Here is a 110,516-nt window from a genome sequence, read left to right as displayed (position 1 = left end):
TTCAAGTTATCCATAATGCCAGGTAATCTACTAATTAAAAATTGACTAGCTCATGCAATGTATTAGGAATAAAAACAGTTTTAGTCCCAAAATAATTTTTTGGGTCACTTGACAAAGCAACATATAACCTTTACATCATCTGCTCTCTAGATCTCAGGGTCTGAAAGGGGAGCTTTACTTTTACTGTCAAAGCAGTATTAAAACACTGAACAGAGTATATTGTATTTCAAAAGATGCAGTCTGGATATTGAATGACGATTGATAAAAGTCATCAATATGGGGCAGTGTTTTAAAAAAAAAAAAAAAGATTATTGAAGAAAATTAGTTTTTATATTAAATAAATTTATTTTGTCTTTTTTTCATTGATGGAAGATTTGATCATCAATCAAATATATAATGACAATTTATGAGGTGGAAATAGACAAATGAGTTTTAATGAAAATATTTTGCAAATATAAATTCTGCAAAAGAAGGAAAATAAAACACAACTAAGATGCATCACAAGTATCAAATTGAAAAAAAAAAAAAAATTCTGCAACTTCAAATATTAACATTCTTTCAGCAATGACTGTGGTTAAATGTATAATTATAAAACGCTTAACAATAAACAATTCTAGAACACAATTTGATAGTCTTGACAGTAGATTAGTTATGATGAATGATGACAAAGATTGAACACTTGTAATTGAGCAAACCAGGCTTTGCTTTGATGAGATTTTTGTCTTAACTTACTTTATCTTCTAATAAGTAATATCTTGTGTTTCTCAAACAATTGTAACACAATGTAAATCTCATTTTTATTTTATGGTAATGCTGAACATTTTTGTTGCTGGAATTAAAGTAAATGTTTTGAAATGTTTAATTTAAGATATAGGTTAACCACTTTATAATAATCATGTTTTATATGTAAGTATTTTAAAAATTATTTTCAATGACATATAGTTTGTATTATACTAAATATGTATTGAGGTGAAATACATTGCTTGAATTTATGAATAGTGATATAAAACAAGCATATTAGGCACAAAATATTGAAAGTTCTCAAAGAATTATTAACTAGATCATATTAAATAAAAATTGTTTGATATAGCTGTATCAGTCATAAGTGCGTATCCTAAAAGCGTAGTCATTAAATTCTTTTTTTTTTTAAAGGTTTTTGTATATATATATTTAACACATTATAAAACTCAGATAAAAGCTATAAGACTACCTGATAATAAAATATTTTAAAAGTACCAAAGAGACTCGCTTAAAAGCATTTTAAAATCTGATTAGTGAAATATCTATGAGGTAGATTTAGTCTATAATTTGAAGTCTACATCTTAAGGGATAAAAATTTTAAAAGTCAAGTCTTTAACTTTAAAAAATATGCTAATCATACAATTCAAACACTAAATCAATTGGTCTACAATCAAAGAACATTAATTCTATAAAAAGAATGTATCCAAGAACAACAAAAAAACAACAACTAAAATACATTCAACTCTTCCATAAAAACTTCATAGATTTATTTACAGCATATATTGATCTATATTAGCTACCTACACTTGTAAAAACTTTCTATGCATACTTAAGCCATTTTGTTAGATACTTTTAACTTAAATAGTTGCCTATCAAACTTGTACTACACTAGATGTCTTTCTGAACTTTATACCTCTATGACTGAATAGAATTGGGTCCAAACTGCAGAACTAGAACTTCATGTAATAGAAATTACCAATATGGTAAAGTTTTGTGTCTGTGTGTGCTTCCTAATTTGTTTTAGTTGGGTTACAAAAGGATCTACACTGAACTGTAACCATTTATAATTAAAAACTGTTCAGGTGAATATATTTAAAGGCTTTGAAATATTATTTTTAAAAATAGATTTTAACTTTCTGGAATAAATATGCAGCATTATAAACAATTTCTAAATATTTTTGTCACTTTTGTTTTCAAATTAACAGAAATGCACTGAATTTTTAGAAAATGTGCTGCATATTTATTCTTTTACAAGCCAACTTTTATGGCAATATTTTTTTTATTATTTTCAGATCCAATAGAATGATTACAATAGCAACTAAAAATAAACTAGTCAATACAATATATTTAAAAAAAAATTTTGATTTGAAAAGAATTTTTTAATCAGTTTGTGTTTCAAGCATGTAACATAACACTAAAAGCTGAAAAGTTGATATTTCTCTAAACTTATATACCAGTAATACAAGACAAATATTTTCGTAGTGTTTTAATACTAAAAACAAATAGATATAATATATAAACAACATAAAAATGTTTTACGTATAACTTCAACTATTTTGCAGATGTAAAAATTAAAAAATTGTGACACTTTTTTTTTATTGCTCACATTTGCCTTGTTATGGATTTTTTTTTAAACTTCTGGTATATATGCTAATGAACAGTCTACTAAAGATGCTATATATAAGTATTAATACAGTCATAAAATCACACCCAAAGGAACTATAATGTGATATTAGAATTTCATACATAAAATCCCAATGTCTGCTTCCTGGTTAATTGATCTAGAATGTACTATTTTTATTGGCACATTAAATCAAGACACTATTTACTCAAAATGAATCCATTGCATTAACATGATTAAAAACATTTTTGTCTGAAACTGTATTAAAACAAATATGTTTCTATATTACACTCATACATAACCAAATCAAATGATCTAAGATTGTACAGCTGCCATTACATTGTTTCAGTATCAATTAATGATTTTATTTCTAACTAAAGCATCAAACATTTGGATGCATAAATACACAATTAGCCTATTTATGAATTAACTTCATAAACTGCCTAGTTTTCTCCAAAGCAATCCAACAAGAAATATATAAGCTCATGGTTGTAAGGGAATGCTCAATGTACAAGTGTTGCATGAACAACAAATAAACAACAATGTGAAAAACAAACTTTCATATAAATAGTAACCATCACTCAACCAATAAAGTCTGGGTCATCTTCACTGTCATCTTCATCATCAGTTCCTATCCGCTTCTTTTTCTTTCGTTTCTTTTTCACAGTTGGTGTTTTGTGACCTCCTGAGGCCAAAAGTTTATGAGTTCTATGAGAAGAATGACTTTTTTTCTTTTTGTCATTATGATGGTGGTGATGATGATGATCATGAGGAAAATTTGATGCTTTGGGAGACTTTGAGGATGAAGAGGGATTTTCCTGAAGAGTAAGAAAACAAAAATTATTAAAACCTTTTTAATATGTGAACAATTTGTCAGTTAAACTGTTCTGTTTTTTTTCTATAAACAATAAGATATTTTAAACTGCACAGATACATTTTCAGCATAGTTTGTTTTTTTTTCTTCCAAGGTGCCCCAAAAACAATTGAATAATTGTTGTTGTTTTTTTAAACAAAGCTGCATATTGAAATGGATATTTTTTGTTTGTTTCACATCTATGCCGGAGGCATGTTTCAAAATTTACATACAAATAATATGAAACACATAAAATATGGATAAATTTAATGGTAAATGGCAGTGAGACAAAATTAGAATAACAATAAAGCACTGAAGAGAGTGATTTCATTATACAATGATGAGTATGGGGAAGGAGTGTGGACTAAAGAATCAATGGTAGGGTAAGACTCAAGAGAATATAGAAACTGATAAGTATTGTAGTAACCTTTCCCTGCTATGTATGTATTAAAGTAAACTAAATACAAGTATGAAAAAAAATTGATCTGAGTTGTTTTTTCCCCTATAAGTAAAGAATAGTGCCTTACGCAAAAAGAAATTGAAACTTGCATTATTGTAATTGATGAAAAATTTAAGTCATATTTATATTGATTTAGAATTTAAAGATAAATTTAGAATTGATTCTTTTTATGGCTTTTTTTTTTTTTTAAACTTATTGGCCAGGATAGAAAATTTGTAAAATATAATGTGAGAAAATCCTAGGCAGAAAGTAAAGAGAATTTGAGGATTTAATGAGATTAGACATGGCACTACTAAGACCTACTTTTCAGTGCTCAAGAAAGTGCCTGCTAGGTGCTCTTTGCGTTACTTTGTCTTTAAGATTAGTCATGAAATGTTTTGACCTACATGGCTCTTAAGTTTATTCATGAGGCAAAGTATCTCAGGATTCATATTATGTTCAAATGAATTTCAGACATTTTCCAAAATGAACTGAAGTTTAAGCCGCAAACATTAAAACAAAATATTTTTATTTAAGAAATCAATCTATATAATGAAAAAGTAAAAAATATAACAACATTAAAAGTGATCTTTACATTAACAATAAGCACAGTTTAGAGCATGTATGTGATAGTAAGTAACAGTTGTTAACAAAAAAATATTTATTGCTTTATTCTATATATTAGGTCTCGAAAAGGTCATCATGGAACCTAAAATTTTTTTTTATTAGTTTTATTAATTACAAAAAAAAAACAAGTTGTAATTTATATAAATCTCAATTTTTGTATTGGTTTAGAGCAGGGGTGGGCAAATTATGGACAGAGGGCCACATGCAGCCCGCCAGATTGTTTTATGCCGCCCATGGACACACAGAAATCAGGTGTGCCCATAGATTATACATATAAAAAAGTTCATAATTCTAAATATCTATATAAACTATTGAGACTTCTTATCACAGTGATGGGAACAGACTTTGAAAAACTTTTGGAAAATTTTGTACACCCCAGTTTTTTAACTGGCCTTACGCAATGACTTAAAAAAAAGATGATGAATTTTTTAAAATTATGTAAAATCATTTTATTGAATATTTTCTTTAAATAATGTTGTATTACATAATAATTACATTTTAAAAAATTGGAACAGATAGGTCTTTATGTTCTTTTTGAATGTAGCATATTGTTTGTCACAGATCAATGGGGAGTGAGTTCCAAACCTTTGGTCCATAAAATGAAAAAGCCCACAAACCAACTTATGAGGGAGAAACAATGCACAACTAGAAGTGTTAAGTCCATGGAGTGCAGGGCTCTCTGAGACAATGTACAATACAATTTATGAAACATTACACTAATAACTTCCAATGCTATACCACATGGTATAAAGCTGTACATTTTAATACAAATTTTAAAAAAACATTTAGAAAATTTTATTTAGATTATTATTCTTCCACTAAACTATAATAACAATATCTTCCCTTAACTTACAGACATTCCAGAGCTTGCTTGTAACCGATCAGTCTCAGGATCACCATCTGTATGATGTACTTCTCCATTTCTGCTAACTCCATCACCAGGATCACTTTGATGAGAAGGAGACTTTGTTGTACCAGGAGTTGCATGACCTGTACTTCGCACTTCATCACCGCTGTCATCTTCATCAGTGGGATCAATACTCATCATTAAGTCTCGAAACTGAAAATAATTATATTTTTTTTGTTGTTGTGCCTATTGATATATTTATAAACATTAACTTTTTATCAATGTCCACTTTTGTGTATGCTATTTTAGTTTTAATTTAAAGTAGTTCATTAGTCAAATGTAGGCAATAACAAAACCAACCTCAAGATAATCTTGAACCAGTTTTTGTTTTCGTTCTTCTAATGTTCTGGAGTCCTCTTCATACATTGACTTTAATACAGTTAAAGTGTGCTGAGGTTCAAAATTTGGTAACGTTTTACGATTTAAAGGTTTCTCATAGACTTTTGCTGCCTCTGTCGGAGAATATCTGTGAATTTTGCTGAAGAAATATGTAAGAAAAAAAATGTATAATTTAGAATGCTTTTAAAAATATAATTACAAATGAAGAAAATAAATTTGATTTAAACATCACCTACTTTTTTTTTTTTTTAAGTTATAAGATAATCAACAGGTTAGCAAAACATTGTCTAATCAAAGTCCTAAAAAAATGTTAACTTATAAGTGGATTTAAAAAATGTGCATTTTTTTTAGTAACATCATATTCAAAAAATTATCCAAAAAAGGAAAAAAAAAAAAAAAATTACCCTTCTGTAAGGCCATACATCTCTTTAAGATGTTGTTTTAGCACCAATAAAAGTATACACCCCTGTGATAAAAGCATTACATCTTCAAGGGGTTTGATATTTTCTGGAAGCTTTTCTGTAAAAAAAAATTTAAAAGTATTATACTATACATATATTAAATAAACACTTTATTCTTGCTCAGAAATTAACACCTTTCACGATAAATAATTAATACTTACTTAATAATGATTCAGGATCATCATCATCATCTTCATCCTCTACAACAGCCTTTGCATCACCATTAGGTAAATTTTCTGGATTGTTGCTACCATTTCTTTCTTCTTTTTCATGATTGTGTAGCAGATTCTTTAAAAAGAAAGTGTGAATGTAAATTAAAAAAAAAAAAATCGTAATATATTTTAACAACAAGAACAGCTAAAAACAATTACCTCTCTAAATGACTGTAATAAATTAGAACCAGTCACAGACACAATGATATCAGTTTGGTGTATTATAAACAATGGTTCATCCTGGCACTGGTAAGCAAAGTATCCTAAATTGTCAGCAATGTACACTTGTTCTTCTAAGGATATTCTCTGCAAGCAAATTAATACAAGAAGTTTTTTAAGAATAAAGAAAATGCAAATACATACAGGATAAAAGCCTCTAAAATTTGCATGTTTTGTGTATTTTAATTAACTGAAAGCTGAAACTACCTATTATTCTTTTATTCCCTATTACACTGGATTTTATTCAAGTATTCCTGGTGTGATTCTATCTTGTTGTTGTGTGTTAGGTGTCTATTAACTAATAATTCACAGCAAGGTCAAATTATTTTCTAACTACAAATACCTAATTCATGTATTGTCAAGCATCATTAAGTCAAGTAATCAAATTACTTAGTATTTTTCAGCACTAATCTGTCCAAAGAATGTGTGGTAGCATTATCTTTTTGCCAACGCTGGCTAGCATACGTGAAAGGGGAGCAATTTGTGATTCTCCCTTGCCAACATGGCATGAAAAATAGAAAGTTTCCATCAGAAGTAGTAAAAGCCAACCAAATACTCTGCTCCCAGAATTCTTATCTCCTCTGCCGCTGCTGGTAATTGGGCCATTTACCAAAAGACATGCTCGATGCAAATATTGTCACAAAATATAAAAACAATAAAAACATGAATACTTTAAAATATGTGCAATGAAAGGGGTATCTTGGTGAATGTAAATGCATGAAAAAAATGTTCACTCAGCGTTCTCAGGAGTCCTCAAGGGGACTAATTCAACTTATACCATGATATATGTCAAGTATGATTTCTTTCCCTTGTTCAAGATATCAAACAAAATAATTACTAATTAACTAATTGGTTAATTTTTAAAAAATTGATACTTGTGTTGTCAAGTAAATGAAATAATTGTGCAAAATTTCAGCTTAACCTGAATCCGAAATTGGGTGTGGGAGAAATAACTGTACAAACTTTTTACCAGATATACAAAGTGAGTTTATATAAGATATGTAACAATGGGGATTGGAATGACTGTAACAATTATAAAAGTATCTCTCAACTCAGCATAGTTTGCAAAATATTGACTGCATGTGATAGTTTCTAGAGTTTATCCAGATTCTCAATGTCCCTTTTTTAATTATTATAGGCCTGTGATGCCCAAATATGGCCCGCCAAAAGTGTAGACAATGTACACAAAGTGTAGAAAATCCAATCCTCCCCAAAAAAAAAAGTTGAAAAATGTGTCTTTCCTTACATTAGGGACTTAATTCTATCTTTGATGGATTGGTACCATGGCCTTTAACACTTTAATGAAAAATCTAAAAGGAAAATTCTGTTTTCCTCCCAACGGTAGGCTGATATATGTTTCACTAAAGTATAGCAGAGTGCTCATCACACAGGGCCAGTAGACTAGGGATTTGGTGATGGTAGTCAGCCAGGTATCAGTACTAAAACAGCGTGGAGCCAGACAAAGAACAAGAAGGCTTGTTAGCCAAGATGGAAACAAACAAAAAGTCACTTGTCCCTTACGCTAAAAAATAAGCATCATTTTGGCATCGCTGCTCAAGGGACTGAAAATTGTCAGCATCCTTGAAGATTTAATGATGAAGAGGTATACTTAATTATGCAATGGAAAATATAAGTTGTTTGACCACCTACAAAACAAAAAGGCTTAATAATTTGTATGTGTAAATAGTGCAAGAAGCCGTCACCTTTAGGTTCAAAGCTATTTCTTATAACAGTGATGGGAACAGACTTAGAAAAATTTTTAGGAAATTTTGCACATCCCCATTTTTGAACTGGCCTGTCGCTGCGACTTAAAAAAAGATGTTGCTAAATTTTTAAAAAATGATGTAGAATCATTTTATTTCATATTTTCTTTAATTAAGTTGTATTACATAATAATTACACTGGATAAGCTTTACGGTACACATGCACACAAAATGAAAGCAAGGCACTATCGTTTGTACATATAAATGAGAGAAGAAAGCTTTTTTGCAGATGCTTTATATCTTGGTCCAGGCAGTCTGAGCATTCTATAATAGATAACTGCTTTAATGGTATTGTAACAGCTTCTCTCTCAAACAACTATAAAGATTAAATGTGTTTGAAAATCAAAACATGCTTGAGTTTTGGAAATACTTCAAAAGTATGAGCTACACTTCTGTTTGTTTCACTGATTATTAAATTTTGTACAAGAGAAACTGTTAATTAAACTTTGCACATGAAGTCCACCAAAATGCTTTGAAAAGCAATTGAGAGAAAACTGCTGAATCTTTGCTGAGTTCTTAAGCAAGACAAGCAAGAACAACCAGATGATGCTTAGAGGAAGAGAATGTTAAGCAATAAAACTGCATATTGAGGTTTCCTAAATCCTTATGTAACTCTTTTTCATGCTGATACAAGTTGTTTACAAGAAGTGGATCTCTACCAAACTGGGCTTTTAAAGCATTAGTAATGATTAGTTATTAGATATAGAAAAAACGTTTATATTTCTCACTATAAATCTAGATCTATCTATAATCTAGATCTACTTAAATCTAATAACTTGGATCTACATCTCTAGTGACTCTAGAACCAATATATTATTATTAGATCTATATTCTATCACACTTATACTCAGTAACTCACTAGTCATGTAAAGTAGGCATACATCTATATATTAAAATCTATAGAGTCTAGATGGCCGGTAGGTCTACTAGATCTAGATCTTATAGATCTATATGCCTAAATCTAATACCATTTGAACTCATGGAAGTCGGCAGGCAAGGTTCAAATTAGAAAAATCTAGGGGCCATCGTATCAACAGAATAAAAATTAATAGCGCATAGCGGCCAGGCATCATGATACTCTGATATTTAGATCTAGAACTGAACTTTTCAAGCTGGCAAGCAGCCATTGAGCCATTGAAGTCTAGATGCTCTAGATCTAGATCAAAAGTATTTCAAATTAAAGAAACTAGAAAATAAGATATCTTATCTAGAATATATCTAACTAGACTGATTCAAACCACTCTAGTCACCCTTGTACTCTAGTCTAGACCGAGATCTAGACTTCAGACAATACGGTAACACAAGATCTTTTTAAAAATAGAAATTATAACTGTGTCAAAAGACCGGATGTGTGCATGTTCAAAACAAATCAAAAATCTTATTTTGCATTCTTCCGAAAATGGAAAAATAATAAAATCGGATCAGATGAGATTTTCGGAATTATGAAAATTTTTGGAAAACTCCCATCACTGTTATAAACATATTTAGGTATTACATTATATATCTATATATTGTACTCACAGCTGAATCATCAAAAAGATTGATTATAGATGTAAGCAAGCCTCTTCTATGAGATCTATTAGATCGCAAAAGAGAGTAAAGGAATGCATTCAGTGCTTGTGGCTGATTTTCATCATTGAAACGACGACCTCTAACTGGTTCTAGTGGATTAGTAGAGTGAAACACTTTCTGAAGACGGTAGGATGCTTTCATTCCTTGAAGTGCTTTCATCTTCAAAAAAAAAAAACATTTTAAAAAATCATATAACTATGTCATTTTGTGTATTTATCAAAAAGATCTTTATAAAATATAACTAGGTATTTCTTTCATACATGAGTAAATCCAGGATATTTTTTCTCAATTTCTTGAAGTTGTTGATCTGCTTTCACCCTTATAGATTGTTCAGTATCAGTTCCCATGCTGATTAAATAAGGAATACACTGGAGAAAAAAAAAGAAAAACCATTAATGAACAAAGTTCATTATTATTGTGATAGGCAATAGAAATGCTATGCTACACAAAGCAAAATTTATTCAACACTTCAAATGTGTGTTATTTTATTTCTTAGCTTCAGGCCACATTTCAATTTATTTTTATCAATAAAATTATGTTATGTAGAAGCCAATGTTTTTTTCATCTTAAAACTTTCAATTTTACTTTCATTGTAACAATGTTTTAAAGCACACATCAAATGTTTAACGACTTATTCAAAGATTTAAGGCTTATATATGGCTCCTTTTGTCTCGCAATAAATAATAAAGATCACAGTTATTTCTGTCCCTTAAAGACTGCACAGAAATAAGTACAAGTTGATATCATGGAGGACATTAGGGAGTGGATTCCATGTGGGAAGAGGCTCCAGACATTGCCAGTGACATCATTATAGATTCAGCTTTCCACCCAGAAAATACATTTAAAAAAAATTTGGTGCTACTATATTTAATGCCATTCATTACTTTTGAAATAAAATTTCCTATTAAATTGCAATTATTTTTAGCAATTACACAATATGGATATAACCTTGCAAGCATGAAACACTTAAATTTATATTACAAAATTATAATTAGTTTTAGATAAATTATTAGCCTAAAACTACTAACCTGAACAGGATGGACTAAACCTTGTTTAAGAACCAAAGTGACAACATTGAGTGCTGTGAGACGCACTTGAGAATTTTCATGAAAGAAGGCTTCCAAAAGCTCTTTTAAATACACTTGCATCACAGTACTAGCCATGCTGAGAAAATAAATGTTTTCTCCTATGTTTCAATCTTATAAATTTACTTGTAATGGAATTAACACATATAATATTTGCTGCAATACTTTCCCTTTTTATGAGTCGATATATTTTGTAGTAAGCCAGTTGATTATGAGATTATAACAAGCAAAATTTTTTTTAATGCTTTTTTTAAAAAACAAAGCTTATTTTCAGTGTATGAATTAGTTTGGATCAGTCATGTAATTCAATTTGTAATACTTCAATTTCTTTAATTAATATTGTATTACATAATAATTACACTGCATAAGCTTTACGGTACACATGCACACAAAATGCATGCAAGGCACTATTGTTTGTACATATAAATGAGAGAAGAAAGCTTTTTTGCAGATGCTTTATATCTTGGTCCAGGCAGTCTGAGCATTCTATAATAGATAACTGCTTTAACGGTATTGTAACAGCTTCTCTCTCAAACAACTATAAAGAATAAATGTGTTTGAAAATCAAAACATGCTTGAGTTTTGGAAATACTTCAAAAGTATGAGTTACCCTTCTGTTTGTTTCACAGATTATTAACTTTTGTACAAAAGAAAATGTTTATTAAACTTTGCACATGAAATCCACCAAAAATTATTTGAAACGCAATTGAGAGAAAGCTGCTGAATCTCTGCTGAGTTCTTAAGCAAGACAAGCAAGAACAACCAGATGAGGAGCAATGCTTAGAGGAAGAGAATGTTAAGCAATAAAACTGCATATTGAGGCTTCCTAAATCCTTATGTGTGATACAAGTTGTTTGCAAGAAGTGGATCTCTACCAAACTGGGATTTTAAAGCATTAGTAATGATTAGTTATTAGATATAGAAAAAACTTTTATATTTCTCACTATAAATCTAGATCTATCTATAATCTAGATCTACTTAAATCTAATAACTTGGATCTACATCTCTAGTGACTCTAGAACCAAGATATTATTATTAGATCTATTTTCTATCAGACTTATATTCAGTAACTCACTAATCTTGTAAAGTAGGCATACATCTATATATATATATTAAAATCTATATAAGAGTCTAGACTCTAGATGGTCGGTAGCCTTAATAGATCTAGATCTTATAGATCTATATGTCTAAATCTAATACCATTTGAACTCATGGAAGTCGGCAGGCAGGGTTCAAATTAGAAAAATCTAGGGGCCATCGTATCAACAGAGTAAAAATTAATAGCGCATAGCGGTCGGGCATCATGATACTCTGATATTTAGATCTAGAACTGAACTTTTCAAGCTGGCAAGCAGCCATTGAAGTCTAGATGCTCTAGATCTAGATTAAAAGTATTTCAAATTAAAGAAACTAGATATCTTATCTAGAATATATCTATCTACATTGATCCGAACCACTCTAGTCACTATAGATCTAGTACTCTTGTCTAGACCGAAATACGGTACCACAAGATTTTTAAAAAAATAGAACTTATAACTATGTCAAAAGACCGGATGTGCGCATGTCCAAAACAAATCAAAAATCGTATTTTGCATTCTTCCAAAAATAGAAAAATAATAAAATCGATTTTTTTTTTTCAATAAAAAAAATGTATTAAAAAAATTCTGATTTAAAAAAAAAAAAAAAAAAAAGGAAAATTTAGGATTTTTTTTGCTTAAAAGTTGGATCAGTTGAAACTTTCGGAATACAGAAAATTTTCGGAAAATTCCCATCACTAAAAATGAGCACATTACTCATTTCCTATGAACTCGAAGACAGCTATAAAGTCCAATCCTCACTTTAAAAAAACGGCCACACACATGGCATGGGTAAGTTGGGTCTACTGCAGATAAGCCTGCTTCTTCTCTCAGCCTTTTATTTGCTATGCATTCTTTCATGATGGCTGCTCTCCTTGTCTCGTATCTTGAGACTCCTCTCACAGCTTCATGCCATGAGGAGCGATCGAGAGTTAGTGTTTCCCAACTGTAATTATCAATATTACATTCCTCAAGGGAGCTCTTAAGGGTGTCTTTGTAACACTTCTATTGAAAGTGCTTTCCTGCACACAACTCCCCATAAAGAAGTCATTCGGGAAGTCGATTTTTTGGCATAGAGACGTAAGTTCCATCCATCGAAAGTGCTGTGGTGTGGATACTGCTATTATGTGACAACTGTAGGATTTCAATGTCTAATATGTGGTCAAACCAGTTCACCTGATCGATTTTCTCAGCATGGAAGGAGTTTAAAGAATTTTAAGCAACAGTTAAACCAAGCTTCCTTTTTCATTCTAAAATGTCACCTCAAAGCCAACACATTATTTTGTTTGGACAGGTAAAAAATTGCAATAGACATATGCAAGTATGTGTGACGAGTATAATGTATTCAATGTAAATAATAAGAATTAGTGTTTCTCAAACTGTGGGGTTGTTATAGATCAATATTTGAAATTAAGTTTTCTTCTTCTTCTTAAATTGTCAGGTAGAGTTGAGCCTTCGTCTTGGAAATCTAGGCCAGCAAAAGTGAACAAGAGCTCCCTCTCACCGGCCTGAATGAGAACAATGTACACTGTTCTGTCTGACAGGTGGGTCAGACTCGCGGCAAGAGACCGCATACACTAAGACCCCCGCCATTTTCTTTTTCTGTGCGGGACACGCCATTTATATAACGGCCCCTTGAGGAACAGCGCCTGGATTATGACAAGGTTGTGGGAGCTTTTTTACAACTCCGCACAGTGCAATGAAGATTAATGTTTCAAAAACTTAAATAATTAAACTGATACCTTACTTTATCTTCAAAGTAGAACATTTTAGAATCAATTCATTTGTATAATTTATATAAACAACTTTGAAGACTTTTTTGCCCTGATGGTTACAAATTGCCCTAAGTCCTACCATGACTGATCTTTAAATAAAAAAAAAGGTTCAGCTGATCATAAATTACTCTCTGCTCTTTATCATTTTCTTTTTTTATATTTGTCCATTTGATTTTCAGCTTTAATTTAAATATCAGATTATGAGATCTTATCTGTTTATTATAGTAATATTGAAAGAAGACACAGGTGTTGGCCATTTTCAATTTGTCTACAAACTATGCATATTTTTATAAGAGTTAATTTTAACAGACACATTTCTACAAGGTACTAAATATGTTTTATGTTTTACATGTTTCGGATGTTCCTTCAGAGTTGACGATAATTTACTTTCTAGTCCAAGCCTCCTGCAAGACGACGGGGGATGGGAGCCGGCAGGGTTTGAACCCGGAACCATCGATATTCATAACAATACTAAAAGTTATCTGAAGTACATACCCTGACTGAACATCACCCATTTCTTTCAGATCTTCTGTTTTGGAATGTTTCTTCCCTGAAAAAAATCCAAAAAAGTTAAGTTGATGAGTATTTTATTTTCAATTCTTAAAAAAAAAAAGATGATAAGAATGATTTTAAATGCAATATTAACATTGCCTAACAGTTAAACTCAGGTTTAATAATTATTATAAAAATGGAATTCTAAGGAAAATAGTTGGCAACCTTAACTATCTGACTCCATAATGTTGCTCCCATCGTTGATTTTACCAGCTATAAAGCTCTGATCAACGCTGGAAAAGTTGGTGTTTTAAAATTTATTTTTTAGTTTTTTTTTCCTAGTGTATGTTTTTAATTGCTTAAAACATTATCTTGAATAGTTTCTCTTTACTAAACATCCAGAATTTCCTTCTTTAATCTGTTTTTACAGTGAAAGATTTTTTGAAAGAGTGGGTTCTTAAATAGGCTGTTTTCTTTAGATTTATGTTCTGGGTCATTGTGATAAGGGATAATGAGCCCAGAACATTCATTTTATGTGTTTTAAATGGTTTTCATATAAAGTTATGTGGAAATATGAATATAGTAAATAATAATAAATTATTTTTACTTTGGATCATAATATATTTCCTAGATGTAATATAGACCCAGAGCAGTTGGCTTGTCCACGGTGGTCATTTTTCATTTTTCCAATAGTAGTGACATGGATAATTAGCTCAAAATTTCCATTTTATGTAATTTAGATGTGTTTTCTATATAAAGTTTTGTGACAATATGGATAAATATGATGAAAAATATTCATTTTCAAAATAGATCATAAATTTTTTCCAAGATCAGGTCTAGATCTAGATCCTGGAAGCTTTTTCAGTCGGTAAGTTTTTATTTTTAACTTTCAAACATTAATATAAAAATAATTTTTGTTTCATAAAAATTGCTTTGTGCTATGTAAAAAGGGCTTGCATTCCTTTTTAATTCTATATTAAATATATCATTTTATAATTAAAAACAAAAAAGTTAATAAAGTTTAATTGACGCATTCTTTTCACTCCGAAAGGCCAAAAAAAAAATTATTTTCGTCCAAGTGTGGAAAATAATTCCAGAGTCAAAGAGTTAAGTTAAAAGGAGGCTGTGGTTCATCAGCATTTCTTATAATGTCTGTAAATCCCTATTTTGGAGAAGCATTCCTGCCTACATACTTCAATGTGAAAGTAGAATCTGACTGCTCAGAGGAGCCAGTCTTTTTCAATTTGTTTAGTTGTTCTTTGTTGGCTGAGATCATCACTACATAGTTATGCATTGCTGGTCTTACTACCACTCAATTCCATATTCTGCAGTCAAGAGTTAAGTCCTTCCAAGCATTAGCATCTGCTTTAAGATCCACATAGCAAAGATGAGAACAGCCAGTTTTCCTTGTCCCTGTTTTCCAATTGCCCATATGGAATGATTTTGGGAATTTGTAAGTTTTCCATGTGGAAGACCCATACGAGTAAGCATCTAAATGTAGCTTACTCTTTCTAGCTATATAACTTTCAAGAGACGTCAGGGACAGCATAAGTGGTACAAATCAAATTTAGCCACTTTGCTTCACATATGTGGTCCATGTTTTTGATAGAGCACTCAAGACACATGTAGACCATCTAGATTTTTGTTATGTGCTTTTTGAAAAGGTTATAGTGTATCCAATGATTGTTCTTCAATAATAAAAATGTGTTAATTATAGTACTTACATTCTGCATCAGATTTTGACATTTGCAATTCTTCTTCTGTTAAATAAACCTGTAAATTTCTTAAAACCTGAAAATAAAATTAGTTTTCTTTGAATAAGTACTAAGATTTTAGTCTAGGACATATTAGTCAAATAATAGGTGACTAAAAATAGCAAAAATCTTGTAAGACCTGCCATGCAATTTAAAAAAAAAGTTTGTGTTGTAAATAGGCCAAATTAAAATTCAATCAATCAAATCATATATAATCTAATCTATCTTTTCATTTATTTACCTGACATCGAAGTTTCACTGAAGCTTTGTCATCTGTTAAAAGTCTTGTATATAAATCTTTTAATACTGGCCCAAGCATGAATGTGTAGTGCCGACATGCAAAGAAACCTTAAAAAAAGCAAATAATTCATTTTTAGCAATACGATATTTGAAATGGAATTCAAGTCTTAATTTTGACAAAGTGTTGAGATGTATTTGGAACAAGGTAATAAAGCAGTAATGTCTTTTATATACAGTGGAGAAATGATCATATGCATCATTATGCTCTAGGAAACAGTCTACCTTTTCAAAACTTTTTTATATTAGTAAGCCCTTCTTTTTTCTTTTTTTAGCCCTTTTAGATAACGAAAGCTCCATGAGGGTTATATAAATTAATTATTATTCATCAAAATGGGTACAAAGCATTAGATGGTTTAAATAAAGGTGGCTGTTACTGAATGCCATACAAAATTAAGGCAACAATAACTAATTTTTCATTTACCTAGAGTTACAACTTTAATTATTAATTTTCAAAAAAAGCTTCTATTTGCCTAATATGGATTGGACTATTGAAAAATGAAAAAGATATATTAAATATTGTACCTATTGCAGTTAAAGCCTTCACTTGAACATCCTCATCTTCATGGCCCACAAAATAAATAAATACATCAAAGACAGTCTCTCTGTTACAGACCTAAAAAAAAAAAAAAAAAAGCTTGTATAAACATTACAAAACAACCACATTAATATTTACATCAAAAACAAATCAACAATGAATATTTCATTTAAAACAAATATTTAGTAAAGCGCTCTTACTTTAGCATCTCCCATATCTTTGGAATCAAAATCAAAGTGTTTGCATAGAAGTCCCACAGTAAAAAGAGCTCGAAGAAGAGTAGGTTTCCTAGTTTTCAATGTTGGACAATCTTTATTTGCTTTATGATCATACATAAGTCTTGCTAATACACCTAACACAAAAATATCATCAATATACAGTTATTGAAATTTAATATATGAGAGCAAAAGCCACAACAATTAACACAAGCCAAATTATGTAATGTGGGTGAATCTGGAGAGAAAAAAAATAATTAAGTAAAGAAGTTTTGATCAGAAAAGAAGAAAGTGGGTTTAAAGTTTTAAAATTATATTTAAATTTTACATTTATCACCCTGATGTTTTTTAAACATTGCAAAAACTACTAGTTGGCATCTCTAGCAGCTTGCTGATCTGCTTAATCAACTGCAAATAATGTTATGTCATTCATTAAAAATAATAACATAAAAGCCCATAATGACATACTTATGGCAAATAATCTTGCATGTGAAAACTAGAACCTGCCTTTTTTATTTAAACTATTGTAATTAGTCTGATTTTTTTAAGAATTTCCAAAGTTATTGACCAATAAATTTACAAAAATATGAACTTTGGGCAAAATTTTAGGAGAAATCAAGAAAATTTAAGTAACATTTGATGTTTTGTTGAGACATTTTTATGAGGTTATTACAAAATTTTATTTATCAAAAATGAAATCATCTATTAAAATTGCAGTACAATTAACCTAGTCATCTTCTTTTTTTAATCACATCTGTATTTTATAAGATAAGAATTATTTAATAGATAAATGTGAAATTCAACTAAACATGCATATAACTTATTTACCATAAAACTTTTTGAAACAATCTCTGACTAGTTCATAGTTGTGGCTCACATCATTTACAACAGCTCCTAAACAGCTTATACAGCTCTGAACAACCTGTAAAATCAAACAACCACAAATATTTCATACTAGATAATGACTTCATTGGTTTTGTAGAAAGAGTGACAAAAGTTCGAACAGAAAAATGACCTTACCATCATTCCATGTTTCAGAATCAGCTTCACTAAATCTTCCTCAACTTGGGCCAAGAAAGATTCACTGGGATGTTCCAATAAAGGTATTACAAGTTCAAGTATCCGTGCAACATAATGAAGAACCATGACGTCTCCCTGAGTCTATAAATAATTAATACTTAACATCAAAATTACAAGCCATAATTTTATCAACAATAAAAAAAAAAGTTAAAAACAGCAACTCACTAAAAACAATTGCTATGTTCAAGTTTATAAAAAGACTTATTTAATTTAAATGAAAAACGTACATTGCATTTGATGTCAAGGTAAGGCTGTAAAGTATTTGCATGTTCCACCATTAGGTCAGGTTTGATTTTGCTAAATAAGTGCAAAGTTGATAAGCATCCAACAAGACGACTTACTGTTCTACTCTCTGATTTTTCTGAAAATACATTTATAGTTGCTACAATAAACAACTTTCTCTAAATTTGTATGTTAAAGATTACATGCAAAACTATTTCCAAGAAATTGTCTTACCAACACTTTTTTCTTCAATTCTCAAGACATTTTCCACGAGACAATCAACAATTTGTTTACAAGCTGTAATTGCAGCTTTATTATAATTGCCCTCTTCATCCTTTTTTAAAAGCTAAGAAAAGATTTTTTTTAAAAAGTTATACAATTCATTTTATAAAAAATTGCTAACCTAAGTTGGTAAATATTTCAAACTCAAATATATACATTTCATTAATATGTTTTGAACTTACATTTTCTAACAACTGCTCAAAGAATTCATAACTTGTATCTTTTGCTGCTGCAACCTTAAAGAAAATAAGAATATTAAGTCAAAGCTGAAAGACATATGAGTAAATACAATTTTGTTTAAACATGCATTTTTTTTTTTCAACAAGCAATAATGAAATATACTTACAACATCAGTTATATTCATTACTTTTTGTACAAGTTTTTCTGAATCTTTTTCTCGAGATCCTACTGGAGTAAACCACATTGCTTGAAAGACTTCATTGACCAGTTTCTTAAAATTGAAACAAAAGACAAAAAATAGACTGTAAAATAGTTACAATGTCTGTCGACTGGTTAAAATTAAATAATGCAGAATAACAAAGATATTTCTTAAGGAAGAAATGGACAGTTTTGTTTAACAATGTAAAATTATAGTCCAAACATAATTCATCTTTAATATAGGCAAGTTGGCTACTTTACCAAAAATAAGACTATTGCTTTAAAAGCCTCACAGATATTAATATTGTGATTTTTTATGCGTGAATTTATATTTTGTTTAAATGTGATACAAATTACTATTTTTTTTGTAAAAATACAATACCTTGATGCCTTCTTCATCATTTACTCTTCTTATCATCTTCACACACATTTCTGGGATTTTGGGAAAGTCACTATGTTCAATACAAATATCTTTGAAGATACGTATTACCCTTTTTCTCACACTTATTCCAGTATCCTAAGATAAATAATATATAAAATTTTATGTTCAATTAAAAAAAAAAAAAAAATTCCACATAAGTTAAGAGGCAATTTTTTACTGCACTCCTTTGTACACTCCACTTACTCCCTTTGAGTAAAAGAATAGTTCTTCATTGAATTCTGACAGGCTACATGCATCATAAAAATCAAAAACAACAATAGACCTACACATTCAATTTCTTGTTTTCTACATATATTTGCTTTAATATAACAGTTTTATGTTTGTTACAGTCTCAAAGTGCCTGAGCCTACATTATGTTTGTTAATGGTGCTATATTAATAAAATTGTTATAACAAAACAATTCTGAAATTCCAAAGTCCTCATGCAAAAACTTAACTGTGACATTTATTTAAAATAAATAAAAAAAAACATATTGTGACTTTATGGCTAAGTTTTAACTTTTAATTCAGGTTTTTAATATCATTTCATTCCTACTATCAAATTTTAGTATACATTATGTGTATAAAAATGAATTTCTAAATTTACCAAAATTCTGTCAGACAGCATATCATAGTAATTAGGAATGAGATCTGGCTGAATGAGAATAAACTTTCCAACCAGTTCAATTGCAGCTTCTCTAACAGAGGTGGACTGATCCAGAAATCGGCCATGTACTCCACGCTGCATGTCAGCCTGAAATATTTTATAACAACAGGCCCTGTTTTAGTTGCCATGACACAAAAAGTAACATTTTTAGACAACTTTGATTACTGTGTGATTTAAGATTAAGCTTTCCTTTCTGACAATTATATTTTTTTCTTGTTACTTCAAGCTTACGTTTTAAGTATTTCCAAACAAGAGGTCACTTTATATTTACCTACAGGCCTTAAAGCATGCAGAAATATGAATTAAATTGTGTATGTAGGCAAATCAACTTAGAAGTTACCTTTTTGTTAAACAGCATATATTTGTTATTATTTTGGGGGACACTCATACTTATCCCCCCCCCCTTTTCCAAATTATTACTAAGTGGTATACCAAGATCCAATTAGAAAGGTGCAATAAAATAAAAAAAGGTATTTTAACAATGAAATGTTTACTAAAGATCATACCCTGGCTAGTATTCCTGGATCAGCTTCAACTACTGCAGTAAGGCATTTCATGGCTTTTGTTCTCACTGCTACAGCTGTTTCACACAAAACCTTAAGAATCTATAAATAAAAATTATATATATCATTAATAATTAAGAAAAATATAACAAATGTTATAAATAAATCTTTAAGACCAGCAGTGTTGAAAAAAAGAGAGTTTTTGTCTCATATGATTATAAAAACATAATGAATGGAACCGCTAAAAAAAACCTTAAATAAAATAACTATAGAAAATGTGTTGGAAAGTTGTTTTTAATACAGTAACTTCTCATAGCTTTTCAAAGTCAGTTTAACAGGAATAAAAAAATAGAGACAAAAATGCTATTTTATACTTTATTACTAAGATGAGAAATATTTTAAAATTAGTCTAAGTATTTTCAGTCATACCTGTGTTAGATAGATATCGAAGCTTTGAGCAAACGGACGCTTAGATGACAAGTATCTTGCAACCAAACAAGCATTTTCATAGTTTAATTTGGCTCCTGCTTGCCTGAAATTAAATAGATGTGAATTTTATTATTTTAAAATGCCCAGTTGTAAAACATTGTTAGCAGTATGTTGATTAAGAGACTTACTTTAAATTAGCAAGAGGTTTGCCACCATAAGAGATTTGGGAACATAAAAAAGCTTTTCGCTTTTCTGCATTTTGCATTATCTCTGTTGATGTTTCTTCTTTCGTCTCATTAAAATCTTCATCCTGTTCTTCTCCAGAAGTGTTAAGCTGAGCTTTAAGTGTTTTTTCTGCTTCTACAGTAGTATCACGAAACCATTGTGCTATATAAAATTGACGAGCAAACTGAAATTTTAAAAAATATATATATCATTCACTCCTTCAAAATTAACATGTTAAAACAGTAAAACTAGGTATCCTTTAATGTTAATTGATAATTTCATAACCATTGTATAAACAATCAATCAATATTTATATTTTAAGCTACAGTACAATCTTGTTGTATGGAGTGTGGTTACATTGAATTCCATGCTTAAGATTTTCTCATGTTTCAGTCAAATAATTATGAATACAAGTCATTGTTGTTTAAATCTACTAATATCAAATAGTTTTATTTTGGCATTTATATTGAAGTAACCCAATATATAGCAACAGTTTTTTAAACTTTCGAATATGAAAAGCACATCATGTCTCGTTTCGAACAAGAACTAGTGTGAGTGACATTTGTTTGTGTGAAAACCGGATCGCATTTTTATTTTTTAAAGAATTTTTCAAACAAACATGCCCATAGACCCAGTGTATAAGCCCCCTCCTAAGAATATGAGTATTTTTAAAGCTTTTTTCTATTCTTAAGGTATTAAAAGTATATTTCTACTAGTTGACCCACTGCATAGCAGGGCCGGCCTAAGGCTACGGCAACATATGCGACCGTAGTGGGCCCCACACTTTCACAGGACCTGCGCAAATTCTAGAGATAAATTATTAAATTAAACCATTTTATAACTTATAACAGATTTCCAGCGGCCTCCTAATTATCAGGAGCTCCTGGAAATCTTCTGAAATTGCAAAATATATGAAAAACTCCTGGAAACTTCAGGAAATTATTAAAATCTTTTGAAAACTCATACAAATCTCAAATTTAAAAACAAAAATTGTCATTTTGGGGTGTCATTCAATATGGAAAACGCCAACAATTCTCGTAGATAGATTGAAACATTAGGTAATTCTTGCTATTGAGCGTGATCTATGTAGGAAATAACAAATTTTATGATATACTGTATGACTTCGCTACACGCAATAAAATGCAAAGACAAATTTATTTTCTATACACTTTCTATCACTTATTATCCATATCCCTACCCAAACTTGCCCAGTGAAATCTGTTTCGCATAGGGCCCCACAACGGTTGAATACAGAGTAGATTAATTGTGCCCCCCCCCTTCCTCTTCTTTTTCCCGCTGCTTGAGTTACGTGGGGTAGAAATAAATAAAAGAGGGATCTTTCCATGACTTCTGGGTCACAATGGTTAAGTCCGGCCCTGCTATTTAGTGATGGGTGAATACTACTTGTTCTCTCTTCCCCCCCCTTTTTTTTCGTGGGGTAACTAGTCAAACTTGCAGAAATAAAAGCATGATCTTTCCTTTACTTCTTGGTGTCCAAACTGTTGAGCCATGAAGAGAATTATATATATAGATATAGACATATCATTCTATTTCTTAAAGTTGTTTATTCATTTATTAATATTACATCTTAACTTTTTATTGTTATAATGTGTGTGTGTGTAGATATATATATAGTGGAATGGAAAAAAAAAACTTCTTTATATTTTTATTAATAAAACAAAAGACTACTTAAGAGCAAATGTGTATATTTAATATTAATGTAATTGGGAGTACAAAAAAAAAAAAACATTCCACAAAATGCAGAGTTCTGTGAAGTTAAGGTATAATGATGTAGCTGTATTAAATTATCTCATTTAAAGCATTCATACTTACAAGAAGGGATGATTCACTAAGTGAATTATATGCTAGATATTCTAACATCGCTTTCTGAAGTCTTTCTGTAATGTCTGGTAATATTTTTACCTATTATAAAAATCAGAAAAAAAAAAATTCAACTTGTGCAAAATTAATATAATTATGCAAAAAAACATCTAGACAAATGTGCATAAATTACATGCTGCTCAGCGTAATATTTATTCATAATAATTTATTTCGATGGATGTTAAAGAACTACTAAATAGTGCATGTTCCTTTTCTTTTAATATATTTAAGACACATTCTTTTTCTCTCAACAACAAAGTTAATCTGAAAATCTAAAATGTGCCTTATTCATACGATCTTCAGGAAGAAGGAAGGTAGCTATGGTCTATTGTGATTTTTAAGCCCCAAGATGCATCAGCTTAAAAAACCTGTATTGTTAGGCCCATAAATATACAGGGAAACATGTATTTCATTGTTGGAATGTTATGGAGGTTTTTCTTTTTAATATAAAATAAATAAGCAGGAGTGACAAAGCTGACAATGAAATGTGTCCCTGTGGGAGCAGCCCTCTTCCAAACCTGTCATAGCCTGACCATATGCATGAAGTTTCATATGTTATGCCATAGTATAGGTAAAGCTCATGCGTGGAGAGATGGCCTTTGTGTGACATCAGTTTCAAGTAGATATGGCAAAAACTGAGTGTGGGAATCAATTGAGTGTTTTAAATTGGTGTAAAAAAGAAAATGACCCAATAGCATGAATTTGAAGATAATATTGTTTGCTTTCTTTGCATGGCTGACTATTGCACACATTGACAACACAGACATTGCATTCGAAAACCCAACTCTTACACAAGCTGACGTGTTGGAAAATAAAGAAACTAATCTATTTTTATTGACCGATGGCTGACAAGTTTTTATATCATTTTATTTTTTCCTTGATCCAACACCTACAGAGCTAAACATTAAAAACACATGTGCCAAAGCACATGCAATCGATTAATTCCTCTATAGTAAAATGAATAAGCACACACTTCAAAATCTGACCAAAATAGGCATCTCTGCATTAAAGTACTTTAATGACTCATTTTATTAGTGAAATGATGATAACTGTTACATTAACCATCTCTACTGCTCCACAACTACAGCTTCAATAAAACTGCAAATTGAGGCTTACTTATGTGACTCTTTTTAATGCAGATACAAGTTGTTTACAAGAATGGATTTCTAGCACTTAGTAATGATTAGTTATTAGATATAGAAAAAAACTTTAATATATTTTACTCACTATTAGATCTAGATCTATATTTCTAAGTTAAAGTCTAAACTATAAATAGTTGTACAAAAATAGTGATCTAGATATAAATTCTAGCTCTAGCCTCTAGGTGCTAAGCCTAATCCATAAATTTTGTTTTGCTTCTAAAAGATTTGTGACAATTAAATGGTATCATTCATTGTCAATAAAATCTAGGACTAGAACTAGATTTTCTAGCCTTTAAATTTCTAGTTCCATCTGCTCAAAATCTCTCAGTAGATGATATCTCTTGATCAAGAACCCTAGTTCTAGACTTGCAGTCTGACTTTTATTAGTCTTACTAGATCTATGTATAATTAGTATCAAATCTAGATCTACTTAAATCTACTACTAAATTAGATCGATATCTCTAGATCCAATATTTAAAATCTATTTTACCAGACTATGTCACTACTATACTCAGTCTTACAGGGTTAGTAGCACTTTTCCATGACAAAATTTTAGGAGATTTTTTAAGGATGAAATGTATGATGTGTGTGTGTGTGTTTCCTATCCGTTTGTGTGATACATAGTAAAACATACACAAAACTAAGCATCAGCTGTGGTATGTCCACGGAAAATGTAATGAAAGTTATCTTTTAATCAAGTAACAACTTGACTGACATCCCAAAACCTCAAACAACCTTTTTTTTTTTAAAGATTTATTTAAAAACATTACAAATGGTTGCTTTTCCATTTTTTTAAATAAACATTCTTAGAGATGCCTTCATAATGTGTATTCTCTGTGGTGTGATGGATATGTACATTATTAGTTCCTATGTGTATCTTATAGATACTAGAGTCATGGTGTGCATTTGAGGTAATGTTTTATTCTTTTATTAGCTAACTTAAATCCTTCTCATAAACAGAGCCAGTAATACATAGGGCAATATTGGCCTATTTGAATGTTTAGTTGACATTTGCTTACTAAAAAATGGCTTTTGGATTGGGGGAGGGGGGGGGGGGGTTAGACCTATTCGCATTTTTTTCCCCAGCAGAATCTTTTTCAACCATCTAGTTTCCCTGGCTTTTACGAGTGAAATCATTTTTAAGGACTTTTCACAGCTGTATGCAAAATATTTTCGTTAAATCTACAGTAGATCTAGACTAGATATAAGTCACTAAAATTCGTGGACTTTTCGCAGCTGTGTGCAAATTATCTTCACTGAATATACAGTAGATCTAGAGTCTAGATCTAAGTCACTAAATTTGAGGGCTTTTCACTTCTTTGTGCTAATTATCTTCACTAGACATAGCTAAGTACAGTACTGATAGCTTTAGATCAGCCTACTTTCTGTAATTTTAGAGTAAGGGTGCATCAGTTTGATTCCCTTTGTCAAGCCAAGAGAGATTAACCACCATTTCTTCCATTGAAACATCTGCCCCTCTCACTTTTGTCTCCTGTATTTGGTGGTTTACCAAAAACTGAATCTAGATCTAGACGTAGCTTCATTTAGAGTTGATTGGTTTTAATTTGCATAGGCTTTTTAAAGGTATTTTAACATCCTACGGATTTGTAGGCTACTGTCCTAAATGTGATATATTAGATGTAGACCTATATAAAATTAGATCAGACAATTTTGACACTTTTTTATTTTAAATCCCATAAAGGATAAGAAAGGAGATTAATAAATCTCTTTATAAGATGACAGAAAATTTTTAGCACTTTTGAGTATATCTAGATCTATTGTCAGATATCTAAATCTATATTCTAGAGCTACTAGACCTAGTCAGTAGTCTAAATCTAGATCGATAATTAGATTTAGATTTCTTCTCTTACTCTTGGCATCTAACTTTTTTTTATATCTGGTTTCAATAATAACCAGCCATGACGAGAAATGCTTTAGAGGGGAAGAACATAAAGCAAAAGAAATGCATTTTAGTAGATTAATTTATGTTTAACTTAAGAAGGCTTCCTTGTGTGACACACTTTCTTGCTAGCAAACATGGCAGTTGTATGCAAGAAGTGGATCTCTAGGCCTAAGTAGGCTAAGTCTAGGGCAATACAACACTGGGCTTTTAAAACAAACATTAGTTATATGATCTAGAATAATCTAAATATGGACTCTATATACTCACTATTAGATCTAGATCTACAACTAGAATCTAGACTTAAGTCAGTTATCTAATAATCTAGTCTAAGTTTTGAGGCTAATCTGTAAATTTTGTTTAGCTTCCAGGAAATTTGTGATCATTGAATTTATCTTAATCATTTGATGTCAATAAAATCTTTTCATCTAGATCTATATCTAGATCCTAAATCTAATCAATCTCTCAATCAATCTACTCAAGGGGTTGGACTTTTATGTTTGAAAAAAATGGATAAGATGAAATTTTCAGAAAATTTCCATCACTGATATATATATATATATATATATATATATATATATTTTAAGAGGATAAAATAACCCTTTTTTTTTTTTAAATAAGATTTAAATTATTAAAAGGAATGTTTAAGGGTTAGGGAAATTATCTTTTTGCATGAAATAAAAACAAAAGGGTTAAACACATCTGATACATTTCTGTAAAATAAAATCAAAGTTTACCTCATTTTTTTTATTTTTACTAGATGCAGATAAATCATCATCATCTTCTTCACTGACCTATAAAGTAATAAATCTAGATTTCTTAAATTGAAAAAAAAAAAACAATAAATAATTATTTTCTGTGATTTAAAAAGGTAATGATTAAAATATAATTAAAGATAGTAATCCAATAAATATTTTCAAACCTTCTGAACAATATCAGTCATAACATCTTGATTTAATTGACTAGTAATAGCATCTTTTCTTAACCTAGCTGCTACAATGCCTAAGTATTCCAAAGAAGCAACTCGGAGTGACATATCAGTTGCTTTACTGCTAAACTGCTGCACCTATAAAATAACAAAGGGAAAAAAACTTGACACTACTTACATCACTAGGCTTATAGCAGTACACTAAAACATTTCTTTACAAACATGAACAAGTTTTAATGAATAAATAGGCCTAATTTAACATTTGCACACCATCTTATTGTAGGCTCTATTAGCCTTGTCAACAAAAAGCTACCTACTCTGCTCTCTGCAATTAAAGTGTAAACAATTTATTTAGTAAACAAATAGACGTCATCTATAAATATTCTTTTCAAAGCAAATGACAAACTATTGGCAGTTTTGATAGCTTAGAATAATTAACATAGTCCTATTAAGCAGGGTAATATTTTAATTCGCAGTTGAATTATTACAATGTGTTAATTCTTCAAGTCTACTGTCCCATACACAGCTTCTTCACACCTTATTTGCTCACACACTACTGTGGCAAAATAATCAGTGTCTACCAGTGTTTCTATATACCTCTCTATGTGGATCTGAGACATGGGTACTTTACAGAAAGCAACTAAGACTTCTTAAATGCTTTCACCAAAGATGTTTGCACACCATCATGGACAAAGATTATGGACTGATAGTCAGCATAATCAGGTTACAATATTTTCCATGAGTGATAAATAGGTTCATAGAAGTAGTTAATACTACTTTTAAGATTTTATGCTTTTCTAAGAGACCAGCCTACAAGGAGTAAAGAGAACAGATTGTTTTGACATGACTTTAAACTGAAGTGAATAAATGGAACATTAATTCTTAGCTAAGCCTAAGCCTAACAATGCCCACACTGGGAGAGAATGGAAAAAGAAACTGAACAAAAAAGAAAAGAACTATTTTCACTTCAGATTATAAAACATAAATAATGGTTTTAAATTTAGATTTTTTATTGTTGGAGTTCAGACTCCAAAATAGAGCCATGACAGAATGGTGTAACAATTTTTGGTGATTTTGAGATATTTCCAAAAATAGCATATCAGTAGCTATATGTCTGGTACATCAATAAAAATCAAAATAGTCTTTACAAAAATGATTTCTGGAACATAAAATTACAGCTTAACATTTAACCTTACCAGAATTCTTCCCAAAAGACTAAGAAGTAGTTCAGAAGCAGGCCATTCAGGTTTATTTACAGTTGTCAACAAATCTTGTACAAAATTTTCAAAAAGTGGACGATAGTCTTCTTCTCCTTTAGTTGTACATCTATTTAAAAAAAAATATTTAAAAAAATGAATCTGATTTTAGCAGAAACTCAAATTATCTGGATTTAACTGTACTTATTATATTTATAGAAAAAAATATAATTTTCACAAAGGATTAAACAAAGTTCATATTTCCCAATACTAAAAACTTAAAATGCATATTCTGCACACTTCACGAAGTAGACTGTATGGTTAAATATAATAACCTATTGTACAACTGTAAAAGATAGTGATTTCATTAGCAGTTAAACTATCACTTTAAAATGATCGAATGACCTAATATACTTACTTTTTAAGAAAAACTGACAAGAAATTATAACCAGTTCTCATTGCAGTCTCGTAAGATGTGACAATCAGAACATCATTATCACTCTTAGCTGCAGCAGCCTGAAAATATACACAGACTATTGTAGTTCAGTGTAAATAGTTGATGCGATAACAATTATTCATTAAATTAACTTAATGTGTATTTTGTCATTTATTAGCTCAAATTGATTTGAGTTGGTTGATTATTTCTAAAGACAATATTATCAGATAATCAAGAAGGATAAAATTTCAGGTCAACATACAGCTGCTTAGATGGGGTCATTGTGTATAATAAAGAACCACTTCTGGATGTCATTCATGTTTATAAGTAATGCTACACTACAGTTGACACGCCTAATGTAGAGTATGCACAAACACTTCTTAGGTCCATCAGTTGTTTTCTCATCTGCCCACATTATAATGCCCCACCACCCTACTTTTAAATAAAACACTTCTCTTCCGACTAAACACTTTTTGGCCCTTGTATATTCAGTGGAATAGCCAGCATTACAAAAACAATTGCATAACTTTTTGGTATCCTCCAATAGAAAGCCCTCATTCCCAACCACAAACTTTTAGGCCGCCCCACTTTTAATAAAACTACCCCGCATCTCAACAATCTCCCTTTTGGCCAGCGTATTCTAGTGTTTGTTATGTTTAATTGGAACGGTTCATCATTAACTAGTCATTATGTTTCAAACTGTAGTAAATTTCTCCACACACACACATGCATGCTTTCAAACATATGTTTCATGTTCTTTGTAAAAATATATTTGATAATTACAATGATCTAAGGATAATCCCTCACATTCACTTAAAGTTAAAGTCTATTACTAAAATTAGTTTCTAAAAAAAAATAAATCAAGATCTGAATTCTAGCTCTATCTAGCCTCTAGGTGCTAGATCTAAGCCAAATTTGTAAATTTTGCTTTGCTTCTGAAAGATTTGTGACCTTTAAATAGTATCATTCATTATCATTAAAATTTAAGACTAGACCTAGATTTTCTACAATCTATTAATTGCTAGATCTATCTACTCTAAATCACTCAGTAGATGATATCTTCTTGATCAAGAATCTAGATAAGAACTCTAGATCTAAATCTGACTTGCAGTCAGACTTTTATTAGTCTTATTAGATCCAGATATATCTATAATCTAGATCTACTTAAATCTAATAACTTGGATCTAGATTCTAGATCTAAATCCAATCTATTCTATCAGACTATGTCGCTACCAGATTAGATCTATATTCAGTAGCTCACTATAGTATAGTCATGTAAACTGAAAGTAGTCCTCGAATAGATTTGTTATGTAGATGGCCGGTAGGCCTAGTACTTGATCTAGATCTTATAATAGATCTAGATGTCTAAATCTAATCCATTTGAACTCATGGAAGTCGGCAAGCAGGGTTCAAATTAGAAAAATATAGGGGCCATCGTAACAACAGAGCAAAAAGTGCATAGCGGCCTGGCATAATGATACTCTCAACCGAAAATTTTCGGAAAATTCCCATCACTGCAAGATATATAGAATTCACAAACATATATGTTGCAAAGTTATTTTTTATTTAAAAAATCAAGTTGTCAAAATATTTGTCCCCTACCTCTTCTGGACTAGTTCCTTTGACTTTTTTATTTTTATCTTGTTCAGTGCCCTCTGTTTCTTCCAAATCAGGTAATTTTACAACACACTGAATTAATTGCAAAGCCAATGCTGTTACCATTTGTATAGATTCATCAGAATTTAGTCTATATTTTTTATGACAAAAAAAAAAGTTAGTATATTCAATAGATAAAAAAAATAAAAAATCTTCAAGTTTAGAAAAGATTTTAGAATAAAATGAATACACTTAACACAAACCTATAATTTCTGAGATTTCTTTTGCTTGATGGAAGTCTAGCTAAACTTGCAAAAATGTCTTCTAAAATAAGCTGCCTATGCTTAGAATATCGAGAAAATACCTGAAAATACAAAAAAGGGTAAGAATTCAATTACACATATAACTACAAACTTTACTCCCCATCATATATAAATAAATTTGCAAAAGAGCTCACAGCTCAGCAGCAATAAAGCTGGCTAGAAGAAGAAAAAGAACTCCCCATCATACAAGACATAGCAAAATTTCAACACTAAAAAACATGTCTGTTAAACTATCATTTAGTAATTACAGAAAAACACTTAAGAACATAATCACCTTTATTTTTTTGTAATAATTGTAAATTAATTTTGTATAGTGCTTAAAGTATGCTCCGAGCACTATGCTCAAATCTCTTTTGTGGACCAATGGGAGAAAGGGGTATCAGGGAGAAGGTTTCTGTGCTGCCTTTAGGCACTCAGCAAACACAATTCTGCTTCGGTTGAGATTCAAACTTGAGCCCCCTGATAGGTAGCCATGCATTTTTTGCTGCTCAACCACAAATCCAACATTTTTACAGCAAAGAAACAAATTAAAAGAGGGGAGATGTGCAAGTCTCACTACGCATGTGCAAGCTGATGCATACATTGTCGAAGTGTTGGATTACTGAGTGTGTAGATAAAAAAATGTTGGATTATCAAGAGCTTCAAACTTGCCACACAGAAAAAAGATAATAGAAGAGTAAATGTCTCAAAATTCAAGATTTTGTCCCAACAGACTTAAAGAGGCAACAATTTTGAGCACAGCTGAGAGAGGGAAAATATTGTAAAGCAGGATCTAGACTAGAACCCACAGGGGAAGGGAAATGCTATGGACCAAACTGAAGGGGAACTGCCCAGAATAGAGTCAGATGGCAAAGTACTGTTTGGGCCTAATGCTCCATTGGGAGTCAAAAGTCTAAGTCAAGTCACCATCCAACAGCAGCTTAGCTAAGAGAAATAAGAATTCTGACTACAAATGTTTGAGAAGAAGAGCATGTTGAGAAGCATGCATTGGTAAAGTTCTTTAAAGAATGTCACTTAAAACTTGTATATGTTAATTAAAAGCCTTTTACCAAGATAATTTATATACATTAAGTATATAATGAAATATATCTATAGTAAATTTTAAAAACATCCAGATTTTTTTTACTTTCAACTTGTTTTTACACAGAATGTTGTGTTCAAATCGTGGATATTACATTTTCATTTTCTCTTTTAGTGACTTTTCCGATTATAGTGACAGATAATAATTTTCTTCTCTTTTAGTGATTTTTCTGATATAGTGACATTAGATAATTAACTCAAAATATTTTTCAAGTTTTGTGCAAATATAGATAAATTATCAAGAAAAGATAATTTTGATTCAATTTTAATCATAAAATATCTAGATCTAAGTGACTTGTCCACAATTGGCATGCTTGTTTATATGCATTTAATTCTATACCAAATATAACATTTACCAGACCTGCCTACCAAAAAACTCCAAATGTGTAACACTCATGGTCAAAATGTGTACTTTGGCACCAGAATGTGTAACACTTGCTCGATCGACTATTTTGTCATATATATATATATATAATTTAAAAGTAAAAAAAAAAAATTAAAAAAAAATAAAATATTTAGATGTAGATCTAGATCTACAATTAAACATTGCACTCTATCCAGAAGAAATGAAGAAACTAATAGTAAATAAAATAAAGGAGAAATGGACAAGCTCTCATCCGAATCACAAGAAAGATGATGCCTATTATAAGCTATCCTGACAAGATCAATGTCTAATCTTTCAACTCAGGACCGGACACAACAGAATGAGACAACAAATGTACTGGAAGCTCAAAATTGGAACCAGTCAAATCTGCCCATGTGGAGTGTCACCAGAGAATGCTGATCATGTCCTTCAAAACTGTTCTCTTTACCATGAGGCCTGTACAAGACACTGGCCCCAAAACACCCCAATAGAAAGAAAACTATATGGCGAGCTCCCTGATTTGGAAACCACTGTGCAGTTCATCTCATATATTGGTCAAGTCATTTGAACGCTCCAACATAAAAATGAGAAAGAAGAAGATCTAGATATATATTAAAGAAGACAATTTCATTTTTAATTAATACAGGCCATCAAATCTGTATCACAACTGCCACTAGTAAATTTAGAATCTATCTATATATATAATTCTCTTCTTCGCTCAAAAGTCTGGACGAGAAGAAGTAAAGGAAAAATTACCTCTTATTTCTGGGGATAGAGTTATCCCACGAACTTTACGAGCCTTGCATGTAGCAAAGTCATACAGTGTATTATGAAAATTTGATTTCCTACAAATAGAACAAATCTAGATGTGCAAAGATCTTGCCTGAATTTTATAAATTAGATCTAGAATCTCTAGTGGTTTATTATTTAGATCTAAATCTACATCTTCTAACTAGATTGTCTAGATTTAGGAATTTTCGAATAGATTAGATGTCATGATCAGATTTAAATCTATATGAGATATCTAGATCTGGACTCGAGTGTTACAGATCCTGTTGATCCGATACAAATGTAGGCCTACTCAAAACTTTCAACTAAGAATCTAGATCTCGACGTTATCGATCTAGATCATACTAGATTAGATCTAGAATGTACAGTAATGTAACGTAATGTCTAGCTAGAGTCTATAGGGAGTCTATAGGGTTGTAGTCTAGATCTATTCCTGTATAATAAGTAATCTAGAGCTAGATCTAAATTGATCATAGTAGATGATATATCTAAATCTAGAATGTGTTTTGAATCGATAGCACTTCAATATTTGTTTTTCATTAAAATATATACGGAAATCAGGGATTCTTTTATCTGCCTTGGTCTTTTTTTAAGCTCCAAAATAATTAATTTCTACTAATAATGAACTTACAACAGAAAAAAAAAGTCATGTTGGTGTAGCAGCTAACTGAACGGTGCCAGCCCGCCTCTCCACCTAACTCACATTCTTCATTTCTAGACTAAATCTAATTGCTATCAAGAACCAATCAACGTATAGATCTGAGCATAATGTGTTCACCCCACCTTTTGTTTTTTTTTTCCCCTTAGGACGGCTTAGCATGACCTCCGTGACCACTCATAAGCTAGTTTAGAGAGGGGAAAAAAAGGCTAGGAAATGGGTAACGCAACAGGTTAAATTCGTATTTGTGTACTGGCTGTCATTTTTTAGACATTTTGTGGAACGAAATATGCATTTTACGTAACAGTAGGCAAGTCTGTATTTACTGATAACAAAGTCAAAAGTTATTGAAATTAAAATCATAGCATGGTATCATATAACGAATGAGATAAGATAATTCTGTCAGAAACTGGAAAATAATTCCAGAGAAAAAGAGCTAAATTGACTTTTACATAATCTAATTTGACCAGCCCTGATTACTTTCAGTGATTACTTACTGTTGTAATAAGTTTTATTGAATTCAGTTGAAGTTCACTGATATTCTCAACAAAGAAAGTGGAAACACCAAGTGAAGAAACCTTATGAAAAAAACAAAATGCGATCTAAAAATAAAATTTACTTTAAACAACAAAAAAAAAAAAAACAAAAAAAAAAAAAAACAACCTCTATTACTTTTTTAAAAATATTTGTTATATAGTATTAACAATGCAGTGCAATCAGGAATGCTTTTAACTAAATGTTTACAACTATATGTTTAAAAAAGCACCTGTAAAATAACAGTGTCTGTCAACTGTTGTATTTCAAGTAGTGTTGCTAATGCACTGACAAGATCAGTCATTTTGTTGTAAAGAGAAATTGTTGATTTGTGCTTAACAGAACTTGCTCGAGCTCTTTTTGCTTTTAAACTACCTTGGTATCCATCTGAAAAATTTGTAGACAAATTTAATTTTTACATTATTTAATATTTTTATTATGTTTTTATTTATTAAAAATTAACAACCAACCTTTAGACTTTGGATCTATTTTATATACAGGATCAAATTCAGGGTAGATGGTGTTGTGCAGCTGGAATTTAGCAAACAGAATTATCCTTTCTATTACATCTTCTAAATATACTTGCTTAGGCATATTTCGACCAGTCATAATGGTAAGAGCAGTAAGAGAGGCATCCATGCTGCGCATGACTCTTTCCATTGTGAGTTCCCTCCATAATTTCGATTCATCTTCATCATCTTCCTGAATAAATAAAAAAATAATAAAAAATAAGTAATATTTTCTTGTCCAGGTGATAGGATAATACAACTTAAACATTATATTTTAAATATTTTTTAATTTAGCTATGAACGTTCATTTAATGTCAAGCAAAATGAGGTGACTACAAAAGTAAATAAATTACCTGATTTATATTGGGTGTTACTTTACATCCATCTCGAACATTCCAAAGCAAAATAGTCAGCAGTTTCACCAAGCGCTCAGCTGGTATCTAAGTTAATAAAAAGTTATGATTAAAAAGTCAAATTTTTGTACATTGTACTAATGTAAATTAATAAAATGTTCATCTGAATATACTTACCTGGCCTAAAGCATTCATTGCTTTTAATTGTGCAGCTTCTCCACACAAATCTCCTAGAACACCTCTTGAAATTAAAGATTCTGGAGGGCATTCTACATCATCATTGTCTATTATACAAATGATATAAAAGCAACATTATTGTAAATAAGTATTTTAATATCCATTAAACATATAAATAATCAACAGGTTATGATAAAATAATCTATTCATATTACAATTATGCAGACATAAATTAAAAGAGAACAATAGATGATGTTTGCAATATTTTCCTTTCTGGATTTATAGAAAAAATATCTTGCATGTTACTAATTTTAACTCAATGACAATTACTTTTTAATTTAAGTATAAAATGTAATTTAATTAAAAGTAATAAACAAAAAATAAATTTTAAATTAAATAAACAGACCTTTATCTAGGCTTGCAAAGTTAGCATCCTCTGCACTGTCCAAAACAATATCTACACAGCTATTGAATCTTTTAAACATATGACTATCCATCAGATCTTCTAAACTGACCACTGGCTGTAACAATCGCTTTTTACTCTGCTTTTCTCTCTTCTTCATTCGAGCATCTACGAACAGGTTTAAAAAATTTAGCATGAAATGTGTTCTAGTCCAGTCTCTTTAGTGGACATGGGATATCTGGGGGTTTCCATACAGTATCTCCAACTAACACATGCTTGTTATTTGAAAAGTCAACATAATGATTTTATTTCACTCTAGTTGAAAATACTTTAGAGAAAAGGTGATAAGCAAGTCACAGATTTATCTTTCCAATATATCTTTTTACTTACTGTATGTGTCCTCATCTTCCTCAACTTCAACAAATTCAGACAATGAGGATGCATCATCACTTTCCACAGAATTTCTCCTTCTCTTGGCTTTAAAATTAAATTTAATAATGTAATAGTTTAAATTAATGTAAAAAAAAAATATATAAAAACTTTATATGATGTATTAACTTTCTAATAACAGCACAAGCTATTGTAACAATTATTTAGTTAATGACTGCAATTAAGTGACTAAAAATGCTCAATTGTTGGTGGAAAATGATTACTATTGCTAATTGAAACATTAATTGCTAAAAAAAATAATTGGCTAAGAATATAAAATTAAATTTGTGCATCAAACACAAAGACTTTGAACAAGTTTCTTCATGGCATTATAATTAGGTTCAAACATTTTAAGCCTATTACTCATGGAAAGCTCTGTAATTAATTCTATTACTATTATTAAAAAAAGAAGAAGAATGTAATATAAACATCTCTTTACAAGTCTATAGATATCATTGGTAGGTTTAAAAACAGACAGCAATTATTTAAAAAACATTTATGCAAAACTTGATAGCAGAGTTCAGTAGAAAAGAAAAATGTGCATCAATTTTCTTTTACAGACGAATTAATTTACTGATAAAAAAATAAATAAAACAATGATACTTGTCTTAATACAATTTATGTTGATAATCACTGCCTAGTAATTTATACTTTGAGAGCACCCCACCATTTTACATGAATTAATTTTATATGAAAATGGTAATCTTATGATTTCAAAAATTTAAAGTATATAACCTCCTAAATATTAATTAGATATGACTAAGATTTAATTAAATAAACGTACATTGAAAGTAAAAGTACTAAAAACAACACTTTTAAAAATAATACATAGGTTTTCATTACTAATTTAAACAACTAGTAACAATAAAACTAGCTGTTAAGTATTTAGATCTATAATAGATTAAGTAGACATACAATTATTAGACCTCTTCATGTCACTTTTCTTATGCTTAAGTAGCATACTCTACAGTAGATGGAAAATATGTCATAAACTTAACTCATTTAATATGTATCGCCATACAGTGCGCCAAGGCAATTTCGGTAGACTATGTATCGCTGCAGGCTGTGCCAAGCATATATTGTTTCTTTTAATGAGTATTTCTACTTTTTAAAGCACTTTTATTTTAAATACTTCTCATTACTTCTATTCAGAAGAGGTTCAACCTCCTTTATGTTGTTTTGGTTTGATTGCAGTGCAGTTTTTGATTTTGTTATTGACATTTTACCATGCTATGTTACAGTTTTTGACACAAAAATTTGTGACAACAAAAAACAGCTGATTCAATGGCTTCTTCCAATTGATACCTCTAGATGTAAGGGTAATAAATACAGATTTATAACGGCTGAAGAAGCCAGTCAGATGATTCTATTTGATTCAGAATCCGATGATAGATCTAGTGATAGTGATATTCTAGATATAGACCTAGAACTTGACAGTCTTCGAGACTGTGCCTCTCAGTCTAAGTCTAGCTAAAAAAAGGAAGGAACCTGCTTTAGATTTAGATCAGAATCCAGGGAAAAGCATAAAACTTAGCAGACGTAGTTCTAGTAGACCTAAGCCTATTTATGATAAAGATTCTGGATCCACAACTTATATTTGATGACATTGACATTGATGAAGATTATGAGCCACCAACCAGACCTCGATCTCCACTTTTGAAAAAAACTGCTTCATGTTCATCAACTAAAGGGAAAGGGAAATGTTCTAGATATACTAATCTTCAGTCTGTTGATACCAGCACTACAACTAGGCCTAGTACATCTAATTTTTCTATCACTTCTGACTCTGCAGATCCTAAATGGGACCATGTTACATTTGGAACTACTGAAAATAATTTCAGATTTCACCCTCTGAAAATGCCTGGAGTTTGCCCTGATCTTCTTTTAAATGATCAATCTTCTCCACTTCTCTTTCATGACAAAATGAAAGATAATTTAATAAATTCTATCAATTCATTCGCAAGGAAAAAATGCCAACTCAACAACCCACCATGTAAGCGATCTGTGTTCGGACAATGGACTGATGTTAAGAAATAAGTTGGACAAGTTTAAGGCAGTTCTGATAAAAATTGGAATTGAAAAAAGACCAGCTATTTCGGAATATTGGACAACTGCTGCAGAATTTTATGCTCCTTGGATTCACCATGAGAGAACGCTTCCAAGATATTTACCACACCATGCTTCACAGTGGCGATAAAGCATCAGAAGGAAAGAAAAAAATAGATCCATTCATGAATTTATTGACAGATAAATTTAGAAAATGTTTTTATCCCTTCCAGGAGCTCAGCATTTATGAGATGGTTATTGGGTTTAGAGGTAGGTGGTAATACAACATGTTTAATGCCACTAAACCTAGCAAATATCACATCAAAACCTTTGGCCTGGCTGATTCGGCAACCGGCTATGTTGTTGATATTTTGACATATTTAGGGGCAAATACCTCTCATAATCCTGATGCAGATAAGGATGGCGGACAAGTTGTACAGGTTTTCGACACTCTGCTTCAACATGTGGGAACAGGGCATAAAATTTGTGCTGATCAGTTTTATATCACCCAGAAACTCATCAACTATTTGCTACAAAAAAAAACAACAGTTCTACACAGGTACACTCAGCATCAACAGACTTGGTTTTCCAAAAGCAGTCAAGAGTTTGATTTTGCAACACAGGGAAATGAAATGGTTCTTCCACAAAGAGAAAACAATGCTCTGTGCATTCAAAGACAAAAAAGCCAAAAAAATGTCATGATGAGATGCTGAAGTGGGCACCTCAAAAGTGAATGATGATAAGCCTTCAATGGTCCACACATACAATAGAAACATGAATGGATGTGACAAGCTAGACCAGAAAGTGACCTACTACTGTATCTTTGAAAGAAAAACCATCAAGTGGAGGAAAAAATTGTTTTATTGGCTGTTTGAAATATGTCAAGCCAACTCCTATATTTTATTTTGCCTCAGCCAGAAACCTGGTGCAAGAAAACTGTCTCTGAAAGACTTCAAGCATGTTCTGATTAGACAGTTAACACAGAATGTTGTTTTAAATGAGCATATAAGAGCTCCTGGTAGACAACAAGAGAGAGGTTGCCTGGAAAAGTCCAAGAATAGTCAGCATATAGTGGACTACAGCAAACGAGACAGAGACTGCGCTTTTTGTTCGATGAGCACTAAACGGGCCAGAACCCATTTTTTGCTCTGGATGTGAAGCAAAACCTCATTTACATTCTAAAGGATGCTTCAAATCCTTTCACGAAGTTGGCTGTTAGACAATGTTTTTTCTTTCATTTTGTGTACATAGTGTAAAAAGTTCAGTTTTCTAAAGAAAATGTGTAAAAAAAAAAAATTTGTATTTCTTGTGCTATTTGAATGAAACTTGCCTAATTTCTTACAAACGTATTTTGGAATAAATTGTGTAAAAAGCAGCTTCTTTGGATTAATATTTATGGATTTCCATAACCGTAAGTTGAGTTTTAAATTTTTTTTTTTTAATATTTTTTTCCAGTGTTGTACTTAAAGTTTAATAACTTTTTTATTTTTGTAATTATCTTATTAATGCTTACAGTATAACATTTCTCATTCAATAACAAAAACATTGATACGCTACTTGCCATAGAAACTAAAAAATGACTGTATACAAGAACATACAATACTATCACTAGAACATTTTTCAGCCATTTATTATATGCTCCATTGCACTGACCAAAACTAACATATGGAATGAGTTAACAGTGTCTTGCATGTTTAATATGAAATTATTTTATTGGGGTTTATATTTTATTTGACTAGCAAATTACTCAATCCAATAAACTAGCTATAGTATCAAACTTAAGATAATTTTGTCAGACCTAATGTTTTTCTTTAAATGATGTTATACATGACTTTAGTTTTGACTATAGTGCAGAAATGTTTAAATTGCTGCATAATTAAAGCTATTTATATCTCGCTAGTTTTTTTTTTTGGCATACCTACATAAATGAAAAAAAAATTTTAACATAATTTTTTGGAAATAAAAATGAATCAATGGCTGATTCGAAGTCAATAATGGCATGCTAACTTCAACATTGAATGAAAGCCAGAATACTCTCTTATGCTTCAAGAACTATGAAACATGAGATAAAAAATAAAATTAATAAATAAAAAATGTCTCTCTTTACCTGCCCTATTCTTGTAAGTATCATCACTACGCCTGTTTCTAGTAGCTTGAAAAGATATGTCTCCTGGTCCAGCAGACCTAGAGATATTGTAATTTGTTTCTTCTCTTTTTCTCTTTTTGGATTCACTATCACAGTCAGTTTTAACTATAGTTTGTGGAAATGAATATATATATTTTAATATTTAGGATGATGTACGTAAAAAAAAAAAATATATGAAAAATAAAATTAACATCTGGGTAAAATATAGCATTAATTCAAGTTAACACATTTTTATTTCTCTAACTCAAGAATAATTGAGATAACTATTTTTCTCAATTGAGAACATTAGGTGATAGCATAAGGTGTTTAAAAAAAAATTTGTAAAGCCTATATAGCCGAGAGCACAAAATGGCTAATGAATAAATTACAAATAGTTACCAGAGCCTCCTTTCTGTATTGACTTTAAGGTCTAAAGGAAAGATATGTAAGAAAAAAAAATAAAAAACAAAAAAAAAAAAAAGACAAAACAAAAGAGCCAACTTAATACAAGAAAATTATAATAAATTTTCACAAGTTAAAAACTAAAATGTGCTTACTTTACATTACTCTAACTGAATTTTAACCAGACATAAAAAAATGGAAATGCCATCTAAAAATAATATATATTTTTTTATACTTTGAAATAAGATTGTTATTGTCAAAAGTGGTTATGGATATAAGCACTCCACTACCAACAAAATGCTCCCAATAGCTTGTGTCTCAAATAACCTTTGACAATCATTCCAACTCCTAGTTTTTACATGTGGCTAAGATATTTTCCCAGCAAAACTGTCATCACTAACAGAAGTGTCAAAGGTGAGTAACTGGCATCTATACCAGTAAGTGTTGGGCAGGAGGGGCTCTTAAGCCTTTGCTGGCTGCCCACCTAGACGTAGGTGACCTCTAGGCAGCTCAGTGCTACACCCTGTCATAACCTGTGACACTGCTGATCCAAAACTTTATCAGCACAAGCTTTCATCTACTTTCTATGAGATAATCAAGTCACTTTGTGACTGAAAGTAGACATGCAATTTAAATACTGCCAGATTAAGATTAACTTAAAACAAATAACTTACTATGTATACTTACTGAAGGATCTAACATTTCAAGCATAACAACTGGTTCATTCTTATTTTTTGTTTCTGTTACTTTCGATTTTTGAGATGAACTTGAAAGGTGAGGGGGTAAAGGCAGTCTACTAATATTTGTGTTAATTTGGTCACCAATATTTTTTAACATAATCACAGGCTCAGAACGTATTGACATTAAATCAATATTAGTCCTGTTTGGCAAAACATCTGATTTCTGTACATGTTCCTGAGTTTTTAAGACATGTTGATCAATGCTATTAGATGCCACTGTAGGGGGATTTCGAGACCGTCTATTTTGGCGTGAAGGATCTGGAGGATTTTGAGATAAAACAGGAGAAGCCTTTTGTACATAGGGATATTGCATGATCCTTTCAGCAGCTGTTGCTTGAGCTGGACTGGCCACTGTAAAAAGACATAAAGTTAATTAGCACTATTAGCAAAAATGTTACGTGATAAGTAAATGAGCAAAAATGGAAAGCCTAGTTAGTGACCTGCATTGGGCTGACAGTTATGTAGTATCCCAGAGTTTCCTTTGTGACCAACACCAGCACTTGCTGCAGGATAAGGACTGTTGTTTGGGGAAGCATATAAATTAGGCTGACGTCGAGGAGACTGTGGGGTTGGTTGACTGTAAAAAAATTTTAAATTCATACTTTCTTAAGTCAAGCTTGAAAATAAAATAGTGCTTAAAAAAATAAATTACATAACAAATTTTGCAAGAAGGTAAACACTTTTTAAAATGACATTAGGAAAGAAAAATATATATTTATTACTGTTATAAATAATTTTTTTTTCTTTTGGTGTGGTGGTGGGGGATGCAATCTAAAAAACAAAATTACACAATATTTTATCCTTACCGTTTTTTTCTTCTTTTTTTGTCAAAACAACAAATATACATATTTTGCTCCTTTCTTTCAATAATAATTCTATTATTTTTAGGAATCACTCATAGCATAGGAAGACAAGGGAGTGTCATAAAACATCGTTTAAAAAAAAATTAAATTAAAAGGTTATAACAGTGTTTCTCAAACTACTCTTCATTATAATCAAAATTCTCCTGATTGCTGTACTTTGTTATGTTCAGAAATTTTGTGATCTTACATCTTAACTTCTTCCGACAATTACGCCCACTACAGTTGTACACAATATATGTAACTCAAATGTTCTCACATAATAAAATTGGCCAGTGCTGTTTTCTTTCTAAATTCACTTCTAACAAAAATTCCCATTCTTTTGAACGAATTTAATGTTGGTGCTACTATGGAATCAGGAATAAAACACTAGAGGCATTTTGATCATAAAACCATTGCCAAGTGGCAAGATTGGCAACATTCTAACATATTCTAGAAAAGTCTAAGACAAAGACTAAATGGGTAAATATTTTGAAAAATGTCTTTAAATATAGCTTTATGCTGTGTTAATTTTTAGAATTGCTGCATTTCATGTATGTTACGTGCGAGTACGTTTCTTTACATTTAGGGAAAAAACATTTGTGTGTGTTGGGGGGGGGGGGGGAAAGGGGGGGGGGGGGGTAGCTTCATCATTGTCCAGACCTGCCTACCAAAAAAAGTCCAAATGCGTAACGCTGATGGTCAAAATGCGTATTTTGGCACCAGAATGCGTAACACTTACGCGATCCACTATTTTGTCATATATATATATATATATAATATTAGATCTAGATGTCATGATTAGATCTACAATCTAAAATTCTAAATCTAGATCAATACGACAATAGAGATGATATCTAGCCTAGATCTGGATCTGTCTATATAATGAATATAATCTACTCTAGATCTGGGCTCAAGACGAGTCAAGAGTATTACCGATGCCGTGGATCCGCTACAAACGTATGTCTACTCCAAACTTTCGTAGGCCTACCTTCATTCTTGATCTATTCTATACTACGACTAAAAATCTAGTCTAGATCTAGACTAGATGGTAGTAGATGTTATCGATCTAGATCTAGTCAATCTAAATCATATACTACAACTAAATTGGATCTAGATTGTAGAATATAGTAATGACTAATGTTGAGAATCATGACATAACGTTATGACTAGCTGCTAGCTAGATCTATTCCTGTATAACAAGTTATCTAGATTCTAGATCTAGAATCCAGATCTAGACAAGATATCTACAATGTCACTCAATGTGTTTTGAATGGATAGCACTTCGATATTTTTTTCTATACAAATGAATACGGGAATCAGGGATTCAACATAATTAATTTCTACTAATGAACTTACAAAAAAAAAAAAAAAAAAAAAGTCACATTGGTGTATCAGCTAACTGACGGTACCAACCTAGTACCAACCCGCCACTCCCTCAGCCCTCACTCTCACTTTCTTCATTTCTAGACTAAATCTAATTGCTATTAAGAACCAATCAACGTATAGATCTGGACACAATGTGTTCCCCCACCTTTTCTCTCCCCCCCCCAACAGAACGGCTTAGCGTGACCTCCGTGACCGCTCGTAAGGTAGTCAAGAGAGGGGGAAAAAAAAGGATACAAAATGCGTAACGCGACTGGTTAAATGCGTATTTGCGTACTGACTGTCATTTTTGGGAGATTTTGCGTAACGAATACGCATTTTGCGTAACGGTAGGCAGGTCTGATTGTCCCTCTAGCTATATTAAAAGAAAAGGGCAATTCATCTATTACCTTCTACACTAATTAAAAAATTACTAGTCTACACATTAACATAGAAACAAAAATAAAGAGAATTTTAAAACAAAGAAAGACAAGCTTAATGTTACACCTACTTAAAAAAATAATTCAAGATAATTTTTAAGAACACAAAAGAAGCTTACATTGATAAACCACTCTGATCAGTGTTATTATGTGTAGATCCATGAAGAGAAAGAGGTTTGGAGATTCTTGGACCTTCTTGAAAATAATGATTATACTGTTGGGGATGTGGTGGTAAAATGCCTAAAAAGATTTGTAAAATTATTGTGATAAAAAAAAACAAGAAAGTTTAACTTCAGCTAATAATTAATAATTTAAATATAATCGTAATTTTTGAAAATCTTTTCTTAATGTAAATACATTTAAAATTTGTTTAAATGAAATTTAAAAACTCACCAATGTTATTATTGTAGTTCATACCATGTTGTTGATAGTTGTTTCCTAATTGATTGGGACTGACAAAATATTTACCATCTAAATGTGCATTGCCTTGAAAAATATGAGGATCTTTACGCATCACAGTTTGGAGTAAATTAGGAATATAGCCTTCAACTGTGTTAGTGCTCAAAGAATCTTTCAGCTCTCTGAAATTAAAAATCACAGTCTACACCAGGATTCAAACCTGGGATGCCTTGGTTTGGAAGCCAAGCGCTTTACCAATCAGCCTAATATAAATGATATCTATATAGGTAACATGGTTATGTGGGTGAAAAGAGAGATGAAGATAATTTTTATTTTCTTCTATTCAAAAAACAAATAAATCAGATAAAAATCAATCTATTTATGTCTTAATCTAGGAAAAGAAAAAAAAAGTAATTGAGAGCAAAAACAAAACTAAACTGAATGCTCCAATTAAAATTTCCCATTAAACTTATTAGAGATCTGATTTATATTTAATATTGATTTCTTTACGGTAATTTTATGAATGAATGTATACATACATCTGATTTGTATGTGTCTGTCTCAAAGCATGGGCAAGCTGATTACCCAAACTTTCATCAGATGAAGCCAGAAGCTGTCGAGCATCCTCCGTTATTTTAAGGCTAAACAACAGGGATTTGTTTTGAACTGTCTGGGGCAACGGTGTGGGCAAAGGGAGTTGCGGAAGCACTGGAAGAAAATAAAGCTATATTATTATATTTTAATTTTTTTTTCAAATCTAATTATTACCTTTAAGTTTAATTTCCATTTTACAAATTATTTATTTTTTTATTTAACTATTTATTTCACTAATCAGTAAAATTTAGCACTCAATAATAATAATGAAATATAAAAAAAATGAACTTCAAAAATATATTTCACTGATATAGATAAAAAAAAAATAATTTAACTTTGTTGTTATTAAGTTAACTGACAAGTGATGTAAAATATGCAATTAGAAAGTATGTAAACAATTACTTACAATCTGTCAAACTTGACACTCCAGCCAAGGTCGTAATAGGGACACTAGGGGTTTCACCGTTCATAATTCATTTAACTACATGTCTTATTTTAAATAAAACTGAAAGAGAAAAAACATTTAACAATGAACATTAATATATATATATATATATATCCACATCTATTATTAATATATATATATATCCACATCTATTATTAATATATATATATCCACATCTATTATTAATATATATATATCCACATCTATTATTAATATATATATATATATCCACATCTTTTATTAAGTAGCTTTTATTTCCCTTATTTTGAAATCAAAGAAAATAATCTCCAACAATTAATTAACTAATTATTTAATTTTTTTTATTTATTGTCAGGTTTAATGAATAATTGTGCAAAGCTTTGACTTGATCCGAGAATGGGAAATGGGAGAAAAAAAAACATGTTCAAACTTTTTACCAGACAAGATAGACAGAGTTAGTTGATATTCTTCTTCTTCTAGCTTCTTCTTCTAGCCAGCTTTTTGCAGCTGAGCTGTCAGCAGACTGTGCCAAGGAAAAATAGTGTGCTGTTTTCTTCAGTTGTTCAGGGTGTTGGTTATGTTGGGCTGTAGTGGTAGTAGGGTCTGCCTAAGGTGGATTAGGAAGGGGCATTCAAAAAGGATATGGTTTACGGTTTCATAAGGGTGGGTGCAGTGTCTACAAAGGGAGAGTTGTGTGAAGTTTATTTTATTGAGATGGTAATTTAACAGAGGTGTGTATCCTGTCGTTAGTTGGAAGATTGTAGAATGCTCTTTGCGGGGGAGGAAGTTAATACTGTCCAGTTTGTTAGGCATGTTCATTTCTTTGTACATGGCTCTGCCTGTGTTTCCTGTTGCCCATTGGTTGAGCCACTCCTCTTTGTGGTTGTTGATTAACATTGACCTTAGGGTGAGGTAGGTAACAGGTCTAGATCTGGTTGTTCCATAGATGATTCTGCCTTTGAAAGCTTATCTGCCCTTTCATTTCCCATGACGCCAATATGCACAGGGATCCACTGTAATGTGATGTTGATGTTTAATTTTGTCATCATCTGGTGTATTATCACTATTAGTGTTGTCAACTATCTTGGGCTTTTTCAGGTGCTGCTGTTAAGTGCTTGAAGAGTGGATTGGGAGTCTGTAAAGACAACAATATCTGATGATGATTGTATCCCTTCATATAATTTGTTTTTGAGTCTGCAAAGCTATGGTAATTGCCTCAATTTCAGCTTGGAAGATTGAGCAGTAGTCACCACAGGGTGCACTTATTTCAAAGTGTTTATTTTTGGGGAAGACCAGGAAGGCACCAAGACCAGCATTGATAGTGACTTTGAAGGCTGATATGTCGGTGTAAATATGGATGGCTGTTTTTGGATAGCTTTCAATTGTTTCGAGCGTGCCTACTTTGAGCTCCAGTGGATTTGATTCTTTTGTTAGAGTGTTATTTATTAAATGTGTTTTAATGGTTGGTTGTTTGCAGTTAAGTCCAGGAGTTATGTTTGAGAATCTGGTAATTTTTGCTCTGTTATTGGGTAGATGGTGTTTTAGGGCTAGTTCGTCAGTAAGTTGGATCAGAGTTCTTTGCTTTTTTTGTTTGTTTTTCTTATTTCTCTGTGTTAGTAGTTTATTTGGATGGTCGTCCTCGAACCTTCTGTATCTCTCAATAGCTTCTAATGTTGCACCTTAACTTAAGAGGTTCAATATTGGAGTCTATTTCACAGGCTGCTGTGGGAGTATTTCTCATACCTCCACTGATTAGACGCAAGGCTTGGTTTTGGATTGTGTCTAAAGATGATTGATGGGTTTTGTTTGGCTGCTACTTGTATGAAGAGACAGTTATCCATGACAGATCTGACGTACCTAGTGTATAACTGTCTAAAAAGTTTTCTTGTCAGCTCCCAGGATGTTCCTGCTAGGTGTTTTATTATGTTTAATCTTTGTGATGCATTTTCTTTTAAATCTGCCTTTAAGTGTTTTAGAGACAGTTTTTGGTCTAATTTTAATTGATATAAGCTTTGTAAAAAAGGTATCTATTCTGTTTTAATAACTGGTAAAAATATCTATAACATGCTCGCAAGTCAAATCACAGACACATTTTTTCTAATGAGTAGTTAAATCAATTAGCGTGGGATAACAAAAAAAGCCATATGATCATTGTTATATTCCAAATGCTGGCTCCTTTGGTCTGGTAGATTTGTACCTATTACAATATGCAATCCCTATCCAGTGAGAAAAATTGAGATATGCTTCCTCCACTGTCGGTTTTTAGGAAATGCTTTAAACCCATGGCAAGTTTCTTAAAGATTGGTGATTTTCTTTTGGTTTCCATTAGTTATGCAAACGCTCTTTTTTTTTTATCACCAAAGCAAGAGAAAATGTGTAGCTGTTAGGCTTAGTGACACCTAAAACATGACGTCCAAAGCTATGGTACAGTTTTATATAAATTATACTAGCCAACATTACCCACGGCCTGCAGGCCTTAGTTGTGTATTACTTATCTAGTGGATTTATATATATATATATCAAACTAAGATAATGTTCCTTTCAAGTTTTTTTCTTTCGACCCGAAAATAAAAGTAGTTTTGCAAATAATGGGTTTACCCGTTAAGCCGCTACATTCATATCTATGAAAAACAAAAGAAACGCGAGATGAATGAAATATAAAGTACAATTAAAACAGGTTTACCAATTTGTTAAATAAATGGGATTATGAAGTACGTCAGGACTTCTAATTTCGCTGATGTAAGGAACAAATTTATGTAAAAATGCTTTTGAAACACAAATTTGAAGGTTAAATTGATTAAATAATGAAATCAATAGACTATATTTTGTTTTTTCATGTGTTTAAGTAAAAAACTATCTGTGCAAAGTGTTGTTTTAAAAATTAGATCTAGATCTTTTCGATCTTGTCTCATGTAAACATGACCTAGATCCATGAAATAGTAATACTTTCATAGAGTTGGGCAACTTTTTATTATTTTTTTGGGGTGGGGGTTGGGGGGTTAAGTTTTTTTTTTAAGGCTACTTACATATGTCACGGTTTCAATTAGTACTCAAGGAACATTTATGCCAAGTTTTATCAAACGTTTTGATTTATATATATATATATATATATATATATATATATATATATATATATATATATATATATATATATATATGTATATATATAAGCATTAGGATAACCAACCTGTGAAAAAAAAAGCAACATTTTCATCTGCACCCCTCCCTGTCCCAAAAAGTAAATAGATCGTGTGTCTGACTGATTCTAACAAACTGGTCAGTGTAAAGCTAGTCAAAGCTACGTGTAGTCGGCCATGACAAGACAACCATGTGATGGTGTTTGTGTATTGAGTGGTCAGGCAAGAAAATACACACTGCAATGGTTAATCAAGAATGTAGATCTACCAACACATCTAATATTTTTTTCTTTGCTTACAAGATCTAGATCTAACTGCACAAACCGAGATCTATTTCTGTTACAAGAATGTAAAGGTTACTGTATGGTTTTCCGTTATACAGTCAGTCAATAGATTAAATTAATAGGTTTCTGTGAATAATCTATTCATTTTCTGTAAATCATAACACAAAAATTTTCAAAACCATCAGAGATTCCTTTTAAGTCATCATATGACGCTGTGACATGCAGCGCCAGACATTAGCAATTCTCTTTGATATCATTAAGTAGAATCTATATGATTTAAGCATTGGCATTGTTTAAAGTTAAAAGGCGTATCTTTGATTAACCTATACTCCTATAGTTATAGTCCTATAGTCAATAATAGTGGCTATAGACTAATAGTAGTGGAGATAATCAGGGTTTTACTTTTTATTATAAATAAATATATCTATATAATATATTACAAAGCTGAGGAAGTTTCTACCAAACGGCATTCTAGAAAAAGGACTGAAGTCGATTTACAAACTATTGAATTGACTATTGGATATTGATATTCGATATTGGATTAGCTGCAAATGAATGACAATAATAATAAATGCATGTGAGATGAAGCAATAAAAAAAAAGCATATAAATGTCCGAATTTCAAGCTTCCATCTAATCATACTAATGCCCTATCATTCAATCAGTATCATTCTATCATTCAGTAGCTAGCTGCTACTCTACCTGATCTAGATCTAGCTAGACTAGACGTCTAGATCGAATTTGTTTATTGTAAATAAAACTGATTAGTTTGGATTAGTTACTTAATGCAGCGCACGACAGCGCGGATGAATACAAACGTAACAAACCAATGTAATCAAAACAATCGGTAAAATAGGCTTCATTAGTATTTAGAAATAATAGAACTATGCCTATTTGTAATGAAATTTGATTAAAAAATAAGTTATCTCACAGAAATTTGAAGGGTAGATCTATAACAATACAATATAATCTAAATCTAGTCTACAAAATAGTACAACTGATCACTTTTCTAGTTCTCGTAATAATCGTCCATTGTTGGCCTAGGTCTTACTCTAGGTGGGACATAACTCACCTGTTCAAAATGGTCGCTATTTCACCACCAATGTTAAACTTTGACAAAATAATCACACCACGTACATGATAACTGTTTACATGTTTATAATATTGTTAATCCATTTTGAATTACACGCTATTAACACAAATAAATTGCATTTATTTCCAAGAATTTAGTAGTCCACCGCGCCAAAAATTAGCACAACCTAACAACTTACTTTATTTTATCATCCGCTAAATATAGTTCTTTATTTTCAAAGATAAAGGCCAATATGTTCTCTAATTAAACTGGCTAAATGTAAAAATTGATAGATTGTATGTTTCACTAAAATTGTGGTCAATCTACAACAACAAATATGTTCGTAGTTATCCAATATTTTTCTTTGCGTATTAATTTGAGTAAAATCTTTCAGCCATTGAAAATAGTTCACAAAGACTTGTAAAATCAAATGTAAGATAGCATTTTATTAGCAGATCGAAGCTCTGGATTATTAAAATAAAAATTGTAAACACTTCGTAGATTCTACGGTCGTTATCGCAATCTAGTCAGTCTAGTGTTCTAGAATACTAAAACCCGGTATCTTTTATTATAGTCTAGATCTAGTCTATAAGAATATATATATACACATTTAGTCTCTGTATTAGTGACAATTAGGTTGTTAGTGTATAGTCTGTATCAGTGTATGTATGAAATGTATGTGTATCATTGTATGAATTATTATGAATTAATAATCACTGTTAATAGTGTTAAACAGTGTTAACTGTACTAAACTAAACTGTACTTAACTTTAACTGTACTTAACTTTTAACTTATTAATAATTAATTTTAATGGTACTGCGTAACTGGACTCTTCATGAACTTGCTTAGAAGTTAAACTAAGTCAATCAAGATAATGAAGATTCTAATCTATTTTTATCTTTTTTTTTTTTTCAAGGCTGTTCATAGTCCAAAAAGATCTAGTCTTAGATTGTTTTGACTCTAGATCTAGAATCTAGAATCTCTCTAGAATATCAATACGACTCACTATTGACTATTGTCTATGACTATATTAGTATATTAGTATATATAAATAATATTATCATATCTACTACTCTTAGTAACTCTAGTAACTAGAATTAACTAGATTTTACTAGAACTAGACTAGAACCCAGATCTTATAAATATAAAAATAAAATGGAAAAGCCACACAAAGTATTTGTAATAGGTGTTGGAATGACAAAGGTAAAAAAAATTTTTTTACAAATAATATATTTATCTAGATCTAGACTTACATTTTAGATTATATATATTAATAATAATAAATATAGATCTAGAATCTAGAAAAAAAAGACACAGCCCTTGCCAGGCCTTTTTTGGGTTAGTTTTTAAGCTATGGTCTGGATGTCTAGTTAATAATTAAAAATTACTAAAAAGTATTATACTTTATTTTCAATTATTTGTGTTATATATATTTACAAATACAGTGCTATTTTTATGATGGTACACACCGGTACGGCGTTCCGGCACCTTTTTTCAATGTGGGGAAAAAAATATTACTTTTCTTGTATTTTAGCGTTTATTATTAATTTTTTGGTAGTTTAAAGTTAAGCAATTCATCACTGATATAATACAATATATATTAATAATGCAAGGTTTTTTTTCCCTTTTTCTGTATCAAACCCTAGACTAAGAGGCTAATATGGAGTTTATGTGAAAACCATTTTTAAAAAATTCCATTGAGCTAGAGTAGGAAGTAAATGGGGGGGGGGGGGGGTGAGGGGTAAACCTAAAAGTAAAAAATGGATCATGCTTAGTAGCTCTGTACCAATATCATGTTTCCAACATAAACATCAAAATAATGATTTAACATGTAATACAACAATGCCCACAATAGCACGAAACCAGGTTAGTCAGGATATATAATAATATATATTTATATTAATTCTAGTACAGAGATTTTAAGTAACTGGAGATAAGTAAGTCAGTTACTGGTTCTATTAAGGAGCTTTATTTGAAAGGAAAAACAATAATGATCATTTATACTTAAATATTCTTTATTTTCAAGATACTCATGGGCATAGCTGTGGGAGTTTCAGGGTTGTAGTTTTGCTTCAATTTTTTTTATTGGAGTGGAAATTTTAATGTTAAACCATCACTTGCCAAGCTTTGCTAAGGGAGTTTGTGGTTAAAACAAACCCTCTTCAATTAAAAAATCGTAAGTGAACTACAGTCACCAAATTCACCAAATTCCATGAGAGTATCTTAGGGGCTTTTGAGTTTAAATCCCCCCTCCAGGGGGTTTTGACTTTGAAACCTCATTCGTCAAAAAAAAAACTTAAGCAAATTACAGTCACTGAATACTATGAGCATAGCCAAAGGGGGGGTGAGCTTTAAACCCCCCTCCAGAGGGTTTTGATTTTAAGCCTTCCTCCTGGTTTTTTTTTTAGTTTAAAACCCGCCTCTACAAAAAAAAATGGGGTTGGTCGTTGGGTTTTAACACCCCCCCCCCCCGGCGCAATAAAAACCTAAAGAAAAACTGCAGTCTATATTCCATAAATGTAGTAAAGGGGTTTTGAGGTTAAAACCCCCTTCCGATAAAAAAAAAAGTAAATCTACTGTCATTAAACTCCATGAGCATAGCCAAAATGGGTTTGGTGGTTAACCCCCCCCCCCCTTTTTTTTTTTCTTTCAATAAAGAACTAAATAACAACTATAGTTAGCCTAGCAATGTGGTTTTTCTGCCAGTTGCTGGAACCCATTAATAAAGAATAAAGCCACTGGCTTAAAAAAATAAAAAAAAATAAACGGTCATTTGGGGTTCAACCTTTTGCAAATAAAACATATCACACATTTATTCACTGGGCTCCATGAATAAAGTGCAGTGAATAGCACATTTGATATTTCACCTACAATTTTTTAATAGAGGATCAGCAGAAAATTGTACTGTAGACACCTCAGAATATGCATTTTTTAAAGTTTCTAATAAGGAAATAATGCTTGGCAAGGAGCTCTTACTGGACCCTGCTGGAGTAGCTCACATTGCTTCCTCGGACCCCCTAGCTAGTAAGGGCTGTGTATTTACTGTCGTTTTAGGGTACAAAAGACTGCCACAAAAATGAAGGGACTGGATTGTGTGTGTGTTTGTGTAGGCATACATGTCCAAAGAAAAAAAATCCTGGCTATGCCCATATGCTCTGATGACTAATCTGTCCATCTTGTAATTGATTCTTGCAGTCACAAAGATCCTGTGATGTACATATATACAGTGGCATCACTAGGGGTGTGTGGTCCGCACCGGGTGACATCCATTAGGGGGGTGACACCCAAATGGAAAAAAAAATGATTATTGGCAAAACTAGCAGATTAAAAATTAAATAAATCTCAAGATATGTACCCAAACATGTCTAAGCATATCTACTATACTTATCTACATCTATATATTTTATTTAAGGCCTTATTGTATATATATTTTATGTTATTTAATAATTTAGTAGAAATGTCCAAAAAGTTTTGTGATAACAAGGGGGATGCAAATGCAGTTGTTTTTTTAAAGAACAAACATTGTTTGTTTTTGCATTGTAGTCATTTTATATTTTAGTATTAATTAGGCGAAAGAGACTTTATTACTAAATTTTAAGACAAATTAAATTATTAATTATGGGACATCAGCTTATCGTCCAAGCAGAACTTTTATACGTTAGCAGTTAGATCGATTCAAATGGTTCTTCTAAAGAAAACTTATTAATGCCTCTTCAACAACATGATTCTAGAGTCTACCCTGTTTTTACGGCAGTACAAACCAATTTCTCTCGACTAACATACCATCGCAATATTGGCAGGGTTTTTTTTTTGCGTGAACAGAACATGCCCGCTACAGGACGCCTTTCTAAAGATGAGGATGATCTAAGGACAAGCCCATTACAAACTCGCATGAACTACTGCAGCTTTTCTCAAGTTGTGGTGGGGGGCTCACCTTGGGAAGGGGGCCGACATTCTCATTAGGGTGTGATGTGCTGACCAACGGGGAGAGGGTGAAGCAATTCAAGTTTTTTTACAGGGGTATAATTAAAAGTTGTCTGTTCATTGTAGTTATCAATCAAATTTTGAATATTAACCCAGTCAAATGACATTATCAATGTTTAAAAAGTAAAAATATTGTAAGATAAAGACTTGTATCTTATACTAACAGGATCTTATAAAATATTTACTGTTTTTTTGTGTGAGGCGTCTGCAAAAATATAGATTAACATTTTTTTGAAGAAGACATTTGAAAACGTCTCTACTGACGTGATTCTATTTGAATGGTCAGAATGGTCAAGTGTTTAACATTGTTATGTTGACGACCTTTGTGTGACACAAAACTGAAAAGTTCGCGGCAAGGCTTCTTACTGAACATGAAGATGATCTTAAGACAAATGTGCGCTATATGTACCTTGAACATCCCCCATATAATAGTATTGGTCAATGCTGCCTCCTTCTTTAATAGACTTAATTTTAGCAGCTTTTAAAAAATTAGTATAAATAGTGTGCTCAGAGAAAATATTCCATTATCGGAATGTCCCACTCCATTATAATTTAACATTAACATGCGCTCTTCTTACTACGGGAAAAAAATTACGTTGAAGATGACACAAGCTGAGAACAAAGGAAAACGCTTGGAGGAGCTAACGGCGATTCAACAGACCACCTTGCTGGATGGATAGGGAATCTGATGCCTCTCTAATACAATCTCCAGAAAGAACGTTTTCAGTTATACAGAACAGTCTAAAATTTATTTACATAGCATTATTTCTGAAAAAAAAAATGGTTTAGTGGGCTGGAGCGCCAACAGTAAAAGTTTGAGAAACATGTCTCTCACACTTCAGATACCGGTACTGCCCATTCACTCTTCTTAATTAAATTTTATTTGACCTTCTTTCTTGTAGAAATAGTACTTGATAAACTTATGGAAAATGAGTTTCTAAAGCTCAGAAATGATGGAAAATGCTTGGTGTCTGGGGCGAATAGGTGATCTTTAAGCGCTCCCCGAGACCATTAGATGACTAAGGTAGCAGCAAACTTACATTTTCCCTTTAGATGGTAGTAAAATTTAGAAAAACACAGCAAAATGATATACCTTTTTTGTCTAAAAGTCTAACAAAGGAAACATGTTTAGGTGATTTTAATAAATATACATTTAAAAAAAATGTCATAAACAATTGGATTTTCAAAAAGAATTGACTAATTTTACATTTGTGCAAAGATCGATGAAAGCAAACAGCTGACTGTATTTGTTCAAGAAAATGAATTTCTATTGGGAAAAGTGGATAAAGTTGATAGCAGGGAATTATTTTCCAAAATTGTTTAGCTCATTACATTTCTGTGTAATGTATGCAAATAATTTCTATAATCAAACAATATTTATTGTATATAATATCATTATTATATAATCAAAGTAATAAACAATATAACCAAACATATGTAGGCCTACATTAAATTTTTTTCATTGAAATTTTAAAAATAAGTTTTGGGTAAGGCTATTAAAATCGTACATTTAGATACTATTCTTCAAGCAAAATATATAAATCTGTATATTGTCCCATTTAAGATAAATAAATATATATTATATTTATATATACAGTGCTTTTTTTTTTTTTTTTGTAAAAAAATAGGTGCTGGTACTCAGTGATTAGGTGCCGGTACTCAGTGATTGATTGCCTAGCTTTTAACTACTAATAAATTAATAATATACTTTAAAATACAAGAAAATTAATAATTTGTTTCCCCACATTCAAAAGGTACTGGTACACCTTACCGGCGCATACCGTCACTAAAAAAGCCCTGTGTATATATATTTTATATATATATATAACAGTACATATATAACCTTTGGGTGTATCAATGTTTTCTTTACATTTTTCTAATTACAGTTTGAGAAACCTGGGAACAGAGATGACTTATATATATGACTTTTATGACTATATATATATATATATATATATATATATATATATATATATATATATATATATACAACAGTACTAAAGAACCTTTGGGTGTATCAGTGTTTTCTTTACATTTTTCTAATTACAGTTTGAGAAACCTGGGAACAGAGATGACTTTGATTACCCAGAAATGGCACTGGAAGCAGGTATTTATTAGTTTTTACAAAGCTTTTTATATCAATTCTGTCGGTCTGGTAAAAAGTTTGATCATATTTTTCTCACATTTCCCATTTTCTGATCAAGTTGAAACTTGACATAATTGTTCATTGTATCTGACCATACATGAATCAAAATTTTTAAAAATTAATTAATTATCGGTGATTAATTTTGTTGTTTGAAATCGAAATAAGGGAAATTACTGCTACTTAATAAGAAATGTGGATGTATATATGGATTTAATCTCTCATTATGTTTTGAGACATTTTTCTCCCACTTCCCACTCTTGGATCAAGTTGAAATTTTGCATAATTATTCATAGTTGATATCAATGCACAAATCAATCCAAAAGTTAATCAATTAGTACTAATTAATTAATTTTGTTCTATATGGCAGAAAGGGAGCTAAATCCTTTCTTTTTCATATACATGGCAATAATTAATGTTTTTTTTTACCTTAGAATAGCTTTGTTGTTGTTGTTGTTTTAAAGTAATCTTTTTCTTATGTTGTTTTTTTCTTTATTTTCAAATTTCTGCTGTTTTTTTCTCATTATGAAAATATTATGTGTGCTTAATCAATTTTACTACTACACTTAATATTTTACTAATAACCTAATCTATATCCTAAATGTACAGAGATATAGTAGCTTTATGGTTTCTAGATCGTGTCGACACTTGCCAGACGACCTTCACCTTTTTAATTTGTATACAGTTATTTTAAATTTTTCTGCAGGCACTAAAGCTCTGGAGGATGCAGGAATCTGCTTTGACCAGATTCAGCAAGCATGTGTAGGCTATGTTTATGGTAACTATTCCTAAATATAAAAGAATACTTTATGATATATAAATATGTGACCGGTCATTTCATCTCCAATTAAATTTTTTTTCTTATTGTCAATATGTAGTTGTGCTGTTAAGGCTTTGACTTTAAGCACTCCTTTTATCTAATATATAAATATGTTTATTTTTTTTAGATGTTTTTATAAAGTTTATTATAGTCCCCCTCCCCTCTTTATTCTTGTTGAGAAATGTAATAATATATGTAAATAATAGATATGTTGTAGATCTGGGTGTTTACTTAGTTATATTGCTTCTAATTGCTGTAGGGCTCTGTATTATCCTGGGCATACAGCATGACATAATGATCATAGGCCAAGGTGTGGGAGAATTAGTGAAAAGCTTTTGAGTGATAAAAAAAGATAAGATTAATTATATCATGATGCCGCTGATAGATTCTAATCAAAGGCTAAGTGTGGTGGAGGTAATGGAAATCTTTTAAGAGATAAAGAATGATTAGAATACTTATGACCATGCCGCTGATAGCAATCTGGTCATTTATCTTCTGACAGCTATCTTTCACTTTATCTTTATTTGTCAATAGCTCTTTCTTGTATATTTAACTTTGAGATAACATTTATTTGTTCTAAAAAGTGCTAACTTCACTTATCTCCTGGAACCATTTCATATCGCCTACATAAGCTTTGTTTTTAATTTTAATCTAAAAATCTACCTCGAGCAGACATATATACCTGCTCACAGGCAGCGCAACAAAGGGGATAACTATGCCTCAGTTGCATTCCTCCAAATACATGGAATAAATAGTTGAACATAATCTGTGGTGTTGCGCTAACAAACAACGCTGTGTAGGGTTGGCATCACGCCCTCCCATCTCTATTTTCATGCCATGATCCAACAATGTGGACATTTGTAGATGGTCTATGTAAGGATAGTCAATTGCACAAGGCAGTGGTTTTTCAGGCTAGCTCCAGCACTGATTAGCATCCAAAGAAGAAATAAGCAACACTAGCCAAGACAATTAAAAACATTGTACAGCAATACAAATCAATCAATCATCTTTTGTTCTTACGATCATATAGCCTATCTAATTAATTTAGATTAACACAAAAACAATTCTTACATTCACTCTATATCTATATCCAGAAGAAATGAAGAAACTAATAGTAAATAAAATAAATGAGAAATAGACAAGCTCTCAACTGAATCACAAGAAAGATGATGCCTATTATAAGCTATCCCGACAAGATCAATGTCTAATCTTTCAACTCAGGACTGGACACAACAGAATGAGACAACATATGTACTGGAATCTCAAAATTGGAACCAGTCAAATCTGCCCATGTGGAGTGTCACCAGAGAATGCTGAACATGTCCTTCACAACTTTTCTCTTTACCATGAGGCCTGTACAAGACACTGGCCCCAAAACACCTCAATAGAAAGAAAACTATATGGAAAGCTCCCTGATTTGGAAACCACTGTGCAGTTCATCTCATATATTGGTCTAGTCATCTGAACGCTCCAACATAAAAATGAGAAAGAAGAAGCTCTATATCGATAGATTTTTATATTTTTTTTATGGCATTAAATTTTATTCTTATTTAATGTGCCACACAATATATACATATACATATACTTCTTCTTCTTCTAGCCAGCTTTATTGCTGCTGAGCTGTGAGCTCTTTTGCAGACTGTGCTAAGGAAAAAAAATGTGCTGTTTTCTTCAGTTGTTCAGCACTGCCGTACAGGGTGTTGGTTATGTTGGGCTGTAGTGGAAGTAGGGTCTGCCTAAGGTGGATTAGGGAGGGGCATTCAAAGAGGATATGGTTTACGGTTTCAAAGGGGTGGGCGCAGTGTCTGCAAAGGGGGAGTTGTGTGGAGTTTATTTTGTTCAGGTGGTAATTTAATAATGGTGTGTGTCCTGTTCTTAGTTGGAAAATTGTAGATTGTTCTTTGCGGGGGAGGAAGTTAATACTGTCCAGTTTGTTAGGCGTAGTCATTTCTTTGTACATGGCTCTGCCTGTGTTTCCTGATGCCCATTGGTTGAGCCACTCCTCCTTGTGATTGTTGACTAACATTGACCTTAGGAGGTGGTAGTTAACAGGTCTATCTGGTTGTTCCATAGATGAACCTGCCTTTGATAGCTTATCTGCCTTTTCATTTCCCATGATGCCAATGTGTCCAGGGATCCACTGTAGTGTGATATTGATATTTAATTTTGATATCATCTGATGGATTATCACAATGAGTGTTGTCAACTCTCTTGGGCTGTTTGAGGTGGTGCTGTTAAGTGCTTGCAGAGTAGATTGGGAGTCTGTAAAGACAACAATATCTGATGGTGTTTGCACTCCTTCATATAATTTGTTTTCCACTGTCTGTAGTGCTATGGTAATTGCCTCAATTTCGGCTTGGAAGTTTGAGCAGTAATCGCCACAGGGTGCGCTGTGACAAGTCAAAAGCTTGCTGTCAGAGTCACTCAATTTTATCACAGCATTAATTTTTACTTATTATTATTTATTTATTTTATTTTAATTATTTCCCCATTCTATCCCCAATTTCATCACCCGCCCCACCTTTTCCTCTTCTCGATAGACTTAGTCCACCACCTTGGAGATAGCTAGGCCGCGTCTTTTCACTTATCTCCCTTGACCGGGGAAAGATAAACACACAGTCTCTTTGGTCTTACCCGCCGGATGTCTGACTGTCGCAGTTGACTCCACCTTGGGTGGAATACAAATCACTCTTTCTTCTGCCCCACCCACGCCACGTCTCTCTTTGATCAAAGAGATCACTCGGATCAACACGCCCCTCGACACTCCAAGGTGCGACTCCCATCTCGAGTCAAATTCACCCACGTGCGAGATAATCTTTAGCCTAGGACATTTCCTGTTTCTGTCCACCTCTTCCAGACCTTTATAAGGTAGGATAAGGCAGGACGTACACTCATTTCTCTATCGCTGGCAATCGAGTCTGGACTATTTCATTTATTCTTACTCTTAGAGGAATACCTGGTGGTAAGCCGAACTTAATCACAGTTCCATCTTAATTACTTTGTGCATATTTCTCACTGGATATTATCATGTGTATTTTATTATTTCATTTATATTTAATTAGTGCATTGTGTATTTCTCACTGTCGTAAGTAGAAAACATAAACATGGCATATGTGTGTATTTATGTATTGCATTAGTCTATTAATGCTACATTGCTCAATTGATAGTTGATGCAACCATGTATATATTTGTACATCTTATTTTATTTCCTTTATCTCGGCTGGCCGCCTTGATAATTTTACTAGCACACTAATACTGCTCTTAGAAAAGAGATATGAATTATCTCCCCTGTAGTCATTCTACGTTGAACGGACGCTCTCCCCATTCAAGCTCGCTACTTTGTTTATGGCCGACGGCCATGTGTAAACAATAGCGTCATGGTCGCTGACCACGGTCCATTTCTCCTCCCCCCCTTCTCTTTCCACTTGCGTTATTTATTTGAGATTATTATTTCCCCTTTTATGTACATTTTATATTGCTACTATCAGCCATCTATTTTCCAAATCCCATTTGTCATTATCTCCCCATTGTGCGCAAAAGCAATTTTCCAATCTGATGAATGCACCTCAGTTGAGGGCATCGATAAGATGCATGAGAGACATGTCCTAGCTTGTCTTTGTTTATCCGCAGCCTCCCTCAGGTGTCTGCCTAGTCAACTGCCTACTTGCTATTGAGTATCATCTACTGCCTACTGGGATCTTCTCAACCACATCAATCAACCACTTTATTTGGTGCTAGTCAGCACTGCAATCTACTACTTGGCGCTATCGGCTCTACTTGCCTGCTTATTCGACAGCCCACCTGTCAACTCATTAGGTACGACTATAGACCCAGAGTCTGCGCGAGACGTCATAGCTACGCCAAACCCTCCGCAACTCACTGGACTTATCCTGGTAATGACGCTGCCCACGGCAGATCAGCTCTGCCCAAGGTAGCTGGCCACCCGCCCTACTGTGCCCACTACAGATATCAGAACTTTGGATTGAGACTCTACAAGAACTGTTTCACCGGCGTCCCTCTACCTGCTAGAGCGCCACCTCCAGCTGCAGAACCTCAAGCCAGGACACAGCCAGCTGTGACCCAAGCAGGACAACCAGCTAAGTTCAGAAGACAAAGTGACATACTCTCTTATTAAGTGCAAGAGTGATGATTAAATATAGTATTGATTAGAGATAGATGCAAACCCCTCCCCCTTTTATTCCTCTATGTAAATATTTATGTAAATAAATATTCTTCAATTTTTACTTTTGTATCTGTCTTTCATTGCTTGTCTCGTTGCGTGCCTGCTCCCGATTTATATGCTGACGGGTCGGTGTGTGATAGCTTCAAAAAATAATCATCCCCTAGACATTAAACAAGCCAAACACACGTCACTTTCACTAACCTGTCACATGCGCTTATCTCAAAGTGTTTATTTTTGGGAAAGACCAGGAAGGCACCAAGACCAGCATTGATAGTGGCTTTGAAGGCTTATACTGATATATATATTATAATTTTTACAATTATTGTTTGTTGGATAAAAAGATCAGAGCATGTAATGACCAAGGAATGAAATGACTGATGATGAAGTGACCGAAGATAAAATGTCTGGTATGAAATGACCGGGAACCATATATATGTGTTTGTGTGTGTGTATGTTTTTTGTGCATGTGTGTAGTTTTTTACTTCCTATATGTGCAAAATAAAAAGTATGCTGTAAAAATGAAACCATTGTAAACCAATCTTCATTATTTTTACTACATTTTCTACTTACATTTCTAAGTTGAGAGAACCTCAGGAAAACAAAAATGCTATTGTGCTTCTGTTACATTTTTTATTTAAAATAAAATAAAAAAATCAATTTTTACTATTACCATTATTATTATGAAATAAGTCCAACAGTGTTGCCATGTACATACCTTACTGTTGTAAATTAGATTGTATTGTTGTGCTCATTATGTTTAAAATATGCTTGTTGTTGCTACATCTGGGTTTCTTTACAAGTTGTATATGTAAATCTCTTAACTTGGTGAAGTTGTAGTCATGTAGTGTCTATCATGACACAAATGCTTGAATGGATGAGAGCTCAATAGGTTGGTCAAACTCTGTTTGCAAGATGTTACTATCAACATATCAGTAGTAATTTACCAAATTAAATCTTTTTTCTGTTATTACCAGGTGACACTTGTTGTGGTCAAAGAGCTCTTTATCAACTTGGCATAAAAGGAATTCCAATTTACAATGTAAGTTACTATCCTAATAATTAAACTAATTGTAAAATTGTCAAAATGATTTTAATCTCATTAGACTATGAATTTATTTTAAATTATTACATTTATTTTAAATCATGCATTATGAAAAGTAATTATTCATTTCTCTTTATGCAGGTAAACAATGCCTGTGCAACTGGATCGACAGCATTATATATGGCTAAAAATTTAATTGCTGGTGGTGAGGACATAGATTCTCTATAAATTATTGTTTATTGTAGTTGTTAGACCTTGTAGTAGTTCTCAAAACTTCTCAAATTCTCCTACAATTTGCTGGGCTCCTAAAATTTCTACGTCAAATTTAGTGTGTGCTTATTTCTTGCTAGTAATATTTTTTAGAAAGTAAAAGGACTTTGTCTCTTAAGGTGGTGCAATCACTTGATTAGATGACTGCATTTAAAAGGTCACTATTGTGCATTTCTTTTCTGTATTTGTGGCGTATTCTACTCATTTTCCCCAGTTAGTGTCACTTATCCATTAGAGCTGGGTGGACTCAATGACATCGTTCAAATTCTAAATTCCAGTCTTCACCTGGATTTGAACTCATGACCTCTTGGTTCAGAACCCAAGCAATATACCATTTTACTTTGTTAATGAAACCAAAAATATACCGACTTGTTTCTTTAGAATTAATCCTGGTGAATTATTATTTCTTTAGTTGAGTTTTTTTTTTTTATCAGGCTCAGCGGATTGTGTTATGGCCATAGGATTTGAAAAAATGGAGAAAGGCTCTTTAAAACCTAAGGTAATGGATTCATCTTCAATAAAATATATGTAAATTAAAAAAAATTATTTATATGGATGATTATTTTTATATGTGGTGGGTTTGGCACAGGAGACAACTAAATTCTAAATGATGAAAGGAACTCGTAGGCCGATTTCTATCAGTTTATTACACACTAAAGACCTGCCAAAGGCAAACATAAAACATAATTACAAATGAGCATTAACTAAACATAATTAATAAGCCTAAATGGTTAGACCAAATTGTACACACAACATCGAAGTCTAAATACTAAATCTTAACAAAAAACAAAAAGAAAATCCTATAGTGTAAACCAATCATCTCTTTTACAAACACAAGAGAGATATGGAACACCCGAAACATTATAAAAAATAAATGACAATAACAATTAAATAGAACAACTGGTTCATAAAAAGCCAGTATCAACACACTTGTTGTAGAATTAGATTAACAAGATGGACATTTAACATTCTATATATGATCTAATTCGTATAGTATATTAAAGGTGCACAATTCAGCAAATGGAATCATTTACATGTGGTTTTCTAAAAATAACGATAGTCCAACAATATGGACGAAATCCGGGGGTAGCGATATTCTATGTAGACTACTAAATAAAATTGCAATATAATATAAGAAAGTAAAATGCAATTACCTGCAGCCATACATAAACACATGGTGTAGAACCAGGCACAAACAGGGAGTGGAGACGACGTAGGTCCAGTAGCATGCGGACACTACATTGTCAAGAGATGCCGGTAGAATGGACAGTGCCCACGTTGTTCTGCCTTTTTACGCAGACACAAGGGGGAAGGGTCACGTGGATATCTGGGTGGCCGGTGTGGCCTGAAAAAGTATCCACTCCACTTCATATATTGAATTATAATTATTGGGGGGGGGGGGGGCTTTTGTTCAGGGAGTTCCTGTTTTGACCTATTTTAATGATCTTGTTGAATAATATATAATCCTGATTTCCTGATTTATTATTGTTAAATATTCTAACATATTGTGGTGACACGGTTACTGTGTGGTCAACCGTGACACACGGTCAAGTGTTGAGTATCGAGAGTTAGGGGACTTGCGGGAAGTGACTGGTGTGTAAACAAGAAGAGAGAGAGAAAGGTCAGCGAGTGAAGCAGGAGATCTGTACATAACATTGCTGTGTATATATGTTTTGTTAAAAGGTTCCACAATTAAAAGGCACTTTAAACGTAAAATGACTTGTTTCTTCACACATATAGTATTAAAAAGTTTGGTTTAGGATAATCACCATAGCTAAGTATTGACTGTTACCATTGCTGTTTGGTAACAAGAAAGAGGATTTATAAGGTTTACACTTTTAAAGTGCTATCTTTAGTGGGTGACTGGTCATTTCATCCCCGGTCATTTCATCCCCAATTAAATTTTTTTTTCTTATTCATTGTTTAATTGTGCTGTTAAAACTTTTACTTTAAGCCCTCATTTCATCTAATATATAAAATATGATTATTTTGAATGCTTTTTGATATTTTTGACATGTTATTATTGCGTTTATAGTGTTTCCCCTTCCACTTTACATTCTTGATGAGAAATTGTTTAATAAATTGTAAATCTGGGTGTCTACATAGCTGTAGCGCTTCTATTGGATGTGGGGGATGTAATATTATAATATTACCCTGTGCATGACATAATGATCAAAGGCCAAGCTGTGGTGGAGGTAGTGGAAATCTTTTGAAAGATGAGAAAGATTAGAATAATTATGAACATGCCCTGATAACTTATCATTAAAGGCCAAGGTGTGGTTGAAGTAGTGGAAATCATTTAAGAGATGAGAACGATTAGAATACTTATGATCATGCTGCTGATAACTCCTGATAACCATCTTTCACTTTATTTTATTTTCCAATTTCTCTTTCTTGAAAATTGGTGCGTCATTTTTAGCCTTGAAAAAAGGTTTTATTTTTTTCTAATAAAGGCTGACTTCACCCATCCTCATGATATCATGTCGGCTACATAAGTTTTGCTTTAATTCCTTTTAAACATTAAAGTTGTTAATTGTATTATAGGACTTAATCGGTATATATTTCATATTTTTATGGATATTTCATTTCTACATGTATATGTAAATATGTATTTGATCTTCACTTTAGATATCAACACTGGTGTATTTAAGTGGACATAAATACTTGTTTATACTCTATTTCAGTCATGATGAAGTTTAGCCTTTATAATTGATTGAGTGCTTATTGGAAATAATCTTGCATATATATATATAGGGTGTGACTCTCTCTCTCTCTCTCCCATTAGGCGTCAATCTGATTTAAGTTTTCCCACCCCACTCTATCTTATTGATGTAGAATAAATGTAGATGAACACAAAAACACTTTTATACATGACCTCTATATTTAAACATGTTACATTTTTATAGTTTTTAATGGCATTTAATTTTATTGTTATCTAATGCATTACACTTTTTGTCATGTAAATAAGAATGAATATATTTAATATTGCTTATTTCATGATTTTTACAATTAATTTTTGTTAGATGAAATGATGAAATGACCAGGGATGAAACAACAGGGATAAAATTACTGGGAACCCTTTAGTGTTATGCTTACTCTTGCTGGGTCTTTTTGAAATTGTTTTTTTAAAGAGAATTCAATTCGTTAAAGAAACTAGTTTTGTTAAGAGATGAAATCTCACGACAAAGATATTTAATCTTTTTTAAGACTTGGAGTTTGTTAGAGTAGCTTCACTTCTGTCTGTATCCAATTATTAATAAACATTTTATTTCACCAAAAGAATGACCAACTGATTTTAATCTGCCAAACATAATGTTGGATGTTCATTGGAGCTGGATTCGACTTAATGATGTCCTTTAATTCGGACTTCAATTTTTATAGTTTTAATTTTCTATCGTTGTCTTAGAGGGATGGAATAATGTAAATTTTACCTTTTCTAGATTTTTTCCTTTTTTAGTGGACAGATCGCACAAGTCCTATGGACAAACATATGGAGGTTATGATTAATGCTCATGGCTTTGATAAGGCTCCAGCAACTGCACAGATATTTGGAAATGCTGGGCGAGAGCATATGGAGAAATATGGTATATACAACATCCAGCTTACAATTTGCATATTATATTACGTTTTGTACAAGTAATGTATACATTTAATTTCTTTTAAATTGTATATCTATAAAAAAAAAAATGATTTAAATTGTGTTTGTTATAGTTTGAGAATTCGTTTCGTAAAAGTGAATAGCAAAAAACTTAAATTAACCAATCATTTTTTCTTAAGGGACAACACCTGAACAATTTGCCAAAATTGCATGGAAAAACCATAGGCATTCCATTAATAATCCGTAAGTTCAGTTAAAAATTATTTAGAGCCAACAATAAAAGTTGGTTGATTTATAAAATAGGACTTTGCAAGATTTTTGTAAAAGTCATTAATTTTTGCTTTTTTTTTTGTGTGCATAGTGCATATATATTGTGTAGTACAGTGATGCCCAGCCGTATTTGGTCTGCGGGCCATTTTAATTTTCTGCATTCATTTCGCTGGCCATATCCCCGAAAAGAAAAAAAATTAAATATACAATAGGCTATTTTAAATAGTTTTATTTGTGGACCTACTTACATAAATTAATGTGATGCTTGAAGTCTATCCAAAACCATCATCTGAATATCAGGCTGCATAGATAAAACACCAAGTCGGAGCACTGAATCTAGATGTTCATCTGTGAGGCGATCACGTAACATGATTTTCGCCTGTTTCATCATTGAAAAAGTTTGTTTACTTCTTCTTCTAGCCAGTTTTATTGCTGCTGAGCTGTGAGCTCTTTTGCAGACTGTGCCAAGGAAAAAAAGTGTGCTGTTTTCTTCAGTTGTTCAGCACTGCCGTACAGGGTGTTGGTTATATTGGGCTGTAGTGGAAGTAGGGTCTGCCTAAGGTGGATTAGGAAGGGGCATTCGAAGAGGATATGGTTAACGGTTTCAAAAGGGTGGGCGCAGTGTCTGCAAAGGGGGAGTTGTGTGGAGTTTATTTTGTTCAGATGGTAATTTAATAGTGGTGTGTGTCCTGTTCTTAGTTGGAAAATTGTAGATTGTTCTTTGCGGGGGAGGAAGTTAATACTGTCCAGTTTGTTAGGCGTAGTCATTTCTTTGTACATGGCTCTGCCTGTGTTTCCTGATACCCATTGGTTGAGCCACTCCTCTTTGTGATTGTTGACTAACATTGACCTTAGATGAACCTGCCTTTGATAGCTTATCTGCCTTTTCATTTCCCATGATGCCAACATGTCCAGGGATCCACTGTAGTGTGATATTGATATTTAATTTTGATATCATCTGATGGATTATCACAATTAGTGTTGTCAACTCTCTTGGGCTGTTTGAGGTGGTGCTGTTAAGTGCAAGTTTGTTCACACAAATAAGTGCTTGAAAACATTGTGATCATCCTTAGCGTTTGTTTTCAAAGATTTGGAAAAGTTTGTCAAGCAGGAATGTCTGGCTGTGTAAGTCAATTAGTTCCAGTTGCAGATCTGTCGGGGCCCTTGACACATCGACAGCAAACAGAGTTTCAACAAGACGTTTTTATTCTTCAACTGATCCACAAATCTTTCACTGAAAAACTTTAAGAGCCTCAAAAGTTGGATCATTCTTTCTTTTGGGAAAGACATGTTTAGCTGCTTATCATTTTGTAGAGTGGTACAGGTTGGAAAGTGGACAAGGTGCATCCTTTCCGCCTGTTGAACGAAGAGTTGCAAATTTTTTTGTGGATAGTGCTTATGTCAACATACATATGCGAAATCAATTCGTCCTTCCTTTGTAGTTTGGTGTTGAGTTCATTTAGATGTGATGTTGCATAATATAAAATAGCCAAATCCCACAGCCATGAGGGGTAGTTCCGTTGTGGAACTGGCTTTGATTATTCTGTCATAAATATTTCAGTTTCGTGTCTCAAATAAAAAAACGTTTGCCTACCTTTCCTCGGCCCCGAATTCACTGTAAAATAGAACGTCTTCATGTTAGAACTCTTTGTCTTGAAATCTTTGAACTATTATCACAAGGTCTAGATCCTTTCCACATAGATTTTGTTGCTGAAGCATGCAGGGAAGCCACAGGGGTTCAGTTCCATTTGACTCTACAACTTTTTATATAACTCTTGCTGTCAGTCCGCTGTGACATCCTACCATATTTTTGGCACCATCAGTAGTCACTGCAACTAATTTATTCCAAGGAAGAGATAGGTACTCTATGATGGTTGACACTTCTTTCAACAGGTTTTCTCCAGTAGTTGTCAAATGCATGCTCCTCATAGCTGCTAACTCCTCTGTTATATAAAAATTGCAGTTTGCGAATAAATACCAAGATTTGCGCGGTTTCAGTAATGTCAGCGAATGGAGATTTCCACTTGCCTTGTAATTGTAAGGTGAGAAAAGCTGACAGCTTCTACTGTATTCTTCTTTTCAGGATACATTTCTTCCATCACTGCTAGCAAGTACTTTCGTACACATTCGCCATCGAAAAAACAGCTTTAGATGTAAGCAACTCTGTAGCTGGCCCTTATCGCAGACTTATTTTCTTGTTACTTTTTGTTAAATATTCTCGTCATTCTCTAGTCGTAACATGACAATCTTGTCTTCACTGCTCAAACCAAGAATGCTACCATATGTGTTTATGTGTTTGGTTTCATCATGGTTTCATAATGACTTTTAATTTTATTTTCTTTAAAAACTGCCACATGTTGGCTTATTTTCATATTCGCAAAAAGTAATGATCTGTCCACTCTTCTTGGAAGTTTCTACATTCAGAGTCCACTTTTCTTTTCTTAGGCTCTCCCATTTCATTAAACCACAAAAGTTAAACAATAAGGTACCAATCTACCAATCGTTTTGATATCAAAAGAAAACAACCCAATATGAGGCATCATTGATGCTCGGTATTGCACACACAATGTGTCAAGGACACGGCTAGCTCAAGACAGTTGCGGAAGTTTCCAAAAATAAAAACTAGCTGTCAAATTTTATCGCCATAAAAAAAAGACTCTTGTGTCCTTACAATTAAAAAAATATGATTATTAGAATAAAAAACATTGAAATGGAATTCATCAAAGAACAAGTGAGAATCCTAACTTAGAGAAAATATTTTTTCAACCATTCTAAGTTTTTACAGTATCTTTTTTACATTTTGTTCCAATGCTTTGGCGGGCCAGCTGGCCCGCGGGGTCGTAGTTTGGGCATCACTGGTGTAGAAAATAGAAATTTGTTTTTCTAGACATTAATCTAGTGACAGAGTACACTAATATATATGCCTGATGCATGATTACTCCAGCTTTGTTTGATTTTAGAACTCTTGTAAGTAGGAACTTGGCAGGTTTAGGTTTTATTTCTAAATGACCAGGATATATATATATATATATATATATATATATATATATATATATATATATATATATATATACATACAATGCTTTTTTTTATATAAAAAAAATAGGTGCCGGTACTCAGTAGTTGATTGCCTAACATTTAACTACTAATAATTATTAATATATGTTAAAATACAAGAAAGGTAATAATTTTTCAAAAGGGTGCAGGTATACCGTACGTGTGCGTACTGTCATAAAAAAGCACTGTTTATATATATATTCTGCAAATTAATTTGGACAAAAAATATCTTACTTATGATTTGACCTTCTAAAATCGATCGAATTGGGATTAGGATTTTTTATTTCATCATCCTCCAAAAAAGAAAATTGATTTGAGAATTCTGCAATAAATATGCATATATATAACAGTAAATGTGATGTGATGCACTATGTTACTGCAATTAAAATGTATGTGTCAGATGCAAATAGCCCAAAGTTTTAGTAAAAGAAATTATAAAAGTTATTTTTCGAGAAAAGAAGTTACAAAACTTATATAATATAAAATCACAGATCTAATAAAGTTAAACTTAGAAGGGATTGGATGGATCAATACTAAAGTTTGAGAGACATTCAAGGCAGAGGAGCTTGTATTTTTTCAAAAGGGACTTGATCATCTTAAGATTATCCTTGTGTTCATCTAGGGGCCTGTTTTGTTCGCAAAAAAATGCATAACAGAGTGATAGTTTATCACTAGTTATATCTGGGAGAGTGTGCCTGCCTCAAAGTTTGAGAAATGCTGCTTTAAATTAAATATCATTGTTAACAAACCCCCAAAAAATTAAGTCTTAAAAAAAAAATTCCAGGTATTCCCAGTTTCAAACAGAATACAGTATTGAAGAGATCAAGAACTCACCAATGGTCTATCATCCATTAACTAAACTTCAGTGTTGGTAAGAAGTTAGTTAAAACACTTCATCTTTTAAAACTTCTATTTTGTATAACAACATGTTCAATTGAAGTGCAACATCAAGTGCATGTATTTAAGTTGAGTAGCATTTTTAAAACTTGATCGCTGTCTATATCTTTTTTTGAAGTAAGCTGTGTCTATTTGAAACATTATTCTTCAACTCATTAGAATCATTATATTTTGATATTATAATTAGTTACTTATGTACATTTTAAAAAGTGACATAATTGTAAGTATGTATTTATTCAGTCCCACATCTGATGGATCAGCTTGTGCAATTCTAGCTAGTGAAGATTTTGTGAAAAAACATAGACTAGAGTCCCAGGCTGTTGAGATTTTGGCAATGGAAATGGGAACAGATGAGCCCAGTGTGTTTAATGAAGGAAGTTGTATCAAGATGGTAAACTGTTGTTGTTTTTTTTGTTTAAGATTTGTTAATTATTTTTGTATCTTTGTTTTTTACAGCTTCGATAAAACATTCATTTTACTGTTTAACTTTAAAAATTGCTTTTAGATTTAAATACTAGTTGAAAAGAAAAATTAATATAAAAAGGATTACCGGTATTTTCATTTGTAGTATGTCATAAGACTTTCAATATTTTCATTATGTAAAGACTAAATAATTTTGTAAATATTGTCTGAAGTAGTTGTATGATTTAATGCAAGTATTGATCAACAATAATAGTAATTGTATTATGTTTAAACATTGACTAGATTGGTTATGATATGGCAGAAAAGACAGCAAAGAGAGCCTTTGAAAAAGCAGGTAATAGACTTTTTAGTAGTAAATTAACGTTGAAATGTTCTTGAAATGAATAAACTTATAGTGTTTTTTCCCCCACAACTAAAACAAAACTATGATGTCAAATGTTGTTATCAACAGGGCTTAAACCTTCTGATGTTCAAGTTATTGAGTTGCATGATTGTTTTTCATGCAATGAATTGTTGACCTATGAAGCCCTTGGACTTTGTGGTCAAGGTGAGTATCAAAGTAAACTCAATAAACAGTTTTCTATTGGCTTATAATGATAAAAAGATAATTATTACCCATCTAGCAAAGAAAAGTTTCAATTTAATCAAGAGTAGTTTCCTGTCAGAGGTTCATTTCTTAGCTAGACTTGTCTTGGCTCCTTAGGCTCATTGGGGTTTACACAATTACTCAATTCCAATTAATTAATACTTGCTACACAAATACTTGTTACACAAATAAGAACAATTACTACTTGATACACTTGAACTCCAACTCAGATATCCATGGAAATGCAAATAATACTTAATAAGCACACAATTATATTAACTGTTAGTAAATAATACATAAACACCAGTCCATGAAGCAACTGTCCAACCTTCCTGGACTGGGAACAAAACCTCACTGACTAACACACTCTCTCACACATTCAATGAAGACTAAACCATTCAGTTAACACGTGCAACACTATTCACATTCGTAACCTGGGAGTACTAAAATAAGGGGATATCACTATCATACAAAAATATCAAAGTAACATATTCATTCTCGCCACACCTCCCCCTGACAGAGTAGTTTCCCATAACTTGATTGAGAAAAAGTAAAAGATTGGAGGGCTTTTCTCTGAAGAGCTGAAAAGTAGTTGCAACGAATTCACTAAACAATGAAAGCATTTTGCTCATTTAATTTTTAGTAACATTGATTATATGAAATGTTTTCTTTCAAATTACTGTAAGATTGCAGAATTAATCTTTAACATTAAGATGGGGGTTGTAATTGTCCTTTTATTAATATTTTGTTAATAATTATTATGCAGGGGAAGCTGGTTTATTAGTTGACAGAGGAGATAATACCTATGGTGGAAAATATGTGATCAACCCCAGTGGTGGCCTTATCTCTAAAGGACATCCTTTAGGGGCTACAGGTACCTATTTATTTTTTTCATTTTAAAATTATTTTAAGAGAATAATACTTTAACTAAGTACAATTATTGTTATTCATTTTCAACATTGTTATTGTCTCTGTTAGCAAGATGTCTTTAGTGAAGCCTGTTTTGTTTCCACAAAAGGCATAACATAGCAATGGTGATCATTCATTCTATCAATGATGCCTAAAAAAGCTTGCTTTATAATTTCCATATAATTCAAGGTTGAGTCTGTTAAAAAAAACATCTTAATACTTTTGGATACTAATGACAAATACAATTAATTTATAGATCTAAATGTTACAAAACAAAACTACAATAGATTTTCCTTTATAAATCTTATCTTATCTTATATAATACAGACGTTACTTCAAAAAAGAAGATGATTACGTCCTACGCGTCATGCATATTAACCAATGACTTAAATTCTGCCAAGTCACTGGTTTTCCTGGCTAGCTCAGGCAACCCATTCCATGCTCTAATAGCACTAGGGAAGAAGAAGTATTTGTACAAATTTGTCCTAGCATATGGGACAAGGAATGTGCCTTTATCTTTGTGTCTTTCAGAGTATTTTATTAAATTTTGTTTTTGTATTTGAAGATTATGGTTCAGTGTTTTATGAATAATTGCTACTTTACTTTTGAGTCTTCTGTCCTGAAGGCTTTCTAAATTTAGTGATTTTACTAAAGGTGTTACTCTAGTCAAATGTGAATATTCAATTGTTATGAATCTCACTGCTATATTTTGTGTCTGTTCCAGTTTCTTAATGTTTTCTTGAGTTGAGGGGTCCCAAACGGAGGATGCATAATCTATTATTGGCCTAACCAAGGTTAAATAACATTATAGTTTTATGTTCTTATTTGATTTATAGAAATTTCTTGTAATAAACCCTAATGCTTTGTTTGATTTTTTTATGGTTTCATCAATATGTGGATTCCATGACAGTTTTTCATTTATTATAACACCTAGGTATTTTGCATTTTTAGTCTGTGTTACTGGTATGCCATGAGTAAGATAAGTGGAATTAATTTGTTTTAGTTTTTTTGTTACTCTTAACAACTGACATTTTTCTGGGTGGAAAGACATGCTCCAATTTGATTCCCATTTCTGTAATTCATCTAATTCTCTTTGTAAAATATCTGAGTCTTGTGTTGTTTTTATTGTTCTATATATTATACAATCGTCTGCAAATAATCTGACTTTTGTTCCTGAAGTAATGCAATTTGGTAAATCATTTATGTAAATTAAAAATAGTAGTGGACCTAAGACTGTTTCTTGAGGTACACCTGAGTTTACTGTTATCGGTGTTGATTTAGAGCCATTTATTATTACAGTTTGTTCTCTCCCTATCAGAAAATCTCTAATCCACTGATGTAATGGACCACTAATGCCGAAATATTTTAATTTTTTAAGCAAACTATGGTGGTGAACTTTGTCAAAAACCTTGGAAAAAATCTAGTAAGATAGCATCTATTTATTCACTATTATCTAAACCTTTTGAAAAATCATCAATTAGTCCTATTAGTTGTGTTTCACATGATCTATATTTCCTAAAGCCATGTTGGTATGAGGTGAGGACATTATGTTTGTCTAAGTGGTTTATGATGTTGCTACATATTTTGTGTTCTAGGATTTTACATGTGATGCTGGTAAGTGATACTGGTCTGTAGTTTCCTGGGTCAGATTTTTCTCCTTTTTTTAAATAGGGGAGTGACATTAGCTTCTTTCCAGTCCTTTGGTACTCTGCCCTGGTTAAGCGATGCCTTAAAGAGTATTTTGAACACTGGGGCTAGCTCATTGCTTAGTTCTTTGAGTAATCTAGCTGGAATACCATCAAGTCCAGAAGCTTTATTTGGTTTGGTGTTGGCTAATAGTTTTGGATTCCATTTTCTTCTACTACTATATCTTCTATGTTGTCTACTTGGTTCAAATTAAGTAATATGTCTTTGTCTCCGGGGGCTGAGAATGCTGATGCAAAGTATTTGTTTAGGATGTTTGCTTTAGTTCTATTATCATTATGTATTATGTTATGTTCATCTTTTAATGGTGCTATGCCTGTTGTTTCCATTTTCTTAGACTTAATGTATGACCATAGGTTTTTGTTGTTATCTTTAGATATTACATTCTTTATGTATTCACTCTGCAGCTGTCTGCTTACTTTTTGGGTTATGTGTTTAATTTTTTACATACTTTAAACTCTTTCTGCCTTAGTTTCTTTAAATTTTCTATATAGGTTTTCCTTCTGTTTACAAAGCTTCTTTAGTCTATTATTAAACCAGCATTTATTTATTTTGTTTGATGTGTATTTAATTGGTATATGATTTTCTATAATGCTTTTAAGATGTTTTTTAATGAAATTCCAGAGGTCATCGACTGGTTGGTTAATGTCTTTTTCTAATAAGAATGTTTGTTGAAAGTTTAATGCAGCCTGGTGTAGTTGTGTTAGGTTGCATTTATTCCAGAGTAAGGTTTTTCTTTTGGGTTTTGTATTGGCTACTGCTTTCATCTGACTGTGTATTTTTATGATCTCATGGTCTGATAGACCAGGGATTATATCATAATCAACTACTAATCCAGGTCTGTTGGTTAAGAAGAGATCTAATGTGTTGTTTAATCTAGTTGACTTTTGAATGATTTGATCTAAACTTAGGTTGTGTAAAGTTTCTATGAAAAGCTCATTTATGTCCTTATGTTTTGGTGTTTATCTATGGTTAGTGTTTTCCAATTTATATCAGGTAGGTTGAAATCACCCATTATCCAAAAAACTGCATTTTTATTTGTCTCTTTAAGTGTAGTAAGCTGATTACATAGTTCCTGCATGTATTCTAAACTAGAATTTGGTGGTCTGTAAATACTGCTTATTATTAGGGATGTTGAGGTGGTATTAATTTTACAAAATGTTGATTCTATATTTTTTGAGTTAGGTAAGGTAATTTCTTCTGCTATAAGAGTGTTTTTTATTGCTAAAAGAACTCCTCCATGATTATCAGCCCTATCTTTTCTAAAAATTTCATAATTACTATTGAAAATTTCTGCATTATAAATTTCAGGATGTAGCCAAGTTTCTGTTCCTGCAATTATGTCTGGTTTCTCATCAGATTACTGATGCATATACTATTTCATATTATGCAAGACTGAGAAGTCTTTTTTTTTTTTTTTAATTAATGTAGGTCTAGTTCTATTTTTTTTTTAAAGCAGTTTGCATATTTATAGTCTGGTAAATATATATTTATTAGATTTTAAGAGGTGCTTGACTTCACCTATCACTAAGTCTGTTGGGGCACCACACATGACTGTCTTTTGCCTTAATTAGAATCTCTTTCAATGACAGTCCCATCCATTCTTTGATGCTGTCTTACTATTGCTTTCTCTGCCTCTTCTTTTTTTCCCTGGTACTGTTCCTTGCATACCCAAGAACCTCGTGATATAGCCATACAGTTAAAGTTTGTGTTTTTGACAGTGTTCAGTCAGTCATCATGGGGCCCTATTGCCCTTGTGATCCTATTTCAAATTTCATTTATTGTGCAGTTTTGTAGGGGATGGAGGTGCAGTGGCTGAGCGGTAAATCGCTTGACTTCCGAACCAGGGTTCCCGGGTTCAAATCCTGGTGAACACTGGGATTTTAAATTTTGGGATATTTGGGCACCCCTGAGTCCACCCAGAGCTCTAATGGGTTCCTTACATCAGTTGGGGAAAAGTAAAGGTGATTGGTCATTGTGCTGGCCACATGACACCCTAGTTAACCGTTAGCGACAGAAACCGATGACCTTCACATCATCTGACCTATAGATCACAAGGTCTGAAACAGGAACTTTACTTTTTTACTTTTTTTGTAGGGGATACCTAGGATCCTTCTCTACTACTATAGCATCTCAATTCTATCATTTTTCCATGGCTCCTCCTCTCTAATTCTGTAGAATGTTGCCATGACCAAGAAACGCATCAGTCTGACTTAAATGCCAAGGTGCTTAGTTTGTGAGAACTACTAGTTTGTGAGAACTAATATAGACTCAATAGAGTGAGTGTTATTGTTGTGTACATGCCACAGACATCTGTGCTTCTTAATGTAGGATCAAAACACCCAGACTCTCTGTCATAACTGGAGATTTCAACAACCTGTCTATTGAAATTACACTGCCAAACTATAGCCAATACGTCTCCCTCCCCACAAAGCTCGACAAATTCTACTTAAACATTAAGCATGTGTCTGTTCTATTTATGTGAATGTTTTTTGTTGTTGTTTTTATTTGAGAAAAGAGTCTTAGTATTCACAACAAATTTCCACTAAGGATCAATAAAACAGTCTTAGATCTATAAATGTGTCAGATCGATGCATAAAACTGATAATAGCGCCTTTTGCCCTTTTTGAACCACTAAATATTGAATAGCATATTAGATATAGAAACCTCTACTGTCATCTGTTTCTGGATGATAATTTCTCTGCAGTTTTCCTCTTAAAACAAGAAACACACACACACACATTTATTAAAATGACAGTACCTCCTCTATACAACTTATAGAGTGATTCTTTTTCTCTTAATAACTAATGAATATTAGATTTTAAAAGAATGTAACATTTTTTACCCTGCCCCATCCCTCTTCCTCTCCAGTTAAGTTAGGCAAGTGTTTAGATCTACCAGACTTTATAATATTCCATTGATAGGCCTTTAGATCTAGATTTTAAAGACTATAAGTATGAGCAAATTTTCCTGAACATTAATATTTATTAAACTCTTTAATGAATCGGAAATACCAGAAGACATGGATCTATAATTCCTTCAAGATAAATATTTTCTATTTCTCTAGTCAAATTTAATTTCATTTCTTTTCATACTTAAAACAAGAAAAACATTTTAAAATACTTTAAAAAAAAACAAAGCTTATATTAAGTTGATTGTATCAAATAGTTTGGATTAGTCATGTGATTATATGTACGATATTTTTACCAATTGTTTTTGTTTAGCTTTTAGCTTTCTCAATGCATTATGATCCTACCACTTGTTTGGACCAGTTGTGAAAGGGAAAGGGGGAGAGAAGGGGGTATGTTTGTAAATGTTTACATGATCGTTTTTTTAAATGCATAAACAAAATGTTCACTCAGGGCTCGAGTCCTCAAGGGGACTTATTCGATATATACCACCACATCTATCAAGTACAATTTCTTTCCCTTATTCAAGATACAAAGCAAAATAATTAATAACCAATAGTTAATTAAAACATTGGTTAATTTTTTAATTGATTCTTGTGTTGTCAGGTAAAAAAATAATTGTGCAAAATTTCAGCTTAATCTGATATACCATCACATCTGTCAAGTATGATTTCCCTTATTCAATGTATAAAGCAAAATAATTAATTACCAATAGTTAATTAACACATTGGTTAATTTTTTTTATTGATTCTTGTGTTGTCAGGTAAAAGAAATAATTGTGCACAATTTCAGCTTAATCCGAGATTGGGTGTGGGAGAAATAATGTGTACAAACTTTTTGCCAGACAGATAGGCAGACAGAGTGAGTTGATATAAGCTTTGTAAAAATTTTAACGGTCAAACTAAACGAGTTTTAAATGTGTGTCCATTTATCAGCTAATTTCTTTTCCCAAAGATAGACATCAATTGTCAAATTTCCAGGAATAATTAACTAGGCCTCTTTAAAAAATAATCAGTGTTCCGTTAAATATTCCGAATGTGCAAAGTGTTCTGTTAAGGAAAAAGTTAAGGAAACACCGTTCTAATAAAATTGTTAAGCCATTTTTGAGAACCGTGGCCACCCAAAAGGTTTTAGTTTCCATGAAGGTATGAGTTGAAAATATAAAAAAAACGCATATATATAACTCTAGATCAGTGATGCCCGCAACGTGATTCCATCCGGCCTGCCGAAATGTCGGCGGCACAAGGTGTAGTAAATCCCCAAATATATCTTTACCTACGTTAGGGGCTTAGAGCCCTCAATTTTTCTTAGACGGATTAGTACCATGACCTTTAACATTTGTGCGTTTATTAAATGGGACTCTGAATGTATAATTACCAGGAAAAGAAAACGGATCTTTACTTCTTTTTTTTTGTGGAACATGACAATAAGCCAACATATTTCATTTGTAAAGAAAGTGTGGCTGTTTAAAAAAAAAAAAATAAACGGTATAATAGCACAAATATTCTTGGTCTGAGCCGCGAATAAAAGCTTGTTTAACTACGCCTATAGATGGAAGAATTGAGAATATTTACCAAAAAGCGATTAGAATTAGAAAATGAGTCGGTGGTAATTTAAAGCAGCTACAATACAATGTTGCTCATATTTTAAGACTAAGTAAGTAGAGAAATGAAGCCTATTTCCGACGCGTGAAAAAAAAAATTAAATATCCCATTTATTAATGAAGCGCTGAATCTTCGCTGAATCATATTAGTAATATAGCTTAGGGTCAGTTTCATCTTGTTTTTGTAGTTCTACATTTTCGTTCAAATGTCCTACAGGTCGAATTACCTTTACTTTGGCTGGGCATCACTGCTCTAGGTCTAGATCTAAACTAGATGTACAGTTATGTTACTCAGTTGTCATCGTTATGCATTACGTCCCCTGGTCCCTTAGCAATCAATATCCGTCACAATACTCTCAATACTGACAATACAATATCGTTACATCGTACTAACAGTTTTCATAGTTGTGGTAGACAGAGGGATCGAGATCTAGACACTAACTGTATGAGTGTTTAAGTTACAGTTACAGTATGTAGACTCTCAATAATCGTGGAATATACTCATATTCATTTATGCTAACAGACTCTATATTCTAGATCTAGATTCTATAATTATCTAGTAGTCTATTAATTAATTAATTACTTAGAATTTAGATCTAGAACCTATAGTAGCTTCTTATATTAGGCACAGCTCATCAAAATCTCCTTTAAGAAACACGTCGCTTTTTTTGTTTATAATTAATTTGTTTTTATGTTTGGAGCTAAAAACGACGTTTCGGGACAGTGCATGTCCAATTTTAGATAAGTTCCTGTATTTTTGTTCTGCTTTTCCAAAGCAGATGGCAGTTTTTTTTAGATTCTCGGTAACCAAGTATGTAAAGCTATTGCTTAAACCTCCCCCGGCAATTCATACCCATATAAGGGATGAAGGCTATATTATGATCCTGTTTGATCGTAGGCTGGTGGATCTATCAAAATAAGCTTCTAAACATCTTTACAAAGACATTCCAATCACATTCATACTGTTAGCTGTTAAATAAAATTAAAAAAGGAGGTGTTTCAATGAATAATAATGAATTAAACACATTCTCCTATAGTGCACAAGGCAAAATCGTAATAAGAAATATTATTGGGATTAATAAATCTATGATTTTTTTCAATAAATAAATGTGACCTAGATCGGAGAAATCTAGAATATATAATTTATGAATGAAAGAAAAAGTGCGGGCTGCTAATTTGAAGCCAGAGACCATGCCCACTGCAGGTGATCACGCCAGGCGAGCGCTGGTGGTGAGGAGAGGTATACACTAGGCGTGTAGTGTCACAACCTATCATACAGGCAGTGGAGGGAAGGGGGAGAGAGTCATGAAAAGAATTATAAGCATCTATGGGAGGGAGGGGATGTAACAAAACGAACATCCAAATTATGAAAAGAAGAGGGTCCTTGGATGGGAATTAAAAGAAAGAGACAGAGAATACATGTAGCCTAGTTGAAAATATCATGTTTGTTACATTATAATAATTAATTTATAGATCTATAATTATATAGATTTATTTCTGTTTCTACACATAGATTATATAGGTAGGCATATATATATATATATATATATATATAGAGAGAGAGAGAGAGAGAGGCAATATACTATAAATACATATTGCAGAAGTGAATCTACTTCTTTTAATACAATCTAAATAATTTTTAATTAACACAGATATAATTTATTAGCAATAACATAGTGGTGTTTCTTAACGGTGCTCGATGTGTGCTGAAGGAGAAAGCACAAAAACTGCGTTTATTATAGGAGCATGAAGTGACCTGGTTTATTTTAAAATAAAATCTTGACTATGGGTGGTAATTCAAAGAAACACAGCTATTTTTATAGTCCTTTAGTTGCAGAATAAGAATCTGCTTTCAGTTTTTTTGTAAGTTAAACCGTCACCAAATAAAAAAATAAAATAAAAATTTGACCCAGTTCCCGAATACGGTGTGCCTAATATAAGAATCTACTATAGATATATGGTAGATTCTTATAACTGAACACCACTAATAAATTATATCGGTGTTACTTAAAAATTATTTAGATTGTAGTAAAAGAAGTATAGATTCAATTTTGCAATATGTATTTATAGTCTATTTCCTCATATACTCTCTCTTTTTCTCTCTTTATATATATATATATATATATATATATATATATATATATATATATATATATATATATATCGTGTATAGTTTATTTATTTAAATACCTATATAATCTATGTGTAGAAACAGACAGAAATAAATTTATATAGATTATAGAGCTATAAATTAATTATTTTAATTTAATAAACATGATATTTTCTACTAGGCTACTTGTATTTTCTCTCTTTCTTTTAACTCCCATCCAAGGACCCTCTTCTTGTTTTCATAATTTGGATGTTCGTTTTGTGACACCTTAACATCCCCTCCCTCCCATAGATGCTTATAATTCTTTTCATGACTCTCTCCCCCTTCCCTCCACTGCCTGTTGGATAGTTTGTGACACTACTCGCTGAGTGTATACCTCTCCTTACCTCTCCAGCTTATCTTGCGCGATCACATGCAGTGGGCATGGTCTCTGGCTTCAAATTAGCAGCCCACACTTTTTCTTTCATTCATAAGTTATATATTCTAGATATCTCTATCTAGATCTAGGTCATGTTTATTCATTGAAAAAATCATAGATTTATTAATCCCAATAATATTTCTTAATACGATTTTGCTGTGTTCAAAAAGGAGAATGAGCTGAATTCATTATTATTTGTTTGGACACCCCCTTTTTTAATTTTATTTAACAGCTAACGGTATAAATGTGATTGGAATGTCTTTCTAAAGATGTTTGGAAGCTTATTTTGATATGCCCATCAGCCTACGATCAAACAGGCTCATAATATAGCCTTCATCCCTTTTATGGGTATGAATTGCCGGGGGAGGTTAAAACAACAGCTTAACATACATGGTTACCGAGAATCTAAATAACTGCCATCTGCTTTGAAAAAACGGAACAAAATTACCAGAACTTATCTAAAATTGGACATGCACAGTCCCGAATCGTCGATTTTAGCTCCAAACATAAAAACAAATGAATTACAAACAAAAAAAAGCGACCCGTTTAGAAAGGAGAATTCGATGGGGTGTTCAAACTATAAGAGCCTCTAGATCTACTTATTTATTTAGATTAGAAAAGTATCCCTTCTTGGACTTCGGGTGGACTTTGACTTTGACCGGCAACTAATCTTAAAAAAATATTTATTATAGACTATAGATCTAGACAATCTAGATATACTGGATCTAGAATATAGATCTAGACTAGTGACTAGATCTATAACTATATAAAAAAAAGTATATATCTTCTATCTATCAATATTCAAAAGTATATTATAGTTAGATCTATAGCTTCTATAATTAGTATAAATAGTATAATAATAGTTTATACTATACTATAGTCAATAGTTATACTTATAGTCTTATAGTACATATTATTATAGTATCATGATCATCTAGATCTAGAAATCTAGATCACTATAATTAGTATAATTTTATAATTAATGACTATAATACTATAATCTAAATCTAAATTTCTAATCGTAGTCCTAGACAATAGACTATAGAATAGAGTCTAGATCTATTTAAACTTTAATTTAAAGTATTACTTAGTATTAGATCTAAATCTAATTATTAATTATAACTAAAGACTTGAGTTACATAGTATATTATATATATATATATATATACATACAGATACAGTGCTTTTTTGTAAAGGTACTCAATGATTAGGTGCAGGTACTCAGTGATGGATTGCCTAACTTTTAACTACTAATAAATTAACAATAAAATTAAAATACAAGAAAAGTAATAATTTTTTCCCCCACAGTATGCTGTATGGTGCGTACTGTCACAAAAAAGCCCTGTATATATATATATATATATATATATATATGTGTAGAGTAAGACTACTAAGACACGTAATAGATTTTACTAGAATATAGTATAGATCTATGTCTATACATACTGAGTATAATATAATCATTTTACATTTAGTAGCTTGGGTGGACAGCCTATTAACTGTAAAATTTTAAAGAGGCCATCTCTGCTAACTAGATCGAAGGCCTTTGTCAGGTCAATAAACACAATGTACAAAGGCATCCTTTGTTCTCTGCACTTTTCCTGGAGTTGGCGGATGGAGAAAATCATGTCAATCGTGGATCTCCCTCAGCGAAATCCGCATTGTGATTCTGGATAGACTCGATCAGTGAGTTTTTGTAGCCTGGGAAGTATCACTCGAGCCTACAATACTTAAGAGGGAGATTCCCCTGTAATCGTTGCAGTCGCTTCTGTCACCTTTGTTCTTATATAGTGTAATGATTTTAGCATCCTGCAGGTCTTGTGGCACAGCACCTTATTGCCAACATTTGCAAAGCAGTTCGTGTAGAGGTTGGATTAGAGTAGTTTTGCATTGTTTTAGAAGATCTGGGGGGGGGGAGAGTTTGGGAAAACCATAAGCTAACTATGGTGACCAAAATGGAAGTCTACAAGGCATGCGTTATGAGTACACTGCTGTGCTGTATGGCAGTGAATCATGGACCACCTACGCAAAGCAAGAGAGAAAACTGAACTCATTGAATTCCATTTGAGATGTCTCCGTAGGATCTTGAATGTCACATGGAAAGAAAAAGTGTGCAATACTGAGATCCTTGCGCGATCAGGTATTCCCAGCATCTTTACAGCCCTCAGACAACGCCGTTTGCGCTGGCTTGGACATGTTCGCCGGATGGAGGACAAGCGCATCCCAAAAGTCATCCTCTATGGTCAACTCGCGACTGGCACAAGAAAAACTGGTCGCCCCCACCTCCGTTACATAGATGTAATAAAACGTGACCTCAAATCAGTGAACATCAATACTGACAATTGGGAAGACATAGCTCTAGACCGCAACAGGTGGAGAGAGACAGTGATCAAGAAAGCTATGGACAGTGAAAGTACATGGGTCTCAGCCCAGGAAGAAAAACGCACAATCCGAAAAACGGCCAGCTCCTCTACCACCGAAGCTAAAGCCACCTTAACCTGCGCTATCTGTGGACGGGAGTGTCTCTCCAAAATAGGGCTCCACAGCCACATGAGGAAGTGTGCTCTAAGATGAACCATAGTCGTTCTACGACTGAAGGAGGCCAATTAGATAATCATTTTAGTCTTATTCAACTTATTTAACTTAACTCACAGAATGTCATAGAGTAAAATTGATTTAGATTCTACTATTTCTAGGTCTAGAGTGGATTTAAAGATCTAGAATCTATATATAATACTCCATAATCTATAGTAGTATAGTTTATAGCTTCAGATTATCAAGATTAATTAAGATGGCTAGAAATGCTTCGCTTAGATCTATAAATTTGACATAGACAAATCTAGATTATGATCTATCATAGATGGATTAGATCTTAGAGTCAAAATTGAATTGATCTATAAAGATGAGTCTAGAATATGATCAATAAAATCATCAGTATGAGTAACTTTAGTATACATAGCCACTTGCTAGCTAGGGCAGGGGCAGGAGGAAAAAATTCCCCCCCCCCCCCCCCCCCCCCCCAAAAAAAAAATCATGGCTACGCCCATTTAAATATTATATTATATATGTGAAATATGGACTTAGTATAAGTATTAACTACTACTAGACTATACAGTCTAGATCTGCTTATTATTCTACTACAGTTTACTGTCTACAGTAGTAGATCTAGACTAGATTAGAATCTAATAATAATATGTAAAATTTTATAATAATATGACTAGTCCATGACTAGCTGGCATACTATACTATGATTAACCACATATCTAAAATTGTACAAATATTATCATATAATGATAATGTTTAGTTTAGTTACAAAGTTAAAAAGTCTATATTTTATTTTTTTTCGAATTTCATCTACATGTCTTTTGTGATATCCATGGAGTGTCAGTTTTTTTTTTATTCTGGAGTTTCTATGGTTAGGTGCGCAAGACTGATAAGTTGGACCTGTGAAACATTATCTATCTCAGTTTCAATATGTAATACTGGTGGAGATTTTGATGCAGTACGTCAATGTCTTGGTTGTTTTATTGGTCTGTTGATCAGATATTGGCAAGCTATTAAAGATAGTAAAATTCACACCTGTGCTTTATTGTTAATGTGTAAACAAAGAAATAGAGTTTACTGAGTGTTGTAAACACCCAAGAGTGAAGACATGAATATTATATGTCAACCCAAAATACACATTATAGTCTTAAAATATCAACAAACACCAATTCATTTTTTTAATACTGTTTTTAAAAATGCTATATTTTATGGTTTTATTTTGTATTATTATATGGAGTAATGACTTTTGATGTACATTTAAATGCTAACAGTATCAATCATGCATGTTAATGTCCAATAGGAATTAGTAACTGTATAGAATGATTTCTCTTACTACAGAATGATACGCTGAGATCAAACTACTTATTACTTAAACTGTCATTGTGAAGGTTACAAAATAGCATTGTGCAAATGAATTCCTACTAGCAGGTCATTTAACATTATTGCTTAACTCTCATTGAAGGTCTAGCTCAATGTTCAGAATTGTGCTGGCAACTAAGAGGTGCAGCTGGTAAGAGACAAGTTTCTAACGCAAAAGTTGCACTTCAACACAACCTTGGTCTAGGTGGTGCAGTTGTTGTTTCCCTTTATAGAATGGGTTTTCCAAATTCTTTAAAGTAAGTATCTAGTTTGCCATGCTCTTCATAAATAAAGTTAGTTTTTTGCAGACTCTTTAAAATGTCAAATAAAATGATTTACATTTTTTGTTACCTAATTACAAGAAAAATCTCAAACTTAATTCACATGAAAGTATTATATTATTTATATTAATAAACTTGAATCATTAATGCCAATGAACAAAACAGTCATCTAAGGAAATAATAAAAATTATATTGAAAGACTAATAAGTTTTTACTTTTTTTATTGCCTTAGTAAATCTTTTGGTGGATGGACAAATTTTAAAAAATTAGAAATAAATTTTGTATTACTTTTTTTTCTTCTCTTAAACCTTTAATGTAATGTTTGAGAATTTTGAACAGGCCCAGTATTCAAGCTGTAGCAACCAGTTCTACTGTGGAGAAAGATTTCAAATCAGCTGCCATGTTTTCAGAAATAAAAAAAGCATTAGACGCTGTATGTATTAAACTAATACTTATCAATACCAACTTTCTTAATTTAACCATTAATTATAATAATAAAGTAGGAATTTAAGTTAAAGAATTGCTTTAGAGCAATATTATTTTTTTCCTACTTTCAAACACTCATTGTTACAAATAAATAAAATCTCTTCCTTACATTTAATCATAGAAGAAGGCACCTTTTAACATATTGTTTGTAAGCTGAAACTTATTATCAAAAATAGATCATTTCACAGAATTAGTCAATACTAGCTAATTTAATAGGAAACAATACATTATTATTATTGTTCATATTTGGTATCTGGATAAAAATACCAAGGCACAAGAGTTGAGTTAAAGCAAATTTAATTAAAAATATCAGTATACATTTTTAAGTTTTGGTAGCAGCTTAGACAATAATTACACACTGAATTATACTTTTGAACTTGATATTCTATGCCATATATTTTTATTCCTTTTTATTTTGTGTATTTAATTTTTCAAAATTACCAAATAAATATTGTGTATTTTATTGCAGGATGGTGCAAATATTGTTAAAAAAATGAAAGGTGTCTTTTGTTTTAAAGTGAAGGGTCCTGGTGACAAAGAGGCAGTATGGGTTGTTGATGTTAAAAATGGAAACGGGGCTGTTAAATTTGACTCAAATGGTAACAATGTAGATAATTCAAAATATATTTAGCAATGTTCATTTTATAATTCATGAATTAAACAATATCTTGATACTTTGCCTAGTTCAGATGATAAAGACGTCAAAGATGTTTTTTCCCATTTCTCTAGATAAAGCAGATACAACCATTATAATGGCTGATGAAGATTTATTAAATCTTATGCTGGGAAAGTTGAACCCACAAACTGTAAGTTTAGTCATGATTTGACCAAACCCAAATCCTATCTTGTTCTTAGTGTGACGAACCGTTTTAGCTCACTCAAGATATCACTCAGGTCTAAGCATTTAATTAATTTATTTACTCGCTATTAATCATCAATTTTATTAATTTAGCCAATCAAGCGCTAAAAACACAGCCACCCCCCTCCAATCCAACCCCACCCCCTATGACAGCGATGTCACATTTTACTATCCCCACTTTGACACCTGTCACACTAGACTCTTGACAAGAGTACGCTCCCCTTTTCCTATCTTGGCAAACATCCGTTGACCCCCCCCCCCCCCCCCTTGTTGGGAGCGGCTGGTCACTTCAAAGTGCCCATTCAACTCAACGCCTCGGGCAACGCTGTTCGTCTGGCACTAGCCTTTATCAAGGTATAATCTCCCTTGATGTACCCAGCTCTGATAATCTCCCCTTCATAATCCACCTGACCACCTGGGCTGATTTCCTGGACTTTCAACTCGCGCCTTCGCGCAGCGTCTATCTCTCGGAAACGCCGTCACGGTCAAGCGAGGATCTCTTTGTCAAAGACGCCAGATAGTCTAGACCACCCTTGCACTTATCTCCCGCCACTCACCCCCCCCCCCCTTTTTATCCACGTGTATATGGACAAACTTCATCGTCCGATCTCATTCACGCTGGAGAGCCCACAGGGAGCACATCTAACTCTTGCTTGAGCTCTAGACTATTTTCATTCCCTTATTTCACTTTGGATTGGTGGTATGTAACTTAGTAAAGTGCTTGAGAACCATTTTACTTAGTAATGTATATATATTTTTGTGCATTTATTACTACATTATTTGTGTATATATTTGTGCATTCTTATCATGGATGATGTAAGTAGATTACTGTATACTTATATTTTATATCATGACCTTTATGGCTAAATGTTCAAGCCATTTGGACTAGAATTTATTACCAATTCTTACCAGATGTATTTAGCTCTTTAACTATCATTAATTAGACTCTGATATATTAGCGCTCAGCACGAGCCTTCAATATAGTATCATTGATTAATTCCTTGGCAGGGAATTATCCAAACATTTATGTAAACATGTCTTATTACTGAATATGTATGTACTTATGCTCTATGTTTACTTATGTGAGAGCATGGGCGAGTATCAGACGTTGATCTTCCCTTCCCCTTTCATCTCATTTATCTAAGCGATGTAGGTACTTGCTACTCACCGTGATTGGTGAACGACACTTGTATTACTTATCATATATCACTTATTACTGTTTGTTATTTCCCTTTATGGGAGTCCCCATTATTATTGTTATCTCCCTTGATGGGACACTATATTCATTTGTTAGGTCCCTTTGATAAATATGAAACTATCTTATAGTTTCTATACATCATTCTGAAGATGTCCTTCACGGAAAGGCATCTACCTCCCAGTGTCATCATTATGGCTAAACCGACGTATACATCATATCGTTGCAGCTTTTATCTATAGGCTACATCCGCCTGAAATCTTAGCAACCTAAAGCTGATAGCAGATTTGTTGGCACCAGATCTGTAGACATCAGACCTACTCATCCTTCAAGAGTCCAAGTAACAACGCTAGCCACAGACTCGTCACTGGCTTAACTGATTGGTAGACGCAGCTTAGCTCTGCAACCATACAAGTTGGACTGCACACGGAGCCTGGATCCGCTACGCCAGCCCACCAGCAGACAGCATCAGTACCAGCCACACCCGTCTCATCAGTGCGGCATCGGACCAAAAGCTAAGCAACCAGCCTAATGACACTCAGACCACTTGGTTCTAATATCTGATGATGATAGTCTCCTAATGTAAATACGCTAGATCCCATTCTAGCATCTGTACAGCATTTTACCTTTTAATTATCCTTTGTATAATAAACTGTACATAATTTTACATCTAAAATATAGTATTTGTTGCCTGCATTATAACGCTGTGCTTGTAGTTTATATGTGCAAGTAAGGATTCTCAAACTATAAAATCCCCTAGACACCCAAAACGGCCAATATCTTAATCCGACTTGTCACACTTAGCTGACTTACTCTGTAAAACAAAATGAATGTTCTTTTGTCATAGCATTTTTTACAATATTTGCTTCAGTCTCCTTAAAATGTTTTTTTTTTTTAAAAAACATTCTTTTGTTATTTAATTTTTTTTAAAATTCAAACTTATTCTAAGAAAAGTATTATATTATTTAATTTGTAGCATTATTTTTGTAATGCTAATGACATGAACCTAAGTCATCTGAAGAAATAGTAGAAATTATATTGATATTCTAAATATACTTATTAACTAAGAAATTAAATAACAACATAGCCAAGAAATTAACATAATGTAGAAAATGGCAAGAGCTAATTTTTTTAAATTCTTTACAGCCTTTGACTTGTTACATTGCAAGAGATTATTTTGACATTTGACTTGACTGCTGTTTACATTTAAATTTTTTTTTTTTTTCTTTCAGGCTTTTTTCCAAGGAAAATTGAAAATAACTGGCAATATGGGATTGGCAATGAAATTAAAAGAACTTCAGCCTAAAGCTGGATCAAAACTATAAAAAGTGTTTTACAGATAAAACATTTTTTTTTCTTTATCATTCTCTTATATTTTAATACAAGTTTGACAATGCTGAGTAAATGTGTTTTTCAGCTAAAAACATAAACCATTTATGTTCTTTTTTCATTGTCTTCAAAATTAATTACAGTGTAATGGATAATATTTCTGTGTGATTAGATTTAAAACATTCTAGATATTTACAAGTTTGACAGAGATTTATTTAACTTATTTGGTATTATAATATGTTGAAGGTTAAATAATCATTAATATTATTTTCTTTTTGTTGTTTTATTGATTTGATCTATTTAATTATTTTTTTTTATACTTATGCATCTGTTTAAAAATGTTTTCATATATTTAAAAAATAATGCCTTTAATTTTTTGTATTACATTTTATACACTGGGAAAATGAGTAATGAAAGGTAACCTACATTTTCAATCAGTGTTTTTTTTTTTGTGATCAAAAGGAAAGTTATTGCTGAAGACAAGCCTAGATGGCAAAAAGAGAACATGAATGACCAGTGTAGCCACATGAAATACTGAACTCCTAAATCTTCAGAATATTCTGAAGATAAGCCTTAGTTATTAATTTTATATGTGAGCTTATTTATGTAAAAAGTGTTATGTAATCAGAAATTAAAATGTTGACTTTTTTGTAAATAAAAGAACAATTAACAGCTAATTTGAGTTATAACTTTATTTGATTCATGTAAATGTAATTAATGTAAAACAAAATTCAAAAGGAGATAATTTGTATATAAAGACTGGAATGTACAGAAGGAATCTAAAATAAGCATCACAACCACAGTGTATATAAATTATATACTGGTACACAATAATTTCTAATTTAATTAGTCCCATGCAAATACATTTTTAAATACACCTGCTTACTAAGAGGTAAAAAGAAAAATAATGTAGAAATTTTTGAAATAAAAATATTTGTTTTTTATAATTGAGGACAGTATTGATACAAATTGAGCAAGTTTTATCTTTGTTATCATGAGATTCAGACTTTACTGTGAACTAGGTTTATAAGCTTATTTAGACAATTCTGTGAAATCTATTGTGTAAATGTCAACATGTATTTTACAAACCAATATAAAAAAAAATACTATATATAGTACTATATATATATACATTATTACTTCAATAATTGGAACATTCAAAATTTGACATACAAAAAAGATTATTAGGAATGTAACAGTATTTGGAGCAAAATATTCCATAAAAAAATCTAGCTTGATGAAACTAAGTCATAATATTTAACTTATTTATGCTTTATGCTAAGTTCATCAATCAATACCTGTCTTTTCACATCTTCCATTTTCAAAATAAATGGACGAAGCTCTTTACTGAATAATGAGTTTGGGATGGGAACAGTTAACAGTGGTGTGGAAGATTCTGGCTCAGCTACACTTTCTAAAGTTGTACAATCATGAAGTGAGGTTATCCAAAAGAAAATCTGTGTTCTGTCATCAACAATTTTGAAACGATAACAATTTGTATGTGTAGGTGTTACTCTTGCAGCTTTTCTAAAGTTTTCAATGTTGTCTGGAAGGTTGCTTCCTGTGACTTCTATTTCTCCTCCTACCCCAATGAAACAACGGATGCCTACAATGTTATCAAATCTTTCATACTCAGTTGGTCTGACATATATATTAAGACCAGTGACATGACTCTCAGATTCTCTGTTATCTCTGTTGAAAAAAGTAATCCTGCCTTGAATGTAGATCTCTGAAGTGGGCATGTATTTGGACTTAGATGTGAGGTAGACTATTGGAGTTGCCAGAATGATGCCCTCTGTACTGGCCAGAACTGAATTTTTTTGCCTATGAAAGCCCATTTTCCACCAACCATCAGGTTTAAAAACACGTTCATCTCTCATTAATACATGGTGACTAACTTTGTCTCTGGAAAAATGGCGGTACTGATCGAGCAATAGTTGAAAACGGTCATGGTTGAGGTCAAAATAAACTCCTTGAGGTGGAAACCTATATGATACATACATGACATCTTCAGAAACAACAATATCACCATCTTCATGCCAAATCATTAGACTGGAGGATTTGACATTGTCACACAACCATTTAAGTTGAGGAATAGAATTGTGTACCAATGACAGCCGAGCCTGCAATTAAAAGAGTCATTATTATTGCATGAGTTATTGAACTTATTAAGTATCAATAGTCTTAACAGACACTGGCAAGCTACTGAGAATACAGTGGGGTTTTCAATACATTTGAATACATTTCTAGATAAATTTCTTTTTTTTTATTCCAAGTACTTAATTCGAAACCATTTATTTCACAAAGGTGTCATCCAAACTGTTTCTTTATCTGTTTTTGTTTGTGAGCCAAGTAGTATACTTGCTATGCTAAGAGTAGGTGGCCATCAATAACATACAACAGACCTGCCTACCAAAAAAAGTCCAAATGCGTAACGCTGATGGTCAAAATGCGTATTTTGGCACCAGAATGTGTAACACTTACGCGATCCACTATTTTGTCATATATATATATAAATATTAGATCTAGATGTCATGATTAGATCTACAATCTAAATCTAGATCAATATGACAATAGAGATGATATCTAGACTAGATCTATGTCTATATAATGAATATAATCTACTCTAGTCTAGATCTGGGCTCAAGAGTGTTACCGATGCCGTGGATCCGCTACAAACGTAGGTCTACTCCAAACTTTTGTAGGCCTACCTTCATCCTTGATCTATTCTATACTAAGATTAAGAATCTAGTGTTATCGATCTAGATCTAGTCAATCTAAATCATACTAGATCTACAACTAAATTGGATCTAAATTGTAGAGTAATGTAGAGAATCATGACATAACGTAATGACTAGCTAGACTCTAGCTAGATCTATTCCTGTATAACAAGTTATCTAGATTCTAGATCTAGAATCCAAATCTAGATCTAGATTAGATATTTACAATGACACTCAATGTGTTTTGAATCGATAGCACTTCGATATTTTTTTCTATACAAATGAAAACGGGAATCAGGGACTCAACATGATTACTTTCTACTAATGAACTTACAACAAAAAAAAAATCATGTTGGTGTATCAGCTAACTGACGGTACCAACCTGGTACTGACCCGCCACTCCCTCACTCTCGCGTTCATCATTTCTAGACTAAATCTAATTGCTTTTAAGAAACAATCAACGTATAGATCTGGACACAATGTGTTCCCCCACTTTTTCTGTCCCCCCCCCCCCCCCCCCCCCGCCAACAGGACGGCTTAGCGTGACCTCCGTGACCGCTCGTAAGCTAGATAAGAGAGGGGAGAAAAAAAAAGGATACGAAATGCGTAACGCGGCGGGTTAAATGCGTATTTGCGTACTGACGGTCATTTTTGGGAAATTTTGCGTAACGAATACGCATTTTGCGTAACGGTAGGCAGGTCTGATACAATATAAAAGAAAAAGTGACAGAAGCTAGTAAATAATTTAAATGTTTGGGTTTATGGAACTTGGTTTGATGAGAAAAATGTTGGTTTGTCAAAGATAATAAAGTGCTAGTAATTTTTAAAAAACCTCACCAAATAGGCTTACTTATTTACTGTTTCATCCTTTAATCCAAAAGCTCATGTAATATAATATCATATAATAAGTCTCATTGAACTCACTAGGCCTTAAAAAAACAAAATTCTACTCAAATTATTATTATAATTAAAAAAAAAAAAGTATAATTTTATTATGTCTAGTTGCAAAAAATATATACCTTTAGAAAAAACAACAACTTATTTACACAGAAGTATGGGTACTCTCACTTCTCTTTAAATACTCTTTAAAAAATGAAAAGAGCCAAATATGACTGGCTTTAACTAAAAAGTTAGCAAAGCAAATAATCTCTTTCTGAATGAGGAGGAAGAGCTCCTATTATATAAAAATAAAAAACTGCTGGTAATTTCCCAGCAAATCATACTCTGCAGCATTTTATTGCTAATGTCTCGAGAAAATTAATGTAGAGCTTTACTGCATATTAAATTACCAGTCCTATGTAATGTTTATGTATACAGTGCAAATGTAAAATAAAATGACAAAACATGGTAATAGTTACCATCATACTTTTTTTTCATATGGTGTATACTGTAATGAAGTAGACATGTATGTATAGATTAAACAAATATGCCCCTTCTTCCTCCCCATTACCAAAAATATGACCCCCCCCCCCCCGCCTTTTTTTTTACCATTGAAAAATTTTGGCCACCTTTCATTTAGATTATGAAGATAAAGAAAATATTTTTTTAAGAAATTTTAACTACACCAATAAATTTTAGGTATATATTACTCTAAGACATTGTAGATGAAATTGACTAAACTTAAATTTTTTACCTGAAAAACAATAAGTTGATCTTGGAAATCAAATTCCTGCACTAAATTCAACATGTCCCAAACACTTTCCCATGTATAAGCACTCTGACTTAGATCAGTATGAGTACCAGTTGTCCAGCCAAATGACAATGTACATCTGAAACGAAATTTTTCAATTCAGTTTTGTATAATTAGTTTTTCTTTTTTCATATATAAATCATTTTAATATTAAAAAACAACAAATGTTGAAGACTATCTAATAATTAAGGATAAATATCAGGTCTTGCCTTGCCAGTACATATATACATACAATTTTACATTAGTCTTTTTTTTTTATAAAAATATATTTAAAAGCTTTAAATGATATTAATCTCTATTTGTATGTTTGTTAGAGGTCAAAGCAACCACACACAAATGCATCTATTATGTATGCTGTTACTGTACAAAACAAATGAAATAACATTTGATGTTAACAAAAATTCATTCATATATTTTATGCAAACAATATTTTGTATTACTTAGGGAATAATCTTTGCTGTGTTCTAACAAATCTTTGAATATCAATGATAGGCTCTTCTCCATGAGGACCTTGAAGAACATCAGCATGAATCCAAACAGGAAATTTCATAGGATTCTGTGAATAAAGTTATAGTGGTTTTTTTTTTAAGTGTTTTGAAATTCTGTTGAAACTTTCTATTTAAAAGTTGAGGTCAAACCCCTTTAAAACCTTGACCAGTGAAAATGATTTCTACAAAGGTCAAGGAATAAGTTAATGGCCATTCAGCAATATCTCTGAGGAGGTCTATCAACTACAAGGTTCTTTAATCCAGTATGTACATACTGCTCATCTAGAGAGCCATTTCCTCTATAAAGAAATGTCAATCAAGAACCACAATGACACCTTGAGTGTTGAAATTCATAAAAATATAGTTTACTAAGTACATACAAATCTACAGGCACAGGCACTTAAATAGTGACAGTTGTTCTAGAGACTAAGTAGAGAGGATTTCTTAGTTGTCATTGGACTTAGTGAAATACAGCAATGTTGGACAGTTCCCTACTTCACTGCATTAAATCGTCAAGTTGTTTACTAACTTAGTCTTCATTCAACTCATTTTGTTTACTGAGTGTAGTAAGTTATTTATTAACTTAGTTATACATTTATCAGGAACTCACATAAACAGTAATGAACTCAAGATATCAAGACATTGCATCAATAACATTTCCAGTAACAACCAGACAGTATTAAAAAAAAAAACAATACTAAAATATCAGCAGTATTACAATTAATTATATTATGTGTATTGTTATTGAAAAAAGGAAGTAACAAAAAGTATGTGTAAATATTGGTGTAACTTTCTAAGAACCTTAACTACCTGTTTATTAAAATCATTCAGAACTTGGAGAGAAATGTCTAATGCCTCTGGTGAATGTATGTGAAGCCTTATACCTTTCTTCCCAAATCGCACTTCCTGTAACCATTCCTTCAAAGTGATATCACTTGTTGTTTCTGGAGGTTTGGCCATTACTGGAATCAATGCTTGAGATTTAGTTCCTTGACCCTTCAAAATGATATCCCCAGATATCATGTGCACTTTTTCATCTGAATTCAAATATCAGAAAATTTTAGAAATGGCACATTTAAAAAAAAAAAAAAAAAAAAAAAGGAATTTTAAGAAAGAAACTCTAAAAAAAAATTTAATGGCTGGTCTAATAATTTTTGTTTTTAAGTCAATCAATATTTTTAAGTAGTGGATGAGTTTGAAAAAAAAACTGTGAAAAAATAACGTACAGATTACTGAGCTTATCTTATGTCACTTGGAAAACAAGAAACATATATTGTGCTTACTATTCATAGCATCTTTTACAGCCTGTCGACTGTTTGCCTGTCGTTCCCATCTTATTTTACTAGCATCATTATCAACATCAAAAAACAGAAGGCATCCAATGTCTGGACCAACATTAAAATAAGGAAGTCGTGGAACTAAAAATTTTGGTATGAAACCTGAAGACACAAAATAGGTCTTTTAAAATAATAGTAATATAAAAACTATTAGTAAGGGCAAAAAGACAAAATTTCAATTTGACAATACTCTAGATGCAAACCTACATTGTCAAAAAAAAAGATTTTAAAACACAGCATCTGCACCATATTTATCCTAGTATGAAAAGTAGAAGCAGAGATATTAATATTTTTAAGATGAAAAAATACACTAAATAAATATTATCACAAAAACTGTGAAATGTAATATCAGCCAAGTACACTACTAGCAGAAATTCTGTCATGTTATCCTGGCCATCACTTTTGTGGATTGCATAAGGCCACTTTTGGGCATTAGAAACAGCCTTGATTAATTGATGTTGCAATTTCATTCACAAATGAAATGACCAACGTCAGTGTTTCATCTATAATAGGTTACATTTTTTTAAAAACACCTTTGATAAGAGACATAAAACTCAACAGTGAAATCTTATTTATTTTAGTTTGAGACAAAAAAATTATGCTATTAAGTAGCTGTTTAGGGATTACTTTTTTTTAGTTCTTTATATTACACAAAAATTTAGGTTATATTAGGATTAAAATTTTAAAATAACTTTATCTAACATCCTTGCTACTGGGTGGTGTGGTATGCACTTTGGACTGTCATCACTATTGTCCTGAGTTAGAACCTAACCCACTTCAATCCTCTGCTGGCCTGCAGAAGGTTTTGAATAGGACTTAAAAACTTAAAGGCCAATTTATAATATATATTTTTTAATATATATAAATACAAGGTGTAATTTTAGATCAAGGAGATCCTTTGAAGAATGATATATTTATGTATAAGCAGCATGCTGTCTATCCTTATTAGGCCTAAGGTAACTACTATCAGGTAGTGATATCTGTTACAATCTGTAGAAGTGTTGACTGCTGTAGTATAACAGAAATGATATATAGGGGAAGGTGGGGTGAAATGTCACAAGGGTAAGTTGTCACAAACACTATATCGATATAATGTGATGCGCTATCAAAAATGTGAAACTACAGCTGAGATGTTTACGGAAACATTTACAAATAGTTATAAAATGAAGTCGATACCTTTTCGCATTTTAAAATTATCACGATTCATTGTTTTTGACTGTTCGGAAAGTGGAATTTTATTTTTGTGTAATTTTGTTGAAAAACACTTATTATTTTGAGATGATTGTCTAACATTACACTGTTTCATATCTCTGTGTATTAGTTACACATTGAAATTAGTTTTTTTCTAAAAGCTTGACCCAATAAAATGTTATTAAAATAAATGTTCTGAAAATTGTTGTGGGGCAAGTTGTCACACAGGTTGGGGTAATTTGTCACAGTTGTGACAACTTGCCCCAATGAAGATTAAGCATTTTGAAAATAAATTTTAATATTAATATTTGTTTATTAATAATTATTTTGTTTTATTGATTCCTTTTTATGGTGATACCTAATAGATACCTAAATAGTATTAAGCGACTTTCTCTTTAAATAATGCTGTTTACAAAGGTTATGCCAGCATCAACATACAGAAAAGATGTTCTCCTAGCGCAACATCTATTTTAGGAAAGAAGTTACCTAGTCCTACTATTTAGATAGGTTGGAAGTGGGTGCATAGCTGAAAGAAGTGAACAGATATTTTACAAATATTATATAGAAAAAAATAAACATTATTTTGAAGAAAAACCTACAGCTTTTCTTGTTAGGTCCAAAACTTTTCAGAACCTTCACATATATATCATTATTTCACGACGGCCTGTCAAGGAAACTACTACAAGAACAAAGTCTTGACTTAATATGCTATTTCTTTTAGACATAGCAAGATATGGTGATTTTTTAAATGTGTGACATTTTACCCCATGCCTGTGTCAACTTACCCCGGTGTGGGGCAAATTGTCACAACCTCAACCCAGCCACTTTTTTGTTGTATAACTTTGATAAATAAAGAGATAAAGTTTATTTCATTTACTCTAATTGTTGTCTGAATGTTTAAGTTACATCATGTTAAGTTTGGTGAGAATCAATGAATTCTAAATATGTTTAAAACATCAAAATCTGAAAACTGTGACAACTAGCCCCACCTTCCCCTACATTATATATATATATAATATATACATATAATAAAAAATAACGTAATATATATATATAATATTTAATAATTAAATATATCTAATAGATCAATACTGGTAAATGTCAAAAAATGAAACTGCCTGCTAGTATTATATAGTCAATTATAGATCTAGAATATCTAGATCTATTATATAGATCTAGTTTTATTGCACTGGTTAATAGATTATGATCTATTATAGATCTATATATATATCAATCTGATTGTTAAGTGCTAGACAAGAACTTGGAAGACAAGAAGATCTGTTTTGAATATTTCAAATAATTTCATTTTTCATTCAATCCTAGATTATTTTATATTTTTATAATCTACATAGTATAATTCTAGTTCTTCAATATCCACTAGATAGAGACTATATTATATAGATCTATATATTATATAATAAATAATATATACCCGTATATATATATATATATATATATGATATCTAGTCTAGATAGGATTTAAATTTTAAATCTAGAAATCTGGATCAGTAGATGTAGGCTAGATTCTAGATTAGAAAGTTACTGAAAGTAAGAAAGATTACCTCCATTCAAAGTGTAATAAATGTAAAGCACAAGTGTTCCTCCTACTATTTGAGCTAGAAGACATTTCTTAAAATGTCTTGGCATAGGTGGGAAACCAGTTGTGGTTTGAGTATCTTTATAGCCACGCATTTTTTTCTTTATAAATCAAGTTTATATAGTCTATTACTAGTATTACTCTAGATTTATATGATATATCATACTAGATCTATATAGTATATAGATCAATATGAATTATATGAGTATATGATATCATTATAGTATATCATATCACTTATCACTACATATGAAAATATGATAAATAATGATATTATTATAAAATATTATTTGATATCTAGATCTAGATCTACTAAAATTTATTTATATTTATTATAGATCTATAGATCTAGACTCTAACTCTAGAATCTACTCTACTGATTAGTTATAGTTATACTTATAGATCTAGTCAATTCTAGTCAATCTAGTACTGAGTGAGTAGATGTAGATCTATAATTAGTATATAATCTATTACTATTATCGAGATCTAGATCTAGTAGACTAGATAGTGACCATAGTCTAGATCTAGAGGTAGAATATATTATATATAGATCTAGATCTAGAGTTCCGGTTCTAGAAATCTAGATCTAGCTAGACTCTACAGTTCTACAGTCTACAGAGTAGATATAGACTAGAGACTAAATCTAGTCTAGACTCTAGACCTAGATCTATAATCTATAATATATACTAGATTATAGATCTAGACGTCTATATTCTAGACCTCTATCTATTCTATAGTCAGTGTACCGCAGACCTAAAAATGCCAACTACAAAAATATATAGATCAGTTTTAAGCACGCTGCCAAATGGATATCTTAGGCCTATACTTATAGATAGATCTATAGATCTAGAATATATATTACAGACGTTACTTCAAAAAAGAAGTAATAGATCTATCTACGCCCCACGCATTTCTATGTGTCAAACTAGTCATGCATGTTAATCAATTAAAAAGTCATTCGTGTTCCTGGCTGATTCAGGCAACCCTTTCCATTAGAACTGCCTAACAGTTTTGCCTTGTCGGGTATGAAGTGTTTCACAACATGATGGATATACAGCGGGGATTTAATGTAGAGTCACTATTGCAGTTTGCAGCTACTTTTAGTTTTCAATTTTTTGCTCCGTAATGGTTAGTATAGTTCCATGGTTAGACGTTCCATGGTTAGTATCATGGGCGTAGCCAGGGGGGGGTTCTTGGGGTTCAAACCCCCCCCGAAATGAAATCCCCCCCTTGGGGGGGGGGGAGTCGGAATTTAGTGACTGATTTTTTGCTTTGATTTTGTTTATTTTAGGTGAGATTTTAATACTAAACCATCAATTGCCCTAGCACAACCAAAGGGGTTTTGAGTTTAAAATCCCCTACCAGGGGGGTTCGAGTTTAAAAACCCCTACCAGGGGGTTCGAGTTTAAAAACCCCTACCAGGGAGTTCGAGTTTAAAACCCCTACCAGAGCGGTTCGAGTTTAAAAACCCCTACTAGGGGTTTTGAGTTTAAAACCCCCTACAGGGGGTTTTGAGTTTTAAACCCCCTACCTGGGGTAACTCCTCCTCTTCTATAAAACAAAACAAAAAAAAATGCAAACGAAAATCCCCTAATTCCAAGAGCACAGTTAAGGAAGATTTTGATTTTAAAACCCGTCTAAAATTTACGATAAACCCCCTCTTTAATATAAAAAAAAGCTAATTACGCACTAAAAATGTTATGAGCGTAGCTAAATGGGTTTTTTACTCAGTTTTGAGTTTAAACACCACTTCAGTGGGGTTTGAAGGTAAAAAATACCTCTTTTTAATAATAAAAAAAAAGCAAATTATATACTAAAAATGTTATGAGTGTAGTCTATGGGGTTTTGGGTTTAAACTCCCCTCCAGTGGAGTTTGAAGCTAAAAAGTACCTCTTCAATATAAATAAAGAAAAATTACTCACTCTAAAATCTATGAGCGTAGTCAAAGGTGTTTTGAGTTTAAACCCCCCGCCATCTTCAGTGTAAGAAAAAAAGCAAATTACGCACTCAAAATGCTATGAGCGTTGCCGAAAGGGGTTTTGAGTTTAAACCTCCATTCAGAGGGGTTTGGTGCTAAAAATACCTCTTCAATATAAAAAAAAGCAAATTACAAATTACACAATAAAATTATTTGAGCGTAGCCAAGCCAATCGGGGGTTTTGAGTTTCATCTACAGGTGGCTTTTTTTTTAAGTTTAAAACCCCTCCAGATGGTTTTGAGTCTAAGATCCCCCTACAGAGCATTTTGAGGTGGAAAACCTCCAACAGAAGATTTTGACGATAAAACTTCTCTTTTCGATATAAAATCTAAAGCAAACTACAGTCACTTAATTCCAGAGCGTATTCAAGAGAGGTTACACATTTTTACCAGTGGCAGGGCTCCATTAATAAACTGCAGTGAATAGTCATCTACCGAAATCGAAAAACACTAAATATAGCTCAACAAAGATGGCTAAGACACATTTCAGGAGTCAGTTATAGAGATCGGATCGAAATCAAGGAAATCCTATGCCGAACTGGGAGTCGACCCCTAAGTAAGATTGTGAGAGAACGACGCATGAGGTTTGCGGGACATGTTCTCCGACAAAATGAATTACGCATAAGAAGAGTTGCAATGATATCCTAGTACAACTTGACGCCACTCATTCATGGAGGTCCTCATGATAGGTGGGAAGAGGCTTCAGACATTACCAGTGACAAATTTTTATGGAAACTGCTTGACGTCAAATGCTCCAAACGGCGTGGGAGGGTCTAAGTCAGTAAGAATAGCACATTAGGTTTTTGAAATAAAACTTTTAATAGCATTAAAATGGACTGTAGATACCTCAGAATATGCATTTTGTTGGCTTTCAATACCAGAAATAGTGCTTGGCGGCGGGGCTTCGCCCCGCGCTGGGGAGCTCCTGGCGCTCCCCCAGACCCCCTTGCTAGTAATGGCGGGGAGTCCACAATTTTATGGAAACAGCTTGATGGCAAATGCGCCGAACGACGAGGGAGGGTCTAAGTCAGTAAGAATAGCACATTAGGTTTTTGAAATAGAACTTTTTAATAGCAGGAAAATGTACTCTAGATACCTTAGAATATGCATTTTGTTGGTTTTCAATATCAGAGATAGTGCTTGGCGGCGGGGCTTCGCCCCGCGCTGGAGGAGATCCTAGCGCTCCACCAGAATCTACAATTTTTTCACTAACTCATGGAAGAACCTATTATATTCTAGGGCACAATAAACGTCTTCCGAAAGAATGAAGGGTCAGAATGTAATAAGGATTATGTACACACACACACACACACACATAAATACATATAATTTTTTTTTCGCGGGGGGTGGGGGTTCGGGGGGGGGGAGAAAAAAATTCACCCCCCCCCAAAACCCCCCCCGAAAAAAAATCCTGGCTACGCCCATGGTTAGTATAGTTCCATGGTTAGACCTATGGAAAAAACTAAAATTATCTAGGCATTGCCCATCCATTTTCCGATAAAAATAGACGCATTGTTTAGTTTTTCAACAGATATTTAAATTTTACATTCATATCGACTGAGATATGGTCAGTCATAATTACGGAACAGGATTTTTTAAGAACACGGTAAAAATGTCGGAACAGAGCCTATATAAAGCATATATTTATTAGTCTTATATAATACTTGAACTCCTTATCCTTTACATTAATTTTATTTTATTAAAGCTTAAGACAACACATTGTCACTTTTTAATTCTTTACCTTTTTAATTTAATTGACGTCACACTACCCTGATTTTCCTTACAAGATTTTATTTTCCACTATTCTTTAATTCTTTTTTTGTTATATTAATATTATATAGGTCTAAATGATATTATTTGATATTATGATATGTCCTCTTTTTGCTGGACGTCTGGTAATCATTCATAAATTATATATTATAAGTAATATTATTGTCTAAATGTTTTTAAATTTATATGTACTAATACAATTTCATAATTAAATTCCGATAATCTAAATTACTATGTAAATATTAAGCTAAATGCGCAGGTCAAATAAATGACATCTATATAGTGTTTAACAATTGTGACTATCTTTAAAAAGGTAAAAACTGGGTTAACACCTCCCAATTTTTTAAAAATTAAATTTCTGGTAGATGGCTACGACATGAAGTTTTTCCACATCCATTTATAAACTTAAAAATAGGTGTATCATGCAGGTTATTTGTCATTCTCATTTTTAAAAAGCCTTAAGCCCTGACCTATGCGGTTCTCCTGGTACGTGAAAAATAATGGACAATTCCACACTTGTCAACTTTAACCTGGAATCAAAATTAATTTTCTGCTGTGAAAGTAAAACTCTTATATTGGAAATGTAGAGAAATGGACCATGCGCAGTACCGTTACAGTAGTTTCGCAGAAAATTTCAAAATAAAGTAGATTTTAACTAATTTCGACGAGCTGTTCCGCAAACATGCCTGCTCCGCAATTGTGACTCTACTATATAGGCCTAACAACTTTGATCAGAGCTATAATATGGTGGCTAATTTTTTTTTTTAAAGGGGGGTAAGGCAAATGTAATCCCCCTACCTATAAAAAGAAAAGTAGCCAAAATGGGTATGTGCCCCCGCCCTAAATGTTTTTCCCATCTAAAATCTAAAGAAAAACTATAGTTAACATTTTAGCCCTGTAATATGGATGGCTGCCTGGTCGTGTAGTTTGCGCACTGGACTGTCGTTCAGATTTATCGATGGTCCAGGGTTCAAACCCTGCCCGCTCCCATCCCCCGTCGTCTTGCGGGAGGTTTGGACTAGGAAGTAATTATCTTCAACTCTGAAGGAACCTCCGAAACATGTAAAACATTTTACAACAAACTAATAAAGTGCAGTGAATTTAATTTAAATTTAAATTAATTTAAATTATAATTTTTCAGTGTCCTTTTGCAGGAAACATTTTAGATATCTTAAAAAATAAATAATCAAAAATAAAAAAAAAGGTAAAATGAATAATTTCAAAATATAGCATTTATTTACATTATAAAAGTGTACTTAGAAAACACGCAAAGATACTTATCAAATTTACACACAAACTTTCACAAAGTTAAATTGTAGGAAATGTCACGTGGAAATTCCATCACTGGCTTGTTTTTGTACAATGGTAATATTAATATATCTTCAAGTCGTCTGTTAAGTTGGAAGTACTTTGTCTTGCTGGCATCTTTACTTCGTTCTCCAGCATCGTACCTCAGAATCTTGTTCTCAGTGTTCTCCTGCTCTCTGAGGAAGTAAGAGATTAACTTGTACACATTAGGGTAATGACCGTCAATAGACAGCTGCAATGCATGGTGCCACCCCTCCACTGAATTGTTTGTTCGCGGTAGATTGTCCTGCACACAATCTCTAACATTCCATAATGCTATCAGAAATCTTGGATTCACTCTGCGGTTTCGTCTCTGGCGACAAATATAGTTTTCCTCTCAATAGTCATACACATTCCTTACGCCCTGTTTTGATTAAAGAAAGATGCCGCAGATTTCTGATTATAGTATAACACCCTTTCGTATTTTCTATCCTATTTTGTCGGGTCACCACATTTCAAGATCCTATTTTTAGCAAGTTATACTTTTAATCAAAGGTGAAAAAAGTGAATGATATAAAATTTAAAGTACTCTCGTTCTCTGCAAATATTGCATAATTTCAGATGTTTTAATATTGAAAAAGATAGAGACATCAACAAAAATGATGCCCATGACACTAAATTACGAATAATCTGGTACTTTTATACACATCATATATAAGTCTGCGCTATTTTGTCTTGCGCTATTTTGTCGGGAAATTTCGCGCTATTTTGTCGGCGCTATTTTGTCCGCGCTATTTTGACGGGTCACCCCTTTTTTTTCGAAATTGAGATAGCGATTGATTTAGATAGTAGATAGCATCAAAGTTAGTTCCTAAAAATTTGAGATTTTAGAAAAGCGTATTTATATTAGAAAAAGTAATTTGAAAGTGTAAAAAATAACGAGATTTGAAAATCAGCTTCAATGGCCGAAACCGGAAGTGACGTATTGTAATGGACTGAGAAAATGTAAATAAAAATAGACATGGCTAAATCTTGCTGTCCAACAATTTTAAATGATACTTATCATGGGATGCACCAAAAAATGCCCTGAAGAGAACTCTTCTACTTTTTCAAAATATATTATAGAGCAGACTATTGAATTAATATAATTATAGATAGATTATAATAGGACTAGTCACTAGATTGTCACTAGATCATAGATCTAGACTTTTACTAGTCACTCACTAGATCTAGATCTAGTTTATAAATACTTGACTTGTATTATTGTACTAATTGTAGTATTACTACTAGTAATACTAGTAATAGTTTATAAACTAGTAGATTTAACTAATTTAAGTAGATCTAGAGTAATCTAGACTAGCCTCTATGTTAAGTCTAAGCCCAGTCGCCAACATTTTTTAATGCTTGAATTTGTATATCTCTGTTCTGTAATAGTAAGACCTAGTGAGTAGTATCCTAGCAATAGCATAAAGATTATTCATAGATATAAATATAATATTATAATAGTCAAGGACTAAACCTAAAGCCTAAGCTAAATCTATCTAGAATATATTTATACTCTTTACTAGCCCTTACTATACTTATTAATAAGGCTAAACTTTAGATCTAAAAAAATGATAAGTCATCATTTATATTGGTAATATAAAATACAGATTTTTACTAAACACATGTGACATTTCTTTAAGTCTTAAACTTAAACAGGGCGGGTCCTAACGATTGCGGGGCCCTATGTGAAACTGATTGTGCGGGGCCTAGTCTGGGTGGGAATAAGGATAATAAGTGAAAATTAAGATTTCGTATTTAAAAAAAATTCGACTTTGAATTTTATTAAATCTTTACTAAGTACAAGATTACGATCAAATTAACTTTACTTTACTAACTTTGCAACCTATGGCATATTAAAATGCCAGTCACTCTATTAAAGTAAATAAAGTATGGAAACTTCTGATTAACGTGAAAATTTGCCTGATTATTACATTTTAGTACATGAAAGCTGACAATGTCTTATTTCGTTTATCTCGCGTAGGATTAGCGTTTTCCAGAATGAATGACACCCACAATTTTGTTTATTTTTCAGGAGATTTTTATGAGATTTCCAGGTTTTATATATACCGATATATATATATATATATTGCAATTTAACTATTACACCTAGAATTAGCACGAAGCCTATGAAAGTGCAGGGCCCACTGCGACCGCATAGGTTGCAGTGGCTTAAGACTGACCCTGGTCTTATATATATTAGATTGCCTAGACCTAGAGTAGAGTAATTTATTATTATTAAGAACAATAAGAGTTAGATGTTGATGTTAAATCAGATAATCAGTATAACATATATAATATATATATATATATATATATAACCACTAGTTCTATATATAATGTATACATAATTAAGTATAAATGTTAATAAATAAATTTTTTTAAATCTATTTTACAGAAAACATGTGGCATACAGACAAGTTTACTAGATGGATCTTTCATCATTTTGGAAATACTATATTCCCTGTGAAACAAATCACAGAAACATTCTACAATTTTATTTTATATAATAAATACCAATAAATGTAAATACAAAATCACATTTTAATAGAGTTCTTCATTATACACACAACATTATTTTAGTATGTTCCTTTTCACTTGCTAGGTTTAGACAAAGTTTCGAATCAGGATTTAATATTATTAAGTCATAGCCCAAAACTCCAGCAGGATGTTAGTTAATGGCAGTGGTCAATGTTTGAACCTGAGACCACAGAGAAGACAGTTCGGAATGCAAACCACACAACTTTCTGCGTTTCGAAACCTTTTCAAATTTTGATCATTTTTATGTTAATGCAGATCTGAATGTCCATTGCAATGATGACTTGATCTGTAAAGGGGTTACATTTTTTAAAAATAAGTTGGATCTCATTCTTCGAATGATGCTATTTATTAGAAATTGCAACGTGGAATACATATTAGAGGCCAAAAGAAAATCCACTGATGAGGGAAGACGTAGACGTCGTAAAGAACATTTAAATTGACCACCAGCTGAATATGGTTATGTCTTGGCTGGATGTGGCAAAATATCTAGTTTGCAGCTGGGGCTGCGTAGCCATGGAAAATACTGCATTTCTCATTAATCTTTCGACTCGACTGCCAGCCTTATTTATTAAACACTTTAAATTATGTATAGCTCTGCATTTTTTAATAACAATAAAAAAAAATATATATTCAGTGATTAACTGGCAATAATTGGGTTACTAAAATTTAATAAAATGAGTTGCATAATTACATCAACAGTAGCCTATATGCATTACTTAACATTATATTGATACTATAATTTACTTTCCACTTCCCTGACTTCCCAGAGAAAAGAAAAAAAACGACAACTCCTTCTCCAGTAGGATAATCTCTTTCATTTATAGTCTAAACACAATTTAAAACTTTGTTACCTACAGTTACAGATTAACTTGCTAACTTAACTATCTAATAATCTAATGATTCTATTCCAATCAACAAATGAGTCAAGCGTGAGATAAATGAAAACTCTTTAATTTTTAGATATATATTTATAGAACTATGTAAGTATATAGGCCCGAATATACGGTACGAATATATTTAAATAAGAGTGTAATAAAATCCATATTTCGTATATTAATAATATTATAGAATTGGTAGATCTAGGTCTAATTTTTGCCTTATAGATTACTTTTTAGAAATTTAGATCTAGTACTTTTTTTTACTAGTAGATCTAAATCAGACTACTTTTAAGTCTAAGTTAAGGTTTAAGTTAAAGCTATTTGCCTAGTGTTGTACGGGGTTGTGACTCTAGATTCAAACTAAATATAATCGTATACTACAATAACTACATTGAATGAGCTCAACATTCACATTGTAATAATTGTTTTTTTTTTCCCATATTGGGCCTATTTACGGACGACTATAGGTTAATAATCACTATTAAGTGTATAGATAGAGTATATAATTTTAAACTTTGTTTTTCTATGTCTAGGCCCAGCACCTCGATCGGATGTCTAAATAGATAGGTCTTATCTCTAAATATCCAATACTACTATTACTAGATCTAGACTTCATCTAATTGGATTTAGATCTAAATTTAGGTCTACTTCGTACATCATTAATGATCTGAGAAAAGAACTCTGCTCTTGATCAAAAGCAGTAGATCTAGAACTAGAATAAGCCTGAAGCAGTAACATAAGCCATAAATTGCGTAACTTGACTAAAACGAAACATGTGAACTGAGGCTCGCGGTACTGCGTGGGCTGAAACGCTGTTCGCTTGACTAGATCAAGAATAAGCCGACAAACAGTAGATCTAACATGCAAAGCCATAAATTGCGTGATTTGACCTAATTTCCCCAACTCTAACATCCACTTTTTATAAATTGGCGTGTTTTAGTCGCCTTTGTTTTTAGAAACTAGCATTCCTGTAAAAAGGAATAGGGAAATACGCTAAGCCATAAACTGAAAAATTTGACCTAATTTCCCTTAAACTACGTCATCGACCTTGGTTGTCTGGGAAATACTGATCTCGAATGGCTTCGAGATTGTGAAATTTAATAGTCCCTAAAACTCACATTAAATTGCTTATATCTAAATTATTACAAAGAATATAGGTCTAAAATTTCGTATGTATGTTTTTTTAAGCATTATGAATCTAAAAAAAAGTATAACACCGGTTTCCGCGTCTGACCCCAAAACCTCTTCAGTTGGTCTTTAATAGGGTTTGTTGCTGAACATAAAAATTATATATGTGTCAGACGCGAATAGCCCAATTTTCAGTTAAAGAAATTACAAAAGTCATTTCTCTATAGAAGAAGTTACGAAGGCTATATAAAATACAACCACAGACCTATATATACTACAATAAATATAGGTTTTTGATTGCTAGTTACGATTTATTTAGGTAGGTGCTGTTTTACTATTACATACCAAGTATTAGAGTTTAGAAAAACCCAGGTTTGTTTCTTGTGCAACGCTATTAGCTAACACCTCATATCATCTTTCCATTAGTATATTTAGATCTATAATGTAATTCTAGTCTAGATCTATATAATATAAAAATCGAATAGTAATAGTATATATTCTATCTTGAGACTAGATTGCCGAGTCTATCCTATGCTATGTCTATAGTCAGTTTTTATTAGAAAAAGGTCTAGATATTAATAAAGACTAAAGTTTTTTAATTATTAGATTATTAGATATAGACATAAGACATAGATCTGATAATACTGTATACGTTTACTATACTCTATACTTAATCTACTAAACTAGAGATCTATCTATAGATCTATCTATAATCTAGTCAATCTAGATCTATTCATTATAACACTTCTACTTATAATGACTTATTTAATAAGTTAGTACTTAGACTTAGATCTATTATAGTTTATTAATAGATTTACTTTTCAATGCCTAGACCTAATAATAAAAATGCGAATGATGTCTATAATGACTGATTATTTTTTTTTTTTTATAATAATAGGCCTACTAAATCTTGGTCTAGACCAGTGGTCTTCAACCTTTTTTGGCCTACCGCCCCCTTTTCGAATTTTTTCTTTACAAAAATTCGCCAGCGCCCCCCTCTAAGAAAAACAGTTATAAAGAAGCGGGAGAAGGCAAATTTGAACAAAATATCATCTATCTATTAATTTTTATGCTGTCAATAACACTTATCCCGCTTGGGAGACGACCGCATGCCAAAGGCGATTGTTGTGAACTCTTGGCTTATGACTGACGAGCTTTGAGGAGGACTGAATTACAGAGGTGCCCCCCTCCCCCGTGAGCGCTATAAAGATTTATTCAGGCGCCATTTCGCTCTCACTGGCATAGAGAAAAGTACCTGGCAGCATTCTTTGACAGCAGATAGCCTCTGAGAGAAACAGTTCGAGAGCTCTTACAAAAACTGCGGGACAAACATTTGATACTCAAATAAAAGCCAGCATACCACAGCTTTGTCTGCATAAATTTCGGGAAAATATGTATATCGCAGTTGGGTTTGCTTAGTTATGTGAAACACTGGACTCAGCCGTAATCTTCGGAATTAAAGGCAAAAACAAGCAATATTATCATTATGCAAAAATTATGTTAAATAATTTGCAGTGATTACACACAAAAATTAATTGTAAAGACTTTCTTTCAAATCCTAAGAATAGTCTCCGTTAAAATTTTGGAATATTAGGGCCTACTGTTTTTAGGTTTAATTGTAAATTTAGATTTACTTTTTAATATAAATATTATTATTGCTGAATTCACTACAAAATGAAATTAAGCTATTGTTAACCTTGTGCCTCCTGCAGTCTGACAATATTAGAAATTTCAAGCTTTAAATTAGCCAAAGCAAGGCGAAGGTCTCCTCTAGTGGGTACATCCAATTTCTTTATTTGCTTTTTCATTAACTTTGTTACGCACTAAATCTAGGTTACCCATGTATGTTGAAAAGCTAAAACATAATTCCAATTTCGACCACAGTTTTGGAATTTTACTGAAACATTTAAATGCAGCCACATCTCTGTTGTGCCCCCAGGGGCGTAGCTAGGAATTTGCATCGTTTGGGGTCCGAAGGCTTGACATCTTCGGGGGCCGCTACATTTTGCGTAATATTTAATTAAATTAATTTAAAAAGCACTAATTTGGGTCCCCTTAAATGGGGTTCCGGGGGATTTTCCATTTCCCCCCTCCCCCCACCCTAGCTACGCCACTGTGTGCCTCCTATGTTTACATTCTTTTTAATGAAGACATAGTAAATCTATTTTTTCATGCAACTCAATTTGAACGTCAGTAACAGATGTTTAATAATTGTCATTTACTATCATCTGAAAATGCCATCAAAGTAGAACTTACTTTTTTTCTAGTGGCAATTCACTAAATCTCAAGGAAATATTACATGACATACCAGTGAGTTTTCGTAACAACATTTTATCAATGTTTTTTGTTTTTAAAAAGTTAAATTATTCTATTAAATGTTACCTTTAATGTTTTTTTGCAATTAATATTTTAATATCAATATATTAACATATCTAGATATAATCTATAAGGCGTATAACCTAGTTTGTTGATCAAATCTTAAACGTTTATACGCGCCAAATTCAAGGACAATAAATACTCTCCGATCACAGTAAAACAGCGGTTCTCAACCTATTATGCTCGGCGACCCCTTTTTACAATCCGTCTATCTGCCGTGACCACCCCCCCACACACACACATACGGCAGTAGAAGAATAGACATTAATAATCTATATTTTCGATGGTCTTAGGCGACCCCTGGCAAATCGTGTATCGACCCCTAAGGGGGTCGCGATCCACAGGTTGAGAACCCTGCAGTAAAAGAAGTAAGAATTTAAAAATAGAAAATGGGATTCCCGAACTCATTTTCTAACGCTGTTTCTGTTCTTAAATTAGAAGCAAGTTAACTATAATTTGTCTATATATAGTTTCCCAGCTTTAATGTTGAAGAATTTTTAAATTTGTTCTGTTTCAGAGCATCTTTAGTTTCTTCTTTCCGCCTTTATGCCCAGCGCCCCCTTACCGCCCCATTTTGTGCCCAGCGCCCCCCTACCGCCCCTTTGGCTCTCAGCGCCCCCCAAAATCTCGAAAACGCCCCCTAGGGGGCGATATTGCCCCCGTTGAAGACCACTGGTCTAGACTCTACTTAAATCTAGTCTAAAATAATGACTGTCTAAGACTCCAGATGATTGAGAAGTTCACATAGAGGTGTTTTTA

The 110,516-nt window shown here is 32.1% G+C and overlaps 3 protein-coding genes and 1 long non-coding RNA gene across 8 annotated transcripts; 2 read left to right on the top strand and 2 right to left on the bottom strand.

Annotated features, from left to right (window-relative positions):
* Window positions 1-2,607: 2,607 nt before the first annotated feature.
* Window positions 2,608-49,963, bottom strand: LOC106060099 (nipped-B-like protein). Its single transcript, XM_013217877.2, has 48 exons — window positions 49,757-49,963; window positions 45,247-45,345; window positions 44,786-44,954; window positions 44,241-44,428; window positions 43,967-44,087; window positions 41,644-41,780; window positions 41,151-41,554; window positions 40,461-40,491; window positions 40,044-40,187; window positions 35,852-35,938; window positions 35,465-35,629; window positions 35,059-35,165; window positions 34,882-34,968; window positions 34,490-34,721; window positions 34,252-34,406; window positions 33,983-34,063; window positions 30,535-30,635; window positions 30,278-30,422; window positions 28,658-28,755; window positions 28,240-28,369; window positions 27,038-27,181; window positions 26,853-26,909; window positions 23,026-23,115; window positions 21,156-21,376; window positions 20,968-21,070; window positions 20,542-20,640; window positions 19,976-20,122; window positions 19,331-19,465; window positions 18,917-19,021; window positions 18,753-18,806; window positions 18,523-18,634; window positions 18,294-18,427; window positions 18,007-18,147; window positions 17,815-17,908; window positions 16,972-17,123; window positions 16,759-16,849; window positions 16,178-16,284; window positions 15,907-15,973; window positions 14,186-14,240; window positions 10,783-10,918; window positions 10,015-10,122; window positions 9,704-9,913; window positions 6,360-6,506; window positions 6,150-6,276; window positions 5,932-6,046; window positions 5,489-5,666; window positions 5,135-5,341; window positions 2,608-3,180 (listed from the first exon to the last, which is right to left on the bottom strand). Exons 2-48 carry the CDS (start codon window positions 45,308-45,310, stop codon window positions 2,944-2,946), a joined length of 6,219 nt encoding a protein of 2,072 aa, XP_013073331.2. The 5' UTR covers window positions 45,311-45,345; window positions 49,757-49,963; the 3' UTR covers window positions 2,608-2,943.
* A 251-nt stretch (window positions 49,964-50,214) lies between these two features.
* LOC106060101 (sterol carrier protein 2-like) lies at window positions 50,215-89,412 on the top strand. 3 transcript variants are annotated; one of them, XM_056030754.1, is made up of 19 exons: window positions 50,215-50,314; window positions 50,673-50,959; window positions 55,790-55,847; window positions 56,590-56,661; window positions 61,861-61,925; window positions 62,070-62,133; window positions 62,633-62,697; window positions 65,656-65,782; window positions 65,976-66,039; window positions 69,908-69,994; window positions 70,261-70,411; window positions 70,726-70,777; window positions 70,895-70,990; window positions 71,796-71,903; window positions 84,689-84,842; window positions 85,206-85,299; window positions 85,822-85,951; window positions 86,082-86,158; window positions 88,639-89,412. In XM_056030754.1, the coding sequence occupies exons 2-19, from the start codon at window positions 50,912-50,914 to the stop codon at window positions 88,729-88,731; spliced, it is 1,605 nt and encodes a 534-aa protein (XP_055886729.1). In that variant the 5' UTR covers window positions 50,215-50,314; window positions 50,673-50,911; the 3' UTR covers window positions 88,732-89,412. The 3 variants fall into 3 exon arrangements, with proteins under 3 accessions (XP_055886729.1, XP_055886731.1, XP_055886730.1); XM_056030755.1 differs by having other exon boundaries at window positions 50,296-50,314; window positions 50,836-50,959; XM_056030756.1 differs by lacking the exon at window positions 50,673-50,959 and having other exon boundaries at window positions 50,260-50,314.
* Window positions 86,786-88,187, top strand: LOC129926481 (uncharacterized). The gene is made up of 2 exons (XR_008778160.1): window positions 86,786-87,027; window positions 87,636-88,187. It is a non-coding gene; the product is annotated as an uncharacterized LOC129926481 (long non-coding RNA).
* LOC106060104 (uncharacterized) lies at window positions 89,312-98,624 on the bottom strand. Of its 3 annotated transcripts, none has more exons than XM_056030749.1 (7): window positions 98,512-98,624; window positions 97,724-97,859; window positions 94,917-95,072; window positions 94,444-94,670; window positions 93,586-93,701; window positions 93,089-93,224; window positions 89,312-90,858 (listed from the first exon to the last, which is right to left on the bottom strand). In XM_056030749.1, the coding sequence occupies exons 2-7, from the start codon at window positions 97,851-97,853 to the stop codon at window positions 89,998-90,000; spliced, it is 1,626 nt and encodes a 541-aa protein (XP_055886724.1). In that variant the 5' UTR covers window positions 97,854-97,859; window positions 98,512-98,624; the 3' UTR covers window positions 89,312-89,997. The 3 variants fall into 3 exon arrangements, with proteins under 3 accessions (XP_055886724.1, XP_055886725.1, XP_055886728.1); XM_056030750.1 differs by lacking the exon at window positions 98,512-98,624 and adding an exon at window positions 98,479-98,497; XM_056030753.1 differs by lacking the exon at window positions 98,512-98,624 and adding an exon at window positions 98,233-98,254.
* Between the last annotated feature and the right edge of the window lie 11,892 nt (window positions 98,625-110,516).

The sequence above is a fragment of the Biomphalaria glabrata genome, chromosome 5 (genome assembly GCF_947242115.1).
Source record: "Biomphalaria glabrata chromosome 5, xgBioGlab47.1, whole genome shotgun sequence".
NCBI lineage: Eukaryota > Metazoa > Mollusca > Gastropoda > Planorbidae > Biomphalaria > Biomphalaria glabrata.
This window is presented reverse-complemented; position numbering and strand designations above follow the sequence as displayed.

Excerpts from the sequence above, each read along its gene's own strand:
- LOC106060104 (XM_056030749.1), bottom strand. The coding sequence starts at position 97,853 with ATGCGTGGCTATAAAGATACTCAAACCACAACTGGTTTCCCACCTATG. Across the intron at positions 94,671-94,916 it reads TGTAAAAGATGCTATGAATA|ATGAAAAAGTGCACATGATA; the intron begins GTAAGCACAATA and ends ATTTGAATTCAG. Across the intron at positions 93,702-94,443 it reads TGAATGATTTTAATAAACAG|AATCCTATGAAATTTCCTGT; the intron begins GTAGTTAAGGTT and ends CTTTATTCACAG.
- LOC106060099 (XM_013217877.2), bottom strand. The coding sequence starts at position 45,310 with ATGAACGGTGAAACCCCTAGTGTCCCTATTACGACCTTGGCTGGAGTG. Across the intron at positions 34,722-34,881 it reads TAACACCCAATATAAATCAG|GAAGATGATGAAGATGAATC; the intron begins GTAATTTATTTA and ends TTATTTATTCAG. Across the intron at positions 10,123-10,782 it reads GTTTAGTCCATCCTGTTCAG|TGTATTCCTTATTTAATCAG; the intron begins GTTAGTAGTTTT and ends TTTTTTCTCCAG.
- LOC106060101 (XM_056030754.1), top strand. The coding sequence starts at position 50,912 with ATGGAAAAGCCACACAAAGTATTTGTAATAGGTGTTGGAATGACAAAG. Across the intron at positions 65,783-65,975 it reads AGAGCATATGGAGAAATATG|GGACAACACCTGAACAATTT; the intron begins GTATATACAACA and ends TTTTTTCTTAAG. Across the intron at positions 84,843-85,205 it reads GGTTTTCCAAATTCTTTAAA|GCCCAGTATTCAAGCTGTAG; the intron begins GTAAGTATCTAG and ends AATTTTGAACAG.